This window comes from Pelophylax lessonae (assembly GCF_965119305.1).
Source record: "Pelophylax lessonae genome assembly, chromosome: 2".
NCBI lineage: Eukaryota > Metazoa > Chordata > Amphibia > Anura > Ranidae > Pelophylax > Pelophylax lessonae.
Window position 1 is genome coordinate 226,940,651 of NC_138769.1, and position 144,179 is coordinate 227,084,829.

The window sequence follows — 144,179 nt, forward strand, 5'->3', positions numbered from 1 at the left end:
CTGAGAACCACCCTTATCCTAGCTTATAAGAGAGAGCCCTCCCATTCCCTCTTGCTCTCCTTTTTTTGGTCTCCAGGTCATCTGAAACAAGCCATAAAAGAACAGAAGGAATGGTATCCTCCCCCCTTCAGCCTCTCCTGGGATTGGTAGGTCCAGAATGATAGAGGTAAATCCTCTTAACACCCTGGATGCCTTGAGTGCAGTGGCCGAGGGCATGGATGGATTAAATAGCCGAAAAAGTATGGTGGAAAGGTTGTAGTGTGCTAGGCTCATTTCCTCTCACCTGCTTGCAGCTATTAGGGACGCACCGGTCGCTCTTCTCGGCTGTTATGTCGGCCGGCGCTGATGTCACAAGGGGGCAGAGCATGCGGGCGGGCTCTAGGCATAGCCTAACAATCACCCTGCATTAGACTGGAGGCTGCAATGGCGGCCCACTGTGCAGGTCGGTGCAGTCAGGCAGCTAAGGTTCTGAGTGGTTGTGTGTTTTTTTTTTTTGGTTCTCTATGGCTCATTATTCTCTCCCTCTCCCTCTCTCTCACTCCTATCCCCATCTGGCTTGTAGTAGGCTATCCAGCGGATCCCAGACTTATCAGCTTCTTCCACTCAAGCGTGTCCCTCTCTCTGCTGCCATCTGCTGGTGCTCCCATTTGAGTACAGGTAAGCAGCAGCATAATTTTTAATGTTAAAAAAAAATAATAATAATTTTTTGTTTTTGTTTGATAGGTGTATATGTATAGAAGTTAGGGAAAGTTGCAGTGAGGGAAAATGGAGGAAATATGCTTATCTTACTTTCCTCTTTTATAGTATGAGCTCGCCACAGCCACAGAAGGCAGGAAGATCCTCGGAAAGGTAGGAGGGGGCTACGAGGGGATAGACAGAGAAAAGAGTGTGTACACCATATTTAACCACTTTACCGCTGCTCACTAGAGCTCTACTGCGGCAAAGTAGTTCGATAACGTCTGGCAACGTAGACCTACGTCACCAGACATTCCCCTCTCGGAGGCTCGCTTCCACTGTATTCAGTCACAGCGGGAGTCAGGCCAGGGGAGGAGCAGCGGCGATCACCGCTGCTCTTCCCCAATCGTCGGGGAATCGAGTGTGGAGATCCGCCCGCTTGTGTAAACAAAGCGAGCGGATCTAAGTGACAGGCAGTGTCAGATTGCAGGGTTCAGCATAGCTGAACCTGCGATCTGTCACTGTGTCACTCAGTCACCTCCCCCCACACATGTCAGTAAGCACCAGGCATACATTAACCCCTCCCTCTCCAATAAAATTAACCCCTTCCCTGCCAGTGTAATTTTTACAGTAACAGTGCATATTTATCGTGGATCGATCCCCGCTGAGCAGCACGGATCCGCCTACGGAGGCGGACCGTGTGAAAGAGCCCTTATAGTTTCCCTCCCAACCTTTTCCAGTTTTTCATAGGGTCCTTTCCACTTAGCTAAGAACTTACTTTCCACCGTAGGGACTAAAATAAGTAAGTGATCTCTCAGATGGAAATTTGAACCTTCGCCGACCTATTGTACACTCGACTCTGGGGCTTGCTGCATGTGTTCTCAAACAAGGGGCATTACCGAGGTAATTCTATCCTACATGGCTGAGATATGCTCTATGACACTCCAGGAGGGAGTATTTTTAGTTTCCCAGGTTTCTTTAGCAATATCCAGCAACCCTCAGGGATGCCTCCCATACAGAAGTTCAAAGGGTGAGAGACCCATGGAAGACTGTGGGACCTCTCTAATGGTAAACAACAGATATGGCAGTAGAAAATGCCAGTCTCGCCCATTCTTAGCCACCACCTTCTCAAGCATACTCTTGAGGGTTTTGGTAAACTGTTCTACTAAACCATCTGTCTGAGAGTGGTAAACCGAAGTATGCAAATGCTAATTATTGAACAATTTGCACAGCTCTTTCATTACCTTTTACATAAAGGGAGTCCCTGGGTCAGTTAGAATCTCTTTTGAGATCCAAGTACAGGCAAACACATGGAACAACTCTTTGGCAATCATCTTGGAGGAAGTGTTTAAGGGAACCGCTTTAGGATACCGGGTGGCATAGTCCATGACCACTAGGACATACTAATAGCCTCTAGCAGGCTTAACTACTGGCCCTATCAGATCTGTGGCAATTCAGGCAAAAGGAACCTCAATGATGGGCAATGGTACCAGTGGGTTACAATAATGGGGCATAGGGGCTGCCTTTTGACACTCAGGGCATAACTAACAATAGTTTCTCACATCAGCATGTATCCCAGGCCAAAATAAATACTGTAAGCCAGGTGACCCCCCAAGGATGAGTATTGGCCAGGTTCAGCACTGTCCTCCTTTAAGGTCCAGGCACAAGAAGTTGCTACACAATCTCACCCTGAATTGTGTCAACCCGATACAACATGGTGAACCGCCATATGAGGAAACACATTCTCCAGCCCTGGGGCTACCGGGGTCCCATTGTTTACCTTCACATTTCTCCAGGCTTGTACAAGAATAGAATCCTGTAACTTGGCGGTCCCAAAGTTGTCCCGAGAGACCTCTAGTTCCAGCACACTGGTCAACTCTAGGGTCTTAGGGGGTCATCTCTGGTTCACTCCCGCAAATTGCTAAGGGAAAAGACACAATTTCATCAGTGCCCACTCCTACAGCATTTTCATCAACCTTTGGTTCAAAGGGGTTGGGGTTTCCCCCTGCAGTCCCACTAGAAAGTCCAGGCTCAGGACTCTTTTCCTTCCCACTGCAGAGTTCCTTGAACAGTGGATAGTCTCTCCTCAGTATTGAGTGCAAAAGGATAGGGGGCACATCCACTTCATGACAAACAGGTCCTGAGGAAGTTTCAAATGTCAACAGCGCTGCGTGGTACTTTTTACAGTCACCATGCACACCTACCACTCCTACCTGACGCCGGGTCAGCTGTTTGGGGTCCACAAGCCGGGTATGGACCAGGATGACCATCATTTCAGAGTACAGGAGGGCACACACACTTTTTCCCCTTATCTTTATAACAGAGCTTGGCATGTCTGGATCAGTGACTAGGCCCGGGCGAGCAAACAGGGACATGCCCAAGGGGTCCTCTGGGGCTTCCCAGACAAGTTCTTTCAACAGAGCCTGACCCTTCGACAACTCTCAACGGCCTCTCAGAACTTCCCCTTTTCGGGCAACTCCACTATTTGGGGTCCTGTGAGTTTCTCAGGTTGCAGCCACCATTTGACCAGGTTGACTAGGTCATACATTTGGGAGCGGGGGGGGGGGGGATCCACCTGCCTTGAAACTCCAGACCCCCAGACGCTGCAAGATCTCAGCTTTTCGTTTGTCATAATCTTGGGCGTCCTCCGCAGACAAGTGAAATTAGGCTTTTTGGGAGTTCCCTGCCAACAACGGTGCCACAAGAGCAGCCCAGCGGTCTTTATGCAAGGCCTGCCCTCAGCAGTTCTGACAAAAGTACATAGGAAGGCCTCCACATCATCCTGGGATATCATCTTTTGAAGAAGGTGATTTTTGGTGCCTGCCCGGGTGTCACCAGGGGACCCTGGGGAGACATTTGCAGTCTGGGCTGGAATCCGCTGTAGTACTTCCGTTATGGCCTGTTGGTCTTTCTCGGCTGCCTGAGCCAAGGCAGCCAATTGAGCCCCAGTTGTCTGTGCCAAAGCAGTCGCTTGGGGCTCTTTTGCCTGAGTCAGGGCAGCCACAGCTTGCTGTCTGGTTGCTTGGGCTTGCTCCTGCTGAGCAGCCAACATTCTGTTAGTTTCTTGTTGTTGTGCAGCAGCTTGCTGCTGCGGAGCCAGGACTTTCTGAAAAGTCTGTTGCTGTGCTGAGGTAATCCAGCTGTGTTCAAGGTTAAGGGCTTCTTGCCCGTGTTTATTTGGTCAGCAAATACAGCAAACAGAAAAGGATTCCCACGCAGGGGTAGAAAATATAGTCCCAAAGCAAAAGTCTATCAAAAATGGTCCACTGGGTTTTATCAAATCCAAAGTCAGCGCAGCCCTCATCCAGGAAATTCTAGCGCACTTCATGCTTTCCTCTGCTGACCAGCTTTATGGAGATGCTGATTTCATTTTCCAGCAGGACTTGGTACCTGCCCACACTGCCAAAAATACCAATACCTGGTTAATTGATCATGGTATCGCTGTGCTTGACTGGCAAGCAAACTTGCCTGACCTAAACCCAATTGCGCGGTCGTGCGACGCCGTACCCAAACGAAATTTACGTCCTTTTTTTCCCACAAACAGAGCTTTCTTTTGGTGGTATTTGATCACCTGTGCGATTTTTACTTTTTGCGCTATAAACAAAAAAAGAGCGTTTATTTTGAAAAAATAACAATATTTTTAACATTTTTTTATATGAAATTCCCCCCCAAAAAAATGTAAAAACCAATTTTTTTAAACATTTTTGGCCAATTTGTTTTCTGCTACCTATGTTTGGTAAAAAAAATCACAATAACCATATTTTGATTGGTTTGCGCAAAAGTTATTGTGTTTACTAACAAAGGGAAAGATTTCTGTCATTTTTGGTGTTTTTTTTTTTTAACGCGTAATGGCGGCAATCTGCGATTTTTTTTGCGGGACTGCGACATTGCGGCGGACAGATCGGACCCTTGACTGACATTTTTGACACTTTTGGGGGTACCAGTGACATTACTGCAGTAATCAGTGCTATATATATGCACTGTTACTGTAAAAATGACACTGGCAGGGAAGGGGTTAATTTTATTGGAGAGGGAGGGGTTAATGTATGCCTGGTGCTTACTGACGTGTGGGGGGGAGGGGACTGAGTGAGTCATGGACAGATCGGATGTCCAGCTATACTGAACAGTCCGATCTGTCACTCCCTGTCACTATGGAGATCCGCCCGCTTGTGTTTACACAGGCGGGCGGATCTCCACACTAGATCCCCGACGATCGGGGGAAGAGCGGCGGCGATCGCCGCTGCTCCTCCCCTGGCACGACTCCCGCTGTGACTGAATACAGCGGGAGCAAGCGCCGCCCAGAAGGGGGAGTGTCTGACGACGTAGTACTACGTCGTCAGACGATAACGAGCCACTCTGCCGCAGTAATATTACTGTGGGCGGTGGTAAAGTGGTTAAAAAGGGAAAAAAAATGCTAGGATCAAAGATCCCAGCAGGGAGCTAGGTCCTTACTCCTGACTAGGCAGAAAAAAAACTGAAGTCCTATAGCAGGAAGTGGGCATATACCCCCTGGGACTGCCCTATAGGCGTAGTCAATTGTTTTCCACCAAGTGTCCTACTCCTGTAGGGGGGGCAGCATAACCAAACGGTAAAGAAGCTATGGAGCTGTGTCCGTCAATGAACAAAAAAGAAATACTGATTTTAACTTGTTAGCAACCAGGTTTCAGAAAAAAGGCTTAGTCCTTAAAGCAGCCTTCCCCTCCAAAAACTAAAAGTCAGCAGCTACACATACTGTAGCTGCTGACTTTTAATATAAGGACACTTACCTGTCCTGGAGTCCAGCTATCTTGGCACCCCAGCCATTGCTGGTAAGGAAACCCGGCAACTGTGCGTGCGCAAAGCGCGCTGCGCATTCGGATTGGCTCGACAGCGGGGGAAGGAGGAGGGGGCCAAACTTTCGAGGGACAGTGCCACAGTGCCGTCTCCCGGAAGTGTGAAAGGGTACCTGTCAAAAACAGGTGCCCCCCCCCGAAAGGTGCCACCGGAGGGAGGCGAGGAAGCAAGTGAGCGGAAGTTCCACTTTTGGTTGGAACTCTGCTTTAAGTGGGTAATTAATTTCAATTTAACCACTTGCCGACCGCTCACTCGAGCTCTACTGCGGCAAAGTGGTTAGTTCCTGTCCAGCAGCGTAGACCTACGTCGCTGGACTCCTCCCCTTGTGGGCGGCGTACGTGCGCCGCCGGAGGCTCGCTCCCGCTGTATTCAGTCACAGCGGGAGTCGGGCCAGGGGAGGAGCGGCGCCCGATCGTCGGGGAATCGAGTTTGGAGATCCGCCCGCTTGTGTAAACAAAGCGGGCGGATCTCCGAAGTGACAGACAGTGACAGATTGCAGGGTTCAGCATAGCTGAACATGCGATCTGTCCCTGTGTCACTCAGTCACCTCCCCCCACACACGTTAGTAAGCACCAGGCATACATTAACCCCTCCCTCTCCAATAAAATTAACCCCTTCCCTGCCAGTGTCATTTTTACAGTAACAGTGCATATGTATAGCACTGATTACTGTAGTAATGTCACTGGTACCCCCAAAAGTGTAAAAAATGTCAGTCAAGGGTCCGATCTGTCCGCCGCAATTTCGCAGTCCCGCAAAAAAAAATCGCAGATCGCCACCGTTACTCGTTAACCACTTAAGCCCCCGGAAGATTTTACCCCCTTCCTGACCAGGGGTTATTTTGCGATTCGGCACTGCGTGACTTTAACGGACAATTGCGCGGTCTAAACGAATTTGGTGTCCTTTTTTCCCCCACAAACAGAGCTTTCTTTTGGTGGTATTTGATCACCTGTGTGATTTTTTGATCACGCGCTATAAACAAAAAAAGAGCGTAAATTTTGCAAAAATAGCAATATTTTTCACATTTTTTTATATGAAATCCCCCCCCCCCAAAAAAAATGTAAAAATCAAAACTTTTTAACATTTTCGGCCAATTTGTTTTATGCTACCTATGTTTGGTAAAAAAATCGCAAAAAGCGTATTTTGATTGGTTTGCGCAAAAGTTATTGCGTTTACTAACAAAGGGAAAGATTTTTGTCATTTTTTTTTTAACGCGTAATGGCGGCGATCTGCGATTTTTTTTGCGGTACTGCGACATTGCGACGGACAGATCGGACCCTTGACTGACATTTTTGACACTTTTGGGGTTACCAGTGACATTTCTACAGTAATCAGTGCTATACATATGCACTGTTACTGTAAAAATACACTGGCAGTGAAGGGGTTAACTTTTTTTTGAAAGGGATGGGCTATGTGTGTCCCTAGGGGCGTGCTTTCTACTGTGATTGGCTGTGGCTTCAGATGTATGAAGAGTGATCAACGGTTCTACATAGTAGAACCGTATGATCATCCTTCATACACAGGGGAGAATGACAGGCAGCTTGTTTACACTAGTCGCCTGCCTTTCTCCCTCTCCCCCGTCGATCGCAGAGTGACCGGCGGACATCGGGTCCGCAGGTCACACGCGCGGGGGGGTCCGTGACCACGCGGGAGCGCGCCTCCGGGGGCGCGAGCTCGCTCCCTAGACCCTCACAAGCTAGTGACGTAGCCCTACGTCACTTTGCCTGTGAGGGGCTGACTGCCGACGTAGATCGGCGTTAGGCAGTCGGCAAGTGGTTAAAAAAAAAAAAACACCAAAAATAACTTTTGTGCAAACCAATCAAAATACGCTTATTGTGATTTTTTTTACCAAATATAGGTAGCAGAAAACAAATTGGCCAAAAATTTAAAAATATTTTGATTTTTACATTTTTTGGGGGGGGGGGGGGGAATTTCATATAAAAAAATTTGAAAAATATTGTTATTTTTTCAAAATTTACGCTATTTTTTTGTTTATAGTGCAAAAAGTAAAGAATCGCACAGGTGATCAAATACCACCAAAAGAAAGCTCTGTTTGTGGGGAAAAAAAGGACGTAAATTTTGTTTGGGTACGGCGTCGCACGACCACGCAATTGTCAGTTAAAGTCGCACAGTGCCAAATCGCAAAAAGTGGCCTGGACGTAAGACAGCAAAATCCTCCGGTGGTAAAGTGGTTAAATTGAGTCTAAATTAATCGTTTTGACCGAGTTAGTTACTCATCAAACGGACAATAAAACTGAAGTGTCTGTGGCCACAATAATAGTCTGCAAGAGCCCGAGAATTATAACTGTGATCTGCAGGCTCCAAAGCAAAACAAATTAATTTTTATTTCTGCAATATGAACGCATTTACTATTTTTCTTCTCTCACAGCGTCAACTAAGCTCGGGTCTCGTCTCACTCATCACTCCTCACTTTAGTTTTGGCTGCTTTCAGCAGTGGCGCTTTAAACAAAATCACCACCAATCAGCCCTGACAACTGATGTTAAGCCCACCTTTCCTAGCGACCAATAGGATTCCGCTCCCATGCCTCGCTATCAAATAGCAGCTCTCCATCCAGATATCGTGAACCTCGCTGGTGACTGCGCATGTGCGGCTTTCGTTTTGCCAGGTTGCAAGATGGCGGGCACCAGCTTGGTTGCCGGCGATGTGGTGGTGGACGCTTTACCGTACTTTGACCAGGGTTATGATGCTCAAGGGGTCCGGGAGGCGGTGAGTGCGGTGTTGGCCCTGGTCGTGCCTTGATTTTAAGAGGGAAGCAGAGAGCCCCGTGCCCCACATGGGAGTGTAGAGCTGCTCTGGTCCCTTCTATAGGTCAGTCGGTGTGCAATGTGTGGGACTGGGGCAGCTACTGGCTGCTCTGTCGTTTTACCATTGACTTGTTATGGGATGAACTTTGTGTACACAGGTAGCCATGCTGTGGGATGTTAGGACAATGCACTGCTTGTTTCCATAGAGGAAACCTTACAATGGTCCTCTGCAGAGGGGCTGTGCCTGTGTTCTATCAGAATCCCGCTACCTATTAAATTGTGCAACTGCAAGTGACGTTTGGACGACAACAACTAACTGTGCATGCACCATGCGTTCCAAAATTGGTGCTATGCGTTCCAATAGGTTTCCTAATGTGACAGAACACGAAGCAGCTGCGGACATCTTCTTACACCCACGCAAGTCTTAAATCTTACATTTATTTTAGCAGTAAACTCCCCTTCTATACTGAAATAGGCTATTTCACTGCGATCGAGTGAAAAAGTCTGTTTCACTATATAATCAGTTTGTTGCTGAGCAGTGTTGGGTGTACCAAGATGGCCGTCACCACCTTCTATCTGCAGGTTTTACGCTATATTTTCTATATAACAACAATAATAATAATACAAATGTAATACTGTCTTTCAGTATATAAGATCAGTTTACTGCTAAAATAAATGTAAAATTCAAGACTTGCGTGGGTGTAAGAAGATGTCCGCCGCTGCTTCGTGTTCTGTCACATCAGGAAACCTATTGTAATGCATAGTGGCCATGTTGGAACGCATGGCGCATGCGCAGTAAGTTCTAGTCTGTACGTCACTTCCGGTTGCAGAATCTGATGGGTAGTGTTCTATCAGAATACCGCTACCTATCAGATTCTGTAACCGCAAGTGACTTACGGACTAGAACAATTAACTGTGCATGCGCTATGCGTTCCATAGGTTTCCTAATGTAACAGAACATGAAGCAGCTGCAGACATCTTCTTACACCCACGCAAGTCTTAACTGCTTGCCGACCGCCGCACGACTATTTACTGCAGCGGTCAGCCCCTCACAGGCAAAGCGACGTAGTACTACGGCGCTAGCCTGTGAGGCTCTAGGGAGTGCGCGCCGCTGCGCGGTCACGCACCCCTCCCCCCCTGCGCGTGTGTGCCCGGCGGCCCCGATGTCCGCCGGGCACTTGCGATTGTCCGTTACACTGGAAGAAGTGCAGGCGGCTGATGTAAACAAAGCCGCCTGTCATTCTTCCCTGTGTAAGAATGGAGATCAGACGGTTCCACTATGTAGGACCGTTGATCTCTGTTCTTACACTAGTAGCCACAGCCAATCACAGTTAGAAACACGCCCCTAGGACATACTTAACCCCTCCCTCTCCAATACAGTTAACTCCTTCACTGCCAGTGTCAACTCCTGCCCCTGCTCGTTCACTGCCATCCCAGCGCGAGTGACCGGCGGTTCTGATGTCCGCCGATCACTTTCCGCTGGAGAGGGAGAAAGGCAGGCGGCTAATGTAAACAAAGCCGCCTGTCATTCTCCCTGGTGTAACTGCAGAGATCATATGATCCTGCTATGTAGGATCGTATGTCTCTGTGGTTACATCAAAAGCCACGCCCCTTTACAGTTAGAAGCACGCCCCTAGGGACACACTTAACCCCTGGATGTCTAATAAAGTTAACCCCTTCCCTACCAGTGTCATTTTTACAGTAACAGAGCATATGTATAGCACTGATTACTGTAGTAATGTCACTGGTACCCCCAAAAGTGTCAAAAATGTCATTCAAGGGTCCGATCTGTCCGCCGCAATTTCGCAGTCCCGCAAAAAAAAATCGCAGATCGCCGCCATTACTCATTAAAAAAAAAAAAAAAATGACAAAAATCTTTCCCTTTGTTAGTAAACGCGATAACTTTTGCGCAAAACAATCAAAATACGCTTTTTGCGAGGTTTTTTTTTTTTTTTTTTTTTTTTACCAAACATATGTAGCATAAAACAAATTGGCCGAAAATGTTAAATTTTGATTTTTACATTTTCTTTTTTTTGGGGAATTTCATATAAAAAAATGTGAAAAATATTGTTATTTTTGCAAAATTGACGCTCTTTTTTTTGTTTATAGCGCATGATCAAAAAATCGCACAGGTGATCAAATACCACCAAAAGAAAGCTCTGTTTGTGGGAAAAAAGGGACGTCAAATTCGTTTAGGTACAGCGTCGCACGACCGCGCAATTGTCCGTTAAATTCACGCAGTGCCGAATCGCAAAATAGGCCCTGGTCAGGAAGGGGGTAAAATCTTACAGGGCTTAAGTGGTTAAATCTTACATTTATTTTAGCAGGAAACTCACCTTGTATACTGAAATAGGCTATTTCACTTTATAATCAGTTTGTCGCTGAGCAGGGCGGGGTGTACTAAGATGGCCGTCGTCGCCTTCTGCCTGCAGGTTTCACGCTATACTTACTAGAATACAATAATAATAACAAATGTAATACTGTGATTCAGTATAAGGTGAGTTTACTGCTAAAAAAAATGTAAAATTCAAGACTTGCGTGGGTGTAAGAAGATGTCCGCAGCTGCATTGTGTTCCTTCACATTACAAAACCTATTAAAACGCAAATTTAAATTAATATACATTTATTGTCAGCCGGTATTGGCACCTTTTAGAGCAGTGCTAAAAATCCTGCTTGCTACTACATTTTTGGGGCATATGTGGCAAACCGCACCATAAAATGCACCTCCCCACTGCAATGCATTAAAAACACAGCAAGAACGTGCAAAAAAAGCACCTGTGTTGTGTTTTTGATGCATTTTTGAGTCTAATGATCTATGAAAAACACACCAGAAGCAAGGTAAAATCGCAGGCATTTTCAGCAGCCATTATCGGCACTTTTTCAGCTGATAATTTTCGGCAACCAAAATTTCAGTGCATCACTGGTATTTTTTAACCCAGCATAACAGGTAAATAGAGATGAGGGTTGGGGAGTAGGGGCATGTTAGAGATACACTGATACCAGTTTTTTAAGATCGTGTACGAGTACTGATACTTTTTCCTTAAGTACTTGCCGATACCTATTTTTTAATTTTATTTATTATTTAGATTTTTTTTTTTTTTTTTTTTTTTAACACTGTACCTTTTTAACTTTTTTTTTTTTTGGTCAATTTTATTGCTATTACAAAGGATAAACAGCCTCCCTTGTAATAGAATAGCATGAGCCTTTATGAAGGGATCTGGGATCTTTTAGACCCCAAATCTCTCCTCTGGCCTTCAGTGCAGCCGATCAGACACAGATTGGTCTTATTGGTTGCTTCACTGGCCACTAACGGCCAGGTAAACAAAGACCCAAAACAGGAAGTGTCTAAGTCCCTGTCGCTTTTTGTTTCTGACATCACACAGTGCGAGGAACAGCATCCGTTCCTCTCTGTCTGTTGCTGGTCACGTCCTTACCTTTAAGATCACATGGCAGAGTCTGGTAGAGGAGGCGGTGGCAGGAGTAAAATTAATCCAGTGACTTATTAGCTTCCTGGATTACTTTTATCTAGTGCAAAATCGCTGGGGCTAAAGAATGATATCACCATTCCTGCATGCAGAAGACGGGAAGTGGTTCAATGCAGGACACCTTGTTGGGTCCAAGAATTGTCTCTCTTAAAGAGGAAGTAAACCCTCCTCTGACACTTGTACCTATAGGTAAGCCTATGATAAGGCTTACCTATAGGTACTGTAAATATCTCCTAAACATGTACCGTTTAGGAGATATTTACCTTTCATGCAGCCAGTGACGTCACTGGCGCATGCGCTCTGAAGGAACGGCCGCTGGTGCCGTTCCTTCACAACTCCGTGCTGTGACCATTGGCTCGCGTGCACGAAAGTGACGTCACCGCGGCTCCGGCCAATCAGATGGCCGGATGTCGCGATCCCGCAAGACGGGCGACTGGACATGTCGCCCGTCATACAGCTAAGCGGGCGGCACGGCAGGGGCTCGTTCTAAGGTATTTCATAATGAGCTAGTATGCGATGCATACTAGCTCATTATGCGTTTGTCTTTCAGGGTGAAAAAGAAAAAAAAAAGGGGGGGTTTACAACCTCTTTAAGATGTGAGTGACACTGAACAGAGGATAACAGAATGTAAAGTGAAGGCAATGTCTGATCCCTGATGCCTTCATTTTACCTTCTGTTATCCTCTGTTCAGTATCACTCACATTGTAAGAGAGAGAAACAGTGAATAAAGTATCCTCCTAGAGAAGAGGAGAGGGAGCACTAGTTCACAAGGGACCACCAATCATTGCCACATCCCTAAAACATATTAGAAAATAAAAATTGGGTTGAGGGACTGGTTCCGCATCTACTCAAGCCAAAGGCGAGAGAAATGTCCGGACTCTGCCTCACCAGAAGCATGGGACTTTAAGGCAATGATTATATGGTGGTAATAATAGTTGACATAAAGAACCACAATGTATAAAATTATTTAAATTTTATTACAAAAATGAAGTTAAAGACATCACATAAGATGTAAAAGCAAAAATATCAAAGGGTAAGCGCTGGACCGGACTAAAGACCAACAGCCCACGATACGGTATCCAGGGAAAAGAAAAAGGATATATATACAAGTCTCTAGTCAGATAATGTCCCTGCTAAACAAGTCCATAGTTGTGTTAAGAGTATGCCACCTGGTTCACGCTGTGTAAAGGGAGCCGTGTCCTCCTATCTGCGTTCTCTCTGCAAAATGTAACGAACGTGTGGTGAAATCAGGACCCCCTTTCTCTGACGTTTGTGGAGTCTGTGCTTGCAATGACCTTTCTTGGCCGTGCAGTAAATTAACCGGGTGTCCAGCCAGCTGCGGAGAGGCCAGGTGAGCGGTGCGAGCTCAAGGAGCAGCCCAGCAGTTGCCTTACGGGTGTCACCCGGGTGCGGCCTGCACCCCCCCTAGCGATACCACTATGTCACTTCTTGTATTGGTTTCGAAGGCATTTGCATGAGTACCGATACTCCTGCAAATGCCTAGTGTCGGTAACGGTGGAAATAAACCCATTGATTTAACAGTTTTAGACAGTTAGATTCCTGATATACTGGGAAAGTAACTCACATTGGTTGTGCTCTCAACCAAACTGCCAAGCCATCAAATGGCTGGTGTTGTAACTGATCACATGTGCAGCACCATAGGAGTTGAAGATCAAACAGAGGCCAAGATGGCAGCTGAAAACAATTCACACTGCCCCTCCATTAAATAGTAAAGCAGTTGTAGCGATTCACCACTCCAGCCACTCTGCGCTGTCAGCTGGCTAGGGGGCAGTGTGGTGCACGATTCAGCGCACTGTACCGCCCCCCCCCCCCTTTTTGTTTTTATTTTGAACTACTTTATGTCAAGTGTACAAAATGTACACTTTATACACTGCAATGTCGGCCGGCGCGATGCTCTGCCTGTTATTTCAGTATGATTTGGGCTGTTGCGCTGTGATAAAATGCAGCATGTCTTAATTTTATTGCAACACGCTACAGCTCAGCGCTATGCTGCATTGCAGTGTTAATGGGACACATAAACAATTGTTCCCTGTGTGTCCCCGACAGTGGCAGATGTTTTACACTGTGGTCACGACACCACCTAAGAGGGTTTAGTTCCTCTCCATTCACATTTGGCACTTCGGGATCTCGGGCAAAATCGCTGCAATTATCAAAGCAAACCGCAATGTGTGAAGCTTGCCGCCCAAAAGAAGCTCCTGCGCCTTTTTGGGCGATAAGCCAGTGAAAATGAATGCTACCCAAATATGCATTTTGCAATTGCAGTGTGGTTTGAGATTGCGAGTAGAATCACAGCGATTCTACCGGAGATCCCAGGATGCCAACTGGGAATGGATCCTATTATTTTCATCCAAGGCAATCTTTAGAATTCGATTGGGTCTGCACACATCAGTTGGGGTGAGGGATTTGTGTAGCAGTTACATGAATTTGGGGCAATCACTGTGTGCAGAGGTGAAATGAGGCCAGAGTGTCCATATAGACCAGGGATCCTCAAACTACGGCCCTCCAGCTGTTGCAGAACTACACATCCCATGAGACGTTGTAAAACTCTGACATTCACAGACATGACTAGGCATGATGGGAATTGTAGTTCCCGAACAACTGGAGGGCCATCTTTTGAAGACCCCTGATATAGACACTATGTCCTCAGTGCAGCTGGACTCCATCCCAGCCTCTACAGCTGTCACATAGATAAGATAGAAGCTGGGTGGGTGGGACTTGATGGGGGATTTGAAAACACCAGTTCCCCATCAAAGAGCCTCCATTTGGCTATAGTCAGCCCACTCCCTGCTGTTAATCACAAGGGGAACGATAAAAGTAAACCCCCTTGCTCCCCTCTCCAATCGCTGGGTAACGGCTATCAAACGCCTGGTCTTTTTCCTCTTTTTACTTCTTGGATGGGTCCTTTTTCTGAGTATCCATCTCATTGCGTAAGTGACCTGGGTGTTTCCCCTTGGCTTGTCAGCTGAGGGATTTTCTCAGGACCCAAAGGACCATCAGATCAACTGAAGTTAAGAGGAACATCTGACAAGGGTTAAGGTGCAGCACTGAACTAGCATATCTTGCAGTTGAAATCAGCATGAGAGAGGAACCTTAACTGGGGAACCCAGGTGAGTATAACTTCTCAAAGTAACTAATGATAGTAAAAACAAAACGAAAAATCCTCCCCCTGATCTTGCAAGATCCCCAAAATCTAGTGAGATCTATGATTTACAATTGAGATCTCCCTGCAAGGCACTGGTGATGTAACCCAGGGACATCTGTGAGCCTGGGCCTGTCACCAGTGCCTCAAGAAACCCAGAAGTGGGAATAAAGAAGTGTATATAAATATGTATTTTACATGTGAACTTAAAGCAGAGATGCATGCACCAGGACTTTTTGAATTGAGGGGAAAAGGTCCACTTTAAATGTTGGAGACAGATGAAGGCTGTAGAACTGGAATAAAAGGGGGCATAGAATGCATGAAAAGTCAAACTACCACTCAAAGACATTTCAGAATTCAACACTTTGGGGGGGTCACATTCCTGGTCCGATCCTGTGGTTAGCCCTTACCTTCTGTAGTTATGTAGGGGATGATAAATCAAACCACTGAGTATAGTGATGGACCAGGAATCCAACACTCCTAGAAGTGTCATAGTCTGAAGGTTCCTTGGGCAGCAGTTTCTCTATAGTACAGTAAAGCAAGGTGCATTTCTATTTTGTCCAGGCCATTCAGCTGCTTTGATAGGGGGGGGGGGGTAGTTAAAGCATTTCATCCAGTTCACCTTTTATGTTTGCCTTTATATAATTGTAATGCATTCTGTGTGTTTTTATGTATCTAGGCAGCAGCTCTGGTGGAAGAGGAGACCAGAAGATATCGCCCAACAAAAAACTACCTGAGTTATTTACCCACTCCGGACTACACAGCATTTGAGGTATTTTGCTTTATTTGTGATTTAATATGCAACCCCTCACCTTGTAAAACAACCCATTCAGTTTTAAATGAAAGGCAAATTATGGGTGTGTATGTGTATGTATGTATGTATAATACACACACCCACACACACACACACACCTCTCAACAAAAAAAATTAAAGGAACACTTTGAAAACACAACGGATCTCAATGGGGAAAAATCTCATGCTGGATATCTATACTGATATGGACTGGGCAATGTGTTAAGCCCCATACACATGTAGCGATTGTCGGCTGTAAATATTCGGCCAACGACCGATCAGCCAATTGTAGGCTTGTTAGTATGATGCTGCCGACAGCGCATTTTCGGCTGAACAGAATCGGGTGCGCAGGCATTAAAATTTTTGTTGGCCAACACCAGAACGGCCGATTGTTCGCCAGTCAGTACAGAATTCGGCCGACAAACAGTCGATTAGCAAGACTGGGCATGCTCAGAGAAGAAAAAACACACGGAAAGTTAACCATCACATGACATCACTTCTGCAGTCGGCTGTTGGCCGACAAAATTCATGTGCAGTCTTTTGCAGTTTTCAGCCGACAGGACAGCACCGGACAAAAGACGGCCGATCGTTCAGCCGACATTCGGTACGTTTGTACGGGGCTTTAGGAACAAAGGGATGCCACGTCGTTTGATGGAAATTAAAATTGTCAACCTACAAAGGGCTGAAATCAAAGACACCCTGAAAATACGATGCAGCCGGCTAGTCTATTTTGCTCAGGGTGCCATTGTCTGCCAGTGGCGGACCTGCCAATTCTTGTGTTCAATGGCAAATACCAGTTGAGCTCCACGGTGACAGGGAATGAGCACAGGGCCCACTAGAGGACGTCGGGTCCTCAGGCTACCTTCATGAAGTCTGTCTCTGAACAAACAATCAGAAACATTCACACCAGTGGCCTGCTGGAGGTCATTTTGTAGGGCTCTGGCAGTGCTCATCCTGTTCCTCCTTGCACAAAGGAATAAAGAGTAATCTTAAAAATAATAGTGTGCTTTTCCTAAACAATTATGATAAATTATGACATATTAAAAATAATTAGCTGAATCAAAAAGGGCAAATAATTTGACTTATGCAGGTGAGTGCATATATAAAACTAAAATAAATGTGAACCACAAGGTGCATAAATCAAATATATACACATATACTACAATAATATAAACTTATGCATATATAAAGGTCTCGGTGCATAGTATGAAAAAAAATCATATATGAAGTCCAACATTTCGTGGCGGTGCATATCTCAAGTGAAAAAAGTGCATGAATATTGAGTATTCCGCTCCGTGTTCACCAGTGCTCTGAAATGTGAAAAAGGTGCTCCTTCAACCGGATAAATTGGCCTCTTACCGAATACAATGGATCCCTATTACAGAGATCAAAGCCACTTAGGAGGGAGTGACCACAGATGCAGATAATTCAAAAGCCAAATCTCCAAAATGTTGCAGGGATAGGCATTTCCATCCTCCAAACAGTCAAGACATTTATGTTTCTAGCAGGCAACCCATCACATCAGTGCAAAGCAGTTTTCAGTAAACAAGCTATCTTGCTGATGCAGAATACAGATAAATGTATTTGTGTAATAGAAGACCAGGCTCTCTGCAAACCCAAACTTTAATATTTTTCAGCTTCCTTCTTTACGAAGTAGAGGAGTGTCGCAGCTTGTAGCATTTGATGTGTAATTCACGTGAAAGTTAGATAGCTGAAGGGTCATTTGCACAAAGCAGCAGATACTGGTCTTGCTTATGAGTTAAGAACCTTCTACGGCCCTGTCCAGCTCTCTTAGAGTAACAGTCTGTCTTCTGGAATCTTCTCCATGCTCTTGACACTGTGCTGGGAGACACGGCAAACCTTCTGGCAATGGCACGCACGTATTGATGTGCCATCCTGGAGGAGTTGGACTGCCTGTGCAACTTCTATAACATCCAGGTATCACCTCATGTTACCAGTAGTGACACTGACCCTAGCCAAATGCAAAACAAGTGAAAAACAGTCAGAAAAGATGAGCAGTAAAAAAAAGTCAGTGCCTCCACCTGTAAAACTATTCCTGTTTTTGAGGTTGTCTCATTGTTGCCCATCTAGTGCACCTGTTAATTTCATTTCAAGCAGCTGAAACTGATCAACAACCCCTTCTGACTAGATCACTATCCCAGGAGTTTACTTGACTTGATGCTATACTCTGGTTAAAAAGTGTTCCTTTAAGCCCCGTACACACGCGTCGAAAATTGGCAGGGAATTTTCGTCCAATGTCCGATCTGCCGATTTTCTGCTTGTTAGTATGATGCTTCCGACAACTAACTCCGACTTTTCGGCCGAAAAAAATCTGGTGTGCAGACTATAAAATTTTTGTTGGCCGTCACCATAACGGCCGATTTTCGTGCAGTCAGTACAGATTTTGACAGGGAAAAATCTGATGAGCAAGTCTGGGCATTCTCAGTGAAAAGAACACAAAGAAAGCAAACCAACACATGACATCACTTCTGAAGTAGAATTTTGTTGGCCGAGAAAATTCGTGTGCAGTCTAGGCACATTCCAACCAACAAAACACAACTCTGGACAAAAGACGGACGATCAGTCGGCCGATAATTGTTGCGTGTGTACGGGGCTTTAGTTTTTTTGAGCTGTGTGTGTGTGTGTGTGTGTATAAATAATATATATATAATTTCTCACAAAAGTAAGTACACCCTCACAGTTTTTGTAAATATTTTATTATCTTTTTATGTGGCAACACTGAAGACATTACACTTTATATTGTAGCAAAGTAGTGAGTGTCTAGGTAGTGTAATGTCTAAACCGCTGGCAACAAAAGTGAGTACACCCCCTACGTCAAAATGTCCAAATTGGGCCCAAATGTCAATATTTTGAGTGGCCATCATTATTTTCCAGCACTGTCTTAACCCTCTTGGGCATGGAGTTTACCAGAGCTTCACAGGTTGTGAAGCCCCCTACAGGCTGACCCCCCCCCTCCCCCCACCCCTTCAACCTCTGCAGCAATGCTGGCAGCACTCATACGTTTATTTCCCAAAGACAATCTCTGGATATGATGCTGCACACGTGCACTCTTCTTTTGGCCGTCCATGGTACATGAAAAGATATAATAAAACATTTACAAAAATGTGAGGGGTGTACTCACTTTTGTGAGATATTGTATGCGTGTGTGTGTGTGTGTGTGTGTGTATGTGTATGTGTCGCATACAGAAAAGTGCAGCGCTAAATATTAAGTGAATACATATAACTGTGATAAAAACATCAAAATCTTACAATGTCATGAAAAGTGAGTCCATAATTCGTATAACATGGTGAACAAACGTGGAAAACCACAAAGCGAAGCTGAAATATTAAAATATAAGTATCCAAACTCGTCAGTGAAGACAGACCCAGCACCAAAGTGAAAAGGCAAATACGCTCACCAGATGGTATGGACCCAGATATCTTACAGTAGATGAGTCATACAAGCTAAAGACTCCTCCCCAAGGAGAAAAAAAAAATCAATCATAGATGGTGGTTGATCGAATTAATCCGTAGGGTTCTGTATTAGGTTGTCTTGATCTTCGGATGGCACACCGATATAGAAAATAAGCCAGAGTACACAAACATAGGGTAAAAACTGCTTAAATGAGATTTATTCTAATGGTGAAAACACTTACAAACATCTGTGGATAGCCAGCATGTATAAATCCAAATGATAGGTGACAAGAAATGACGGCACTGTCGCGTTTCATCACAAATTACTTTTCACTGGCAATCTCTTTAGAAGGCAGCTTTCGCAGATAAATACACACTCTGATCACGTCCAAGGGGTGCAAAGCCACCCCTTTTAGGGTGTGAAGGTCAAGGAAGGAAGAACAATGTCCTCGTTCAAGTGGAACTCCGACACCACTTTTTAAAAAACGAAAGACGATGGAGGAAGAACAACTTATCCCTATGCAAAACCAGATAGGCTTACAGGACAAAGCTGCCAATTCTGACACCCATCAAGAAGTGATGATGGTGTCTATTATATCCCAAATGCTCTTGAAGGCAGGTTTCTGGAGAATTGATAGAACCAAATTCAAGTCCCATTGCATTAACAAAGCATGCAGGGGGGTGCAACATGACGAACCCCCTTGAATAAAGGTGCAAATCAAGGAGTGCGTGGCCAATGAATGCTGAAAGAAGACCGCAAGGGCAAAGACCTGAACCTTGATAGTACTCAAGACAAGCTTTTGGTCAATGTCTCATTGAAGAAAGGCCAAAGCCACCTAGAAGGAACAAGGATGGACTCCCGAGGCCTTACACCAAATGATATAGGCCTTCCAGGTGTGGGAATATATCTTCCAGGAAGTAGATTTTCAAGCCTTTAACATTGTGGGAATCACCGAGCTGGACAACCCCCCCCTATACCTCAGAACCTGGCTTTCAACAACCATGTCAGTCAGCCAGCGACGGTAAAGCAGGGTGGAAGACTGAACCCTAGGACAGGAGGTCCTCCAGAAAAGGTAGGGAGGTCTGCGACCAGTCATGCTACATCAGCGTACCACACCTGAGGTCAGTCTGGAGCCACTTGAATGAGTGTAATCCCTTTGGCCTTTATGCTGTGCAGCAAACAGGGAGGCAACTTGAGGAGAGGGAGGGTGTAAACGAGATGATACTGATCCTACGGCACCACCAGTGCATCCATTGTGTCCACCAGAGGATCCCTCATTCTCACCACAAACCTCAGAACCTTCTGGTTGAAGTGTGATGCCAGAAGGTCCACGTCCGGTGTCCCCCATCGAAGACAGAGCTGTTGGAACACTTCCGGGTGCAGGGGCCACCTCCTTTTTCTACCTATGACTGGAGGGATCTGCCTGCCAGTTTTCATACCTGATCAGGGCCCGCGAACACTGAGCCCAACTCTGGATCAAAAATGTCCGATAGCAGTGGGCACTTCTTGCTTGCCTCCTTGTGACCGAACACAACCTCCACCTGGAGAGTCAGCTGGGCATGATCAGTGTTCAAGCTGTACCTGTGGCCCTGGAACTGGAGCATGGGGGTGTTCCATGCTGCTTGTAGGAGTTTCTCTTTTGACCGGAAAGGTCTCTCTGTCCTTTTTTCCAGGTGGTCAACAGGGACCAGCTCCTGGAAAATTGCTGTTAGTGCCTTGAAAATCCTTGATCGTCTCTGGGAAGGCCCTGTATAAATATATTGCTTCTGCAGGTCTTCAGGTTGGTTACCGAGGCCAGCTCTTTTTGGCCTGTTTCCAGCTCCTGCTCACGTCCTTTAAGGACCATTGTAGCAGCTTCCATCCTACACTCCAATGACGTAATGGCCGATTTCACAGCTGTTGCGCCAGAGCTCCGAGTTGATAGCTGCCTGATGCCATCTTGGCAGGTGCAGGGTAAATGCATGAAGTGGATGTTGCAGTGGGTTTTCTCAAGGGTTTAGAATGCCGGTTCATGCCCGACAGGCTGCCAGCTGGAGCGAGGGGTTACCTGGTCTAGTCTGCGTGGCTGGAGTGCTGTGAAGTGGAGGACATGGTATATGCTCAGAACAAACAGAGCAACCTCACATGTCCATATATGTGCACGCATGCTCCCCAACCCTGTCAGTTTTTTATTGTGGTCTGTGCCCCCATTGGGGAGATTCACCCTCTTTGTCCTGTTTACAGTTCTTAAAAGTAAAAAAATCACACATTTTAGGTTGACAGGGGAACAGTATTTGAGGGGAAATCTTCCAATGGGGACGTTGGTTCTGGTGACCCTGGGATACCCTTATTTTGGGTGGATTTTTTATTATGTCCTGTTGTGGTTATCACAGGAAGTGGAGGAGAGTCTTCACTTTTGGACACAGATGACAAAGAAGCAAAACGAAAAAAAAAACATGGGTTAACAACCCTCCCTTATGCTACACAAAATGGGGTGGGGATTTTTGCCTTTAGTTACACTTTAAAGCATATCTATCTCGCCTAATAAAGGTCCATGTAAAATAAACTTTATACTTACACATGCATTGGTTTGCTTAACCTTCCTAGCGGTATTCCCGAGTGTGACTCGGGGTAAGATTTTAGTGCCAAAAGCGGTAACCCCGAGTCACACTCGGGGTAGCGCTAGGAAGATCGCTGGATGCTGGAGGAGGTTTTACTTACCTTTTCTCCGGGATCCAGCGAAGACTGCCAGCGGTGTGCGGCGGCGGAGCTCTCTCCCGATCGTCTGCGAGCCCCGGCTTCCGTCTCCGGCGACGTGACGTCCGCCGGGGGGGTGGAACCGGCGGCAAATTCGAATGTAAAATGCACCAAACACACTGATATCGTTCAAAATAAAATAAAATCACATTACATTACCCCCCAGTGCCCTTTCCTGCAGTTTTACTGTACTTTTTATGTAAATATATGTGTATATATATATATATATATATATATATATATATACAGTATATATATACACATATACATTATATATATATACACACACATATTATATATATATATATATATATATATATATATATATATATATATATATATATATATATATATATATATATATATATATATATATATATATATATATATATACACATATATATGTATATATATATATATATATATATATATATATATATATATATATATATGTATATACACGTAATTCTTGTGAATGAGCAGCCCAAACCAACTGTATACATTTTATATATATATATATATATATATATATATATATATATATATATATATATATATATATACGTATATATAATATATATATATAATATATGTATACATACATATATATATATATATATATATATATATATATATAATATGTATAATAAATGTATACAGTTGGTTTGGGCTGCTCATTCACAAGAATTACATGCTTTCAGCACCTAAAATAATGGTACCGCTTTCAGCACCTAAAATCCAAAAGAATCATACCGCCAGGGAGGTTAAAGTGGAGTTCCACCCTAATTTTATACTTGCCTCCATCTTCTCGCTCCGGGTCACCTGAAAAACAAATGGATAATCGCAATTTTTTTTTTTTACTTACCTTGTAGAGAAAATATACTTACCTTACTTCCTTCTTCCTGCCCTCGGCGGCCGCAGCGATTCGTTACTTCCTGGCTTTTGCAATGATTCCTGGGAGCTGAACGTCATCGCTCCCAGGAATCATTGCGCCTGCACCGGCCCCGACGTCAGTTCCGGCGCGCGCGTCATTCCCTTCTAAACAGCTTCTGGGCATGCCCAGAAGCTGTGGAGGGATGACGCGCGCGCCCGGAAGTGACGTCGGGGCCGGTGCAGTGCATCGTGGGACCGAAGAAGAAGGAAGAGGACGCCGAAGAGGATTGCGCTGGCTTCAAGCTGCCCACACCTGAGATGGCAGCGCTGGAGAATACTTTTTCAAGGTAAGTATTTCTCCTAAAAGGTAAGTGCAACCCGGGACAGATCAGAGGCTAGCCATTGTGGAATGTACTAGCCCTGACTGTCCCGGGGGTATTTTTTTTAAAAAAAATGTGCACTGGGTGGAACTCCGCTTTAAGATTTACAGCCACTGCAGACACAGCTGACACATTTCCAGATGGGTTTTATGTTTTGTCGTTTGCTTTGGTTTCTCCTGCTGGCTGCTATGTCATTGATGTGTCTCGTAGTGACGGGGGGGGGGGTGACTGATCAAACCACTGCACAATGGGGTACGCAGGCCTCTGACACTCTTGGAAGTGTCTGATAGGAAGATCCTTTCCAAGGCCATTGATTTTTAGCAATGTGCCAATCTGAGCCAGCAGTGCTAGAAAGGTAAGTATGAACAGTCTTTAAAGAAAAAAAATGTATACTTTTTATATCTGCAATTCCAGGCAGCAGAGCCTTTTTAAAGCAAATGTTTTTTCCTCTCAGGCAGGGTAACAGGTCCACTTTTTAGCAAGCAGAGTTAAGCATCTTGTACTTCCGTTTCTGTGCTCCTCCACCACACCAGTCCACCATCAGAGGCCTGAAAAGTCTAGTGTTGGAACTTAATACACATCTCCACACCTCTCAACATTATAGCAATGCTGTCATATGGGGAAGGGGGTGCTCCATATCCTAAATTGCCCCCACTATCATACACACTGCTACTTATTTTTTTGGGGAACTTATTTATTCAAGTCAGGTAACTCATCACTTCTTGTATTATGTGACCTTTTTTTATTTGCAGACTGAAATAATGAGGAACGAGTTTGAAAGACTATCTGCTCGCCAACCGCTTGAACTTCTCAGCATGAAAAGGTGGCTTTATTTTTTATGTTTTTTTATATTGATGAGTTATTCTCACATTCCCAGCGTGTAATCATGCATATCTACTCTCATCTGTTCTTTGATTTAAGGCTCAAAAGTAAATATATTCAGATACATAATTTGCTTTTAAAAGGTGCGGACATTGCTTTGATTTATCCATTTGCCTATGCATATATTCTGTGATTTTGTAATACTGGCTTCTAATTCTGTACTGTGCTTTGTAAATCTGTATTTGTATTTATATCTTTAGTTGTTCATATAGGGTGCAGTGTAAGGGCTCCTGTTTTCTGCCTGTAATAGCATGTGCTTGTAAACTCCTGGAAAAAGCCATAGTGTGCATGGACACATTGACTAACATGGCGGTGAGTTTCCAGGCAGTATAAAATGAGCGTTTAAAAAAGCTCAAAAGTCTGTAGGAGCTGCTTCTTTGAGAGCCCTAAAGCTGCAGTAAATTCTATGCTTTTTTTTCAGCCTTTTATGCCTTTTGTCATATTTCTCTTTTGTTCATTGACGGACACAGCAAAATATCTTCATTAGTCGAATGGGTTATGCTGTGCTTCCTAGGAGTAGGACACTAGGCAGAAAAGGGTTAACAAAGTTAATAGAACTTTAACTACACCCATGGGGCAGTCCCAAGTGGTATACTCCCACTTCCTGCTCTAGGATTCAGTTCCTGTGAGAACTACAATCAACTGCCGGACTGGATATTCTAGATCCTTAAGGTCTCCCCAGTCTGGCCAGTGAGCGGGCACAGGCCTCAGCTCTGCGCTAGGTTGGCCGCGACATAGTCCCACTGGACCGGGGACTGGCCTGCGAGTGAAACATCTCGCTAAGACGCACACGATGGTCGCAGCCTGAGTGGCAGCGTACCTCGAGCCCGCAACACCCCCCATTCCAAGATGGGGAGGGGGTTTGCCTGGAGTGGTGCCCACCCAGTTCCATGGTGTGGTAAGTAGTGTCCCCCCCCCCCCCCTTCTCCCTTTGTGGTTCCTCAGGGTGGACGTGGGCCCCTCCTTGGGATGGTTGGGTTCCCATACATTCCCCCCAGCCCCTCTAACAGTCACGGTTGTCCTTTGGCCCCAACCTATCCCCACTTCCCCCTTCCCTGGGTGAGGTAGGAGCTGGCCTTGCCACTTGCTCCAGTAAGGGGGGGTGGATGTGGTTGTTGCTGACCGGGCTTTTCGGATTGCACGCAGAGGCCTTTGAGCAAGTTCCCAGCCCCATGGGGGTTATGACTGGGGCAGGGATTTCCTTTGGGCTCCCTGCGGTAGTTATAGGCTGGGGGGAAGCGGATGACTCATCTGCAGGTTTGCGCCTCACGTGGCTGGATCGGGCCAAAAATTTAGTCCGCGGCTTTGTGGCCTACTCGCGGCTGTCTGGGTACCTGACCGAGCTGAGCGGACAGTACTGCCGACAGATGTGTGCCTCACGCGGCCGGATCAGGCCGAAAAATTAAGGCCGCGGCTTTGGGACCTACTTGCGGTTGACGGAGCTGGATGTCTGAGTGACTGACCAAGCTGGCAACCCTTAGGTCTAATAGGTGGTCCTTTTGTTGACTTTTTAGCCGGCGTCCCCTTGCAGGACTGTGGTCGGTGACCTCCCGTGCTTATTTTCTCAGGGTGCGCTTAGCACATAGCGACTCTACTGGGGATGGGTCCATGCACTTCGAGTGCTTTGCGGTGAGGATGAGTCCTCTCTTTACTGCACATGTCTATGCAAGGGTGCTGGTGGATGCACTGATTGTATCGGTGCAGGAAACTTTAAACATGGGGGATGCAGCTGCTGCTGCGTCAGAGGTGCCGGTCCCCTCGGGGCCTGCAGATCCCCTAAAGTGGCAAAGGTATTCCCTTTTCCCGCCTACTGTGACAAAATTGTCACGAGTCAGTGGAGTTGTTCTAAACGCGATATGTCGATGTCTGAGCGTTTTGATAGACGTTATCCCTTGAAGAGCCTCTGTTGAGTAGGTGGGCAGTCCCACCTGTGGTGGACTCCCAGGTTCCCAAGCTGTATAATTCTGTCCTATTTCCGGTGGTGGACTCTTCGGTTTAAAAGATTCTTTTGATGGGAGAGCGGACACTTTGGTCCGTCACATGTCTTCTGTGTCCGCTTCGATCCTTGGGCCGGTGTTCACCAGTGCATGGTGTCCCTTACTTTCCCGCATGGGCAAGCTTTTGCGCCAGGATCTGGAGGGGGGAACAGATTCCTTCTGATTTTGTGGAGCTGGTGGACTAGTTGGTCCAGGCGTTGTAGTTAGTCTGTGATGCCTCTCTAGATGCAGCTCCCTTAATCTCTGGGCTGTCTTTGACAGCAATGATCCTTCGATGCACGATATGGCTAAAATGCTGGTCTGTGGACCAGACTTTCCAGATGGCTTTATGTGATCTTCCCTTGGTGGGGAATCGTCTGCTCGAAGCCTCCCTGGATGATATCATTAAAGGTCTTTCATAGGGAAAAGTACTCTTCTTCCACAGGCTGCCAGGGGCAAAGAGTCTCGTCGCAGTCGTGGACCTTTTTTTCCTCTTGGCTCATAAGCGGCCTTTTCATTCCTCAAGACCTTAAGTCAATGAATCTAAGTCTGTCAGGACCTCCTGAGGGCCTGGTCTGGTATGCCGAGAGCGGGTCCTTCCAGACCTCTGACAAACACCCCTTCTGCTAGAAGGGGTGCTCTCACACGTATCTGGGTGGGGGAGGATGTCTTCGCCTTTTTCCAGACCCGTGGATCTCCCTGATTCAAGACAAGTGGGTCCACGAGCTTAGTCGGTTCGGCTAAAAGATTGAGTTTTCGGTTTTCTCCTCCAGAGAGTTTCTTTCCTTGCAACCTGCCTTTTTTCCAGACCACGTGCGAGGTCTTTTCCTGGCGGTGCAAGCCTTGCTAATACGAAGGGTGATTGTTCCAGTGTCAGAAGCGGAAACTTTTGTTTCATGTTTGCAGGTGCCAGGAGCCTAGGGCCACACCACCCTGAATGCGCCTGATCTCAGAAGCTAGGCAGGGTCAGCCCTGGTTAGTACTTGGTTGGGAGACCGCCTGGAAATACCAGATGCTGTAGACTTAAAAAAGCAAGGTACGTCCAAATTTGGACCTCAAGCTTTGAACCGCCTTGTGCGGGTACAGATGTTTCAAATGGAGTCTATTCGTGCCAAAGTGGCATCCCTACATCAAGGGGAACTTCTGGCCTCTATCGCTTTTAAGGACCCTTACCTTCATATTCCGAGATATGTCAGTCTTCCGTGTTTCCTCCACTTCTCTTGGGTGAGGAACATTATCAAGAGGTCTCACCTCAACCCTTCGGGTTTTTCGGTAGTGCTGGCCCTGGGTGTTGGCATTGTTGTGCCAGCGAGGGATTGCGATACTGGAGTAACTGGATGATCTTCTGCGAGCAGAGTCTCTGACTCCTCTGAAGGACAACTGGTGATTATTTTGGGGACTCTGCAGGTATTAGCTCTGGTTCTGTCCACCTAGTTGGATTATCAGGGACTGTTCTGGACTCGGCTTCAGCCAGGGTGTTCCTCCCATGGGACGAGTTCCAAACTCTGTCCACGCGAGACGTCTGCAAGGGAAAATCTTGTCATGTGGGGCAAGAATCCACAGTGTCTAAACACTCCGATCCTGTTGAGCCGGGGTGGGAGAGGGTCCCTGACGTGGTGGCTTTGCTCTGCGGCGATTCGACAGGTAAATCATCCCTCCCCTGTATGGGATGGTGGTCACCACGGATGCCAGCCTGTCCGAGTGGGGTGGCATTTTTTGGCACCGTTTGTGCTTAGGGGGTCTGGACTCTGGAAGAATCCAGACTACCGATCGATATACTGGTCACTTCTTCCGGAGGTGTTTTCATCAGTTGTTTCCGGTGGGGTACTCCTGAAGTGGTCTTGTTGGCCTCTCGTTTCAACAGGAAGGTGCTTGGGTTTGTGGCATGATCTTGGGATCCTCAGGCCGATGTCAGACACACTGGTGGCTCTTTTGGGACCAGTTTCGCCTGATATACGTCTTTTCTCTTCTGCTGCCAAGACTTCTGCGTAGACTCGAGGCAGAAGGGATTACGGCCATTCTGGTGGTTCCAGACTGGCCTAGCCGGTTTTGGTACGCAAATCTGATATGGTTGGTCGCTGATGCTCCTTGGAGTCTCCCTTTTTAGAAGAGATCTGCTGGCTCAAGGGCCAATCTTCCATCTTGCCTTCCGGTCGCTGGCTTTTATGGCTTGGCTGTCGGAAGCCAGGTGTGGAAGGCTAGAGAGTGGTCTGAAACTCTGAATCGGTAATTCCCACGCTGCTGTAAGCTAGTAAATCTACTTCTAGGTAGTTTTACCATCGCGTTTGAGAGCGTACTTTGCGGATGTGAATCTCTCTTGGAGTTCACCCCTGCTCCTTTTCGGTGACTTGGATTTTGGCCTTCCCCCAACAAGATGTGGAGCAGCGTCTTGCCTCGGGTTTCTTTCATCATCCTTTGGCTATGTTTTTGTGTAGTTTGTGCCTTTGTTCGAGGGGTTCGCCACTTGGCTTCCCCAGTGCGTCTCCATTGCCCTCATGTGATCCCATCTTGGTGCTGTCGTGTTCTTCAGTAACCGCTGTTGGAAAATATTCACAAGATTCCTCTGCTTACATGTCCCAAAAGCTGGACTTGGTGGCTTTTTCCTTCTGCACGTAGGGTGTCGGAGCTGGCAGTTTGTCTTGTCATTCACCTTACTTGGTGGTTCACGGAGATAAAGTGGTGCCTTGGCCCTGCAGTCGTTCTTTCCAAAAGTTGTCTTTACTTTTCATTTAAATAAGGCATGTGTTGCCTTCCTTGAGTCCTAGCTTAAGCACCCTAAAGAGCTTGACTTACACTCTTTAGATGTAAGATGTAAGACTGTGTCGTTCCAAAAATCATATTCCCTATTCGTCCTTGCGAATGGATTCTGTTAAAGGCTGGCCGCATCTTCTGCGACTATTTCCACATGGATAGGCAGACAGTGGTGCTGGCCTATTCCATTAAGGGTCAGGATCCTCCTTCCCTATTATAGGCGCTTAGTGCCTCTTGGGACTTTCGTCATCAGGCGTCAGTGGTGCAGGTTTGCAAGGCAGCCACCTGGTCGTTCTCACACATTTTCACAAATTGTTTATAAGGTGGATGTGTTGGCATCTGCGGATGCCTCCTTTTGGCTGCAAGGGTTTGCAGGCCGCTGTTGGAGAGGATTAGTCCTCCCCGAGGGTGTATGTTTTTGTCAAGTGAGCTCCAGTTGTTCCTGGTTGAGCTCCTGGGCTACCTGGTTGGCTATGTTTAGCCCTGTTGGGAATTTGTTTCTTGCTGTGTTTGTTTCCCACCCCTCGTGCTGATACTGCTTTGGGATGGCCCATTCGACTAATAATGATATGTCGCTGTGTCCGTCAATGGACGAAAGAGAACTGAATTTTTGTCTTCCCGTAAAATCCTTTTCGCTGATGTTGATTGACGGACACAGCACCCACCCCTCTGTGGAGTTGGGTTATGTATTCTTCTGACACTGCTTGTTAACTAAACTGAATCCTAGAGCAGGAAGTGGGAGTATACCACCTGGGACTGCCCTATGGGTATAGTTAAAGTTCTGTTAACCCCTTTCTGCCTAGTGTCCTACTCCTTGGAAATGCAGCATAACCCATTCGACTAATGAAAATATGTCGCGGTGTCCGTCGGTGAACATCAGAGAAAAGGGTTTTACAGTAAGACAAAAATACATTTTTTTTGTGTCCTCTGTTGTGGATGACACATAAAAAATATTTTTTTTTCCCCTAAAATATAATTTCTTTTCGTACATCACGGGACACAGAGCCATAAATCATAACGTATGGGTTACATAGCCACCTTTTAGGTGAAGGACACTGGCAACCAATCAGAATTGATGCTGTCCTATATAACCCCTCCCACACAGGAAGTACCTCAGTTTTTTCGCAAGTGTCTAAAGGGGATGGTCACTGTAGAGTCTCCACAATTTTCCTTTTTTTTTTTTTTTCTTCAAATGAATACAGAAGATATGCTGTTTACCCCGATCAAAGATCATGGAATCTAAGGGGTTAGCTATCAGATCCATCCTAAACAGTCAATGGACTAAAAAGATGGTACCTGAGCCTCGGGAAGCAGATACAAGGTTTTGCCTGTAATGCTGACCTTTTTAGGCGCTGGACCCTGGGATCCGGACCCTTGGAATACCAAACCCCAAAGGAGCACCGTGCAGGGTACTCTACAGATACAAGGCCATGGCCCCTCTTATATAGGGGACCTAGTCCTTGAAGGTTGCCAAGGCAAAGCTTACGTGATGGGTGATGATTGGATTCCTGTTTCAAAACGGAATCCTGCGGCAGGACTGAGTCCATTTTAAAATATTTAGGGAAAAATTTGTATGGAAGGGGAAGTGGGGGCCTGTTTAAACAGAAATTATATTGGCACCTTCCCCCATGTATAATGTCGAAACAGTAATAGGGCACAGATTAACCAGAGGAGTCGGTCAAGCTATGTCCTAGAAAGGGGGGGGGGGGGTTTAAATGTGCCTCTACAAATCATCAGATATGCATATGTTTATAGGAATAGTCAGCAACACACATATATTAAAAAAAATATATATATCTTTATTTAAACATGTAATAAAAACATTAAGTACGTAGTTTGAGCATATGTAAGTTCAACACGTCAATGTCTTATACACAATTTACAAATCTATAAGGATATTGCTGGAGCTACGCGTTTCGCATTATGCGCTTCTTCAGGGTCCAGCAAAAAAGGTGTATTTAGACAGAATCAATCTTAGAAATCTAGAAATACATAAGAAACTTATTAGGTGTATAAATACAACCGAATAAATAGAACATTTTTGTTACCAACTCATTATATGTAGGCTTTATTTTACATTGCTATTTCTATTCATACATAAAAACAAGACCATTCTGTTGTATAAACATAGATATTTCTACCTATTGTCCCTATAAGAGGAACCAAAAGTGTGTTTAAATCGTAGACATGTTTCATATAAATTATACATGATAAATTATTTTATTTCCTATATATATCATTTGGAGAAGTTAGAAAACAACTCAATAGACTTCCAGGAGAGAGATAGCGCATCAAAAATCAAGAGAAAAAAGTCTTCTGAAAGGGGAAGGAATAGGGAAAAGGAAGGGGGGGGGAAGGGGAAAGCAAGGAGTAGAAAAAATATTGGGAAGTAATGTAAGATGTGAATTACCAAATGACCCAAAGGGGGGGCAAAGAGAGGGTAGACTGGTACCCCAGAATTGAATCAATCCCCCGGTTTTGATTCAATTCCGGGGTACCAGTCTACCCTCTCTTTGCCCCCCCTTTGGGTCATTTGGTTTTTGATGCGCTATCTCTCTCCTGGAAGTCTATTGAGTTGTTTTCTAACTTCTCCAAATGATATATATAGGAAATAAAATAATTTATCATGTATAATTTATATGAAACATGTCTACGATTTAAACACACTTTTGGTTCCTCTTATAGGGAAAATAGGTAGAAATATCTATGTTTATACAACAGAATGGTCTTGTTTTTATGTATGAATAGAAATAGCAATGTAAAATAAAGCCTACATATAATGAGTTGGTAACAAAAATGTTCTATTTATTCGGTTGTATTTATACACCTAATAAGTTTCTTATGTATTTCTAGATTTCTAAGATTGATTCTGTCTAAATACACCTTTTTTGCTGGACCCTGAAGAAGCGCATAATGCGAAACGCGTAGCTCCAGCAATATCCTTATAGATTTGTAAATTGTGTATAAGACATTGACGTGTTGAACTTACATATGCTCAAACTACGTACTTAATGTTTTTATTACATGTTTAAATAAAGATATATATATTTTTTTTAATATATGTGTGTTGCTGACTATTCCTATAAACATATGCATATCTGATGATTTGTAGAGGCACATTTAAACCCCCCCCCCTTTCTAGGACATAGCTTGACCGACTCCTCTGGTTAATCTGTGCCCTATTATTGTTTCGATTTTAAAATATTTACTTATTCAGCAAACCTTAAGGCTACATTCACACCTGAGCGTAGCGTTTTTCGCGCGTTTTTTACCGCGATTTTTGCAGCGTTTTTTACCGCGATTTTTACCGCGATTTTTGTGCAGGCGTTTTTAGATTGAATAGAGATCAATGGAAAACGCCTGTAATCTGCCCAAAAAGAAGCTTGTGTACTTTTTTGAGCATTGGGCGTTTTGTATACAGCGTCAAAACGCTCAGATGTGAACAGGGGCCATTGAAATGAATAGGATTTGTCTTGTTGGGCGTTTTGAGAGCTGATCCTAGAGCAGAAAAACGCCCCAAAAACGCCCCAAAACGCCTAGATGTGAACGGAGCCTAAAGGTAAAAAATTGCTGGCATAATTGTAAATTGTAAATATTTTATGCACTGTTCCTTTTAAAAGATAAGAGACCATGTGCCATATGATCCCTCCATGAAGTGGATGTTATGCTTACAAGTTACATCTTGTTGAGGCTGTTATGGGATTGTTGCAAAGCTTGATTTAAATCATTGTTTCTTTGCCTAATTGTTTCAGATTGTGTTTACCCTGAGCTGATCACCTCAAATAGTATCAGCTGTGACCAACAAGATTCAGCCTAAGCTGCACTCGCCCCATATGTTTGTTGTGTTCGCCCTGGCGCATAAATGTCCGCATGTTCGTCTCTGCCTTGATCGCATGTCTATGGTGTAGGCATATTCGCGCGTGGGAATGTTCGCCTTTAATTACAGGCATACGTATCGTGGTGGGCGTGTTCTAATTAGGGATGCACCGATCCAACTTTTTTGGACCCGATATCAATATCTGGCATTGTGAAATCACCGATACCGGAACCGATCCGGAGCTACACACAAAGCAAGCTGCTGCAGTACAGAGCAAAGGCGCTGCTTCATGTGTACGGCTCCTCCGTTCACAGGCGGAGTGCATCTGATATCACTCCGCCTGTGAGCCGGGACTATGCAGGAAGTAGCGGCTCCCATCCCATACTACTGCACCAAGTAAGGGATGGCTGAGCCGTTACTAAGCAAAAACCGGATCGGCCAGTGGATCGGTCAATATTCCCGATCCAGCTATAATGAGGGTATGATTGTTGGTATCATTGCAGCATCTCAAGGGAAGAAATGTGATGGATCTCCCTCACCTGAGTCAGTTTAGGATTGGGCAGAGGATGTGGAAGAAGTAGCTGTTGATGACCCTATAGGAGGTCAAGCTGCAGTTTCCACTTCTGGGGAGTCAGGGTCAGAGGAGTCTCTACCTCTCAGACCCAGAGATTGTTTATTCAGTCTCTTACTGAAATGGTCCGGTCTTGATACAATTTTACTCCTCTAGAGACAGCTGAAGTCACTTTTTCCTCTCTAGGCTCATTGCGCCCTACTCATAGTCCTCAGATGTTTCCCAAACATCCGCTCTTGGAGCAAGAAATTTATAAAGATTGGGACCATCATGATAGGATTTTTGTTCTGCCCAAGGTTTTCTTTATTGTATCCTATGGAGGAAAAGTTTACTAAGAAAATGGAATATACCCTCTGTGGGTGCTTCTATTTCTGCGGTTAACAAGAGTTTAAGCTGTCCTGTGGATAATGCCCAGGTTTTTAAAGGTCCAGCAGATAAGAAGTTGGAATATTTATCGAAAGCCTCCTTTGCGGTTGCAGGGTCTGCGATACAACCAGCAGTAGCAGCCATAGGACTTTGTCAGTCTTTGAAAGACCGTATGAAGCGAGTGGCCAAGACAGTTCCTTCTCAAGGAGAGTCTGTGGAAGATCTGTCAGATCTACCTAGAACTTTGTTTTTGCAGTGGATGCTCTTACGGACTCCATAAGGCAAATGTCACGATTTGCTCTGATATCAGTGCATGTGCGCAGAATCCTTTGGTTAAAAAATTGGTCTGTGGAATTACCATGTAAAAATTACTGCCTGGCTTCCCTTTTCAGGGAGAATGCCTTTTTGGTGATCTGGATAAGTATATTCAAAAGATCTTGGGGGGGGGGGGGGGTCCTTCTTTCAAAATCCCCAGCACTCATAATACCAGTGCTTCTACTTCAAGGCCTCAACCATCTGGATCCAGAACCGAGCCTTCAGGGCAGGACTACAAAAAGCCCTGGGCCCAGAAATCAGCCAAGTCTTCTACTAGGCCCTTTCGGTAAAGAGGCACCCCCACTCACATGGGTGGGGGGAAGACTGCTGCAATTCTCAAAGGTTTGGGTGGAATTGATCCAAGACAACTGGGTTATCTCCACCATTTCACAGGGGTACAAACTGGAATTTCGGGTGTTCCCTATGGTTTATAAGGTCAAGTTTACCGTCAGATCCCCTATAAAGAAGGTCTCTCTTTCTGGCATATGACCAGCTGATTAAGGCTCAAATAGTGATAATAGAGGTTCTGGAGGACGAAAAGTTCAAGGGTTTTTACTCAAACCTGTTCATTGTCCCCAAACCAAACTGGGATGTGAGACCTATTCTGGATCTCAAAACTTTAAACCAGTTTCTGAACGTTCGTAGTTTCCAGATGGAGTCAATTCGTTCAGTTGTAGCCTTCCTGCAGGGAGAGGAATTTGTAGCATCCATAGACATCAAGGATGCATATCTTCACGTGCCTATTTTCCAGGCTCATCAAAGGTTCCTACGCTTTGCAATAGTGAACCGTCATTTTCAGTTTGTGGCCCTGCCCTTTGGGTTAGCCACACAGATTCTAGCTCAAGTATTGGCTGTTCTAAGGTCCCGAGGGATCTCTATAATAGGATATCTGGATAATCCTATTACTAACAGATTGATTGGCTGAGATAACCTTCTATACGCCGTTGCATGATGTTACTAGGGAAGATGTTGTCTGCATTCGAGGCAATTCCCTATGCTCAATTCCATACCAGACCCTTACAGAACAACATTCTGTCTGCCTGGACCAGAAAGGTTCAGTCTCTAGACCGATCCATGCCTTTAGTACCAAGAGTACGTCTGAGTCTAAAATGGTGGTTGTTGACCAGAAATCTAGAGAAGGGGAAATCCTTTGACTTGGAAATTTAGTCACTAAAGATGCTAGCCTCTCAGGCTGGGGAGCGGTTCTGGAGGAAGCCACTGTCCAGGGGAAATGGTCTTTGGTAGAGAAAGGTCTCCCAATCAACATTTTGTAAATCCGAGCAGTCAGTCGGGCTTTGAAATTCTGGACATCCAGGTTTCAGGGTCACCCTGTCGGGGTGCAATCCTACAATGCCACGGCTGTGGCTTATATCAACCATCAAGGAGTCGGTCAGCTCAGAAAGAGGCGGACAGGCATGCAGACTTTTTGAATCGTCAACAGATTTTTCCAGGGGAATGGCCCTTGCACCCCAAGATTTTTCAATCAATCTGCCTACGCTGGGGGGGGTACCAGATCTGTTGGCATCCATTGAAGAAATTTGTGTCCACGGCCAGGGATCCACTCGCAGTAGGAGTGGATGCTTTGGTGACTCCTTAGGAGGAGTATTCCCTGATTTATGCCTTTCTTCCGGTGCAGCTGACTCTGCGTCTATTGCGCAGAATCCAGCTAGAGGGGAAACCAGTGATTCTGGTAGCTCTGGCATGGCCGAGGAGGGTTTGGTTTGCACAAATCCAGAGATTGGCTGTGGCGAGGCCCTGGGTCCTTCCACTGCGTCCGGGCTTTCTCTCTCAAGGTCTGATATTCCACCCTGCTATACAGTCTCTAAATTTAACGGCTTGGCTATTGAAGCCTTAATCTTGAAGGAGTGGGGTGTTTCTGGCCCTGCATTTCATACACTGATAAATACTGATACTGTCTCCAGAAACATTTATTAGAGTCTGGAAATCCTACATTGCCTGGTGTGAGGACAGGAAATGGCATCCTGGCAATTATATAATCTGGAAAATTCGAGCTTTCCTTCAAGCAGGAGTGCATATGAAGTTCGCCTTAAGCACTATCAAAGGACAGATTTCAGCCTTAAGCCCCGTACACACGTACTGATCGTCTGCCGAACGATCGGCCATCTTTTGTCCAGGGCTGTCGTGTCCGTTGAAAACTGCAAAAGACTGCACACTAATTTTGACGGCCAACAACAGCCGACTGCAGAAGTGATGTCATGTGATAGTTAACTTTCCTTGTGTTTTTTTCTTTTCTGAGCATGCCCAGTCTTGCTAATCTGCTGTCTGTCGGCCGAAATCTGTACTGACTGGTGAACAATCGGCTGTTCTGGTGTTGGCCAACAAAAATTTTAATACCTGCACACCCAATTCTGTTTGGCCGAAAATGCGCTGTCGGAAGCATCATACTAACAAGCCTACAATTTGCCGATCGGTCGGCGGCCGAATATTTACGGCCGACAATCGGTACGTGTGTACGGGGCTTTCTTGGTTTTCTTCCAGGAACCGATCGCTTCCCATTCGTTGGTTCCAGACCTTCGTCCGGGGAATGTTATGTTTGCTTCCGCCTGTGAAGCCACCATTATGTCCTTGGGACTTAAATTTGGTGTTGGCAGTTTTGCAAGTTCCCCTAGTTCTTTTGACCAGAAAACTGGTCTTTTTGATTGCGATAAGCTCAGCTAGAAGGGTATCGGAACTAGCAGCTCTTTCTTGTAAAGAGCAATTCTTGATATTTCCTCAAGATAGGGTGGTTTTATGTCCACACCCAGGTTTTTTGCCCAAGGTGGTGTCCGACTTTCATTTGAATCAGGACATTATACTACCTTCCTTTTTTCCAGATCCTCACCCAGAGGAGGTAAAGTTTTTGTATTCTCTTGATGTAATGCATGCAGCTGGTTACTTACAGGAAACCGCTCAGATTCGTAAGACCAAGAGCTTGTTTGTGCTGCCAGAAGGCCCCAGAAAGGGGTTGGCAGCATCTAAATCTATGATTTATTTTTGGATTCACCTGGTTATTACCCAGGCGTATGATCTAGTAGGGAAAGTTCCATCTTTTCCTGTGAAGGCACATTCTACCAGAGGAGTAGGTGCCTCTTGAGCACATTGCCATCAAGCCTCTGTGGCTCAGATTTGCAAGGCCACGACCTGGTCGTTGGTGCATACGTTCACTTGTTTTTATCGAGTGTATTTTGTGACCCAGGAGGAATCTGCATTTGGCTGCAGTGTTCTGCAGGCTGCGGTGTAATCCTTTTTTTGGGGTCAGATGGCCGTATTTTCTGGTGGTCCCCCTCCCCTCACATGCATAGCTTTGGGACATCCCAAAGATTATGATTTATGGCTCTGTGTCCCGTGATGTACGAAAAGAAAAATTGATTTTTTAATACATACTTACCTGTAAAATTTCTTGAAGTACATCACGGGACACAGAGGTCCCTCCCCTCTTTTATGGGGTCTTTATTGCTTGCTACAAAACTGAGGTACTTCCTGTGTGGGAGAGGTTATATAGGGGGGCATTAATTCTGATTGGTTGCCAGTGTCCTTCACCTAAAGGTGGCTATATAACCCATACGTTATGATTTATGGCTCCCGTGATGTACTTCAAGAAATGGATTTAACAGGTAAGTCTGTATTAAAAAATCCATTTATTCCTCTTTGTAAAAATGTAAAATGGTTTAAAAGGCATGTCCTGAAAATGAGATAATCCATCATAACGCAGTTTTTTTGTTGCATGTTTTCTACTTTTCAGATATGAATTACCTGCCCCTTCTTCGGGTCAGAGGAACGACATCACAGCATGGCAGGAGTGTGTCAATAACTCAATGGCACAGCTGGAGCACCAGGCAATTCGAATTGAGAACCTAGAAATTATGTCCCAGCATGGCTGCAATGCGTGGAAAGTCTATAATGAGTGAGTTCAACTTGGGAAGAAAAAAAGTGAAACGTGTTTTTAATTTTTTTTTTTTTTTTTTAATTTGATTGGCTTTGCAAAGCTGTGACAAACAGTAACTGAATAAACTAAATATTGAATTTGGTAGCATAATCTGTCACTCTCCTTTTCCTGCAGCTGTGTATGGCCCCAACCAGAGATGTAGAATTTCTGGAAATTTTAAAACCATGGGGAACATTTCTTTTCAGAAAAAAAAAAAAAAAAAAATTTACATTTTTGGGAAAATTGAAAAAAAATTCAATGTGAAGTAGTTTTACAAATTTGAAATGCTTTTTGTTACACTGGGAAGATGAAATGCAGTATACAGTGCTTCCGGAAAGTAATCACAGCGCTTCACTTTTTCCACATTTTGTTATGTTAGTATTATTCCATAATAGATTAAATTCATTATTTTCCTCAAATTCTACAAACAATACCCTATAATGACAACGTGAAGGAAGTTTGTTTAAAATTTTTGCAAATTTATAAAAAAAAGGAAAAACACACGTACAGAAGTATTCACAGCCTTTATCATGACACTCAAAATTGAGCTCAGCCGTATCCTATTTCCACTGAGCATGTCAGAGGTTGAACCAAGGAATTTTCTGTAGACCTCTGAGACAGAAATGTATTGAGGCACAGATCTGGGGAAGGGTACAGAAAAATGTCTGCAGCATTGAACGTCCCAGTGAGCACAGTGGCCTCTATCTATAAATCGAAGAAGTTTAGAACCACCAGGACTCTTCCTAGAGTGGGCCACCCAGGGCAAATGGTGATCAGGGGAGAAGGGCCTTAGTCAGGGAGGTAACCAAGAATCCGAAGGTCACTCTGACAGAGCTCCAGCGTTTCTCTGTGGAGAGAGGAGAACCTTCCAGAAGAACAACTGTCTCCATCACTCTACCAATCAGGCCTGTATGGTAGAGGTGCCAGACAGAAGCACTCCTCAGTAAAAGGCATTTGACAGCCCACCTGGATTTTGCCAAAAGGCACCTGAAGGACTCTCGGACCATGAGAAACAAAATTCTCTGGTCTGATGAAACAAAGATTGAACTCTTTGGCCTGAATGGCAAGTGTCGTGTCTGGAGGAAAACAGGCATCCCACATCACCTGGCCAATAACCTGGTGGTGGCAGCAGCATGCTGTGGGAGACTAGTCGGGATTGAGGAAAAGATGAATGCAGCAATGTAGAGACATCCTTGATGAAAACTTGCTCCGGAGCACTCTGGACCTCAGACTGGGGCGAAGGTTCATCTTCCAACAGGACAACGACCCTAAGCACACAGCCAAGATAACAAAGGAATGTCTACGGAACAACTCTGTGAATGTCCTTGAGTAGCCCAGCCAGAGCCTAGACTTGAACCCGAATAAACATCTCTGGAGAGATCTGAAAATGGCTGTACACCAACGCCCCCCATTCAACCTGATGGAGCTTGAGCGGTCCTGAAAAAGAAAAATGTGAGAAACTGCCCAAAAATAGGTGTCCCAAGCTTGTAGCATCATACTCCAAAAAGACCTGAGACTGTAATTGGTGCCAAAGGTGCTTCAACAAAGTGGTGTTTTTTTTTTTTTTCAAAGATTTTAAGTTTCTTTCATGTTGTCATTATGAGGTATTGTTTGTAGAAATTTGAAGAAAATAATGAATTTCATCTATTTTTGAATAAGGCTGTATAACATTAACCACTTACCCACTGGGCACTTAAACCCCCTTCCTAACCAGACCAATTTTCAGCTTTCAGTGCTCTTGCATTTTGAATGACAATTAATCAGTCATGCAACACTGTCCCCATATGAAATTTTCGTCCTTTTTTTTCCACACAAACAGAGCTTTCTTTTGGTGGTATTTAATCATAATTGGGGTTTTTTTTTTTTTTTTTGCGCTATAAATTAAAAAAGAGCGAAAATTTTGTAAAAAAAAATGCATTTTTCTTAGTTTCGGTTTTACATTTTGCAAATTTAGTCACTTTTCTTTATAAATTTTGACAAATTTATACTGCTACATATCTTTAGTAAAAATAACCCAAATAAGTATACATTTTTTGGTCTTTGTGAAGGTTATAGAGTCTACAAGCTATGGTACCAATCATTGAAAATTGATCACACCTGATGTACTGACGGCCTATCTCATTTCTTGAGACCCTAACAAGTCAGGACAGTACAAATACCCCCCAAATGACCTCTTTTTGGAAAGGAGTCATTCCAATATATTTAGTTAGAGGCATGGTGAGTTTTTTGAAGTTGTAATTTTTTCCCACAATTCTTTGCAAAATTAAGATTTTTTTTTTTTTATTTCTTTTTCACAAAATGGTCATATTACAGTTATTTCTCACACACTGTACAGGCATACTTGCAACTACACCCCAAAATACATTCTGCTACTCCTCCTGAGTATGGTGATACCACATGTGTGAGACTTTTCCACAACCTGACCACATACAGAGGCCCAACATCCAAGGAGCACCATCAGGCGTTCTAGAAGCAAAAATTACACATATAATTTTCTAACAACCTATCACACTTTTGAAGGCCCTGGAGCACCAGGACAATGGAAACGCCCACAAAATTACCCCATTTTGGAAAGAAAACACCCCAACACATAATCTAGGAGGCATAATGAGTCTTTTGAACATGTCATTTTTTTCACAAGTTTTTGGAAAATGTGGAAAGAAAACAAAATGCATTTTTTTTTTTTTTTTACACAAAGTTGTCCATTTATAAGACATTTCTAACACATAGCATGTACATGGCAAAAAATGACACCCCAAAATACATTCTGCTACTCCTGAGTATAGTGATACCACATATGTGACACTTTTCCACAGCCTGACCAAATACAGAGGCCCAACATGCAGGGAGCATCGTCATTTTCTGTCTTCCCATTACAATTTTGTGAGGCACTGATGAGCATTGATGTGGCACGGATGTGGCATGGATGAGCACTGACGTGGCATGGATGTGGCACGGATGAGCACTGACCTGGCATGGGTGTGGCATGGATGACCACTGATGTGGCACGGATGACCACTGACATGGCACGGATGAGCACTGAAGTGGCATGGGTGTGGCACGGATGAGCACTGACGTGGCACGGATGAGCACAGATGTGGGATGGATGTGGCATTAATGACACAGGTGGCATGGGTGGGCACAGATGTGGCAAGGATGAGCACGGATGTGGCATGGATGAGCACTGAGGTTGCATTGATGGGGCACGGATGATGTATGGATGGGGCATGGATGGGGCACGGATAATGCATGGATGGGGCACGGATGAGACATGGATGGGGCATGGTTGAGGCAGAGGTGGTGTGCAGCTGCAGTTTCTCTCCTCTCCTCGCACGCTGTACCGATTGCGGTGTACAGCGTGCGAGGAGAGAAATGAACCGGACATGCGCCGGTTTGTTGTCAAGTGATCGCTCCGTCATTGGACGGAGTGATCACGTGGTAAAGGGCCGCTCTCATTGGCCCTTTACCACGTTCCGTGATGCGTCGGGTCCCCGGGACCCGGCGAGCACAGACACTCCCGTGTGCGCGCCCCAGGGGGCGCACGGGAGCGCGAGTCTGGGAGGACATCGACGTCCATGTATGCCCTCCTAGAACTAGCCGACCGCGCTGTAGCCGTCTTTCGGCATTGGCCGGTCGGCAACTGGCTAAATGCGGAAAAAGTCAAGCAAATTTGATTGACCCTCTTACCTGTCAGTTAAGGCCTGAGAGGACAGAAAATATCATCTACTGTATCCCAACAATCACCCAACTGTAGAAGGTACAGGATGGAGCCAACATACAAACTAAACTGGAGCCTGTCCCCTGCAGTCCCCACTAGTGGCAGATGCATATTTCTCTTGTTTGAGAATTAGTGTTACTTGAATTTTATTCCAGGATTTTCTTGTCTTCAGCTGTGAGAAATTGCAACAATTTAAGACTTTTAAGTCTCAGAAATCTTTCATTAACCTCCTTAGAGCCGGCGCCTGCCGGCCTTTTAAGGGTTTAAGATCGCTGGGAGGTGGGGCTTATGGTCATGTGACCGCCGTGATTGGCTGTCATGGCGGTTACATGACCAGAAAGCTCCCGATCGCAAGTAGCGAACAGAAGCTTTTCAGTTAGCCAGTGGTAACTGACGTGAGCACGCAGGGCGCGTGCTATTGGTGCTATTATATGCATCCACTTTGTGCTAAGGCCCGGCCGCATATTTGTGTGCGCTCAGCGCATAGGGGTTGAGGTTATATAGTTTGAATACAGTGTCATATCCTAGATAAAACATGAATCATTGTAAAAGTAAAGTAAAAAATTTTTTCAGGCGGGGGGGTTTGGAGAAAAATGAGTAAATACAAAGAAACAACATCTACAAATGTCTTCTTTTGCAGAGTTTCCAACCTTCCAGAGCTTACATTTGTCCAAACAAACCATCATAAGATTATATATTAAATAATGCTCAATGCATATGCCACCAGTACAGATGTTTTACCAATCTTACCAGGTTTATAGCTGTCTATACAATATTCTATCAAATGGTACCAATCCCAGTATTCAGCCAGCCCCCCTTTTGTTCCATTTTTCAGTATTTTAACATGAGTTTGCAGAACTGGAATAATGCTCTAGAAACTATGCCCCCCAACCCTTTAATGTATCTCATTCTTTACCTGCATCTACGAGGCGGAGAGGGTTCGTGATTTGTAATGTGATGCAAATCAAAACTGAGAAATCGTTCTTTGACCTCTTACCAAGATTAGGCCTTGTTTATGAATTTTAATGAAAGTATTTGTACTGAAATACTAGGGTCACCTATTCTCTTTAATGTCATGTCCTCAAATCTGTGTTACTAGATACTTTCACTGCTGGATTAATTTTTCCATTTTACACACATGCTTAAATGCTCATTATTGCATGGAAAAAAATAGTAACAGCAGGATTCGGAGATTCCAGCTGTGGCTCTCAGCGGCTATGTGCTGCCTTCCCTGTTCACTTTGACAGGTGACTGGCGGCTGCAGCTATTCGCGGCTCATCGGCCTTAATCGCTGGTGTGAATGTAGCCTAAGGACCGGTAAAAGCGTTTCTTTCAGTATTTATTTTTTTCAATTGAAGGGAAATTTTAAATAACGTGGCATTTATTATAAACGTTTGTCTGATGATGTAAACCGTTAGGTATTCTACAACAGAAGTGAACTTTATAATAGATGTGTTCCCTTGATGGGGGGGGGAAAAATCATGTTATGTAAGATAGTCTTTCAACCTCCTTGAAACGGGAAAAATTACCATCCAGGAGGAACACCAGTTTGATGTGGTCCTCTGTGCGAAAGTAAAATGATTCATAATTTGGGTAAAGGACACTTGGGTCTTTTGCACATGGTACTGATGTTTGAGCATCTGCTTTTTGGACGTAATTCCAGGTGTTTGTTTTGCACACTCACGCGCATAATACATTCTTCGGGAAAATTCAATAATTTTTCTGCTCCAATGCGCATACCGGCGCAAAATACTGACTGGAAATGCCAAATACGTCAAGCATTTGCCACACTTGTTTACGTGCCTGTGTGTACAACCACATTGTAAACAATGGGCCGCATTTTGGATCAGTAAAAAAAAAAGCACTGTACTGAGCTTTTTTAAGCTGCAGTATGCAAGAGGCCTTAGACTTACAAATATTGGAGCAAAATGTCCCTACATCGCCCTCATTCAAAGATCTCTGGAGATCTAGGGCGATTATCACATGACTGGAATGATGGGGTGGCAAAATGTATGTTCTGATGTAGCACATGGGGTGGAGAGGAGAAAAAAAAGTTTGATTTGGGAGGTGGGTGGAGTAATTGGAGCAGGCCAGGCTGGGGAGTTTTGCTCAAGGGAATAAAATATTAAATTATGTTCTTAACTTTAAATCCGTAGTGAGTGCTCACCCTTCACTTTCAGGGCATCTGCCTGTCCATGATCATACTTGAAGGTATAATATAATCGGTTGCATTCAGTGTCTGATATTCCGATTTGTTGTCTTTTTAGAAACCTTGTGCGTATGATTGAAACTGCACAAAAAGATCTTCAAAAATTAAGGTAAGAAGTTGTTGTTACAAATATGTGTGTGTGTATATACAGGCGGTTCCTGGGGTTACAAACAAGATAGGGTCTGTAGGTTTGTTCTTAAGTCAAATTTGTTTGCAAGTCAGAACAGGTAAATTTTTTAAGTTTAGCTCCAGCCAAAAGAATAATTTTAAAGTTTTTTTGGATAGCATAGGGGAGGGTTAACCCCCCCTGTACCATGTATAAGGATAAAATGATCCTTACTGATACCTACATCATAATATACGATGATAATATATAGTGGTAATAATAAATACATATTAATACATTTAGATATGTAATATACCTACATAGAAGTATTATGAGTGACTGAGTGCAGTGAAAGGCATAAATATATATTTATAAAGTATTTCTATATTCATAAATGCAAAACTAAAATGGTGTTTAGAAGATTGTTAAAAACATGTTTTTAACACGTCTATCAAAACATGTTTTCGATTAAGATGTTATCATAAGTGGCCAGGTATTAGGATGACAAAGCATAAATGTAAATGTGTTGTATGTGATAACAATCCCTATAAAAGGGAAGTCTGAGCTGTAGCAGATCAGAGCATATAGGGCGGAGTTACATATGCTCTCACGCAGTTGCGTTTGATAAAAAATTATCTTTCATTTGAAACTTTCTCAGTCTGTGTTCATTCCTTCTATTCCTATTCAACCTTTTTTTTTTTTTTTTTTTTTTTTTTGCTGTCTGTACCCCTGTTCAGAAGATATCACCTCACTTTCTGTCCCTATGACAACCTAGATTTTGAAAATTTTGGGTTGTTGAGGAAACCAGAATTAGTGATAAAGCTTCAGTGGAGACACTTTCCCATGTAAATTTCCCTTCCTAGGGGTAGATTTCCTCTCGCTTCCTGTTGTCTCCCTCCGTGAAGATGGAGAAAAAAAGGATGGAGGATGAAACCTGTTTTCGCCTCTGTAATGGTCTATCAGGCTGTGGTAGACTGGGCCAAGGTGCTCACACACCCTTGTGGCTGATTCCGCCCCTCCTGCTACTTTGGAGATGGTGGACCAGATTATTCAGGCTGTTCTATACCTGTGTGACGCGGCCTTGGATGAGGCCCCTTTAGTCTCACGACTATCTGCTGTCGCAGTGATAATCCGTCGTATGGTATGGCTAAAGAGCTGGTCGGCTGACCAGACTTCCAGGAAGACGGTGTCTGACATCCCTTATGCTGGGAATCGCCTTTTTGGGGACTCCCTGGACGAATTGGTTAAGGGGTCACCGGGAGCAAAAGCACTCTGCTGCCCCAAGCTCCCAAGGGTAAGTTTTTCCGCAGTAAGCGGGGCCCTTCCTTTAAACCAAATCAGGGGGTCCTTTCCTGCCAGAAGAAGCCTTGGGCGGGCAAGCCCAAACTCGCCCATGCTGGCACGGCGGCCCAGTCCGCCTCGACCTGAAGGGGCGCCCTCACCCGTTCCAGGGGTGGGGGGACGTCTGCGTGGTTTTCCCGAACCTTGGCTGTTCCGGATTCAGGACGGGTGGGTTCAGGAAATCTTTCGATCAGGATACAAGATCGAATTCCTATCGCGTCCAGCGGACAGGTTCTTTCCCTCAAATCTTCATTTGACCCCAGATCGTTTACAAGATCTTCAACGGGCGGTTCAGGATCTCCTCGCCCAGGGGGTGATCATCCCGGTGCCGCATCGGGACAGATTTCGGAGGTTTTACTCAAATCTGTTCACAGTGCCCAGAAAGGAGGGCAAGGTACGTCCGATTCTGGACTTGAAGGCTCTGAACCGCTTCGTGCGGGTTCAAAAGTTCCGTATGGAATCCCTCCGTTCAGTGGTAGCCTCCCTGAGCCCGGGAGATTTCCTGGCTTCAATCGACCTAAAGGATGCGTATTTGCACATCCCCATATTCGAGGGTCATCAGAGGTTTCGCAATCGCGGAGGAACACTATCAGTTTGTGGCGTTGCCTTTTGGTCTCGCTTCGGCTCCAAGGGTGTTTACCAAAGTGTTGGCTCCTGTTCTGGCCCTGTTGCGGGCGCAGGGAATTGCGATCTTGGCATACTTGGACGATCTCCTGTTAAGATTGAATTCCAGCCCGAGTCTGTTGCGCGATCTGTCAACCACGGTTCAGACACTCCTGGAGCATCTGGTGGACCATCAACTTTCAGAAGTCGACTTTGTCCCCTTCTGTTCGCTTCCCTTACTTGGTGATGGTCCTGGATTCCGCCCAAGCAAAAGTCTTTCTGCCGGAGGACAAACTCCGGACTCTACAGAACGAGATCAGGCCCCCCAGGGACAACAAATCCTCATCGCTCAGGACCTGCATGCGGTCCCTGGGGTTGATGGTGTCAGCCTTCGAGGCAATACCATTTGGACAGTTCCACACACAATCTCTTCAAGCGGAGATCCTGGCCAGATGGGACAGGCATCCTCCTTCATTGGAAAGGAGGATATCTTTGAGTCACCAAGTCAGAGAGGATCTTCTGTGGTGGCTCCAGTCTCCTGCTCTGATGGGAGGGGAAATCCTTCCGGCCGTTGTTGTGGACCGTGATCACCATGGATGCCAGGCTGGGGTGGCGTTCTGGGCACTCTGTCTGCCCAGGGCACTTGGTCGGAGGAGGAATCCTCCCTGCCAATAAACATCTTGGAACTGCGAGCGATCAGACTATGCTTGCTCCGTTGGTCGGATCATCTTCGGGGCCGCCCTGTGGGTGCAGACGGACAACGCAACTGCGCTGGCTAACATCAATCACCAAGGGGGCACCAGGAGTGCCCAGGCGGCCCAGAAAGTGACCAAAATTCTGTCTTGGGCCGAGACGCAGGTCCTGGCGATTTCGGCAGTTCACATTCCAGGTGTGGAGAACTGGCAGGCCGATTATCTGAGCCGCCAGACCCTGGACAAGGGGGAATGGTCCTTACACCCGGAGGTGTTTCAGATGCTGTGTGCGCGTTGGGGATCCCCGGATGTGGATCAGTAGCCAAAAAGGCTACTGGAAGATATTCTTTATAAAGAGGGGAGAATGATATATTTTTTTGAGCCTTTTTACCTGAATTTTTATAAACCTTGTTCGGAAATACTTTCACTATTCTATTCTCTGCTATCTTTAACTTTTAAACATATGCCTCCCCATACCCTGAATTACCAGGATATTTATACAGTGCCTTTAATGATCTAAATGTGGTAAAGGAAGGTATTGGCATTAAAGGTTGCATAGAACTATGTAGGGGGTGGTTTGAGGGTTTTTCCTTTGCAGTTAGTAAAATTTTAATTGCACTTGGGAATTAGTTTAGTGATATTAATCTTCTTCTTTTTTTTTTTTTTTTTTTTTACTCCTAGAAAGCGTATTCAGGATTTGAACTGGCAGAGAAAGAACTCTCAACTCACATCCGGTGCCAAATTGAGAGAAATGGAGTCAACGTAAGTCAAAAGATATTTTTGCAAACATAAACAGTAATTGTCACTGTCCAGTATCTTAAATCAGATGAAGGCAAAACAAAATTCTTTGGCAACTGTGGCCAATTTTGTTTCTCACTGTAAACAGTCTCCTGACCCTACAACAGGTGAATTGGCTCACCTGACCAAAATATGGATACCTATATTGTATTTAAAGGATCTGTCCACTCAAAATTACATATCCATTTTATGGATGTTTCAGAGTTAAACCATCAGACAATGTTTTGTATTATTGTGGGGTATAGGTGTGCGATTCCCAAAGAAGTTTTCAGTTCTGTTTAGCCATCATCCCGAAAGAAGTTTTGAATATGGGGTTTGGTGCCTCAGGTCAAAAAATGGGACTTTACGGGCTATATATATGTTCATAGGAGAAGATTGTTTTGAATAAAACAGATTTATTATATGTATTGAAACATATAGTATAAATTTACAAATATATACAGTAGATTCAAGAAAGTATTGAAGTAATCATATGTTTGGTTATAGACCCATTAGTGATTGTGAGCGAAAGAGAAAGTAGGAAAAGGTGACACGGTGATATGGTGACAATCACTGTCTCTCTATTGTTCCACGCTTATGGGTATAGCGTCGGATCCATAGGGAGGATATTCAAATGTCCTACGCGTTTCGGCCAAAGGGCCTTTATCAAGGAGAGTATGTCAACCACATCTGTAAGTATAGTAAATAAATGATTTAGGTATATATTATTTGAGCCAATCGGAATGTTAGTTTTCCTTTGGTCATATAATAGAGAACATACTTGTTAGGTGGAGATTTTGCTTCTGGTCCTTGCCTCTGCTCCTTATCTATCACATAAGAATCGTATTGCCACTGCTGCTAGGGTATAATTGTGAAATATATTGTTTTTTAGTGTTTGGTAATCTTTCTGTTTATTTTATGTGTTTCACATTGGTTTGGTACTTACTGGTCAGGCCATATGTTTCTTTGGGCCAAGGAGAGCGGGGAAGTACTGTCCCAGGTCTGGTCCAATCTGTGTTTTAAAATGTGAATATGCTTATACATTTAATTATCATCAGTGCATTTTTTTATATATTTAAATCCTTTTGTTTTTGGTTGCACTTACTTGTGTGCATATAAGGTGTGTTCTCCTGGATGACCACTAGGTGGTGCTGTTGTATAGCAGGTCCCCTTCTATTCTATCTGGATAGATAGAAAGGGGAAGCATAAATATATGAAGAAAGTACTGAAGTACCATCAATGCTTCGGATTGGCATTGTGGTTACTTTTGGTTTCCAGCAAGTGTCCAAGGTTTTCCTGGCAGCAGGGTCCGGGCGTCTTCACTCTCCCTCGGTCAGAGGGAAGTGGCACCCTGTTTCGATTCCCGGCCTATTTATGTACCGCGGTGCGCATGCGCAGATGAGCGCAATGACGTTGCTTCCGGGTTGGTTAGATGACGTGGCGCGGGTGCGCGCGCATCTTGTCATTTACATATTTTGTATTATTGTGGTATTCTGTTAATGTGATTTGCACTTGAGCTCATTGGAATCCCCCTAAGTCATCGTTTTATTTATATATATATATATATATATATATATATATATATATATATATATATATATATATATATATATATATATATATATATATACAGTACAGACCAAAAGTTTGGACACACCTTCTCATTCAAAGAGTTTTCTTTATTTTCAGGACTATGAAAATTGTAGAGTCACACTTTAAGAGGTAGCCACCTGAAATGGTTTTCACTTCACAGGTGTGCCCTGTCAGGTTTAATAAGTGTGATTTCTTGCCTTATAAATGAGGTTGGGACCATCAGTTGTGTTGTGCAGAAGTCAGGTGGATACACAGCTGATAGTCCTACTGAATAGACTGTTTGTATTATGGCAAGAATAAAGCAGCTAAGTACAGGAAAACGAGTGTCCATCATTACTTTAAGAAATGAAGGTCAGTCAGTCCGAAAAATTGGGAAAACCTTGAAAGTGTCCCCAAGTGCAGTCACAAAAACCATCAAGCGCTACAAAGAAACTGGCTCACATGCGAACCGCCCCAGGAAAGGAAGACCAAGAGTCACCTCTGCTGCGGAGGATAAGTTCATCCGAGTCACCAGCCTGAGAAATCGCAGGTTAACAGCAGCTCAGATTAGAGACCAAGTCAATGGCACACGGAGTTCTAGCAGCAGACACCTCTCTAGAACAACTGTTAAGAGGAGACTGTGTGAATCAGGCCTTCATGGTAGAATAGCTGCTAGGAAACCACTGCTAAAGAAAGGCGACAAGCAGAAGAGACTTGTTTGAGCTAAAAAACACAAGGAATGGACATTAGACCAGTGGAAATCTGTGCTTTGGTCTGATGAGTCCAAATTTGAGATCTTTGGTTCCAACCACTGTGTCTTTGTGCGACGCAGAAAAGGTGAACGGATGGACTCTACATGCCTGGTTCCCACCGTGAAGCATGGAGGAGGAGGGGTGATGGTGTGGGGGTGCTTTGCTGGTGACACTGTTGGGGATTTATTCAAAATTAAAGGCATACTGAACCAGCATGGCTACCACAGCATCTTGCAGCGGCATGCTATTCCATCCGGTTTGCGTTTTAGTTGGACCATCATATTTTTTTCAACAGGACAATAACCCCAAATGCACCTCCAGGCTGTGTAAGGGCTATTTGACCAAGAAGGGTAGTGATGGGGGGCTGCGGTAGATGACCTGGCCTCCACAGTCACCGGACCTGAACCCAATCGAGATGGTTTGGGGTGAGCTGGACCGCAGAGTGAAGGCAAAAGGGCCAACAAGTGCTAAGCATCTCTGGGAACTCCTTCAAGACTGTTGGAAGACCATTTCAGGTGACTACCTCTTAAAGTATGACTCTACAATTTTCATAGTCATGAAAATAAAGAAAACTCTTTGAATGAGAAGGTGTGTCCAAACTTTTGGTCTGTACTGTGTATGTATGTATATATATATATATATGTGTAGTGTAATTTTTGGGGGCTCCCCGATTCATCCAACAATGGTAAAGAAATGGGGATCTTTATGAAAACAACTTTTGGGATAGTGACAATCCTCTCTTTTCTTTTATTAACATTAAGCAACATGCATCAAAAGCTGACATTCCGAAACTCTGCCTTGAGAAAGGGATGCTGTGAGGTCTGGAAATGTCAGCTTGCGATACATGTTGCTTTATGGAAATCTACCATTTTACTATAGCATCCTGCACGAACTTTGAGCAAGCGGATAAGGTGTGCAATGGATAAAATAGAGCTTCACAACCCAAAGATGTTTGTATCCAGTTAAAAATATGGTGAAACTGAGTACTCAAGGAGGCAATGCAGTGGTGTACATGACTGATTTACATTGTTACATAGGTTGAAAAAAGACACCTGGCTCAGCCAATAAAAAAAAAAAAAAAAAAAACAACCGTACAATCCTATACCCGCAGTTGATCCAGAGGAAGGTGAAAAAAAAACCCCAGCAAAGCATGATCCAATTTGCTACAGCAGAGGAAAGCAAATTCCTTCCTGATCCCCCGAGAGGCAATCAGATATTCTCTGGATCAACTTTACCTATAAATATGGTACCCATTTATATTTATTATATGTACACCTAGGAAAGAATCCGGGCCTTTTTTGAAGCAATCTAGTGAGCTAGCCAGAACCACCTCTGGAGAGAGTCTATTCCACATTTTCACAGCTCTTACGGTGAAGTAACCTTTCCGTATTTGGAGACTAAAATCTATTTTCCTCTAGACGCAAAGAGTGCCCGCTTGTCCTCTGTGTTGACCTTAAAGTGAACAACTTAACACCAAGTTCACTATATGGACCCCTTATGTATTTATACATGTTCATCATATCCCCCCTTAATCTCCTTTTCTCAAGAGAGAATAAATTCAGTTCCTCTAATCTTGTCTCATAGCTGAGCTCCTCCATGCCTCTTATCAGTTTGGTTGCCCTTCTCTGCACTTTCTCCAGTTTCCCGATATAATTTTTAAGAACTGGTGCCCAAAACTGAACTGCATATTCCAGATGAGGTCTTACTAATAATTTGTACAGGAGCAAAATGATATCTCTCTCTGGAGTTCATGCCTCTGTTAATACAATAAAGCACTTTGCTTGCTTTGGAAACCGCAGCTTGGCATTGCAAGCTATTATTAAGCTTAGGCTCAATTAGAACACCCAGATCCTTCTCCGCTATGGATTCCCCCAGTTCTGCTCCGCCTAGTATGTATGATGCATGCATATTCTTAGCCCCAGTGCATAACTTTACATTTATCATCATTAAACCTCATTTGTCACATAGTTGTCCAATGAAACAGTGCATTGAGGTCAGCTTGTAAGTTGGAGACATCCTGTAAGGAAGTTATTCCACTGCAAAGCTTGGTGTCATCTGCAAAGACTGAAATGGTACTTTTAATCCCAGACCCTATATCATCTATAAGGATATTAAAAAGTAAGGGTCCTAACACTGAACATTGGGGTACACCACTGGTAACCTTAGACCATTCAGAGTAAGAATCATTAACCACTACTCTCTGAATTCTATCTTTTAGCCAATTTTCTATCCATTTACAAATGGATCTTGCCAAGCCTACAAATGGATCTTGCCAAGCCTACAAATGGATCTTGCCAAGCCTGTAGACTTTACCTTACACATTAGCCGTGTGTGGGGAACTGTGTCAAACGCTTTTGTGAAATCCAAGTATACTACGTCCACAGCCACCCCTCTATCCAAAGTTTTACTTACCTCTTCATAAAAAGAAATCACGTTTGTTTGACAACTTCTGTCTGTTGCTTAAAATATTTTTTTTCTAGCAAGAACTCATCTATGTGGTCTTTTATTAAACTCTCCAGTATCTTCCCGACTATAGAAGTTAAACTAACAGATCTATAGTTACTTGGCAAAGACTTTGATCCCTTTTAAATATAGGCACCACATTGGCCCTACGCCAATCCAGTGGTACTATTCCAGTCCTTAACGAGTCCCTAAAAATTAGAAACAATGGCTTTGAAATTACAGTGCTCAATTCTTTTAGGATGCGTGGGTGGATGCCATCTGGTCCAGGTGCTTTATCCACCCTTATTCTGTCTAAATTTTTTTGGCCCATATCACTTTTTAACCAAGGTGGATCATTTGGGGCTGTGTCAATACCATCCATATTATGGTCATGAGCTCCCCCATGCTCCTTTGTATACACAGAGCTGAATAAAGTATTTAATAAATTTGCCTTCTCTTTGTCCCTAGTCACCCACTCCTGATTATTTTGTAAAGGGCCTACATGCTGAGACCTAACTTTTTTACTAATAATATATTTGAAGAATTTTTTGGGGGTTTGTCCTACTATCTTTTTGCAATCGGTCGTTCATTTTGGATTTTTGAGTCCTTGATTTCCTTTTTACACATTCTATTATATTCTTTGTAACAATTAAACAATGATAGTGTTTCTTCATTTTTATATTTTTAAAAAGCTCTTTTCTCATTTCTTATAGCTTTTTAACTTTGGCCGTGAGCCACATAGGTTTTATTTTTTAGCCTTTTAAACTTCTTGCCCATGGGAATATACTTTGCAGGGAGTTTGCATACAGTCTTTTTGAAGAATTCTGATTTCTGTTCTGTGCTCATCGATGCCAATATTCCCTCCTAGGCTAAATCCTGGAGAGTAGCCCTCATCCTTGGAAAATTTGCTCTCTTAAAGTTGTTTTTATATTTCCTGTATGCATTTTTTGCTTACAGCTAACATTAAATGAAATGATATTATGGTCACTGCTACCCAGATGTTTTTATATAAACATTATTAATAAGCTCTACATGGTTTGAGATTACTAGGTCCAACAGAGCATCATTTCTAGTGGGGGCCTCAATAAACTGTACTATAAAATTGTCTTGTAATAGGTTTTTAAATGTTTGCCCTTTAACTGTTCCAGCAGTGCCATTACTCCAGTCAATGTCTGGGTAGTTAAAATCCCCCATTATTATTACTGTCCCAGCCCTTGCAGCCCTTTTCTATCTGTGCCAGGAGCTGAGTCCCCACCTCCTCATTAATACTGGGAGGTTTATAACAAACTCCAATGATAATCATTGTATTACGCACACCCATACTGCTTCAGACTCATCACACACTCCATCAACTAGGTCCTCTTTTACACTCACTTTGAGATCACTTCTCACATAGAGGGGTGGTGGTGCCTGTCTCTGTTTTTACTCTGTCTTTCCGAAAGTGAGCATAGCCAGGAATATTAATAGCTCAGTCATGTGAAGAATGAAGCCAAGATTCAGCAATACCAATTAAATCATAGTCCTCCTCGTGCACCAGAGCTTTCAACTCACCTATTTTGCTTGGCAGACTTCTGGCATTGGTGAACAAACCCTTTAATTGTCACATTTTTCACACTTATTTTGCATATTTTTTATTTTGGTACAAATAGTACAATTTCCAATGGTTATTTGTAACATGAGAATCTCTGCCATAACTCTCCTCCCATCTTTCCCCATTCCACCCACCAATAGGGGCTGACCCCTGTCTGACCTGTTTGCCCCATTATAATCTAATTCACCCTCCCCCCTCAATCCTAGTTTAAAAAACTTCTCCAGCCTTCCCATAAACCTCTCCACAAGCACAAAAGACCCCTTCCATTTAGGTGCAAACCATCGTTGGCATATAGGTTGCACCCCAATGAAAAGTGAGCCCAGTGCTCTAAAAACCCAAATCCCTCCTTCTTACACCAGGTCTTTAGCCATGCATTCAGCTCCCTAATATCCCCCTGTCTTTCCTTTGTTGGACCTTGGAGGTCCTTCCCTTCAACTTGCAGCCTAGTTTATTAAATTGGTTCTTAAGGAGCCTCCACCTTCCATATATTCTGTCATTGGTTCCAATGTGGACCAAGACAGCTGGGTTATGCCCAGCCCCTCCCAGTAATTTTAACAACCCGGTCCACCACATGCCGAACCCTGGCACTAGGGAGAGAGCAAACCATTTGGTTAAGGTGATCCTGGCGACAAATTATTCTATCAGTCCTTCTGATTATAGAATTCCCAATTACCACCAATTGTCTAGGCCTACCTACAGTCCCCTCACCACCTCTACTAGACGGACTGCTCTCCGAGCTGTTAGGAATGGCAGTGACATCTAGGGCTGCCATCTCTGAGCTTGCCACCTCCACATCTTCACCCAACATGGCAAATCTGTTAGGGTGTTTAAACCCAGGTCTGGCCTTCCTTTTCTGTGAGCCCCTACCACTCCCTCTGACTGTATTAACCCATCTTCCTACCTGATAATCCTGACTTACCCCTCCACCCTCCCCATTAACCCCACTAGCCACCTGCTCAGCGAGCAGAGGACCCCTTTCAAGGTTGTCAGTTCTGCCCAGTACTGCAATTTGCTCCTCCGGATCTCTAGTTCCAGACAGGCAGCCCGCTCACATCTGTCACAGCGGTATCCATCCTGGAGTATTTGCTCCATTATTATATACATGCGGCACACTGTGCACTGCACAAAACCTTCAATCTTGCTAGCACACATTTTCCTGGTTGCAACATTTTCCTGGTTGCATCAATAATACAACTAATAGAAAATTTCAGATGTTACTTACTGGTCAGAAGACCAGTAAGTTTTAAACTCTGGTTTTAACTCACCACTTAGTCAAGGTCCACTTGTCAGAGATCCAGCAGGCAAAAAGGAGGCAAGTTCAAGAAAGAGCAAGCTCAGAAAGGAGTCCTGCAAAAATTTATATAGGACTTGAAGCGCCTGTGACCATTTAACCACTCCCCTTAAATAGTAGTCTGAAGGAAGGAAAGAAAGGGGAAAAAAAATGCTGTTTAAAAAGTGACAGAAAAAAAGGGAAAAAAGCACCTAAAAACCTGCAAGGAAAGAGCCCCTAAAAATGCAGTCACCAGCAGTCAAAAGCAAAACTGTTTATTTCTGTCTTTAATAATCAAATAGGCAAATTTATTGGTGTGTGCCAGTTCAGGGCCAGCCTCAGCCACCGTGATCTGCGCTATCATCAGATGGCGCAGCTCTCTGAAGCAATGTACAGAACTGGTTGAGAGGCTCTATGTTGTGAATGCTTTGATGACAAATCACAGTGATCACAAATGTAAAAACAATGCTGTGGGGTTTTTGTTTTTTGGGGGGTTTTTGTAGAAAAAATACAATGTGTTCAACAGAGTCTTCTCCTTCCTCTTACAACTGTGAAGTAGAAGATGTGAGGATTTATCAATGAAGGGGAATGCATGAAGGGCTAAACAGCTGGTGTAGATTCATGGTGGGAGGTTTTAACTGACTGTGCGACAGTTTTTTTTATTTTTTCCTAATATTTAATGATGCGTTATATCTAGTGCACCTTTACCAAGGTCCGAGTTTAACTACTTCAATACCAGCATGTTTCTTATTTTACAAAAGATTGTGGCAAAAATAAGGTCACCTTGGAGTGTCAGGTTTTGTACCATCCAGACGCTTTGCTTTTCTTTTTTATTTTTTTTTTAATACATTTTATAACAAAGTAAGGGAATTGTGTGTGTGTGTGTGTGTGTGTGTGTGTGTGTTTTTGTTTTTTAATTTTGGTCTTTTTTTTTTAACATGGTAAAATATAAAAAAAGTGATTAATAAATATTACCAAATGCAAGCTCTTATCGGTCTCAAAAGTATATAAAATTAATTTGGGTTCAGTGTTGCATTGACCAGCTAATTGTCAGCCTACTATAACTGCACAGTAAACTGAAAATTGACCTAGTGACTAACTGTTATTACAGGCTAGTACTGAAGTAGTTAAAAAGACGACATTTCAGACCCACATGATTTTGCTATAAAGCGCCACTATTATTGTCTTTTTGTGAGCTTAAGGAACGACTTCTCTGTCTCAGCATGTTATCTTGTGGTGTTGGACATTTTTTGTGTATTTGATTAAAAGCTGGAAGGGGGCTGTGGAGTTTGATTAGAGAAAAATGATTACTCTGTATATTCATTCATCACCCTTTTTCAACACTAAAATGGTGGAAGTTGATTTGTACATAAAATGTTCACTAATTCTCAGTGCTTGTATCCTTAAATTTATATATTTTTTTCTTATTCTTTTAGGTGGGTATCCCTTGTAAGTAAGAACTATGAGATTGAGCGTGCTATTGTGCAACTAGAAAATGAGATCCAGCAGCTCAAGCAGATGGATGGGGAGAACAAAGAAAATATAAAGGACTATTAATTGCAGTGTTTTTTTTGTTTTTTGTTCCCCCCCCCCCCCCCACACCTTTCTTTTGTTGGATTCGGTCAAACTTTTTTTTTTTTTTTTTTGCTGCAGATCCAGTTTTTCTAATCTGAGCTAACTTGCACATAACATGATACATATCTCTTTAATTAATGGTTACAGTTCACGACTGGTATTTGATCTAGTGTTTTTGTTATAGATTTTTCTCCAATAGTAAACACCTCAGCAATTTAACATTTTTCTTAAAAGTAAAACTTGTTCCCAAGACCATACAGCACATTATGCCGGCTATTAACTTTGCTACCAAGAAAATCTCTCTTCTTTTTGTGGTTTTTAGTTTTACTTTCCTAGTAGGGCCTGACTTAAAGCAACTTTACACTTAACAAGTTGTTAAAAAAAAAAATCATGTTCTCTAGCAAAAAAACATACATTGCACATTAATAATTATGCTACCAAAATAGTGTGTGCTGAAACATGCCTCACGCATTGTTCCAGTTTCTTCTTGCTGAGGCTGCAATTTTTCCCAAGCCCAGAGTCTGAGCAGCAGTAAATCTTTAGGCTGTCGGCATGTTTGCCTCCACATATTTGGCACAGTGCCAGAAAAGAGAGCAACTGAGCATGTGCAGAGCAGGGTGAGACAGTGTATTGCTGGATTTTAAATATTATAGGCACTTATATTGTTTTACATTGCTATACCTGCAAAAGGGGCTTGCCTGAAGTGATCAAGCAGGACTTCATTTTCTGGCTAAAGTTCCACTTGAAAGCCTAGCTCCAGGTTTACTTTTACTTTAGTTTGCCTAAACCAAGCTGGCCCAAATTAAACAATTTCTTACATTAGAAAGCCTGCTGTCAATGCTGTATAAACTGTATGTAGCATTAGCTACATACAGTATACAATGCTGTGTTTCGGCAGCACTACAGGTAGGGGTTGTGGCGTCATCCCCTTGCCTCTCCACCCCAGCCAATCAGAGGAAGCCTTGTATTCACTGATAAAAATACAAGGCTTCCTGTTAATGGCTGAGCATTTGCTTAGCATGACTTAATTTCGTTACTGTAGCAAACAGTCCCTGTACTGCTGCTGATGCCACATAGAATTTATATGGCGCTGACAAAGTGAAAGTAAACCTGACATTAAACTTCAGGGAAAAAAAGCCTTGCCACTGCCATTATCCTAACCTCCCTGAATCCTCCCTGACTGAGGCATCCATTTGGAAAGGGGAAGGACAATTGGTGGAGCCTAGTCCTGAGGTTGGGGAATCGGGCTCTGGTAACAATGAAACTAGCTTTAACCACTTGCTGACCGCCTGCCAGCAATGTACTGCGGGCAAGCGGGTGGTGTAGGCAAAGCGCCGTACACGTACGTCGCCTACTTCCGGGTTTAGGGCGTGCCCCCCTCCTGGCAACCTGCTGTGATTGTTTAGAGCGGGAGCCTGTCGGCAGGTCCCGGCCAATGATTCATTTGCAGAACCTGCTGATTGGCTGTACATTCACAGCCCAGAGCTCTTTGTGATAAACATTACAGAGCTCTGTACAGAGAGAGCGATCTATCAGTTGCAGGGATGAGAAAATTAGAGATCTAGTAATAAAAGCAGCACATTACACACACTATACACTGTTAGGCACACGGTTAAACCTTTGATTGCCCTAGATAACCGCTTCCCAGCTAGTGTCATTAGTACAGTGTGGTATTAGCACTGATCATTGTATTATTGTCACGGGTGATGTCAGTGGCTGTCAACCTTATGAAGAAATTTTTTTGTTATTGGCTGTTTTATAACAAAGTAGAAAAAAATGTAGCTTGTGTGTTTTTTTTTTTTTTTCTTTTTGTTTTTTTTTTTTTTCTTTTTCTGGTCTTTTTTGTTTTATATTGCAAAAAAAAAAAAACACAGTTGTGATTAAATACTACCAAAAAGCTCTATTTGTGCGAAAAAATTATATAAATTTAATTTGGGTACAGCATTGCATGATTGCGCCATTAGCAGTTAAAGAAGTGCAGGGCTGAATAGCAAAAAATGGCCTGGTCACAAAGGGGGTAAAACCTTCTGGAGCTCAAGTGGTTAAAAAGAAAAGAGGAAAAGATTTCATGGTTAACGATAAATCTAGCAGCCATCATCTGTTTGCCTGCTCTTAGGCAGGACTATTAACTTTTAAATGATTTTAAACTTTTACATAAGGCTGAAAACCAGCAGAGGGTTTACATTGAGGTCTATGGACTTCAAGTCACTCGAAAGTTGGACCAAAGTAGTGCAGGAACTACTTTAAAGTCACACAGATATGAACAATTATCATAGGGAAACATGGGGTGCGACTTTGCAGTCCAAAGTCGCATGACAAGTCGCACAAGTGTGAATGGGGCCTAACTTCCACACGTGTGCTGGCATTTGAACAAAAAATATCAGTAATAGCAGTTTGCACTACTTTTGTGAAGTATAAATTCCCTATGTAATTATAATAGCTCAGCAATGTTTTTAAGGTTCTATAGGATTTATATAGTCAGATTTTGGTGTTGACTGACTTAAAGGAATTCCACCTTTTGTGCTATCCATCTATATTCTATTCATTTTTATAGAAAAAATCCTGCCCCAAAAGGTCCCTGCTGTTGCCTCGGCCTCTACTCCCCTGGCACTAGATACGCAACAGACATCTGCTACTTCTGAGAATGTAGCAAATGTTAAACTTTACGAATAATGCTGTGCTGAGTTGCAAAGCCCAAGTTTGTCATGTTGGGTGCATGGGTGCTTTCTTCAAAGTCTCTTATGACAATAGTGTAGAAAGTGTGTGTCGCTCTTTTGGTTTGGGGGAGAACAGTCAGGAACTGATATCTTATGCTATGCATTAGGTTTTTCGGTTTTTGTTTTCCCCCCACAATGGGGTCATTTGAATTATTTGTAATTAATCATCCTAAATGTACTCAATTTTTTTTTTTAAAGAAGTATTTTCTGAATTGAATAAAAACAATTCTACTACTACTTTCTACATTTATTTATAATGTAACTTAAATTGTCTTTGTATTAAACTGGTGTGTGTTTTCTTCATGTAATTTGTAGATTGGGTGCACTACTGTATTCTTTAAAATGAATGGATTTTGAGTACATAAAACTTTTTCAGCTCATACTGTTAATCCTGTGGGATCGTTCTGATTTGTGGAATAAATATGCACAATGATAACAACTTTAGTACATTAGAGCAGTGTTTCGCAACCTTTTTTCAGTTAAGGTGCCTTTTAAAATTATGAAAAATCTCAAGGCATCCTATTCAAAAATGGAAAATAAAATCATTTTAGGTAATGCAGCAACATCCGCACAGGTACAACACCCAATGTTAGAGGGGGGTTTATTCTTCCAAAGCAAATACGCTTTTGCACACTGATGCTAACTAGCATTCCAGTGTTTCTCTTCTCCCTCATTCAGCTAATGTGAGTTAAAACCACAGTTCACTTTGATTATAGTTACTAAGGTTGTGTATCCACTGTTCACCCCTGTCTTATAGTTTCAGTCTTATTTCCTTCAACATCCAATTTAGGGGTTAATAATCGAATACTGCAGCCATACATCCAATGCCCAAGATCTTTAGTCAGAAACAGTCTGTCATGACTTCATTATGGCATCCTTATGGCCCAAAACAAAAGTTCACCAGCAAAGTGTCCCTAGGTGTAGGTGCTTGCATATCAATCACACATGGAAGGAGACCGTAAGAACAAGAAAAGGAAAAAAAGGGGGGCTTTCACCCTCTCACTGCTCCTTGCACTTTAATTTCGTTTTGTCCCTTGTTGCTGGACTGGGTCCCAACCTTGCCCTTGATCCACCACCTACGCTCCTCTCCGTTACTCGCCCACACCAGACCGAGTGCCCCGGTCGCTTCAGCTGCCCGGTCGGTTTCGAGGTCCAAAGCCGCTGCTCACACTGCACTCTGTGCTCTGCGTCTAGCCAAGTCACTGCCCCCTCCACACCGGGCTCGACTCGGCTCGGCACCGCTTCACTGGACGTTCTCCCGCGGCGGCTTCTCCCGGATCGGGCGCTGGTGCAGGGCTCCGCGGATCTATCCTGGAAGCAGGGGGGCTAGAGAGTGAGTCCCGGGGGGGTAAATTAACCGATCATAGGGGCTGGAAGAGTGAGATCGCTCAGCATCCTCTCTTCGGACGGCTGTCCACAAGCTTCACGCTGAGCTGGCGCCATTTACAGGCTCCTCCCCAGTTGTGGCACATTCTACTGGCCTTCGGATAGCTTTCTGGTAAAAGGAGTGCGTATAGCGTGGATAGCATATGATGTTGTGGTGTGCATCTAGAACAAATAGCCTTAAACGGGGCTTGTGGGCCAGACCTATCAGGGGAAATTCTCAGATGATTAAAGTGTTGCACTCGAATGTAGGTCCAAAAAGGAAAATATGAGGTGCGCATCTTTGCTTTTAAGGCTTCGTAAGGAAGAAAGCTACCTCCTATGAATAAAACGTCCTGCGCAGATCTGTTGAGATGTGCAAATCATCATTCTGACTTCATAAAACTTTATTTTACCTTTATACCAGTCTATATATCACTGCATCCTTTACTCTGTAATCCAATAACATGTATAATTGTATTTCTGTTCTGTAACACAGATGTTCCTGTTTCAAAGAAAACATTTAAATATATATATATATATATATATATATATATGAGAAAATAAAAGTAGGAATAGTGGGAAAAGTCCTCCCAATAGCATCAGTAGGTTTGAAATGCCAGAAATTCAGTTACAGATATCGAATACATTTTTAGGGCTTATTCACACTATCGACAGGGACCTGTTTTTTTTTCTTTCTACAATGATAAACACAGTCACATAAGTGCCTCGTTTTAAACCACAATGCTGGCGTGGTACTTTATAGAAAAATGCAGCCTGTCACTATGTGACACTTTAACCACTTAAGCCCCGGAGGATTTTCCTGCTAAAAGACCAGGGGGTATTTTGCGATTCGGCACTGCGTGACTTTAACGGACAATTGTGCGGTCGTGCGACGCTGTACCTAAATGAATTTGACGTCCTTTTTTTCCCACAAACAGAGCTTTCTTTTGGTGGTATTTGATCACCTGTGCGATTTTTTTTTGATCACGCGCTATAAACAAAAAAACAGCGACAATTTTGCAAAAATAGCAATATTTTTCACATTTTTTTATATGAAATTCCCCCCCAAAAAAATGTAAAAATCAAAATTTTTTAACATTTTTGGCCAATTTGTTTTATCCTACCTATGTTTGGTAAAAAAAATCGCAAAAAGCGTATTTTGATTGGTTTGCGCAAAAGTTATCGCGTTTACTAACAAAGGGAAAGATTTTTGTCATTTTTGTTGTTTTTTTTTTAACGCGTAATGGCGGCGATCTGCGATTTTTTTTTTTTTTGCGGTACTGCGACATTGCGGCGGACAGATCGGTCCCTTGACTGACATTTTTGACACTTTTGGGGTTACCAGTGACATTTCTACAGTAATCAGTGCTATACATATGCACTGTTACTGTAAAAATACACTGGCAGTGAAGGGGTTAACTTTATTTGGGAGGGAGGGGCTGTGTGTGTCCCTAGGGGCGTGATTCTTACTGTGATTGGCTGTGGCTCTAGCTGTAAGGACACTGATCTACATACTAGATCCGTGTAATCAGTGTCTTTACAGCGAGGAGAATGACAGGCAGCTTGTTTACACAAGCTGCCTGACATTCTCCCTCTTCCCCCGATGATCGCCGAGTGGCCGGCGGACATCGGGTCCGCTGGTCACACGCGCGGGGGGGGGTGTGACCGCGCGGGAGCGCGCTCGCTCCCCAGACCCTCCCAGGCTAGTGACGTTAATTAACGTCACTCTGCCTGGCAGGGACTGACCGCCGCAGTAAATCTACTTGCGGCGGTCGGCAAGCAGTTAAATAGAAATGAAATAAAACATATGCAGGAACACGCACTGCACTGCTCCCTGTCTGTCCAGCACTGGACTAGGCTACACAGTAAAATACTGCAGGCTAGTGTGAATTTATATAACTTGGGTATAACTTTTAATTTTTTTTGCACACTGACACCTTTCGGGAGGCACGCTCCCTTCCTCAGAGCTCTGAGGAAGGGAGTGTGCCTCCTGAAATGCGTCAACTTTCCAAATACAGGGACATGTTGGTTTACACATGTGGTGAACTCATTCCATGTGATTTATGCTCCTACATGTCTGTGAGTGTGTTTTTGGCATTTTATTAAACTTTTTAAAGGTGTCAAAGGGTAATGCCCTAGGAGTTTGCGCCTCCTTTTCTCTTTCATCTTACAAATGTGTAAAGGCAGGTGTCCCAGTACTTTTGGTAATATAATGTATATTTATTTACTGGAGTTTAACTATACATTATAACGCCATTTATTTCCCTACCGGTAATTAGGAAATACTGATATGTTAAAAATTGCAATTCTATTTGATATTGTTTCATACTTGTATTGAAGGCAAAATGAGTAGCGCAAGTCCACACACCCCAATATGTGCTCTCTTTGGTGCAACACACAGAATAAAAAAATGCCGGAGGTAGTACTATTGGAATAAATTGAAACTTATAGAATTTTTGGGAGAATTACAATTTTTACCAGGTTAATCCTGCCCATTCAGCATAGTACGGTATGCTGATATTTTCCTGATCTCTTTTTTAATCTCATTAAGGAGTGGGATATAAATTGCTTGATATGTATTCCTCACGGAAGCTGTTAGTTTTACTTCAAGGTATTTGAATTCTTCCACCCCCCCCCCCCATGTAAATGGAAACTCATTTTGTAAGACCCCCTCCTCTTTTTTTATTTAGACTTATGTTCAAAATTTTTTAGATTTGAGTTGTTCCCCATATTTTTTCAGTTCTGTTATTAAATTTGGGAGTGTTGTTCTAGGGTTGGAGATGTAAAACAGGATGTCGTCCGTATATGCTGCCACCTTATCTTCCTCTTCTCCCCTTTTCACCCCTCCTATGTCCACACTGTTTCGTATAGTCGCCAACAAAGGTTCCAGTGAGAGTACACACAGGAGAAGTGAAAGCGAGCATCATTGTCTTGTTCCATTGAACATCTTGAAGGATGAGGACATTAACCTTTACCAATGCAGTGGGATGATTGTATAGATTTTTATTCCATCAGACCATTTTTGGGCCTTCTAAATTTTCTATTGTATCCATCATAAATCCCCAGTCCACCCTATCAAATGCTTTTTCGGCATCTATTGATAGGAGTAGGGCTGGGGATTTCCTACTTTTCTTTTTTTGTAGAATTAATAAAGTTCTTATCCCGTTATCTTTACTTTCCCTCCCTGATATAAACCCTGTTTTTAATCTTGTTTCTAATACTTTTGCATATAGTTTTGTGTCTGCATTTAGTAGTGCTATTGGACTATAGCTGGAACATAGTGTTAAATCTTTCCCCTCTTTGGGTATGATTGTTACATATGCCAGTAATGACTCCCTCCTTGTTAACTCCCCTTCTCCTAATTTATTCAGGTACTCGCAGATTTTTGGTATTAGTTGTTCTTTACATTTTTTATAATATGTTGTTGTAAATTCATGGGGACATGGATTCTTTCCAGATGGTGTGTTGTTTATTGCTATTTGGATCTCTTCCTGTGTTATTGGGTATGCTTTTCATGTTTTAAACAAGTGAGGCTCCTTTGAACCTACTTCTCCTGCTGATCACAGATGCATACTTAGTTCTATACTCCTGTGACCCAGATTTAGCCAACAACAGGCTAAAATCTGCTGTGACCTCATTCAGCTGGCCCAGGCTCTGGAGGGATCCTGACTATATCCACCCAGATGACTGAGCATGCCACTGAGAGCTTAAGCCAGCCACTTCAGCCCCCTCCACTGCCTGGTGCTTCAGCAAACGCTGGAGGGGTAGACCACATAGCCAGTGACTGATGGTCTCCGGCTCTCTGCTTACTGAAGATGCAGCATCGGAGTGATTCTGCATCCACCTAGGTGAGTTTGAGTTTTTGTTATTTTGAAATCCCATGTTTCTCTTTTAATAATGCATATCCAAACAGTAATAGTTACTGCAAAATGTGTCTTACAGTGTATGCTTGTTTTAAAGTGGTCACATATACCTAGTGAAGTGACTGGCCTCAGGCAATAAACAGAGCTAAAACAAATCCTCCTGTACCTGTTTATCTGCAGTCTTCTCTACATCTGTTCAAAGTGTTGAATTTTTAAAGCTTGTCTGAAAGTTTAGAAAAAGGGGGTGGAGAGGTGAAGTTACACTCTGCAGAGCTCAGTGAGGAGAGCTGATTGGAGGGAAGAGACATACCCTCCTTCATACAGCACACAAGAAAAGAGCTGAGGTTGTCAATCAGCTGGAGGTCCCTCCCATCACAATTTTTCTCTTGGTGTCAGAATTAATTCATACTGATAGCAGAAGAATGAAGAAGCAGACAGAAATTATTCTTACTGCTCTTAAGACAAATACACACTGTAGAGAGATATGCTTTGTTCATATTTCATGTCTTAGGTTTACAACCACTTTAAATATTACATGACAAAATTAGGAAAAAGAAGGGAAAGGGCAGTTCCCAGATTACAGACATGGTCAGATGGGAGCTGAGTCAAAATTCTGAATTTTGTGGAAGAGTACCTTGTATTTGGGCAGGAGAGTGTTTTCCTTTTGACTTTTTTCTCTGAGAAGATACAGCAGTGGATAAGAGAAATACCAAAACCTATATAGCTTCATAGCTTTGCACTTATTAATCCCAGGCAATTCAGCTCCTTTATGTAATCTTTATCACAGATTGTTTTGGATATTATTTATGATACACTGTAATAACGTTATCACACGGGGGGGGGGGGGGGGGGCGCATGCGTGGGGCCGCCGAAGCGATTATGCTAGGTGAAGCTCCACTCACAGAGGGCAGATAACTGGTAAATAAGGAGGTTTATCGGACAACATTCGCCTCACAAATTACCACACCGGTATCTGAGAGTCCCTTGCTCATGGGGATATGGTGCTGGTCGGACACCGACACAAAACAAAAATCCTTTAAAGAAGCCCTGGCCCGTGTTCTTGCCAAAATGGCAGCGGCTGCAGCTTCCACCTCAGCCTCAGCATGTCTCTCCACACACTCCGCTAAGCCCGCTCAGGGCTCCATTCGCTCTCTGCTTACAGGGACTCTCTCTGCTCAGCAGGATTTCAGTGATAATTTGCAGGGAAATACAGATAAAGAAATGGCTTCCCCTGCTTTGCTAAATCAATTGGAACATACAGTGCATTGCGAAACTATTCGGCCCCCTTGAACTTTTCGACCTTTTGCCACATTTCAGGCTTCAAATATATAGATATAAAACTAATTTTTTGTGAAGAATCAACAAGTGGGACACAATCATGAAGTGGAACGAAATTTATTGGATATTTCAAACTTTTTTAACAAATAAAAAACTGAATGCAATTTGAACTGGACATGCAAAATTATTCAGCCCCCTTAAGTTAATACTTTATAGCGCCACCTTTTGCTGCGATTACAGCTGTAAGTCGCTTGGGGGTATGTCTCTATCAGTTTTGCACATCGAGAGACTGAAATTTTTGCCCAATCCTCCAAAACAGCTCGAGCTCAGTGAGGTTGGATGGAGAGCGTTTGTGAAAAGCAGTTTTCAGTTCTTTCCACAGATTCTCGATCGGATTCAGGTCTGGACTTTGACTTGGCCATTCTAACACCTGGATATGTTTATTTGTGAACCATTCCATTGTAGATTTTGCTTTATGTTTTGGATCATTGTCTTGTTGGAAGACAAATCTCCGTCCCAGTCTCAGGTCTTTTGCAGACTCCATCGGGTTTTCTTCCAGAATGGTCCTGTATTTGGCTCCATCCATCTTCCCATCAATTTTAACCATCTTCCCTGTCCCTGCTGAAGAAAAGCAGGCCCAAACCATGATGCTGCCACCACCATGTTTGACAGTGGGGATGGTGTGTTCAGGGTGATGAGCTGTGTTGCTTTTACGCCAAACATAACGTTTTGCATTGTTGCCAAAAAGTTTGATTTTGGTTTCATCTGACCAGAGCACCTTCTTCCACATGTTTGGTGTGTCTCCCAGGTGGCTTGTAGCAAACTTTAAACGACACTTTTTATGGATATCTTTAAGAAATGGCTTTCTTCTTGCCACTCTTCCATAAAGGCCAGATTTGTACAGTATACGACTGATTGTTGTCCTATAGACAGAGTCTCCCACCTCAGCTGTAGATCTCTGCATTTCATCCAGAGTGATCATGGGCCTCTTGGCTGCATCTCTGATCAGTATTCTCCTTGTATGAGCTGAAAGTTTAGAGGGACGGCCAGGTCTTCGTAGATTTGCAGTGGTCTGATACTCCTTCCATTTCAATATTATCGCTTGCACAGTGCTCCTTGGGATGTTTAACCAGCTTAGCGGTATCCCCGAGCGTGGCTCGGGGGTGGATTTTTCCTGCTATTATCGGTATCCCCGAGTCCCGCTCGGGGTGGATGTGCAGAGCGAGCAGCGGTATCACTTACCTTCTCCTGTCGATCCAGCGATGATCTCCCATTGCTGTGATCGTCAGCCACGATCCCCGCCGCTCGTCTGTCGGTATGAGGACTTCCTGGTTCCGTTCCCTGCCGCAGCAATGCTGCATGGGAGCGGAACTAGGGAGGGAAATTCAAATGTTGCACCAACACAAACATATAAAAAGGAAGTGATACAGTGTAATCTGAGAGGTTTACACTGTATCACTTTGGTAAAAGACACAGTGCCCTTTCAGTGCCCCTTGCCATTGTCATTTGTGAGAAATAAAATCATTTGAAAATGGCATCAAAAAAGCGCTGTACTACATATGCGCTTTTGGATCAGATGAGTGACTGCGACAGCGGCAGCGACACGGAGCTGCTCGCAGAACAGAGTGACAGTGAGTCGTGGGGAGATTTGTCATCTGACTCTGACACCGACAATGATCCAGAAAGTGACGCTGATGATCCCGCACCTGACCTAAGTGATGTGCGCACTTGGTGCCCTCTAAACAGCGATGCGGACCAGGCAGCGCCCCCGAGATTCCGATTCACTGGATCTCCTGGGATGAAGGTTGAGGTGGAGAGTGACAACCCTCTGATGTACCTGAAGTTATTTCTAACTGAGGAGGTAATTCTAAAAATAGTCACTGAAACTAACCGCTACCATGAGCAGCAGTCCGCTACGCTGCGTGCCAAATTTTCCCGATCCAGAAAATGGAAACCGGTCAGTAAAGAGAGGACATCTGGCAGTTTCTGGGACTCATCATCCTTCAGGGGATGGTGGGGAAACCGCTCCAGAAATGGTATTGGACCACCAATAAGATGCTGGCCACTCCATTTTTTGGCACAGTGATGTCCAAATATCGTTTTTCACTGATCATGAAAAATTTACATTTCGCCAACAACGAAGAGTTTTATGAGGCCACGTATCCTGTGCCCAAACTCAAAAAAATCTGGGAGGTGTGTCAAATGATTGTCACCAACTTCCAGCAGACCTATGTGCCAGACAGGGATGTCAGTGTGGACGAAAGTCTGATGGCCTACAAGGGACGCCTGAGCTGGATACAATTTATTGCATCCAAAAGAGCGCGGTTCTGGATCAAATTTTATATGCTCTGTGAGCCGTCCACAGGATATATATGGAATGCTATAATTTACACCAGGAAAGGTACCAAGTTCAATCCCAGGTACAGCTGCTATGGGATGGCCACATCCTCTGTCCTTTCACTGCTGGACCCACTGCTGAACCAGGGATATTGCGTGACAACGGATAACTTTTACACCTCTCCGGAACTTTATGAGGTTTTGCTCCTAAACAAAACAGATGGGTATGGTACTGTTAGGCCAAACCGGCGTGACATGCCATCAATGTTTACCAGGAAAAAGCTAAAAAAAGGAGAGATGGTTGCCTTTCAAAAGGGTAAAATGATGGCAATGCGGTGGCGAGACAAAAAGAATTTGTGTCTCATGAGCACCGTGCACAGCACCTCCACTGCCATGGTCCGCACAAAACACGGAACAGATGTGCTGAAGCCGCAAGTCGTGATCGACTATAATCGCACAATGGGAGGTGTCGACCGAGCCGATCAGGCAATGACCTTTTACCCGGCGATGTGGAAGCAACAAACATGTACTACAAAAAGATTTTCAGGCATCTCCTTGAACAGTGCCTTTGGAACACCTATATCCTTTACAAAGCAAACACTACCATACCTCTTGTTCATTCGGACTTTATCTGGAAGGTGGCTGAGCAGATTTTCGTCAACCACCCAACGCCATCAGTATCTGCTAACAGACCCGGGCGACGCGCTGTTGACGTTGGCAATCCAGAACGCCTGACAGGCCGTCATTTTGTAGACTTTGTACCACCCACCCCAAGAAAGTTAGCGCCTACTAGGATGTGCGTCGTTTGCTGTTCTAAGAAGGATGGCAATGGAAGAAAAGTCAGAAAGGAAACAAGGTACTATTGTGCTGATTGCAACGTCGGACTTTGTCTAGTTCTATGCTTCAAACTGTTTCACACTCATGATGTGTATTGAATTTCTTTGTTTGACAAATTTCATTATTTTTCATTGCATTATTGAATAAAATTATATTATTGATTAGATTATAATTCATGTGTTTGGGTTTCAAATTTATCACATCTGGGATGTCTACTAGTGTCTTGTTTTGGTAAGTTTTAAGTAAGTATTTACTAAGAATTGTAGGCCTTTAATACATAACACCAAATTTCCATGCAAAAAATTGTACCGCTTTTGGTACATAATTCCTGACATAATCATGCCGCCAGGGAGGTTAAAGCTTGGGAAATCTTTTTGTATCCAAATCCAGCTTTAAACTTCTCCACAACAGTATCTCGGACCTGCCTGGTGTGTTCCTTGTTCTTCATGATGCTCTCTGCGCTTTAAACGGATGAGACTATCACAGTGCAGGAGCATTTATACGGAGACTTGATTACACACAGGTGGATTCCATTTATCATCATTAGTCATTTAGGTCAACATTGGATCATTCAGAGATCCTCACTGAACTTCTGGAGAGAGTTTGCTGCACTGAAAGTAAAGGGGCTGAATAATTTTGCACGCCCAATTTTTCAGTTTTTTATTTGTTAACCAAGTTTGAAATATCCAATAAATTTCGTTCCACTTCATGATTGTGTCTAACTTGTTGTTGATTCTTCACAAAAAATTACAGTTTTATATCTTTATGTTTGAAGCCTGAAATGTGGCAAAAGGTCACAAAGTTCCAGAAATTACTTACCCAAACCTCTGGCCACATTACTAACAGTCTCACAAAAGAGATTAGTGAACTGGGTTACAGACTATCTGACCTTGAAACACGAGTGGATGACATTGAGAATAATACACAAACTTACACTGCAGAAATAGAGAATCTTAAAGAAGAAAACCTTCTGTTACAGTCTCGCCTGGAATATTTTGAAAATAGGGCACGGCGCTCTAACTTGCGCATTCGGGGCATACCTGAAACTGTGATTGATTTACATGCCACCACGCTTGCACTTTTTTAAGAGCTGTCCCCTGCTATCCCAGTTGAGCGATTAGAAGTGGACAGGGTCTATCGTGCACTATCGGTTAGAAAACCTGCCGGTCCACCTCGCGATATTATCGCTAAATTTTATTTCTATCGCACGAAAGAGAAACTCCTATCTGCAGCTAGAGAGAAAGATATTTTGAACTTTCAGGGTCATACCTATCAAATCTTTGCCGATCTTTCTCCTCTTACCGTCAACAAACGTAGAGCTTTGAAACCTCTGCTCCAAGTTTTATTGCAACACCAAATCTCCTACCAATGGGGTTTTCCCTTCTCCATCTGCTTTACCTTCCAAGGCACCAAGTACGTCTGTCGCTCAGCGGAGGACCTACAGTCCACCCTTCAGGACCTACATTTGACGGACCCTTCACAAGTTATTGAAACTACTCATCGGAAATCTACCTCAGGCTTTCCACAGAAACATCCACAAATCAACGGAAGGAAAGAGAAAGCTTGCATAAACGTGGTCACTTCATCTCTCCAGCTCCTGACCCGGCGGACTCTATGGACTGATACCACCAGCGGTATATATCGTAGTCCCACTTTGCTAGTGTTTCTCCCTTCTCTTTGGGTTTACTACTCTATTGTCTCTTTTTGACCTCACCAACTACGTGGACCCACCTTATATTCAAATCACTATGCTGTTTTGCCATTATGACAGACTTCCGCTTTCTGTCAAAATGCTTTGGGAACCTGAGTTTTTCTTTCTTGCATACTAGTCAACCTAATTTTTTTTCCTCTCATGACTATTTCCTATAGTTACTTAATTTATGCCTTCAGACCCACGCTGTTGGGTCCCCCTTGGGGTTCTCGCCAGGTGTATCGCTGGTCTGCGGGCATAGTCTGGGCTCTGCTGCCCTCCTGGCTTATTATATGATATTACTATATAGTTCTGTTGTCTGCTCCCTCATGGGTTGCTCCGTGCACTCCCACCGGTTGCCGTCAAGAGTTCAATTTATATGGGTCTCTTGAAGCTGACCTTTCTTCCCTTGATGGGGAACCCTTGTTTACCCACCAACAGAAAACATTTATGTATGATTTTACATATGTCTTTGCCTTTATAGCTTATTTTTATTTTGTGCCTTACCTCTTCTCCTGCTTTCCCTTTCTCTTTCTTCTTTGCCTTTCTCTCTTTTTTAGATCTCGGGAATGAGGCTTGCCTCCACATGGTTTTACCCTCTATTTTATAGCATGTCTCCAGACACCTTATCATGGCCCCGTTGACGTTGCTTTCATTAAATTTCCAGGGTCTTAATATTCCCTATAAACGCACTCAGGTTTTCCGTACATTCACTTCCTTGAAGGCCCAAGTTCTATGTCTACAAGAAACCCACTTTTTCATTAACTCCACCCCAAAATTTTTCAGCCCCAAATTTCCACAGGTTTATACGGCCTCAGCCGATACCAAACAACGTGGGGTACTAATAGCCTTACACCGCAACACTTCCTTTTCGCTCCTGAAGGAGATAAAAGATTCTGATGGACGATACCTAATCCTCACTGGACATCTCATGGACACGGCGGTCACCATTGTATCTTATTATGCCCCCAATAAAAATCCTGCACCCTTTCTATCTCATCTTTTACAGGTGGTTGACTCCCATAAAATTGGTACATTAATATTAGCTGGTGATTCAAACCAAGTTATCTCACCTTTTTTAGACAAATCCCCAGCAGCTCCTTGGTTGAACTCCAAAAGACTCTCTTTAGCTCAATTACTCATACAATACATATGTGACTGGAGTCACTTTGGCCGAGGGGTGACCAGGAAACTGGGGGGCACTGGGGATATGGTTTGGATTGCTCCAAATTGTACAGTGATATTCAGGAATGATGTCTCTCTTGAAATATGAAGATTTTATTCCCTGTACATTGTGAGGTCTCTGACCAGGAAGTACAACTCCTAATATGGGCATTCCAGGAAGTTTAATGTGGAGACCGACTGTCTAACGATGTTGCTTTTGTCTGAATATTCCATTCACCTATTGTTAAGTGTGCTAATGAACTCACCTGTATTGACACTCAGAGTAATGTGTATTGGGGGCTCATTATGTAACCATTGTGTGATGTTGGGGGGGCTGGATTTGGGTCATTGTTCATGTAGTGACTGTATTACTTCTAACGTGTATATAAAGCGTGTGTTCCTTTTCAATAAACAGTCTGATTCCTGCTTGACCCTTAATACAGAGCCTCGTCTCGTACTTAAGGGGGATTATTCGTATGGGTTTCTTGTTCGGCTGAGTGGAGTGTCCGGTAGCTGCCTTTGTGTTCTGGAATGAAATGTCCTAAACGACTGTAACCCCGTTCATAGACAGGGGTGTTGTTACAACAACCTTGTTGACTTGTGGAGGGAACTTAATCCAACCAAAAGGAGATATACTCATTTTTCACATCCACATAATTACTTTTCTCGTATAGATCATATCCTCCTTTCTACCGGCATGGCTCCTGAAATCCTTTCTTCTATGATTATTCCTGTCACTTGGTCAGATCATAGTGCAGTTTGTACCACTCTTAACTTCAACCGTTCCTAAAGCCCGTGATCACAATTGGTATATGAGCAATACTTTACTTAAAATTCCAACTCATTGCTCTGAATTAGCCCTCTCTGATTTTTTAACTCTTAACGCCACACCTGAAATTTCACCGGTAACCCTTTCGGAAGTGCACAAAGCGGTTCTCAGAGGAATATGTGTGCGCCAAATGGCCTGTTTTAAAAGGGAACATTACTAGAACCCTTAGTAATAAGCTAGAATCAACTTTTAATGACTGTTATACAGCATTCCAACACGATCCCTTAACTGCCCGGAAACTTGAATTAGAAAAAGATAGACTGGAATTTGACTTATTTCTTACCGAGTCGGCAGACAAAACTCTTCGCAGATCCCGACATAACTTTTATCTCAAATCTAATAAACCAGACACCCCTATGGCTTGGATGCTTAAGGCGTTACATGGCCCTGCTAAGCATATCCAACTTAAAATCGTGAAAGACACCTATTCTAGTAACCCTGTCAAAAATCTCGCAAAATTTAGATCTCATCTTGCAACATTGTATATGTCTGAAGGTGAATTAGACCCTAACGTAGCCACCTCTTTTTTTTCTAATCTAAACCTTCCCTTTCTTTCTGCTACTCAAATGGAATTGATGGAGGCTCCCATTACGTAGGGTGAAATTCTGGAGTTCATTAAAACTTTAAAACGTAATAAGAGACCAGGCCCTGATGAGTTCTCTGCACTTTACTACCAACATTTTTCATCCATTTTAGCCCCTCTTCTATCCAATGCTTTTAACTCTCTTCTTCATGGTACTTCTCTAGGTAGGGACTCCTCACAGCTACTATCTGTATGATTCCTAAACCTCATGTAGACGATTCCATCTCGACCTATTTCCTTATTAAATTTAGATATTCATTGCTCAGTGAGTAAATAACTGTTTTGGTGACATCATTCATCGTGATCAAATGGGCTTTATACCCAGGCGCCAAACAGGTGACAATATTCGGCGTGCTATATTATTGTCTCACATTGTTAAAAAACGGCGTATCCCTACATGTTTTCTATTGTTGGATTTCAAAAAAGCATTTGATACTATCTCTTGGTCCTATATGAATTTCACTCTTCGTAAGTGGGGCTTTGAACCCAATTTCTTGACCTGGGTGGCTGCCTTATACAATAAACCTAGAGCCTACATTAAATATGCAGGCTTTAAATCAGATACTTTTCTTGTACAACAGGGAACACGTCAAGGTTGTCCTTTATCACCTCTACTTTTCGCCCTACTCATTGAACCGTTGACCCAACATATTAGATTAGATTAAATACCTCAATCAAAGGTATTGAGCTGGGGGGTCACCACCACAAATTATGTCTATTTGCTGACTATGTGCTTGTATTTCTCTCCTCCCCACACATTTCTGCACCCCAATCTTATTAACACTCTTAAAGAGTTTGCCCACATTTCAGGCCTACATGTAAATTTTCACAAATCTACAGCTTTAAACATCTCATTATCTGACAGTGAACTCAATCTTGCTCAATCAGCTTTACCCTTTTCATGGTCCCCACACCACCTTTCGTATCTTGGCATTAAACTCACAGCTAATACTTCTACCTTATTTTCAGCCAATTACACCCCTTTGTTGAAGAAAATAACTGACCTTTTGAAGTTCTGGGCCTCTCTCCAACTTTCTTGGATTGGAAAGATTAGCGCTATCAAAATGTCAATTCTTCCCAAACTCCTTTATTTGTTTAGATTTCTCCCGATCTCTGTACTGGCCCACTTTTTCTGCATCTTGCAGCGTAGAGCTTTCTCATTTACATGGGATTACACCCGGCCACGAATTCCCAGGTCTACTTTGTTTCTTCCCAAAGTCTGCGGCGGACTAGGTTTTCCTAACTTTGTTTCGTATTACAGGGCTTCCCAGATTGCCCCCGTTACCAAATATCATGCCACTAAAGAAATTCCACTTTGGGTAGCTATTGAATCTACCGAACTTGATCCCTATTCAGTATCCAACCTCCTTTGGTTGAATCCTAAATCTCGTCCACCTGCTCTGAACCCAATTACTAAACACACCCTTTCGATCTGGGATAATGTGAAAACCACATATGGACTTCAGTCTGCACACAACCCCCTTCTTTCCTTCTTACAAAATCCAGCATTCTTTCCTGCCTGGGTTAACCCAAGATCTTTCCGCAAATGCCGGTCTAACTTGCTTGTATAACATGGCCTCTCCCTCCTATTACCATTCCTGGATCTATGTGAAACTTTTCTCTTGCCAAACTCTGAAATATTCTGTTATTTGCAAATCAAAAATTTTTATTCTACGTCTAGAGATGTCCCTTTGAATCGGCTATCGCCCTTCGAACATATATGCACTGTTACTGTACTAATGACACTGGCAGGGAATGGGGTTAACACCAGGGGGGGATCAAAGGGTTAAATGTGTCCCTAGGAGGTGGTTTCTAACTGTGGGGGTATGGGCTTGCTGCATGAACACAGAGGCCTGTGTTCCTAAAAAAGAAGAACACAAGATCCCTGTGTTCATAACTGACAGAACAGCGGTCTGCTGTGTTTACAAACAGACCGCTGTTCTGTCTCCACAGGGAGCGATCATGGGTGCCCAGCGGCAATCGCGGCCATCGGACCTGCTGATCAGCTTCCCCTATGGCGAATGGGCATGCGCGCGGGCCTCCACTAGTGGTCCCGCAAAGGGACGTACAGGTATCTAGTTTCGTGGGACAGAGCCGGCGGCTGGTCAGCAAGTGGTTAACAGACCAAGCTTTCCATCAAAAGTGGCAGTTGGAGGGTTGAGACAAACCATTTAACATGGATAGGTATGCTTACAACATTTAGCTTTTATTCATTTCATTTTTATCCCAAAAAGGGGGGAAAAAAAACGGTTGCTATAACTGCTTAAAAAATGTTAGTTGGAGTTAGGCTTTAATTTGTTGGTCATTTGTGTAAAGTTCATCTACTAGTCAAGGTCGAATTCTACCCTCTCCAGATGCTGCAGTCCAAGGGTGTTTCTGTTGCTCCTATCCTGTCGAATAATGCCTCCCGTTGAAAAATGCATCCCACGAACGGCGCATGCTCAGTAAATTTCGTCATTCCAGCTGATCTCAGCTGAGATCAGCTGGCGGTGACGACATTGCCAATGCACAGTTTGTCGGATGCATTATCCAACGATAGACCGAGAGCAGAGGGGACAGAATTTAATGTCAGATTCTGCCTCGCTTGCTGTACTATCTGCGCATGCGCGGGAAGGAACGGCTTATTTTTATGTGAAATTCATATGGACAAATGGCGGGAATATTATGTGATTACAGAACACAGTCACACAGCTCTTATCGAGACACATTAAAGGGGCACTCTCACAGCACGGGGACACTGATGTAAAGGAGAACTCTTATGGGGACACTGATGTAATAAATATATAATAAAGGGGAACTCTGACCTCAATAAAAAGGGGGAACTCTGACTGGACACATAAAGGGGCACTCTGACGGGGACACTGGATGTAAAATAGGACTCTGATAGGGACACACTGGATGTAAAGGAGAACTCTGATGGGGACACTGGATGTAAAGGGGCCCTCTGACGAGGACACACTGGATATAAAGGAGCACTCTGATGGGGACATGGATGTAAAGGAGGGACTCTGACAGGGACACACTGGATGTAAAGGAGGACTCTGATGGGGACACTGAATGACGGCGGGGTACACGGGCTGAATGACGGCGGGGACAGGGGCTGAATGATGGCAGGCACACAGGCTGCACTGATGTTGCACAGATGAGGCACAAATGAGCACTGAGGAGGCATGCATGGGCATCAGTGATGCACAGGTGGGCATGAATGGGGCAGAGATGTTTAGGAATGAGGCAGAGATGGGTATGAATGAGGCACAGATGGGCATGGATGAGGTAGGGGTGCTGCCGATCAGTGTGTACAGCGTGCGAGGAGAGAGCTGAACCTGACATGCAGCGGTCTGTTGACAAATGATCGCTCCGTCATTGGATAGAGCGATCACGTGGTAAAGGGTCGCTGTCGGTTGCCCTTTACCACAATCCGCGGGAAGCGTGATTCTGGGAGGACGTCTCTATACGCCCTCCCAGAATAACCTGACCGCGCTGTAGCCATCATTGGGCTATGTAGTTATTGCCCATAGTCTTAGCTAACCGATAGTACCCGTGAAGCGGGGCTTTGCATTACCTATCTTTCGCAATATTTGGCCAAACTCGATCACCATACCAGTCCCTGTGAAAATTATTTATTGCCCCCAAAACAATTATGTGGCTATTGGAGGTCCTCTAGTATACGTTTGCCAAGTATGGTGCCCTGAACCCCCATAGTTTGGGCCCTACATTTATAGTAGCTTGGCCTGCTATGTTAATCTATATAACAAGATTTGTTTGTGCTATGTTAATCTTTAGCAGGGTCTTAGTCTGGAAATTTGAGGGGCTACAGCTTGGACCCCAAATGAGTCCGGGGGGGGGGCCATATTTGGCACAGAGGTAGGGGGGTCCTTCCTTTACCACCCCAAACATCTTGGGGTTTCTTAGCCCAAAGTTTCCTGGTCAACTTTTTCTAGGGCCCCTTGAGAGTATGTGGCACCCGGGCCATACGGCACAGCAGGGAGTGCTGGATACCCCAGGAATCCCTTGACTATTCTGCAGTCGTCAGCTAAAGTGTACCCCAATGCAGGTCCCTGTGAAAATTAAGGATCGCATGTCTCTGTGATGATCTCACAAGCCATGCCCCTCTACAGTTAGAATCACGCCCCTAGGGTCACACTTAACCCCTTGATCACCAGTAAAGTTAACCCCTTCCCTGCCAGTGTCATTTTTACAGTAACAGTGCATATTTATAGCACTGATTGCTGTAGTAATGTCACTGGAACCCCCATAAGTGTCAAAAATGTCAGTTAGGGGTCCGATCTGTCTGCCGCAATGACGCAGTCCCCCCACAAAAAAAAATTGCAGATCGCCGCCATTACTAGTTAAAAAAAAAAACAATAAAAATTACATAAACCTTTCCCATATTTAGTAAACGCAATAAATTTTGCACAAACCAATCAAAATACGCTTATTGCGATTTTTTTTTACCAAAAATATGTAGCAGAAAACAAATTGGCCTAAAATGTTAAAAAATTTCGATTTTTACATTTTTTTTGAGAATTTCATATAAAAAATGTGAAAAAATATTATTTTTTCACAATTGTTGCTCTTTTTTTGTTTATAGCGCAAAAAATAAAAATCGCACAGAATACCACCAAACTAAAGCTCTGTTTGGGGGAAAAAAAGGACTTAAATTTCGTTTGGGTACAGTGTTGCATGACCGCACAATTGTCCGTTAAAGTCACGCAGTGCTGAATCGCAAAATAGGGCCTGGTCTTTGAGCAGCCAAATCCTCCGGGCTGAAAGTGGTTAATATATGGCACAGTAGGGAATTTTGAGGGGCCACACCTTGGGCCCCAAACATGTCTAGGGGCTTAACCTGTGGAAGCCTGGACTCTTTCGTGTCCCGAGCTGAGGCCCCTCAAATTCCCACCCGCGACCGAGCCATGGATTTACATAGCGGGCCAATCTACCATAAATTTAGGGCCCTGTGGTACCTGCATAATGGGGTTTATGGGCACCAAACTTGGTACAGGTATACTAGCTGACCCCCAGGGGCCACACAATTTTTTTTGTGGCCAATACCTAATTTTCAGGAGCATTGGCAAGGGGGTCAAATTTGCACAAATACTGTGCAACATAGGTACCAGTGAGCCCTGCTCTGCAGGTAACATTGGATAGCTAAGAATATGGAGTTTAATATGGTACCTACCAGTCCCTGCTCCATGCCCGAGGGCCACACACTCCCAAGAGGTCCCTGAAAAAGTTGACCAGAAAATTTCAGTCTAGCTACTCCAACATTTTAAGAGTGGTAAAAGGAAGATCCTCCCCTACCACTGTGCCAAATATGGTCCCCTGGACCTGTTTGGTGCCCGAGCTGGAGCCCCGCAACTGTGCCCACTCGAAGATTGCTATACAGCACCAAGCTGACTTAAACTATGGGCCTCGTGGTACCTGAACCCTGGTGGCTAGGGGCCTCAAACTTGGCTCAGAGATATAGGATACCCAGGGGCCACATGCATTTTTCGGGGCCAATGCTTAATTGTTACAGGGACCTGCATAGGGGTCGATTTGGGACTATGGAAAACAGGAACTGCAGAGTCCCACTCTACAGATACTGTTGAATAGCTAAGAGTCCAGGGATTCCTGCGATACCCAGCAATCCCCGCTCCATGGTACGGCGGAGGGCCACAAACTCTCAAATGGCTCTGGAAATAGTTGACCAGGAAATTTTGGGCTAGCGACTCTAAAATGTTTGGTAAAGGGAGACCTCCCCTACCTCTGTGCCAAATATGGCCCCCAGACTCATTCGGGGCTAGAGCTGCAGTCCCTCAAATGTCCAGACTACGACCGTGCCAAAGTTTAACATAGTGGGTCAAGCTACTATAAATTTAGGGCGCTTAACCACGAGGGTTAAGGGCACCATACTTGGCAAACTAATGTAGCACCCTACAGGTAGGTGCTAGGAAAATGTATATTGGGCCTTGTCTGCCTAACAGCAGAGCTGTGATTTGTTTAGTTAGGGTGTCACGGTTTCCAGATGTGCTTGCTGAGAGAGAAGTATCCCCATTGGCTCCTGTGAGAAGGCTCCTCATAGGGCAGTGGAGGAAGCCCAATCAGGGGACACATCCAAGCTTGTAACTACCCCAGAAGGCAGATTATGCTGCTGCAAAGGATTCTGGGAGTGGACATAAGTTTGTTGGAAGTGCGTGACACGGTGTCTTTGGCAGGAGCAGAGTCCCAGGAGGGAGAGTATGGCTGTCTCTCCTCCTGTCTGAGGAAGCAGATATCTTGGGGTGTCCCTGGGAATCCAGAGAGTGTTGAGTTCAGCCTGCGGAGAGCAAGAGGGTTCCATTCCCAGGAAAGCCTACACAGGTCGTGAGTACTGAGGATTGGCCCTGGGGGTCTGCCTGAAGTCAGAGGGGACCACTCCGGAAGAGGTTCTGGGATCCAGTGTCAGCTAGCTGTCAAGGGGGTACCTAGGTTGAGGACCCTGAAGTTACAGAGGGGGTACATAGTCAATGGACCCTGAAGAGTTCAAGATTAAAGGGGGCACCTGCAGTTGGGCCCTGAATTGTACAGTGTGCCAGTTGAAAGTTACAGCTATACAGAATTCTACAACATACTACATCAAGCCAGTGCAAGGTGGGAGGGAAGTATTCAGTGACTTTTGCAATACAATACTGTCAGAAGTTCCACCGTTCTCAGTCCTGGATCTTCTGGACTTTAAGTCAAGGATTCAGCACTTCTATCAAGTTGCAGTGTGTTCTCAGTGTTAGTGAGTTTTGGTTGGCATCAAGGAAGCGCCAACGGGCATTTTTCAGGAACAAAGTCCCAAGTGTATTTAGTTGAAGCCTAAAGGAGTATCCCACTCATTCCCTTCTCCCATCCCCTTAAAATACAATAAAAACCACAAACAAAGATGCCGGAGTTATCAATGCTTCAGTTCTCACACCCAGGGTCACAGCTCACATGGGTTGGAGAGGTTACCGGTAACAATGGCAGACCCACATCTGGCACAATGCCTGTAAAACCTGCTACACTAATACTAGAGGACATCTAGGAGCCACACAAATTTTTTGTGGCCAATGCTTCATTTTTACATGGGCTGCCATGGGGATCAACTTTGGCCAAATACTGCAGAACATAGGTAATGCAAAGCCCACTTCACGGATAACTAAGTCTATGGGGATTAATATGGTACCCAGCACTCCCTGTTTTGTTGTATTGACTGGCAGCCATATGCCATATGCCATGGGCTAATGACTCTAACATTTTTGGGATGGTAATGGTAAACCTCCCCTACCTCCCTGCCAAATTTGGAACCCCTGTTCAGGGCCTGAGCTTTGGCCTTGCAAATGTTCCAATGCCAAGCTTGCCATACTGCACCAAGCTGACCTAACCCAGGGGGCTAGGGGCACCAAATTTGGCACAGGGATACTAGGGGCCCCCAGAGATAGACCTCACCTATCCCTGTGCCAAATGTGTGGCCCTGTCTGATTATCAGGGGGGCCTGATCAGTTAGTTAAGCTGGATACACATTTAATATTCCAGTCAGAGTTCCCCTTTATTATTTCAGTCAGAGTTCCCCTTTATTATTCCAGTCAGAGTTCCCCTTTATTTTTTCCGGTCAGAGTTCCCCTTTATTATTCCAGTCAGAGTTCCCCTTTATTATTCCAGTCAGAGTTCCCCTTTATTTTTTCCGGTCAGAGTTCCCCTTTATTATTCCAGTCAGAGTTCCCCTTTAATATTCCAGTCAGAGTTCCCCTTTATTATTTATTTATTACATCAGTGTCCCCATGAGAGTTCTCCTTTACATCAGTGTCCCTGTGCCATGAGAGTGCCCCTTTAATGTGTCCCGATAAGAGCTGTGTGACTGTGTTCTGTAATCACATAATATTCCATTTGTCAATATGAATCTCACATAAGAATAAGCCGTTCTGTCCCACGCATGCGCAGATAGTACAGCGAGCGAGGCAGAATCTGACATTATTTTCTACCCGCTCTGTCTCTCCCGTCGAAAAATGCATTTGACGGACTGCGCATGCGTACCGATTACGTCAACCCCAGCTGATCGGAGAAGTCAGCTGAAGTGACATGAACTACTGCGCATGCGCAGTACGTGGGATGCATTTTTCGACAGGAGGTATTATTCGACACGGCAGCTCTTCCATAGATAGATGAGCCACCCTAAGACGAGAAGTATGGTATTGACTAGATCACCTGGCTTAAATAAAGAAAAAGCCTAAATTCAGAAAACGTAAGCAGCCACCACATCTAAGGATTGTAAGGGCTCATTTCTGTGGTTATGGTAAGGCTTTAGATTATTAGGAGGGTTTTGAAATAAACACACACACGCACACTCATATTCAATTGGATTGACTGTGTCTTTATTCAACATTCCTAACTATGTAGCTACTGTATGTAACTTTGCATTGGGGATGCTTTATTGTTAGAGCAGTTTGCATTGTAGTGACATTAACCACTTGCCGACCGCCGCACGACTATCTACGGCGGCGGTCAGCCCCTCACAGGCAAAGTGACGTAGGTCTACGTCGCTCGCCTGTGAGGGTTTAGGGAGCGAGCGCGCGCCGCCGGAGGCGCGCTCCCGCTCCCGCGTGGTCACGGACCCCCCCGCGCGTGTGACCGGCGGACCCGATCGCCGCCGGCCACTCTGCGATCGGCGGGGGAGAGGGAGAAAGTCAGGCAGCTTGTGTAAACAAGCTGCCTGTCATTCTCCTCTCTGTATGAGAGATGATAACATGGATCTACTATGTAGATCCATTGATCACTCTGCATACAGTTGAAGCCACAGCCAATCACAGTTAGAATCACGCCCCTAGGGACACACACAGCCCCTCCCTCTCAAATAAAGTTAACCCCTTCACTACCAGTGTATTTTTACAGTAACAGTGCATATATATAGCACTGATTACTGTAGAAATGTCACTGGTAACCCCAAAAGTGTCAAAAATGTCAGTCAAGGGTCCGATCTGTCCGCCGCAATGTCGCAGTACCGCAAAAAAAATCGCAGATCGCCGCCATTACGCGTTAAAAAAAAAAACAACAAAAATGACAAAAATCTTTCCCTTTGTTAGTAAACGCAATAACTTTTGCGCAAACCAATCAAAATACGCTTTTTGCGATTTTTTTTACCAAACAGGTAGCATAAAACAAATTGGCCGAAAATATTAAAAAATTTTGATTTTTACATTTTTTTTTGGGGGAATTTCATATAAAAAAAAGGGAAAAATATTGCTATTTTTGCAAAATTTACGCTCTTTTTTTGTTTATAGCGCGTGATCAAAAAATCGCACAGGTGATCAAATACCGCCAAAAGAAAGCTCTGTTTGTGGGAAAAAAAGGACGCCAAATTCGTTTAGGTACAGCGTCGCACGACCGCGCAATTGTCCGTTAAAGTCACGCAGTGCCGAATCGCAAAATACCCTCTGGTCGTTTAGCAGCCAAATCCTCCGGGGCTTAAGTGGTTAAAGGAGAAGTAAAACCAAAGCTTGTTTGTCTGTACTTGTATGGTTCACAGGAGTGCAGTTCATTCTGCACTCCTGAAGCTCACTGTCAGTTGACGTCACAGAGCAGGTCCACATTTGGGAAAGAGCTTCATCAAAAAACTGCTGGATTCCTGGACAGATAAGTGTCCTAATATGAAAAGTCAGCAGTTACAGTATTTGTAGCTGCTGACGTTTGAATGTTCGCTAGAATAGCACAAATTGTATTTATCATTACAAGATCATGACTTCAGAAAATGCATCTCTGGGATTACGTGCAGAACTTGTTTAAGACAGAAGTGGGTCCAAGGCAAGGATTAAACCTTATAAAACAGGAAATGATCTTTACACTTAAACGGAAACGCCAGCCAAAATTTTTCTTGGCGGTTCTTAATAAAGAAAGTTTAGTCTGCTATTTTGGGTTCATTTTGTGTCCTGCTGAAAGAACAGGAAGCTAGAAATCTTCTCAAAGGATTAAATTTTTAAGCCTTGCATGATAGAAAAATAAAGCTGAACTGGCAACCAAGCCAAATGTTTGAATAGCCAGCTTAGTTCATAGCCTAGGACATTACAACCACAAGGGCGGCACACAACCACTCACACATCATGCAAAGGAGAGAATTCGTCCCTGTAATTTATACATAAAATAAAAGCAAGAGTGTGGGATTTTAAATGAGGTTGACTAGACAAGGACGTTTATTGCAAAAATACAAAAACATATGAAGATATTATTGCATAGACACACACAGAGATATAGTAAATAGCATGGTACAATATTAGTACAGACAAATGCAGATACAATATAATACAATATTTCTCGGATCACATGCGGATCTCTCTGAAGTACAATAAGGCACCCCCCTTTCTGCCAGGGTATGTCTCTTCTCACAATTGGATCACTTATCACCTGATTACTTTGTCACTTTGGTTTTCTTTTGGTACACCTCCTTTTCACTCTCTTTCACTCTCTTTTTCTCACAGGTACCCTCCCTTCCTATTAGAGGTGTCTCTCTCTCCCCCTCTTGGTCTTCTCCCCTTTCACTTTCCCTTACAACTTGGTTTCGTTATGGGCTTCACCATTAAGCCCTGATTATTTCCAATTTTTATCTCCTTGGTGGCTTTCTTATTGGCACTATTTTTGGGTCTATTCACTTGAGTATATCTATCCAATATTGTTGACAATTTTGTTCCTGAGATGGCTTTCTCAGTATATCCTATTTTTATAGTATATATATATTTATTGAATGTTTTTATACATACCTACAGACCCCGTCTCTTGGCTTACAATGTGCCTTTACCATCATATTCTCAAGCAATACACCTGGAGTCCTTTGAGTTGTTTTGGCTATGGTCCTCTCCTTCCCCCCTGTTGGCCCCCTGCTGGACATATTCCGCGCCTCAGCCCCGGGTCAGGCTTTCTCCGGATCCCCTGTGGTCCCTCATTCCCAGACTGGATAGCTCATGAATTCTGATACTGCTTAAGGTAGTGTCTTTTTCTTATATACCTTCCAAATTATTTCATTACTTAAATCAATATATTAATACAATCCATATTCTCACTTTAGAGACATATATCTAAGCTCCTGATAAATGGACGGAGGTCCATGAAACGCGTCGAGCCTACGATCACTCAGATATTTTAGCGTATTATGACATATTTTAGATTGTGAGCACACAGAGATTACGAGGTCTTATTGTACTTATTTACTTCAGAGAGATCCGCATGTGATCCGAGAAATATTGTATTATATTGTATCTGCATTTGTCTGTACTAATATTGTACCATGCTATTTACTATATCTCTATGTGTGTCTATGCAATAATATCTTCATATGTTTTTGTATTTTTGCAATAAACTTCCTTGTCTAGTCAACCTCATTTAAAGTCCCACACTCTTGCTTTTATTTTATGTATACACTCACACATCATGTGTCATTATTACACTGCCATATAATATAAAAGCTTCCATCCTGCCTGCCAATGCCAAGTTACCAAACTGCTAGTAGCGTAGAGAATCAATTTTTCTTACTTTTAGGACCCTTTCACACTGAAAGCAGTTGGATGCATTTTGAACTGCACTCCAACTGCATAGACAGGCCAAAATCCAGGCTATCCTATGGGCATAGTTCACATGATTACCATGCAGTCAGGGCCGGAACTCCCGCTAGGTGAACTAGGCAGCAGCCTAAAACGCACTGCTGCCTAGCCTAGCCGGGAGGGTGCAGGCCAGCCCGGATGAATCATCATGTAGATGTAGTTCGCCGGGCCCGACAGCAGCCGCGGCCGGTGCGGCTCCACCTGAATAGTGCTGTGCTGACTGTGAGTGTCGCTCACTGTGCAGTGCTGTGCAGTGGGCAATCCTCACACATGGTCCAGGTAGCACTATCTGTGCACCAATTGTATTGGTTGACACCGCCGCCCGCTAGACCTCGCCAATCCCTATCATAAATATGATTGTAGCCTGGCTGACAGCAGTGTGTCAGGACAGATGCTGTGCCAACTAAGAAGGTGCTGAGCGTGGGCGCGGTGCTCCGCCCACCTCAACGTGACGTCATTCCCTTCTTCAGTCCCACTCATAATGGGGAAGAGAAGCCTGCGTAGTTGCTGGCTGTCCCACATGGTGTGGACTGTGGAGGCTGGAGCTGAGTAGGTACAGTGTATGACCTGTAATAATTTCTGCCTGGGTGTAGACAGACAGTATACATGCAGTCATATTCGGAATTCCCTGTAGTCAGTATTATGGCATGTAGATATTTATAGTATGGACAAATATATATTGGATACTGGATTGTGGGGAAACATTGGCATTGGCAAACCCAAGGCATACTGCAAACGGTACCAGCAGCTATATAGATAACATCCACCCTCCAGCCCTCTACAATAGTCCCACTGTTAGAAGCTAAAACAAGAACATTGGGCAGTGGCAGACATACATAGTAACCAAAGTCCCCTTGTTTGGCAAAATGAATAATCCACCCTTTGTGGGTACTTAACCCACCTAAGCGCAGAGAGTAGAAAAAATTATGATCTTAGGCAGGGCTTTTTTTTCTCAGAAAATAGGTGCAGGAACTGATCCACGATGCCCTGATTTCACTAAGAGTGAGAGGGTCTTCAAGGGGCACTAAATGCCAGGAATGCATTTTGTACACAGTGCAGGAATATTCTTTTTTTTTTTTTGGGGGGGGGGGGGGTGGTGTTACACACAGGGGGCAGAATTCAGGAGCGTGCTGCATACCGAGTGCAGAGTTCAGGGGTGCACTACACACAGATTTCAGCCTTCTTTAACAGCTGTTTTCCTTTGCACTCCCCATCCACATCTAATTTTAACCCCTCCTCAGGTCTGACTTCTGCAATCAACCCTCAATTCATGGGCTCTAGTAACTCCCTGCACACTGTAGATGGCTCTGCCTCTCTCTCACTTGCAGGGAGATTATCCAGTTGGGTGTCAGCATCCACGTTCCACCCCGGGCACCAGCATCTCCCTTGTCCCCATCCTGCACTCAGTTGAAGCCGCTCAAGAGATCAGAGATGGGAGCCGTTGGGAGACAAGCTGTCACTTGTAAATACAGAAGCTGGACTTCTGTGTTTTTACAAGTGCTACTGGTGAGCATGGGGCCTGAGCCAGAGGTGGTGGAACTGAGTTCCACCAAGTTCCAGCTGAAAAAAAGCCCTGATAGGTAAGACGAGAGAAGAGATGGGGACGGACCAGTGTGTGATATCAGCAGTAAATTATATAAGCAGCAGTCTTGTGTGCCATTTACCCAATACTATATCAGCAGGAAAATATATTACATACAAAAACATCAGTCTTGTGTGATCTCCAATATTATATTATATATAATATAATTGCTATTATTAAATTAAAAGATCTCTGATTTTGTATATATTATATAAAAAGACTGCTGCTTTTGTATATATCCGCTTCCGGACTGCCCCATGCACATATACTGTGGCAAGGGGGCCTTCAGCCAGAAATCATGTACTGTCTTTTTTTTCGAGGGGGGGAGGGTCGCAAGTAGCTGGTCTTGCAAAATAGTCTAGCACTGGCCCTGAGTGCAGTTATGTACAGTTTCTGGTGTAAATTGGCCCTAGAATTGCAAACTCTACTGTACTGAAGAAGATTAGGCAAAATGTCTTTATATTCCTTGGTGAGTTTTGTGTGGCTGTGGCATGCCATACAGCCAGCGGACTGAAAAAAAAAAAGAAAAAAATCAGATTCCTCAGTCTATACAAACAAAGTGCATGGATGAATCTCCCCACCGGGACAGGTATACTGACAGTGGCAGCCACAGATGTTACAATACACTGATTATTAGCTGCAGCTACTTGACTTTGCAATGTTACATAACTATTGCTGGTTTGATGGCAGTTATTATCTGCAATTAATGGGTATGGCGATGGGAGCTAAATTTGCCCCAAGTCTAGCCAACTTGTTCATGTCCTGGGAGTAACAAGCCATTTATCACCAGACACCTCAGAATCTTTTATGGTATAGGAGATATATCGATGATATTCTCTTAATCTGGAGAGGCGACTTGAGTTCTTTATTTTATGTTCAATTTGAATAATAATACTTTTAACATCTGATTGTCCTTTCTACACAGTAAACAGGAAGTTAATTTCTTAGATCTTAAGACTTGTCATTATCTAATGTGGCTGAACAATGTCCCTAAAGGACAATTCCTTTGCATGAAACGCAATTGCCAAAATTTAGATGACTATTACAATCAGTGTACCATTCTTAAAAAGAGATTTGTAGAGAAAGGTTATTGTGATATCAAATTGGATTTAATTATAGAAGAGGTTTTTCAGGTAAACAGAGATTCTTTGTTAGGTGACAATCCACGATTGTGGATTGTGTAATAAACCTTTTTGTCCATTTATCACTAATTTCTCCACACAATATTATCAAATCAAAATAAATTTTCAACAGAGGTGTAATATTTTATTAGCAGATCCCATCCTTAAGACACATCTACCAGACAAACCGGAAGTTATTTTCAGAAGGGCTCCAAATTTAAGGGATAAGTTAGCTCCAAATATCATTAATCCTCCTCCCAAAACATCCTTTTTCAAAGAAATTAAAGGTTTCTTTCCCTGTAACAAATGCGTCAATTGTACCACTACCCCTGGTAGGAAAAGACGGATCAATAACTTTACTTCTGTTGTTACCAACAAAGAATATAGTATAGATCAATTCATATCCTGCGAATCTACATATGTAGTTTATGTCTTACAATGTTCTTGCAACAAACGATATGTTGGTAGAACCATACGTAGATTAAGAGACCGACTATGTGAACATGTCGACAATATTAAAAAGGATTCAAAAAGCATAGCTTGTCAGCCCATTATAGATACTGCCACAATAGGGATCCAAGTTGTTTAAAATTTGTAGGCATAGCTAAATTGACACCACACTGTAGAGGCTGTCCTCGCACCAGGGAAGTCTCTAAATTAGAGGTGAAATGGGCAAATGAACTAAAAAGTTTTTCCCCTCAAGAACATAGACCGGGATGTCAATTGTTTCATTGATTCACGTTAAAGACTCTATATATAGCACTGTCACCTGTTTAATCCCCAGTCATTTACTGATCATTATTTAGTACCTCTCTTGTATCGGATTGGTCAAAAATAGAGGGCTGAGATAATTTTTGTTGTTATTACATTGCTCATTTTTCATACCCTCATTCTTATTGTTGTCATTTACCCTCATTTTCCATTGTGGCTCCCTTCTCCTAGATGTTGCTTTTCTGCACTTAGTGGGTGCTGGATACTTCCTCATTGTGTCAACTTTGGGGAGGTGCTTACAGCCGCTAGACTCCTTTTTTCTTAGAGAATTTGTTTCCCCCATTTATATATGCATTTTGCAATGCCATACATGTTTGGATGCTGGTATTATAAAATGTCCCCTCTTTTTTATATACTATATTCCTTAGAGAATCAGTTCCCTCATTATTCTTATCATATGTACTTTACAATGCCATACATGTTTGGATACTGGAATTGTAAAACGTCCCCCTTTTTTTATACACATTCATTTCCCCTTGTTTTCTATTAGGTTCCCTCATGTACTATGGCGCTTGATGCTTGATGTGCACTTCCTTTGCTGTGGATGCTGACTTGAGGGAGACATTGCAGAGCGCCAGACGGAAGTGATGTGCCACATTGTTAGTGCCTGGTACGCATGACCGGGAATGACGTCTCAATTCCTGACCTCTCCTCATTTCAGCGCGTCGAGCGGTGGTGACGTTCCGCTCTCACCTTATTGGATACGAGAGACCGGAAGTGATGTTCCGTCTCTCGTATCTGTACGAGAAGGGACACTATAAGAAGAATATAGTAAATATAATTGAGTCTCTCACCATATTTTTTACATGTGAGTTAACTTATCCCTATGCTTTTTAAAACGACTCAGCATCTTATGCCAATCAGAAATTACTATGTGCACACATTATATTATTAGACTCCAACAAAATGGCGGCGGTAACCGGAAATAATGCTTCTGGTAACCTCTGCAATTCTTTTGACATTTGATTGGACTATTGGTATGTTTGTATAGATATCACAGTTTGAGGTAATGTTTGCAAAGCTCCTGATGACGCGTTTGACGCGAAACGGCCGTAGAGCTTTTACCTCAAGGTCCAGCCATCACTCCATTTTTGAAGTGGTGGCTCTTGATGTGAGTTTTTTCTATCATTATTGTTTTTTATCTTATGTACACTGTACTGGCTTGTCAGTGTTGCAGTATTGTTTTATTAAATTTTATTTCATACTACACCATGAGCCTCTTCTTTTATTTATACTCTCTCATGTGGTGTGCTGAGCTGTCTGCTCTGCTGGAGGGTGTTCTCGTGGCTGGATATCATCGGTTCGCCCGGCTTTCCAAGATCATGAGGTTTATGGATAAATATCTGTTTGCTCTCCTATAACATAGACAGCATTTGGCTCTGGTGAATTTGAATTACACTTATACAGTGGAGGATACAGCTGCACGTGTGATCAATACGGCTTTTCATTGCACTGGGACACTTTAAATGAATACTTGAAGGAACTTTTTTCAATTGTTTAATTGTATTCCATATCCCATCATTGGGACACTTTACATATTTCATGCACTTTAACATGTTTGCACCTTATTGTATTTGAGCGCTGCAATTTTTTATATATTAGTAGCTGCAGCTGATTGAGAAGAATTTTTAAACGATCAACTTCTGTTGAGTGGGGACAGCCACATACTGATCCCTGATGGACTGACTGAATTTTGATCAGGGTATTACCAACTTAAATTGATTGTAAAGTCTCATTTAAAAAAAATAAATAAATAAGATACATGTTATAATTACCTCCTCTGTGCAGTTGGTTGTGCACAGAGCAGCCCGGATCCTCCTCTTCTCAGGTCCAGGTCCCTCATTGCTGCTCCTGGCCTTTCCCTCCTATCGAGGGCCTCAACAGCAAGCAGTTTGCTATGGGGGCACCCGAGCTGAGCTGCAGCTCCCTGTCCCCCTCTCTCTTCTGATTGGCTCACTTACTTTGATTGACAGCAGCGGGAGCCAATGGTGCCGTTGCTTTACCATAGCCAATCAAGAGAAAGAGTCCCGGACAGCCAAGGGACTCATGGACGTTGCTGGACAGAAAGGGGGAACAGGTAAGTATTAGGGGGTGCTGAGGAGGCTGCTGCACACAGAAGGCTTTTTATCTCAATGCAAAGATTGCATTAAGATAAAAAAAACCTTCTGCCTTTACAACTCCTTTAAAGCCTAAGTCCAGCTTTGCTATCACTTTAAATACTTTGTTTGGGCCAATCAGGCCCAAAAGAAACATATTTCTTTACTAATACATGCAGCCGCTGTATAAACTGTTTGTAGCATCAGTTACATACAGAATACAGTGCTGTGATCTGACAGCGGTATGGTGACTTCCCATCCCATTCCAAGGATCAAGTTGAGTCAGGCTGAGTGCTGCTCACCCATACACAGGCATCCTAGTATTTTATCAATAAATACTATGTTTCCTCTTAATGGCTGAAGTTGAGAGGCAGGTGGATGACGTCATGATCTCTACCTCAGCCATTTAGAGGATGCCTTATATTCATTGATAAATTAAAAGGCCTCCTTGGATTTAAAGGGTAACTCCACTTTTGTGGGGAAAAAATAGCAAATAAAGAAAAATAATATAGCGTAGACCATTGCGAAACAAATCATATTGTAATTAAATGTTATTATAAATTACCTTTCCTTTTCAATCTGCAGCCGCTGTCATTTTCTGTAAAATGCAATATGGCTACCTGGAGCTGTTCTGTACACAGAATGTGTACTAACTACACCCCTGAAGCATAATTTTCTGCTTGTGTGATTGGCTCACCAATTTTCCCAGAAGTGTGCACTACGATACAAGTCAGATTTCAGACATCCACTGCAACAGAAATGTCATTTTTGGTGAGATACTCCCAATAGGAACACATCTAAAGGGATGCAGACCCAGCAGATTTCCTCATTAGAGCTCTGCAGCTGCACAGCTGATTGATAATAATGAAACCACTCCCATCAGACCCGCTTAGCACAGAGGCACAGAGAAACAAAGAGTGATTTCTTCAGAACAACAAAAGGTAGGAATCTGCAAAAAAGGTTGTTATAATCCTTGCAATGTACAGAGATTACCCAGAGGGGAATGTTTTTTTCTCAACAAAAGTCGAGTTCCGATTTAAGGCTAGACTGACTGTTATAGGAAGGGGTAGCAAAAAAACTGTTGGGATAGGGGGGCATAGAGTATAAACACTACATAGAAACACTACATAGCAGTTTGGGAAAACATGCTGCTCTTTCTGAGAGATGTCACTGGAGTCCTTAATAGGTAGAAGAAGCCAGTAAGTCGTTCAGCTCATCAGTGTCCACTACAAATTGAAATGTCAGTTTTTGATAAATTGTCTCTTTTTAAGCCAAAATTGGTGTGTCTCAGTATAAACTATACATAAATACATCTATTTCTCTTCTGAAATGGGAACATGATTTAAGAAATATATCTATGTAGCAATATTTCCAGGCCTGGGGCCTGAGGTGGGTCTGCCATCAGTACCGGTAACACTTCCAACTCATTTAAGTTGTGAACCCAGGTGTGAGAACTGAGACAATGACCATTCTGGCATCTTTGGTTTGTTTTGTTTTATTGTATTTTAGGAGATGGGAGAAGGGAATGAGTGGGATACTCCTCTGGCTCTTCTAGGCTTAACTGGAACTTTGTACAAAAAAATGCTCACTAACGCTGTCTTGGCGCCAGCTGAATGCCAACCAGCGCTTCCTGACGCTTCAAATGCTGCTTGACAGAATTAGTGCTGAAACCTCGACTTTAACTTGTTTGTTAGCTCAGAAACTCCAGGACTGTAGAACTCATGACTCCTGATACTCGATTTAGCTCAAAAGTCACTGAACAGCTCCCTCCAACCCTTCACTGGGGGAGACTCCCCTCTCATCAGACACACTTGGGAGACATGACAGCCAGCTGAAATCATGGCCCTGCTGTTAGGCAGCCAAGGCCCACTAAACTTTTACCTAGCACCTACCTGTAGGGTGCTACATCTACATACAGCATAGACAACTGAAAGTCACAAATAAAAATAAAAAGGAGATGAATATATGTACAGTACTTCCACTGTCTAGCAGTCTTCATCAGGAAAGAAGGCAAACAGCCAGAGATCAGGTGCAATGATGAAAAAGTACTACTATACTAGTACATACTGCACCCTTTAAAGATATCATAAAGGCAGAATTTTTTTTATCCTAATGTATTATATGCATTGAGATAAAAAGCCTTCTGCATGCAGCAGCCGCACCAGCACCCCCTAAGGCTTACCTGAGCCCCATCTCTGTCCAGCGATGTCCATGACTCTTCCTTCTGATTGGCTGAGACACAGCAGTGGCACCATTGGCTCCCACAGCTGTCAATCAAAGTCAGTTAGCCAATCAGGAGAGAGAGAGAGGGGGTGGGGCCGAACGGCACATCCGAATCTGAATGGACACACGAAGCTGCAGCTCAGCTCGGGTGCCCCCATAGCAAGCTGCTTGCTGTGGGGGTATTCAACAGGAGGGAGGAGCTAGAAGCAGCAAAGAGGGACCCGAGAAGAGGAGGATCCAGGCTGCCCTGTGCAAAACCATTACACAGAGCTGGTAAGTATAACTTGTTTCTTATTATTATTATATCTAAATAATATCTCTTACCAGTGATCACTGGTAAGAGATATTACAGCAACCCTTTCCTGTACTAATGTTCACAGCAACTAACAAATATTAACTATTCAGGTTAGTATAAATAAGTCCCCAGTGCTTTATTTTTTTTAAATTCTTTTTATTTCAATATGTGCATAAAAACAAACATTCCAAACGTCCGTTCAGCAAAGGACAAAACAATATTAAATAATAAAAAATTATACAATATCCAAATAATTATCTGTTTACTAGTATTCATAATCTCTTTATGCTAATATATATCCTTTTAACTTAATTGATCGCTGTTGTCCTGGTGTGCCCCAACCCCTTGCTCCATTGCAACCATAGATAAGTTATCTCATCATACTATGTGCATCCCTCTATATCCTCTTGGTTATCTCCTTATATTCAACCATTGGTTAATGTTGATTGACACCAATTATCCCAAATTTTATAATATATAGTTGAGCACCCTCTATGCATATACAGTACTTTTTCAAATGGTAAAATCTGATTTACCGCTCTTATCCAGTTCTTAACAGCAGGGGGCTTCACTTGAATCCACTTAACTGTGATTGTTTTCCTTGCCATAAACAGCGTTTCTCTAAGCATTATCTTGTGATATCTAGACCATGTTATTTCATCTAGTATACCCAGAAAAACAGGTTTCTGGGGTCAAAGGTACAGGCATATTCAGGACAGAGGATAATATTTGAATTATTTTCTGCTAGAATCTTGATATCACTGGACAAAACCACATAATATGTATAAAGTCTGCCCGCTTAGCACTGCATCTCAAGCATTTAGGAGATGCAATGCTTTGCATTTCATAAAGTCTACTTGGAGAGAGATATGATTGATGTAGCATATATAATTGTATTAACCTATTGTTTGTTGCTGGCGATATATATAAATGGGAAGAGCAAGCTTCTTCCCAATCTTCGTCAGTTAAATTGGGAATTATTTCCTGCCATTTTGTTCTTATTGCCAAGGGATTCATTCCTGAATTGACCCTGGTTAAATGTGAATATATTTTAGAGATTAATCCTTTAGGGCCCTGGGACCTAAGGATACCAATCATTGGATATCTAGAGATCCCAGGTCCTAAGACTCCAAATTGCGCTTGTAATGCATGTCGCAACTGTAAGTATCTATATAATGAGGTATGTGGTATATCATATTTCATGGTCCGTGTTCGGCGGGTTCGGCCGAACTTGAAAAAAAAGTCCGGGTCCGTGTCAATGGGGACCCGAACTTTCAGGCACTAAAATGGCTCTAAAACACCAATGGAAAGGGCTAGAGTGCTGCAAATGGCAGCAAAACGTAGTTAAGAGCATGGCAAGTGCTCTGCAAACAAATGTGGATAGGGAAATAACTTAAAACAACAAAAAAAACTGAAAAATAAAACAATGTTCTTCATCTGTGAAGGACGAGGCCCATATGGAGTAGGAGGGAGGTTGAGGTGGTGGTGGATGTGGCGGTGTCATAGGCGTGCGCACAGGGTGTGCCGGGTGTGCCTGGGCACACCCTAATCACCTAGGGCACATTAGCATTATCGCTCTGTTTGCCAGTGAGGAGATGGGAAAGATCTCCCTCGGACCTGCTCTGCCATAAGAGAAGTGCCACACACTTCTATTTCACTTTGCCAGCAGGGAGAGTAATGTACCGTGGCCATATACATGTAGGCAAACACATGCATGTATATTTAAACTTTGGGGTGCACACCCTAATGCAATAGGCTGCACACACCTATGGGCGGTGTAGGTGGAAGCGGCGGTGGAGGAGGATGAGGTAGCCAACACTGCTTTTTTTCATTTTAAATGAGGGTACACCCCAAAAGAGTGAGAAAGATCAAAAATAGAACAATGGCTGGGTAAGGTCGGTATCCATCTCTATTCTGCACAAGGTACGGAAAAGTCCTGTGGGATCCATGCCTGGTTCATTTTAATGAACGTGAGCTTGTCCACATTGTCTCTGGACAGGCGGCTGCGCTTGTCTGTGATAACGCCCCCAGCCGTGCTAAATACACGTTCAGATAATACACTGGCTGCAGGGCACCTCCAAGGGGTAAAGGGCAAGCTCAGGCCATGTGCCTAATTTGGAGACCCAGAAGTTGAAGGGGACAGACCCGTCATTCACTACATGTAGGCGTGTGCACACATACTGCTCCACCGTGTTGCTGAAATGCTGCCCCCTGCTAAGACGTTCCATATGAGCTGCTGGTGCTGCTGTTTGTTGTGGCATGCTGACAAAGCTTTTCCACATTTCGGCCATGCTAACCCTGCCTTCTGAGGTGCTGGCGGTGCCCTGGTTGCGTTGGCGACCTCTTCCTCCTCTGCCTTGGCCTTGTGCTTCCACTGTGGCCCCGCTGTCAGGTGGGAATGCCAGCAGCATTGCGTCTACCAGCGTGTGCTTGTACTCGCGCATCTTGCGATCGCGCTCCAGTGAGTGAATTAAGGACGGTACGTTGTCCTTGTAACGGGGATCCAGCAGCGTGGCCACCCAGTAATCAGCACAAGTTAGAATGTGGGCAACTCAGCGGTCGTTGTGGAGACACTGCAGCATGTAATCACTCATGTGTGCCAGGCTGCCCAGAGGCAACAAAAGGCTGTCCTCTGTGGGAGGTGTATCGTCTGTGTCCTCTGTATCCCCCCAGCCACGCACCAGTGATGGCCATGAGCTGGCCTGGGTGCCACCCTGCTGTGAACATGGTTCCATCTCCTCCTCCATCTCCTCCTCCTCATCCTCCTCATCCTCCAGAACTGTGCCCCTGCTGGACAATTGTGTCCCTGGCATTTGTGGGTGCAGGAACCCACCCTCGGAGCTACTTGTGAATGACTGCCCTGAAAGCCTTGGAAATGTTACCTCTTCACCCTCCTCCTCATCCTGTGCCACATCCTCTTCCATCATCGCCCGAATCGTTTTTTGAAGGAGGCATAGAAGTGGGATAGTTAGGGCTGACAACGGCGTCATCGGCACTGGCCATGTTGGTGGAGTACTCAAAACAGCGCAACAAGGCACACAGGTCTCGCATGGAGGCCCAGTTATTGGTGGTGAAGTGGTGCTGTTCCGCAGAGCAACTCACACGTGCGTGCTGCAGCTGAAACTCCACTATGGCCTGCTGCTGCTCGCACAGTCTTTCCAGCATGTGCAAGGTGGAGTTCCACCTTGTGGGCACGTCACATATGAGGCGGTGAGCGGGAAGGCCGAAGTTACGCTGCAGCGCTGACAGGCGAGCAGCAGCAGGGTGAGAACGCTGAAAGTGCGCACTTTCTGCAGCAGCTCTGACATATCGGGGTAATTTTTAAGGAACCTCTGCACCACCAAATTCAGCACATGCGTCAGGCAAGGGATGCGCGTCAAACCGGCTAGGCCCAGAGCTGCTATGAGATTTTGCCCGTTATCGCACACCACCAGGCCGGGCTTGAGGCTCGCTGGCAGCAACCACTCATTTGTCTGCTGTTCCATGCTCCTCCACAACTCCTGCACGGTGTGTGGTTTTTCCCCCAAACAGGCAAGTTTTAAAACTGCCTGCTGTCGTTTACCCCTGGCTGTGCTGAAGTTGGTGGTGAAGGTGTTACGCTGACTGGATAAGGAGGTGGTAGAGGATGAGGAAGCGGAGTAGGAGGAGTTAGGAACAGGAGGCAAACTGAAGTGCCCTACAATCCTCGGTGGTGGAAGGACATGCGCCAAATTGCTATCCGCCTCAGGCCCATCCACCACTGCATTTACCCAGTGTGCCGTTAGGGAGATATAACGCCCCTGACCGTGCTTACTGGTCCACGTATCGGTAGTTAGGTGGACCTTGCCACAGATGGCGTTGCGCAGTGCACACCTGATTTTTTCCCCCACTTGGTTGTGCAGGGAAGGGATGGCTTGCCTGTAAAAGTAGTGGCGGCTGGGCACGACGTACTGTGGGACAGCCACCGACATAAGGCTTTTAAAACTGTGCGTCTCCACCAGATGGAATGACAGCATTTCAAAGGCCAAGAATTTTGAAATGCTGGCATTCCGGGCCAGGGATCGCGGGTGGGTAGGGGGGTACTTCCTCTTCCTCTGAAGTGTTTGGGAGATGGAAAGCTGAACGCTTCCACGGGACATTGTCGAGATGGTTGGTGACCCAGGTGGTGGTGTTGCTGACAGATCGTCTGTTTGCGGGGTGGAAGGTGCTGGTATCACTACAGAGGTGGATGGAGAGGCCGAGACTGCAACAGAAGAGGAAGCAGGAGGAGCCAGAGACCTTTCTTGGTTTTGAAGGTGTCTACTCCACTGCAGCTCGTGCTTTGCACTTAGATGCCTGATCATGCAGGTTGTGCTCAGGTTGAGAAGGTTTATGCCTTGCTTCAGGCTCTGATTGCACAGGGTGCAAACCACTCGTGTCCTGTCATCAGCACATTTTCTGAAGAACTTCCACGCTAGAGAACTCCTTTGAGCTGGCTTTGGTGCGCTCGGTCCCTTGCTGCGTTGGGCAGTAGCAGGCGTAGTGTCTAGGGCACGGCCGCTCCGCTTCTGCACCCTGCTCCCTCTTCTGCTGTGCTGGTGGCTCCGTGCGACCACCGCCTCTTCCTCCAAACTACTCAGGTCACCTGCATGACCTTCATTCCATGTGGGGTCGAGGACCTCATCGTCATCCACATCATCTTCCACCCAGTCTTCACCCCTGCCCTCCTTGTCGGTCTCCACAATTCTGAGTGCCGCAGCAGTTGGCACCTGCGTTTCGTCATCATCGGAGACGTGCTGCGATGGTCCTTCCATGTACTCATCTTGAGAAATAAGTGGTTGGGCATCGCTGCACTCAATCTCTTCCACTTCTGGGACAGGGCTAGGTGGATGGCCCTGGGAAACCCTGCTGACAGAGTCATCAAAAAGAAGAAGAGACTGCTGCATGACTTGGGGCTCAGGCTGCTTGCCTGATTTGCAAGGGGGTGAGGTGAAAGACGGTTGGACATTTGCTGCAGGTGCCAACTCTGACCGTTCAGCAGTAGACTGGGTGGGAGACAATGTGAAGGAACTGGAGGCACTGTCAGCAACTCAATCTGCTATCGCCTGTACTTCTTCTGGCCTCATCACTTCTAGAGGCGCATTATGCCCTACCAAATACTGCTGCAGGTTCTGTCGCCTACTCACACTTGAGGAAGGTGTTTCACTTGTGCGTGTAGCCGGCACAGATCGACCACATCCTCTCCTTGCAACAGGAGCTCTACCAGCAGCACCACGACCCAGGCCACGGCCCCTATTTGAGGGTCTCCTCATATCTCTGTAATTTATGATCTTGTCCTAGAAAGGTGTTTATTGAATAGCGGAACAAAACAACAACAGTATCGCACGGGTGTATCTGACAGTCAAATATGCAAACTATGCCGCAATTTAATTTTTTTTACCCCAAAAGGGTGTTTATTAAATAGCGGAATAGAAAAACAGTATACAAATACAACGGGTGTATCTCACAGTCAAATATGCAAAGTATGACGCAAATTTAATTTTTTTCACCCCAAAAGGGTGTATATTGAATAGCGGAATAAAAAAAAGGATATAAAACGGTGTATCTCACACGTACAAACACAGACTAGGCCCCGATTACAATTTTTTGTACCCTAAAGGGAGGATGAGGATGAGGAAGAGGAGTAGGAGGAATTCGGAACAGGAGGCAAACTGAAGGGCCCTGCAATCCTCGGCGGTGGAAGGAGATGCTCCAAACAAATTTGAAAAGGTGTATCTCACATGTACCGATACAGACTATGCTGTAATTTAATTTTTTACACTCCAAAAGGGTATATATTGAATAGCGGAATAGGAAAAATTTTATAAAACGGTGTATCTCACACGTACAAACACAGACTAGGCCCCAATTACAATTTTTTGTACCCTAAAGGCAGGATGAGGAAGAGGAGTAGGAGGAGTTCGGAACAGGAGGCAAACTAAAGCGCCCTGCAATCCTCGGCGGTGGAAGGAGATGCGCCAAACAAATTTAAAAAGGTGTATCTCACATGTACCGATACAGACTATGCCGTAATTTAATTTTTTATACTCAAACAGGGTGTATATTGAATAGCGGAATAGAAAAAATTTTACAAAACGGTGTATCTCACACGTCCAAACACAGACTAGGCCCCGATTACAATTTTTTGTACCCTAAAGGCAGGATGAGGATGAGGAGTAGGAGGAGGTCCGAACAGGAGGCAAACTGAAGCACCCTGCACCACTCAGCGGTGGAAGATGCGCCCCAAAAATTTGGAAGGTGTATCTCACACATACCGATATAGACTATCCCGCAATTTAATTGTTTTTACCCCAAGGGTGTAGATTGAATAGCGGAATAGAAAATATGATATCAAAAGGTGTATGTATCTCACACGTACAGACCCAGACTAGGCCCTGATTACTATTTGTTGTACCCCAAAGGCAGGATGAGGAGTAGGAGGAGTTCGGAAAAGGCAGGAGGCAAACTGAAGCACCCTGCAATCCTCGGCGGTATGAGATGCGCCCCAAAAATTGTAAAGGTGTATCTCACACGTACCGATACAGACTATCCCGCAATTTAATTGTTTTTACCCCAAGGGTGTAGATTGAATAGCGGAATAGAAAATATGATACCAAAAGGTGTATGTATCTCACACGTACAGACCCAGACTAGACCCTGATTACTATTTTTTGTGCCCTAAAGGCAGGATGAGGAGTAGGAGGAGTTCGGAAGAGGCAGGAGGCAAACTGAAGCACCCTGCAATCCTCGGCGGTATAAGATGCGCCCCAAAAATTGGAAAGGTGTATCTGACACGTACAGATACAGACTATCCTGCAATTTAATTGTTTTTACCCCAAGGGTGTAGATTGAATAGCGGTATAGAAAATATGATATTAAAAGGTGTATCTATCTAACACGTACAGACCCAGACTAGGCCCTGATTACTATTTTTTGTACCCCAAAGGCAGGGTGAAGAGTAGGAGGAGTTTGGAACAGGCAGGAGGCAAACTGAAGCACCCTGCAATCCTCGGCGGTATGAGATGCGCCCCAAAAATTGTAAAGGTGTATCTCACACATACCGATACAGACTATCCCGCAATTTAATTGTTTTTACCCCAAGGGTGTAGATTGAATAGCGGAATAGAAAATACGATATCAAAAGGTGTATCTATCTCACACGTACAAACCCAGACTAGGCCCGATTACTATTTTTTGGTACCCTAAAGGAAGGATGAGGAGTAGGAGGAGTTTGGAACAGGCAGGAGGCAAACTGAAGCACCCTGCAATCCTCGGCGATATAAGATGCGCCCCAAAAATTGGAAAGGTGTATCTCACACGTACCGATACAGACTATCCCTCAATTTAATTCTTTTTACCCCAAGGGTGTAGATTGATTAGCGGAATAGAAAATATGATATCAAAAGGTGTATCTATCTCACACGTACAGACCCAGACTAGGCCCTGATTACTATTTTTTGTACCCAAAAGGCAGGATGAAGAGTAGGAGGAGTTCGGAACAGGCAGGAGGCAAACTGAAGCACCCTGCAATCCTCAGCGGTATGAGATGCGCCCCAAAAATTGTAAAGGTGTATCTCACACCTACCGATACAGACTATCCCGCAATTTAATTGTTTTTACCCCAAGGGTGTAGATTGAATAGCGGAATAGAAAATACGATATCAAAAGGTGTATCTACCTCACACGTACAAACCCAGACTAGGCCCCGATTACTATTTTTTTTACCCTAAAGGCAGGATGAGGAGTAGGAGGAGTTCGGAACAGGCAGGAGGCAAACTGAAGCACCCTGCAATCCTCAGGGGTATAAGATGCTCCCCAAAAATTGGAAAGGTGTATCTCACACGTACCGATACAGACTATCCCGCAATTTAATTCTTTTTACCCCAAGGGTGTAGATTGAATAGCGGAATAGAAAATATGATATCAAAAGGTGTATCTATCTCACACGTACAGACCCAGACTAGGCCCTGATTACTATTTTTTGTACCCTAAAGGCAGGATGAGGAGTAGGAGGAGTTCGGAACAGGCAGGAGGCAAACTGAAGCACCCTGCAATCCTCTGTGGTATAAGATGTGCCCCAAAAATTGGAATGGTGTATCTCACACGTACCGATACAGACTATCCCGCAATTTAATTCTTTTTACCCCGAAAGTGTAGATTGAATAGTGGAATAGAAAATATGATATCAAAAGGTGTATCTATCTCACACGTACAGACCCAGACTAGGCCCTGATTACTATTTTTTGTGCCCCAAAGGCAGGATGAGGAATTGTAGGAGTTCGGAACAGGCAGGAGGCAAACTGAAGCACCCTGCAATCCTCGGCGGTATGAGATGCGCCCCAAAAATTGTAAAGGTGTATCTCACACGTACCGATACAGACTATCCCGCAATTTAATTGTTTTTACCCCAAGGGTGTAGATTGAATAGCGGAATAGAAAATATGGTATCAAAAGGTGTATGTATCTCACACGTACAGACCCAGACTAGGCCCCGATTACTATTTTTTGTACCCCAAAGGCAGGATGAGGAGTAGGAGGAGTTCGGAACAGGCAGGAGGCAAACTGAAGCACCCTGCAATCCTCGGCGGTATGAGATGCGCCCCAAAAATTGTAAAGGTGTATCTCACACGTACCGATACAGACTATCCCGCAATTTAATTCTTTGTACCCCAAAGGGTGTAGATTGAATAGCGGAATAGAAAATATGATATAAAATTGGTGATTTTTCAATAGCACATGTGAACACAGCAGTGTCTTACATCAGTCAGCTCTGCTGCAGGCTATGAAGGGAAAAAAAAAAGAAAATTCCCCTTTAGGTTTGTAATTTTTAAATAGATTAGTACAGACTATGCCACAATTTAATTTTTTTAACCCAAAAGGGTGTATATTGAATAGTGGAATAGAAAAAAGTGTATACATTTTAAAATCACTCAATAATAGCACATGTGAACACAGCAGTGTATTATCACAGTCAGCAGCACTGAAGGAAAAACGCTGCACACAACTGACTGATAAAAAAGATTTTTTTCTCCCTCCTCCTCAGCGGGCAAAAAAATTGTGTTCACTGCACCACCCCACACACAGCAAAATCGATGTAGAACACTGACCCTGCCTATTCTCCAGCCTCGCCCTAAAATGATCGATAAGATTGGTCACTGGCACTGCAAACCCCCCACACAGCAAAATCGATGTAGAACACTGACCCTGCCTATTCTCCAGCCTCGCCCTAAAATGCCCTAATATCTCGCCCTGCCTGCACTCCGACCTGACTCTGAATTCTTTTCGGACACAATATAATTTTTCACTGTCTGTCCCTAATCAGCAGCCAGCACGTATGATGTGTGCTCTGTCCCTAATCTACAGCAGAATGATGCGGCGTGCTGGGGCTCTCGAACTTATAAAAACATGGTCACGTGCTTCAGATGGCCAATCACAGCTACTAATACATTAGTAGGCATGGCTGGGATGGCTTAAGACACACCAGTTAAACGCTTGTTGATTGGCTGTTGAAAGCCCGCCATTAAAAGCGTGCCATTACATACAAACCCGGAAATAAAATGACCGAAAAAGGATTTTTAAACCCGAACATACAGTAAAGTTTTTGGGTCCGTGTTCGGGTAACAAAAATCCAATTATTCGGTACGAACACGAATAATACAGTCCGTGTTCGCTCAACACTAGTGGTTAACTTTATTCTATTTCTACCCTTTCCCCAAATAAATGTGGTAAATAGGGCATCTATTTTTTTAAAAATAGTTTTAGTCACTATAACCGACATATGTGAAAAAATTTATTAACATTTCGGTAATAGGACCATCTTGATTAAATTTATTCTCCCTGCAACTGAAAGTGGTAATTTAGCCCAAGTAGCTAATTTAGTTTTAATTGTTGTCATGAATGGTTTAAGGTTAGCCTGTAAAGCTGCTTGTGGTAATCTTGTAATATTTATTCCCAGGTATTTAAAATAGGACACTACCTTTAATAAACTTGAATCCTCCCCAGTGCTTTATTAATGAACAAAAACTGCTCCAGTCTGTCCCTGGAGACCCCGTTATTCTTGCCCTTAAGCACCACCATATTGTCTCTCGTACAGCAAAAGAGAAACCAAACTGTCATTTACAGCCCACATGTCAAATACATCTCTGTTCATCCTGTGACAGCATGTGTCAATGCTCTATGCACAATTCAGGGGCCAGGAGGAATAGTTGATGAAAATAATGGGTTTGATTTACTAAAACTGGAGAGTGTGAAATCTGGTGCAGCTGTGCATGGTAGCCAATCAGCTTCTAACTTCAGTTTGCTCAATTAAGCTTTGAAGAAATAAAAAACCTGGAAGCTGATTGGTTTCTATGCAGAGCTGCACCAGATTTTGCACTCTCCAGTTTTAGTAAATCAATCTCATTGTCTTAGTTGCTGGATTTGACAAAATGTCAGAGTTTGTATTTCAGTAACATGAATTTCAGAGGAAAAGTTAATTTTATAAATACAGATGGAGTGGATTGTGCAGCAAAGTTCATATGCTTGGGATGGAAATGTTCCATTTAACCACTTCTGGTCCAGAAGGTTTTACCCCCTTAATGACCAGGCCTATTTATGCGATACGGCACTGCGTTACTTAAACCTACAATTGCGCGGCCGTGCGACGCTGTACCCAAATAAAATTGATGTCCTTTTTTCCCACAAATAGAGCTTTCTTTTGGTGGTATTTGATCACCTCTTTTTATTTTTTGCGCTATAAACAAAAAAAAAAAAGAGCGACAATTCTGAAAAAAAAAAACGAAAAAAAAACCAAAACAATATTTTTACATTCTGCTATAAAACATTCCCAATAAAAAAAATTTAAAAATCAAATATTTTCATCGTTTTAAGCCAATATGTATTTTGCTGGATATTTTTGGTAAATAAAATCCCAATAAGTGTATGATTTTTTTTGATTGGTTTGCGCAAAAGCTTATCGTGTCTATAAACTAGGGAAAAGGTTTATGTCATTTTTATTTATTTATTACTAGTAATGGTGGCGATCAGCAATTTTTAGTGGGACTGCGACATTGCGGAGGACAGATCGAACCCCTAACTGACATTTTTTACACTTTTGGGGGGACCAGTGACAGTACTACAGTAATCAGTGCTAAAAATATGCACTGTTACTATATTAATGCCCCTGGCAGAGAAGGGGTTAACACCAGGGGCGATCAAAGGGTTAAATGTGTGCCTAGGGCAGGGGTGGCAAACTCAATTTAATCGAGGGCCGATTCAGCAATACGATTGCCCTCAAAAGGGCCGGTTGTATCTGTAAGACTAGGTGTTCAGAACATCCCATTCCCTTACATAAATCAGGAGCCTCCCCACCATCAGAGGTTGAGTCCCTCACTCTCCCTTACATTACAGTGCACCCCCCTTACCTTGTGCTGCTTCTGGGAAGAAGCTAGAGGCATTGCTAGAAAGCAGAAAGCACAGGGTCTGGAGGAGGGCTGGAGCTCTCCTGCAGCTGCAGGATAGGTGCAAGGGCCACATGAAATGGCCTGGAGGGCCAGATTTGGCCCGTGGGCCTTGTGTTTGACACATGTGGCCTAGGGGATGCTTTCTAACTGTGTGGGGGGTTGTTTTTACTGAATGAACACAGAGACCTGTGTTCCTAAATAAGAGGAACACAGGATCCCTGTGTTCATTACTGACAGAACAGCGGTCTGCCGTGTTTACATCGGCAGACCGCCGTTCTGTCTCCACGGGGAGCTATCGCTGGTGCCCCGCGGCAATCGCAGCCGCCGGACCCGCTGATTGGCTCCCCCTGTGGCCAATCGATGCGTGCCCCCAGCGCCACACGCGTGCCCTGCTGGCGGTCCTGCTAAGCGACGTACAGTTCCATTGTTTCGCGGGACAGAGCCGACCTGCCACAGTATATGTGCTGCTGGCGGTCAGCAAGTGGTTAAATAGCTATATTGACACATCACAATGCATAAATAGCACATGTACACAGCCATAATGACCCTATTAGACACTATAAGGATCACAGATTGTCGCTCTTACCACATGAAGAGAGACCTCCTAATCTCCAGACATGGGTTGTTAGATTAACGATGATCATATTTTTGGACTTATTTATCTGGAGAACCTACCACCTTCTTATTTATCCATTGTATTTTCAATAGCTTAAATATTAAAAAGACTTTCATATGACTGGAGAGTTCAGAAAATGGTTACCTTCATACTCAGGTTTCTTGTCAGTATGAATAGAGGGACATGGAGATACAGGCAAGTTTCAAAAGAAAGATGTTACGTGGGCTGATATGTTGAGGACTATTATGTGTGCAAGTAACTTTTCCATAATAGGAAAATTGGAGACAGACCTGAGAGTGATTAACTTGGTGTAGGTGCCGGTAATAGGGAATGATGGGCCTTGCTATAGGCAAACTCTGCAAAAAGGTTTAAAGTAACCCATTATACCACAAAGCATCTAATGTACAGTTCTAGGGTTTGCTTGATTCTCTTGGTCTGGGCTTTGGAAGGACGAAGAGAGTGACAGAAGAATACTTATGCATTAAAAAGAGGCTTGCCAAAATATTACTCTTATGGACCAGTTCTCTGAAGATGAGACCCTGCAGAAGTTCAGGTTATCCAAGCAACTGATAATGGAACTCTAAATCCAACTGATTGGGTACCTTGTGCCTTCTACACAGACAGGTCATGCCATACCAGCCATAACCAAGTAGCTGTCAGCCTTACATTTTTTTGGAAAGGCGTCATACCAGATGGTTGCAGGTGAGAATGTGGGAATTTCTCAGTCTTTTTCCCTGATTCTCGCCAGGATGTGGCATTCATTCTTTAACTTACCACACAATGTCATGCGGTATTTTCGACTAGCTAAAGCATGTGAGTTCATAAGGAGAGTTTCTTTGTGAATTGCACCGCCTTTGTTTTTTTTTCAGCGTTGTACTCAAACGCGGTAACATATCCCTTAGTAAATTGTGTCCTGTATCGCATAACTGAGAACTATGTTTTGGTTATCCTTTCAAGCATGAAAATGTGCTTGATGAAAAACTTGGCTAGCTTTAGGGCTATTGGGAGCTAAATTGCTAAAATTGAACTAATTCAAGATCAGTGTAGGAGACATATAATAGGCAGCCAGGATGTGCTCTTTACTCCTATGTGACCAAGGAGGTGCTCCAAAGTTTCTGAAAAATAGTTTGCAAAACCTAATATTCTATGCAGAAATTTTAGGCTGTTAGGTTGTGCCTCTTTGAGCATGACCCAGACAGGATCCATGCACACTATAGGTTTTGAGAGTGTATACCCAGTAGGGATCATCCGATTATCGTCAAAGTCGATATATCGAGGGCCGATATGCACTTTCCCCGATATATCGGAATCGGCCACCAAGGTGACCGATATTGCCAATATTTCGGGAAAGTGCTTGTACCGGAGTGATGCCTGGAGCTAGAGACATCACCCCGCTACCAGCATTTTTACTTTCTTCTATAAAATGTATCCAATAGAAAAATGTAAAAAATCAAATTTCTTTTTAAATTTAGGCCAACATGTATTCTGCTACATATTTTTGGTAAACAAAAAAATCCCAATAAGTGTATATTGATTGATTTGGGCAAAAGTTATAGTGTCTACAAACTATGGGATATTTTTATTTATTTATTTTTATTTTTTTACTAGTAATGGCGGCGATCAGTGACTTATAGCAGGACTGCAATATTGCGGTGGATAAATCAGACACCTAACAAACACTTTTTGGGGACCAGTGACACTAATACTGTATTCAGTGCTAAAAAATATGCAATGTCACAGTACTAATGACACTTACTGGGAAGGGGTTAACATCAGGGGTGATCAAAGGGTTCAATGTGTGACTAGCCAGTGCTTTCTCACTGTGGGGGAGGTGCTTTGACTAGAGGAAGGCATTGATCCATGTTCATGTTTTACAGGAACACAGGATTAATACCTTCCCTTCTGGCAGAATGGCAATCTGCCTTGTTCACAGTCTAATTGGCAGGTAACAGCGAACATCAAGTCCGCGGTACCCGCCGCTGGCCTCCTGCTGGGTGTGCTCACAGCAGGAGCGGGTTACTGGCATCACACATGTGTGCCCCAGAGCCGGAAGTGTCAGCTCACATACTAGGTACATGATCTGGCACAGAGCGGCCGCCCTGTCACAGTATATGTACGGTGGGTGGTCCGCAAGTGGGTAAAGATGTGTTGGTAAACTCCTATTCTTATGAAGACTTTTTTAGCACCTATATGGAGCCTATAACGGCGTGCCTAGTTACTCATACTCATAATGCTGAGATGCAGGTCCCTTTAACTCGATTTACCAAAACTCCCTGGGTTTCTGGACATGCCCATGGAAAATAAATTCCTCAGGTTCTCTCCCTCAGCAGCTTAGAGAGGCCACACCTCATGAGGAAAAGGTAGCTGGGCAAGTGATCTATAGCCAAATGAGATGCCCTCTACTGTCCGAACTGGTGTGCAGGAAGACAAGCAGGAGCCTAATAGCAGATAGATTTCCTGAATGACCCATCTACTGTGGGGAGCACCTCCCTCATGGCTCTTAAAATACTTCAGTTCCAGTGGGATAGCCCTTTGTTCTTGGTTCCCTCCAGCTGTTCACCTGTGTTACCGGAGCCCTGGACTTCAATGTGAGGGATGCTGTTTATGAAGATAATCGCAAGTAGCTTCGTTCTGTAATGATTTAAAGATTCTCAGATTGACTCTCTGTTGTTATTGAGTCTTATAGAGACTATGTTACGTGGCCAAATGTTACCCTGATTAAGCCACAGAGACATTGTTTTGAAGAATCCATGTTTGTTCAGCTTACAATATTCTGCAGTGTATGCATGCTCTTTGTCATCTTGAACCTGATTTAACTTTTTTTAACCTTTTTAGTAAAGTAAGTTACAGTTGGCCAATTACCTTTTCTGTGAAAAATACTTCATATGAAATTTTTGTCCCATCAGGATTTAATAATGGAATAGTTTTCTTTTCTGACTTAATGATATATAGTTAAAATATATTTGTTTTCTTTTATGCTGGATTTTTTTTTCACTTTCTACAAATATGCAAATACTCCATATATACTTCATATGGAATCCTTGATCCCTATGGGTTTGAATAATGAGATAAAGTTGTTTATTCCATCTGGTTGAACTAGATGTACTTGTGTCTTCAGCCAGACTAAAGACTTGTACAAACTATAAGAAAATCGGGTCACAATTTTTCGTCCAAAGAACTTTCGTACGATTTTTGTATAGTGTGTACACAACTTTCTACAGCCGATTCTGATCCTCTGAACGAAAATTTCTGAGGGGACAAGCTCCAAAATGTTTCTCGTACGGGAACAGAACGATTTTTGCATTTTCGTACGATTTTTGTATGAGAAAAGTCAGATACGAAAGACTGCGCATGATCAGAAACAAAAAAAAAAAAAGCCTTTGTCATACGAGAATTTTCGTACAAATTTTCTTTCATCGGTTCCGATTTGCCATGAAACAACGAGGAAAATCAGACAATCATTTGCCCGATTTTGTTATAGTGTGTACCCCACTTTACTATGTAACTGTGTAACTATGTAGCACTGATATATATAGTAGCAGATATGTATTGCCTTACTTTTATGTAGAATATTTACCTAAATAGAATGTATTACATTGAGAGTATATAAATATTAACACTTATTGAATTAAAACGTCTTCTCAGTCAAAACTTTTTTTTTATTCTGATTTGGATACAGTAGGTAACTGCTGGAACCCCTTTATTGTGGGTTTTTTTTTTTTTTTTTCACCCTCTATATTTGTTATGGTAACCATAGTCCCTGGGACAGGAAGAAGTGATGGGATATACAACCTTTTACACCTATCACCAGGAGTTGAGGGAAACATTTCCATAGGAGTAATTGTTCTGGTGATAAGTGTTTGAATGGAATTTATATCACTGGGGATAGATTTCCATGTTCTTCCTGTTGTGTCTCTGGGATAGGAATTCAAAGTAAATCTCCCCAATGGAATACAATGAGTAAAATAAAACAGAGGTTCTAATACTTCCCACTCTATTCATAAATAAACAACATTTGGGCTATATATATATATATATATATATATATACACTTTAATGGGGTTCTTCTATGTAGATAACTGAACACATTTTTATGAGACTGTTATAATAAATTAAAATATATATAATAGTCTGTGTTGGAGGGGTTGTAACATGCGAGGCACGATGTACCATATCTGGTGGGACTGTCCAAAGATTCATGACTATTGGCAAAAAGTACAACAGTATATCAGAGAAAAAACTGGAGTGTACATAATGAACAATACATGGACATGTCTGTGTCACAGAACAGTAAATTCAAACAAGTAGTATAAAAATACAATCGTTCCAAACCTGATAAATGCTGGCCCAATTCCGAGGAAATGGTTAGAGGTAGAAAGTCCCACCTTGAGAGATTGGTTTAATAGAACTGAATACATATATAGTATGGAATACTCAGGTTGCAGAGATGGAGGACCAGGCCGAGAGTTTCGCAAACAAATGGAGAATATGGGCGGACTTCAAAAAGACTAACAAATATATAGAAGCATGGATAGATTAGGAGGTAGATTGAGTAAAAGAGCGGAAAGAGAAGTGGTACACATTGGGGGAAAAAAAGGGAATGAATGGTGGGAGGAGGGTGGGTTGAATGGTAATGGGGTATGGGAGGGGATTATATGTACTGTGAATTTTGAAGTATCTGGAATTTTCAAATTTGTTTTGTACACATTGTATTGAAAACTAATAAATGAATAAATAAAAAAAAATAAAATGTATATAATAGTGAGACTGTCTAAGTTATTAAAATAGATTTAAACCCCAACATTTACTTTTTTAAATCACTGTAAATCATAAGCAATTTAATTTTGTTTAACACAATATTTGTTTTCACCTTTTTTCATCTTTTGTTGAATCTCAGTGTTGCTGATCTCATGCATTCTCTTTGCAGCCGCTTCCTGTCTATATGCATGCACTAAAGCAGGGGTCTCAAACTGGTGGCCCTCCAGCTGTTGCAGAACTACAATTCCCATGAGGCATTGCAAGGCTGACGGTTACAAGCATTAGTCCTATAGGCAGAGACATGATGGGACTTGTAGTTCCGCAACAGCTGGAGGGCCGCCAGTTTGAGATCCCTGCACAAGCAATGGCTGCATGGCATTTTCTGAATGATTTTTGGTGAATGGCACAAAACTGATAAACGTGTTAAAATTATTATTATTATACAGGATTTATATAGCGCCAAAGGTTTGCACAGCGCTTTACAATACGAGGGAAGACAATACAGTTACAATACAATTCAATACAGGAGGAACTAGAGGGCCCTGCTCGTTAGAGCTTACAATCTAGAAGGGAAAATGGTCACTTGTAGAGTTCATTGGAGGCCTGTGTGCCAGGGTGACAATGCAGGAGCACGGCTTGGAAACAGGAACAAAGCATTGTTACCCATTGTTGTGCCTTCATAATGACCTTTTTGGCAGGGTCACCAGGTATTATTTTAATAAAGGCTGAAAACTCTAAAAAAAAATATTGAAAGTGACTTTTGAAATGACATTAACTTGCTAAAGCATTTTTAGGATTTTAGTGATTGGGTTTTCATATTCTTAATTTTTTTTTATATAGGCTGGTCTAAAATTTACATAGTTTCTAAATGAATCGAACGGTACATTTATTGAAATCAGTGCTATCCTTCTCTAGGTAGATCATAGTCAGGGGGAGTCTCCTTATATATCTACCAATACAGTAAAATGTTTTTTTTTTTTTTTTAATTAATTTATTAGAACCTTTTTGAGGATCCTTTGATTCCCCAAAAAAAAAGCATTGGAAAAGTCTGTGTAGAAATCTTCACATTGACCAGCTGTAGTGAGCAAGTGGGGGGCAAGGTCATATAGCACTAGATTTATATATTTAATCTTAGAGCGTTCTCTTGGGAAATCAAAGCATCTATGATCTGGGCAAAGGGGAATAGTCTGGCAGCCTTCCATAGCTATGAACTGTTTTACAGCTGTGAAAATGAAGGTGAAGGGACTTGACTGGACTAGCTCCAACAGAAGCAGAGATCAGAACAAGTACACAAGGGACTCTAGGAATGAAAAATGAAAAGAAATCAGCAGGGACCACGCAGGGTTGACAGGTGACAGACAAAATGAAAGACGAGGAAAGGTTTTATTAAACATGGAAATCTTCTGAGAATGCTTTCACATATAAAAGTCTACGTAATTGACAGGCCGAAAAACATTATTCAGCTCTGGTAGCAGAAGGTCTGCCTGAGATTTCATGGGTCCAATGTTTTGCATGCTCAACCATTTGGTTAAATAAAAACAACTATCAACCCAGCATTTATTTTTTATTTTGAAGCAGTTTTTGAATAGAACTATTAAAGCACAAAACAATTCAAAAATAATAAAAGCTGATTATTTAGAAAATACTCTAAATTGTAATAATTGTACTTTGTCAAGCTTAACCAGTATAAGAGCGCAAAGAGCAATTATGTAATCTCAAAGTCAAATCACAGGAAGATGAATTCTGATTGGCTGACATGAGTTGCTGCATTTAGTTGAATGCCTTTTCTTTAAAATACACATATGTTCTAGGAAGCAATACAATTTACTGCTGTGACAAATCATGTGCAGGTTCTATTCATTTTTTTATAATAGGATAGAACAATTATTTTATCAGCTCTAACAGTACAACACCACAAAAAGAGATCAAAAGTGAATGTTCTAGTCAATTATAAAACTGTAATCAAATTATTACATTAATTAAGCGCTAGGGAAAGCCTAAGCATTAATCAATACTATAACAACACTCTCAAAACTCCTTTACCTGCCACTTAGTTTATTATAGTTCTATGCAAAAAGGTTTTGTGCCGAGTTCTTCCAGTTCATATAGTCCTATGTATTATACAGTATTAACCACTTGCCGACTGCCCCACGACTATTTACTGCGGCAGTCAGACCCGTACAGGCAAACCGACGTAGGGCTACGTCGCTTGCCTGAGAGCCTCCAGGGGGCGAGCGAGCGCCGCCGGAGGCGCGCTCCCGCCCCCACTCGTTCCCTAACATGTCTGCGCGTGTGACCGGCGGACCCGATGTCCGCCGACACTCGCGATCTCCCGGTGCAGATCTCCTATGTAAACAAAGCCGCCTGTCATTCTTCCTGATCTAACTGCAGAGATTATACGATCCTGCTATGTAGGATCGTATGTCTCTGTGGTTACATCACTAGCCACACCTCTTTGCAGTTAGAAGCACACCCCTAGGGACACACTTAACCCCTGTAACCAATAAAGTTAACCCCTTCCCTGCCAGTGTCATTTTTACAGTAACAGTGCATATGTATAGCACTGATTACTGTAGTACCTGGTACCCCCAAAAGTGTCAAAAATTTCAGTCAAGGGTCCGATCTGTCCGCCGCAATGTCGCAGTCCTGCAAAAAAAATCGCAGATCGCCGCCATTACGCGTTAAAAAAAAAAAACAAAAATGACAAAAATCTTTCCCTTAGTTAGTAAACGCAATAACTTTTGCGCAAACCAATCAAAATACGCTTATTGCGATTTTTTTTACAATAAACATATATCGCAGAAAACAAATTGGCCTAAAATGTTTTTTAAATTTACATTTTTTTAAAATTGTCGCTGTTTTTTTGTTTCTAGCGCAAAAAGTAAAAATCGCACAGGTGGTCAAATACCACCAAAAGAAAGCTCTGTTTGTGGGAAAAAAAGGACGTCAATTTAATTTGGGTACAGCATCGCATGACCGCGCAATTGTCCGTTAAAGTCACGCAGTGCCGAATCGCAAAATATGGCCTGGTCTTTGGGCAGCCAAATCCTCCGGGGCTTAAGTGGTTAAATCCCAAAAATAAAAGCTATATAATTGCTGCTGTAAATGATGTACAGTATGTACTGTACCTTTATATTCAATAAATTCTGTGCTGCTGCAGTATATCCTATGGTACTACTAAATTACTTTCAAGTTCATAACATTTCAAAAGGAAAAGCTGTGGTGAAAAAAATGAATAAAAAATGAATAAAAAAATAAAAAACAGAATATGTAAATAAATAAATAAAACTTAACATACTTATGCCATATTCAGGCAACTTCCCTCTTTAGATTTTGGAGAATGGTAAGTAGGAGCTCTTCTGTTAGAAGGGTTCTCCATGTGTTATACAGGTGCATCTCAGTAAATTAGAATATCATCAAAAAGTTAATTTCAGTAATTTAATTCAACAAGTGAAACTCATATTTTACATAGATGCGTTGCACACAGAGTGATATATTTCAAGCTTTTCTTTCTTTTAATTTTGATGATTATGGCATACAGCTAGTGAAAACCCAAAATTCAGTATCTCAGAAAATTAGAATATTACATAGGACCAATAAAAAAAAAAAGAATTTTTAATACAGAAATGTTGGCTTACTGAAAAGTATGTCCATATACAGTATAGTATGGTTGAGGCTCCTTTTGCATGAATTACTGCATCAATGCGGTGTGGAATGGAAGTGATCAGCCTGTGGCACTGCTGAGGTGTTATGGAAGCCCAGGTTTCTTTGATAGTGGCTTTCAGCTCATCTGCATTGTTGGGTCTTGTGTCTCTCATCTTCCTCTTGACAATACCCCACAGATTCTCTATGGGGTTTAGGTCAGGCGAGTTTGCTGGCCAATCCGGCACAGTGATACCATGATCATTAAACCAGATATTGGTACTTTTGGCAGTGTGGGCAGGTGCCAAGTCCTGCTGCAAACTGAAATCAGCGTCTCCATAAAGCTGGTCAGCAGATGGAAGAATGAAGTGCTCTAGAATTTCCTGGTGGTGAGGGCGCTGACTTTGGACTTGATAAAACACAGTGGACCAACACCAGCAGATGACGTGGCTCCCCAAATCATCACTGACCGTGGAAAATGTTACATTTAATTTGGAAATCAAGGTCTCAGAGTCTGGAGAAAGCACAAAATCCAAGTTGCATGAGGTCCAGTGTGAAGTTTACCCAGTCAGTAATGATTTGGGGAGCCATATCATCTACTGGTATTGGTCAGGGAATGATATTTCAGATTGAAGGATGTCAGATGGGAGGGTGCTATCAGGGTGACCCATGGCTTGAATTTCAGCTGGTTCATCAGGTTCTGGCTGGAAATACTTGTGTCTGGCCAGCTTTAAGAAAACAGACAAGACTTACCCCCACCTCTTTCCAAATATCCTAATCTGCAACCCTTTTTTATGTACTGCAATAGTATTTCAGGGCTGTCATGTTATCCCTCCAAAGTATAGCGGCAAAGCAATGTGTAATGTCAGATAAGATTAAAATCAGGGCAGATAGGATACTTCTGCCAAAGTTGGATGCATGTGTTGATCAATATCTGGCACAGAAGTGGTTAGCAGTCAGGCTTTTTGGCACATAGGAGTTGTTCCTTTTTCTTGTTTCACATGACATAATGAGTGAAAATCAGGATGTTAACTTTCTGTCCAGTTCCTAAACATTTACTTCCTTCCTGCCAGAAAAGCACTTGTGATGTGTCTGCTTTGTCGACAAAAAAGAAAAAACAGGATGCACTTAGTAGCGTGCCCACACTAACACAAAAATAAAACTTTTTGTTTCTCTAGGATGACTATGCCAAGAGACTGAATGCTTCATGTGTGGTCAGGTGTGAAGCAGGAAAGAGAGTATCCTGCACTCTGGTCTAGATTGGAACAGTACTTAAAGTGGTTCTAAACCTTAAATATTTTTTTACCTTAATGCATTCCTTGGATAAGGTAAAAAATATTTAGGCATCACCCCCCCGCCCCCCTTTTTTTTACCCGAGCCCTCTCTTGATCCAGCACTGGGCACATCTGCAGCTCTTTGTTCCCCCACTTTCTGGTCTCACAGGCCTTGCTGAGGCAGCAAGGAGAAGACATTGGCTTCTGCTGCTATCAAGTCCCGCTGTCTGTGTTTACAGTCACAGACAGTGAGGCTCAAGAATGAGCCTGCAAGAGTGCCCCCATAAAAAGCAACTTTCTATGGGGGCACTCGCTGGAGGGGAGGAGTTGGGAGTGCCTACAGGGACCCAATTTTCAATTCAATAGAACAAAGCAGGTAAGTGTAAACCTGTTTTGTTGTTGTTATTATTATTATTTTTTTATAATTAAAGCTTTAAAACCACTTTAAATGATCTATTTGTATAAGGCTGACTGGTGTTTTCATGCATAATTTGCAACCACCATGAAGGACTTGAAAAGGAGTATAGGAGGGCAAAATATGTTTCTAAAGTCAGAAAACTATATAGTACATGATATTTTTTTAACATGTAGCGCTACCACCAAAGGAGCTGCTGGAAATTGCCCAGGTTCTTTTCCCAGTAGATTGCCCCACAGCCATACACACGTTCATAGTCAATCTTTGCCAAAATAACCAGACTAGGGGTGTTCTTTTTGTTGTGTTTATTTTTGGAAAAACTGGTATAGAGTTGAGGGAATTCAGTGGGGTACTCCAAAAGAGAACTATGTACAGGTTGAGGACAATGAACTCCTTTCTGTAGAGCTGAAACAGAAGCCTGTGCACAAGCAAACTATGGACTTGGTATAGTAAAACAAATAAACAAACACACAGCTGACTCTCCCCTAGCACCAGAGGGGTGGCAGCAGGAACACTGAGCAGCACAGTAGTAATATTACCAAATCTCACTCCTGACAGTAGCACTCTGAGGCAGCAGCACCTTACATTTCACACTGCAGATTCTTAGCTAAGAGTCTGTATGTCACGCTTACCCCTAACGCAGGTGGTCAGACACTATAGCTAACGTTGGTGCTCTTCACAAATAGCAGCCCCCTTTTCCATAAGGCAAGCAGGCCTACCAGTACCCGGTTGCCCCCAGGTCTTATACACAATGCTGTAGTGTCTGGCCACCACGCCGGGGCAGGCGTGCACTTAGCAAAGCAAACAGGTACTTACAGTTGGCAGGCAGGCAGACTGGTTCAATGACAGTCCAGTACCAAGGAAGGCAAGGTTCAGAGAAGTCAGGGTCAAATTCGTAGTCAATAGGCAGGCAGAGTTCAAAAAATAGTCCGATATCTGATCTGAGGTCATAAATAGGGGAATCCAAACAACAGAGCAGGACAGACAGACAGAGAGCTTGAGCACATATTACACATGCGAGGACGCTGGAATGAGACCAACAGCTGTCAAAGAACAGGAGCCGTTACACGCTTCTGACACTGTAGGCACAGGAGTGCCTAGGCGCCCTCACATACTTTGTTAGGCATCTACTATATTTCTGGAGAAATTAACCACTTGCCTTCTGTGCACTTAAATACCCTTCCCATCCAGGCCAATTTTCAGCTTTCAGCGCTGTCACACTTTGAATGACAATTGCGCGGTCATGCTACACTGTACCCATTTGAAATTTTTATCATTTTTTTCACACAAATAGAGCTTTCTTTTGGTGGTATTTAATCATCTCTGGGTTTTTTATTTTTTACAAAAAAAAAGAATAAAGACAAAAAATTTTGAAAAAAAAAAAAAGTTTTTCTTATTTTCTGCGAGTAAATTTTGAAAATAAATTTTTCTCCTTCATTGATGTGCGCTGATGAGGCGGCACTGATCGGCACTGATAGGCTGCACTGATGAGGTGGCACTTATGGGCACTGATGAGGTGGCACTTATGGGCACTGATGAGGAGGTACTAATATGCCGCACTGATGAGCACTGATAGGCGGCACTGAGAGGCGGCACTGATAGGCGGCACTGATGAGCACTGATAGGCGGCACTGCTGGGCACTGATAGGCGGCACTGCTGGGCACTGACAGGTGGCACTGCTGGGCACTGACAGGTGGCACTGCTGGGCACTGAGAGGCGGCACTGAGAGGCGGCACTGATGGGCACTGATAGGCGGCACTGATGGGCACTGGCGGATGGCACTGGACACCGACGGGTGGCACTGATGAGCGGCACTGATGGGCAGCACCATCAGTGCCCACACTCAGTGCCCATAGTGCTGCCAGTCAGTGCTCATCAGTGCCTAGATGAGCAGGCACTGATGGGCACTGACTAGAAGCACTATGGGCACTGATTGTGGGCATTGATGGGGGGCACTGATGGCGGGCACTGTGGGCACTGATGGGGGGGCACTGTGTGTGTGTTTTTTACCTTGTGTAATCAGGGCACTGGTGATCGGTGCCCTGATTACATGTCTCTGTGTCCCCGGCGGCTAACGGCTCCCCCTCCTTCCTCACACTGCAGGCTCCGTGTGAGGAAGGAGCGCCGGCGATGAGAGATGATCTCATATGTTTACATATGAGATCATCGCTCATTGGACGGCCAGATCACGTGGTGAATGGCCGCTGTGATTGGCCATTCACCACGATCTGTGATCGGCCGTGTCCAAGGGACACGGCCGACACAGATTTTCCCCGCAGCGCGCTCGCGGGAGCGCGCTGGGGGCGTGTCACTGGGAGGCCGTTTAAAAACGGCCTCCCGAAAATTCGAGTCCGCGCTGCAGCCGTATATAGGCTGTAGCGCGGACGGGGGGAGGTTAAGCACTTGTCAACCGCTCTACATATATGTACTGTGGGGCAGCGGCTCCTACAGGCGAAATCCTGTACCTGTACGTCTTCAGCACTTCCGGGTTTGTGCCGATCGCTCCGGACAGAGGCAGAATGGTGATCTGCCCCTGTAAACAAGGCAGATCACCGTTCTGTGACAAGTAAGGACAGAAATCTTGTGTTTCTGCTAAGCAGGAACATGGTTCTCTGTCTTCTTACAGTACCGCCCACACACAGTTAGAAAGCACTCCCTAGGGACACATTTATCCCTTTGATTGCCCCTTATGTTAGCCCCTTCCCTGTCAGTGTCAAAAGTATAGTGACAGTGTATATTTTTTAGCACTGATCACTGTATTAGTGTTACTGGTCCCCAAAAAGTGTAAATTAGTGTCTGATTTGTCTGCCACAATGTTGCAGTCCCGCTATAAGTCGCTGATCGCCGCCATTACTAGTAAAAAAATTAAAAATTCCATAAAAATATCTCATAGTTTGTAGACACTATAACTTTTGCGCAAAACAATCAATATACGCTTATCAATATACGCTTACAAAAACATGTATCAAAAAATTCTGAACTTTTGGTACTTAACTCCAATTAAACTAACTAAATATTATCCCTCACGATCAGATCTCTGTTGGAGGAACTGTGGCGAACAGGGCACATTGTTACACACAATGTAGTCCTGTAAGTCCATCAGGTCATATTGGAATAGGATATTTTCTATGATCTCAGAGATTGTGGGATACGGTATGATCCCGAACCCAGAATTGGCTGTTCTGCATTTGAATATTCATGAGATCCCGCCTTAGGTATCGAGTAGTGACACTACATTTATGTAGTGGGGGTAGTGGCGCGCTTTAGAGACAAGTTATTCGGTGTATAAATGTGATAAAAAACAAAAACGCAGTTTTGATGTTAGTGTTAAGTATGTGTGTGAAGTCTCTATATAACTGTATCTTTACAAGTTGAATAAATAATAAGGGAAGGTGCTGAGTGCTTCAGTGTTAAATATTGATCAATAAATGAAAAAAAACAATTATACTGAAAATTCAGAAGTGCTGCAACAAGTGCTTAGTGCTTCTTAAAATACATCTATCACATAAATATTCAATAAAATATATATTTAAAAGTGCTCTGGTGTGTATAAAACCTTCAAAATAAATAAATCCATATCAAAGTGCCATATTATTGTGACATATAAAAAACGTGCTTATTAAAAGTCCTGCATGTATCCTCAAATCACCATATAAAAACCAGACTGAAAAGGTACTAGGGGATAAGATTTCAGGAGACCTAACCGAGGCTGGAAATCGCGCTGGAAACCCTGATTGAAAGAGGCAGCGGTTTAAAGTGAGCAGTGTCAATCACAGATCCCTGAGATCCAGGAAATATATCACGGGCATATTTCTATTGTTACTAAGGTGAGAGTTTTGGACACCTAGAGGTGACTCACATGGTGAAGGAATAAAAGTCACTATACCCACATTGAGCATATCCCCAATAAGTGAGAGGATTACAACTCAAATTACGAAATCTTGGACTCATTTTGATACTACTTCTATAGTATATGGACATCTATCTATAATTATTGGGATCTCTATGTGCGTTTTTATATGGTGATTTGAGGATACATGCAGCACTTTTAATAAGCACGTTTTTTATATGTCACAATAATATGGCACTTTGATATGGATTTATTTATTTTGAAGGTTTTATACACACCAGAGCACTTTTAAATATATATTTTATTGAATATTTATGTGATAGATGTATTTTAAGAAGCACTAAGCACTTGTTGCAGCACTTCTGAATTTTCAGTATAATTGTTTTTTCATCTATTGATCAATATTTAACACTGAAGCACTCAGCACCTTCCCTTATTATTTATTCAACTTGTAAAGATACAGTTATATAGAGACTTCACACACATACTTAACACTAACATCAAAACTGCGTTTTTGTTTTTTATCACATTTATACACCTAATAACTTGTCTCTAAAGCGCGCCACTACCCCCACTACATAATTGATTGAACTGTTTAGTATCAGTACCAGTGGTGCAGCATTAGAGACTCTCCACCACTCCTGACAGCACAGGAACCACAAACACTTGTTTACTATATAGTGACACTACATTTTTTGTTGGCGGCAAAGCTCTCAATCACAAGACGATGGAAATCCCAAGAGGTTCCATCTCCCTCTGACACCGTTGTGTTACTTAATCGGCAGTGTGAGATGGAAAAGATATTGGCTACTATAGGGTCGATGAAGAAGGTGTTCGAGGGTAGATGGAACGTGTGGTTGACACATTCCAGATGCACAGTGGAGATCGATTAAGTAGAAAGGAACTGTATTAGGAATAGTATAACCAGAGGTTGCTTTGGTTCTTGTTATGGTTGGATTGGGGCTGAAGGGAGGAAGGAGACCGGGGGTGGGGGGGCATGTTTTTTTTTTTCTTCCTTTTCTTTTTTTCTCTTCATTGTTATTGGTTGTGACTATAAAAATGGTTTACGGGTATAGAGGAGAAGCCCTTAGGATATCAATGTCCTACTTGAATAATTAGGATTTTTTTGGGATTATGGCCCTTTAAATGTATATAATTTCTTATTTACGACGTTGGTATGTTGTGTTGTATTGTTATTCTGAAAAATTATAATAAAGAAAGATTGATACATAAAAACATGTAGCAGAATACATATTGGCCAAAACTGATGAAATTCCATTTTTTTATTGGGTGTGTTTTATAGCAGAAAGTAAAAAACATTGTTTTCATTTCAAAATTATCAGTCTTTTTTTGTTTATAGTGCAAAAAAGTAAAAACCACAGAGGTGATCAAATACCACCCAAAGAAAGCTCTATTTGTTGGAAAAAAGGACATCAATTTTATCAGTTAAAGTAACGCAGTGCCATATCCCAAAAATTGGCCTGGTCCTGAAGGAGGGTAAAACTTCTGGAGCTGAAGTGGTTAAAGACAAAAAGTTAATTTTTAAGGCACACTTAACCTTTCTAAATGTTTCCTATAACAGCAAATCTTTATTTTTTGAGTTTATATTCACATCAACTTGCCATATGTTTTGGAAACACCATTATACAAGTATAAATGGTTTACATATGTGTGAGGTTTCTTGTTCATGCACTTTAGGACTACTACTGTCAAATTCCTGTCATATTCATTTGTTAAAAAAATATGCCTCTTCCCTACTTAAATATAATTGTGAACAATAGAGATCGCACCATCTACGATACTAAGGTTTATTAGCTGAGTACATAAGCATTGTTCTACGGTATGAGATCATTCCAAAAGTCACGGAGAGACAGGTGTATGACGCTGTCAGGTTTAATGAATTGCATTTCTACTAATGAGAGCCCAAGCTGACACAAAGATACGTAATGAAGCGTTGTGTGGCACTTAATGCATGTCACTGTTCATGGACAGTTCATTACAGCAGCCAAGATTTGCTGTGAACATAGTGGAATGACATGTTTTAAATGAGGATATGCTGCAGTGCTATGAAGCGCCATCTGCTTTTACCGCAGTGTTGCAGCAAGCAGAGAATGCCGCACATATCAACTTTTTATTCATTCATAAAATTGAGGGTGAAGTTTATTATAAATCTTTGGGTGTAATGGTACATATCCTTTCACCTGCTGGTATCTACTACTTCTTCAAATTTTCCCCTCTGCTCCTTAAAGCCACCAGATCCTTAGTGGCATTCTTCAGACACTATGAGAGTTAAAGTGGAGTTCCACCCAAAAGTGGAACTTCCGCTTATATGCTCCCCCCCCCACTCTGGTGCCACATTTGGCACCTTTCAAATCTCAAAATTTCTTTTTTTTGGTGCTGTGATGAGACTTTCTGTTAGAGGGTGGCTAAATTTATTCTCCATGGTCTCACTGTATGTAGTGTAGCGTTACCCCTGCAGGAGCCACTTGAATAATTGTGCCCGGATCTCCCACTGATTAATCCAGTCTAGGGGATGTGTTTTTTTATTTTTTATTTGGGGAACTTGTATAGGAGAAAAGATTTATTAGCATAGTCCAAATTAACTATTCACAAGAGAGGACAACGTCTGCAATAGAACTGTGTAGCAGACTTTTAGTAGCACTATGCAGCAGACTGTACAGAAAAAAGCAAGACCCTTTGTAGTAGAAGGGATTTAGTGGACCTTGCTTCTTCAAGACACTAGCCAGTGTCCCCTTTAGCTTACACCCAGTATGCTGACTTCTAGCACAAAGAGGGGGATTTTAGCAACAACAGTCTCTGGGATTCCTTTAGGGATTCGGTACTCACAAGGCCCTGGCCTCAGGTCACCTTCTTCCGTGATACCAGACAGGATCCGTGGACATCCTCCCTCAGTCAGCTTGTAAGAGAACCATTGATTTCAGCTTCAGTGTTTCAGTTCCTCAGGTCTCCTACATGAGGCCGCATGGCAGCCTGTGCTGGGGAGAGGCAGCAGCCCTCTTCCCATCTGGACCTCTACTTGTAGAGGTGGGCTAGACTGACTCCTGAGCCTATGTGCTCTTCAGATATAAATACAGGTACCCAGCATTCCTTGAGGCACATCCCCTTCTACATAATTGGCCAGGGCTGTATAAACATCTCATCTTCCAGGCTTCCACCCACTATCCAGTATACTCCAATGCTACTGGATCAGTGTGAAACATCAAGACAGCATGAGCACCCCCAGAGCACACTGAGCAGCCTCTGCTAAACAATCACAGCTCTCTGTTAAGCAGACAGCATATCAATTTGCCTAGTTGTCTCCTTGTTAGGCAGAGAAACCAAAAATTATATGCACTCACTCTAGCACCTCCCTAGGAGGGTGCTATAGTAGGAACACAGCCATCCTTTCTTGCTCACATTCCAGATGAACTAGGGAATATGAGCTATAGACCAGTGTTTCTCAACTCCGGTCCTCAGGACACACTAACAGGCCAGGTTTGCAAAAAAAAAATTAAATACATCACAGGTGAAATAATTTGCTGCTCAGTGATTGCAGTATTCTAGTCTGCATCTCCCCAAGGTAATACTTAAAATCTGGCCGGTTAGTGCGTCCTGAAGACCGGAGTTGAGAAACACTGCTATAGACTATTTGATTTGTAGTGTGCATAGAGAAGTACAAATAATCGCAACTAACAAGCACTGCTTGATCCAAACAAATGGAAGTTAGGGGGAATGAGAGATTAGGGAACTCATGGAGGACATTAAAAGGAGGCAGAAAAACACAGTAAGAAACAATTTAATGGAAATCGAATTACAGGGCTATTAAATAGTGAATGTGTATAGATGATGATACTTGGAAAATACTAGTATTGTTTAGTGTCTGTTTAACATTTACAGCACTGGAAGACAGCCCTGAGGATTATATCTGGTGACTGAGAGGAATCATTAAGAGAAAGATTTTGCTTTAGATGGAATAGAGAAGGGTTAAAACCTATATTTGTTCCAATAGAATGTCTTCCAATGGAAATACAATGGTTGCAGGTGACAACTGCTTAAAAGGGGTGCAATATATATTTTCTGCTGTGTGTCTGGGGCAAGAAACCAAGAAAAAATCATCCTTTATAAAAATAGTTTTAACCATTCCCTACTCTATCTAAAGTGGAAAAAAGTTTTAGCTATAAATACACTTTATATAAGGTGAAGATAAGGAGCATATGGGTATAGATTGCTATTGCAGGTCCCTGTATTTTAATAATACTTGTCTGACCTAACCAAAGCAGGCATAAGAAGAAGGTGTTCTGTTCAGAGGTCAGAACTAAGAATGGTTAGATGGTCAGGACAAAAATTTAGGGATTCAAAAGTAAAATGTAAATCATAGCAATTTATTTGTGAATAATAATATGTAAGTACAACACCATACAGATATTCGATTATTCGTATGGTATGTGACCAGTATGAACACAAAAAACAAGACAATCAACATATAACATAAACAATTAACAGGGTACCGGCCGGTGCATAATAAATGACATCACTGGGCTACTACTAATCAATATAATTTCTGGTGGTGTACACCGTTTCTGTATCCTTCCTGTGATGTGTGTCTGTGGACTTGTAGGGGAAATTGATAGTCAGTCGTATTTTGCTTAATTAAGCAGGGTAGGTGGGAGTATTCCGTGGTGGGTGGCTAGGGTAATTTCTCCTCCAATTGGCTCGTTTTGGTGCTTAATATGTCCTTTGTGAATTGGTTATTTAAGAAGTTGCAGAGCATATAAGTGTCTCCTTTTTATTTATGTGTTTGCGGCACTATTGGTGGGGTGTCAGGTGGTTTTAAGTCTATCACCATCTCTCTGGGACCATGCAGAGTGTGTATCTGGGTTTCTTCAATGGGAAATGCCTCAGTGGTTTACCCCGTCTCATCAGAGACACTCTGTCAGCTGAACGGCTGATTCTTCACCCCTCTTCCCGGATGGTGTGGTGTTGTCACTTACCTGACCTCCGATCCATTGCCGCACAGCTCTGGTTCCCGTCCTCCGCTGAAGTGCCGCTGAAGTGCCTGGTGCGTGTGCTGATCCCGGTCCTCCGGCTCTCGCTGGCTTCCCCCGCCGTCCGCGTCTGTGACACTGCTCGTTGCACCGGCGGTGAAGATGACGTCAACGCGTTTCGCTTCCGAGTGGCGTAGCTTCGTCTGGACGTGACTTAACCCGCCTCCTGTGCCCTATATGTACATGCCTTCACAGGTGATCGGGTTAAAGTTTGATTGGATACTCAGGGAGTTCTTGTGGTTTTGATTTACACATCGGGTGATTTCCTTGACATGGGGCATAAAGCTTTCATTTATTTTAGACATGGCATAATCTATCGGTTATTTTTCATAAGCTTGGTCAGTCCTGGATAGTTCAGTTTTACTAGACATGTCTCTATAATTGCCGTTTGTTTTCAGAGAAGTGTCAAAGTTTTTTCCTTCCCATTTTAGGACGATATTGCAATATATCTGTCCGTGTATGGCAATTTTTTCTGCTATTTACTTTTTTATCGTTTTCCACGTTTTTTTCTGGAAAAACAGGGGAGGATTAGGACATGACTGGGTATCGAGACATACAGTGACAACAAAGACATTGATTTATATACTGGTTTTGATAGGACATGTATATATGTGTTTTAGTTCTGATGCAGGGATAGATTGTAATCGATTATTTAATTCTGTCCTCCCTTTAACGTGAAGGACTTAATCTTTGGGATATATTCGTTTGACAAGTATGTTCACAACGTCTCTCTCTGGTGGGGGAAGTTTATTCCCTCTTTCTTTTGGTTTTGTTGGTGTATGGCAGCCCTTGTTATCTCTCTAGGAAGACCTGAAAGTTCATTTCTGTATTTAACCCTATGGGGGTGAGGCTATTTAACCGGTTGCCGACTGCTCACAGTATATTTACTGCGGCAGTCAGCCCCGGCCAGGCAGAGTGACGTAGGTCTACGTCGCTCGCCTGTCACTCCTTTTAGAGCCAATAGCGGGCGAGCGGCTCGTTCACAGAGGAGTGCGGGCGTGTGACCGGCGGACCCGATGTCCGCCGGTCACACTACGATCGCCGGTACAGCGGGAGAAAGACAGAGCGGCTTATGTAAACAAGCCGCCTGTCATTCTCCCCTGTGTAAAAATGAAGATCAGACGGTTCTACTATGTAGAACCGTTGATCTTTGTTTTTACACTAGGAGACCTGTCCCCCTACAGTTAGAATCACGCCCCTAGGACACACTTAACCCCTCCCTGTCCAATACAGTTAACCCCTTCCCTGCCAGTGTCATTTTTGCAGTAACAGTGCATATATATAGCACTGATTACTGCAGTAATGTCACTGGTACCCCCAAAAGTGTCAAAAATGTCAGTCAAGGGTCCTATCTGTCCGCTGCAATGTCGCAGTACAGAAAAAAAATCGCAGATCGCCGCCATTACTCGTTAAAAAACGCGATAACTTTTGCGCAAACCAATCAAAATACGCTTCTTGCGATTTTTTTTACCAAACATATGTAGCGTAAAACAAACAATTTGGCCGAAAATGTTAAAAAATTTTGATTTTTACATTTTTTTTTGGGGAATTTCATATAAAAAAAAGTGAAAAATATTTTCGCTTTTTTTTGTTTATAGCGCATGATCAAAAAATCGCACAGGTGATCAAATACCACCAAAAGAAAGCTCTGTTTGTGGGAAAAAAAGGACGTGAAATTCGTTTAGGTACAGCGTCGCATGACCGCGCAATTGTCCGTCAAAGTCACGCAGTAAAAAATCGCAAAAAACCCCCTGGTCAGGAAGGGGGTAAAATCTTCCGGGGCTTAAGTGGTTAAATTAAATATCCACCATTTTTCTTTTTGTAATAAGATCCGGTCAAAGTCGCCTCTTCTGGGTGAGATTTTCAGTTCATAGATTCCTTTAATTTTGTATCTTTTAAGTCTCCGTTGTGGTACTGGGTGTAATGTCTGGCTAGTGGTTTATCCAGATTTTTTTCTCGTATCTCTCTCATATGTTCGCCAATGCGTGTCTTGAGTTGTCTCTTTGTTTCTCCAATGTAATTTTTCTTGCATGGGCATGTTATCATATAGATTACTTTTGTTGTTGCACAGTTTATTAAGTTGCGGATTTTGTATTCCTTTTCTCCTGTAGCGTCGTGAAAGGTGTCTGTCCTGTCAATGAATGGGCAGATTTGACATCTACCGCATGCGAACATGCCCTTACTTCTTGGGGTTTTCATTAGCCAGGTATCTTCTACTTCCTTTGAGAATTCAGATCTTGTTAAGATGTCTTTCAGATTTCTTGCTCGTTTCGCAACCATATTTGGGTTGGGGCCTATTATCTCTTTTATAGTCGGTGTGTTACTTAGGATGCCCCAGTGTTTTTTTTTAGGATCTCGCGTACCGCTTCCCATTGCGTTCCATATTGTGTAATAATTCTTGTTGCCCCAATAGCATCTTTTTTGTGTGGGCTTTTTCTTGTCAGGAGTTCTTTTCTTTCTCTTTTGCTTGCTTTTTCTTTAGCTTTCCTCAGCTGTTTGTGCGAGTATCCTCTCTCCCGGAATCTCCTATAAAGATCTTTGCTTTCCTTATAGTAATCGTCCTGTTTTGAACAATTCCGTTTAATTCTTAAAAACTGGCCTGTAGGTATTCCATTTTTTAGCCATTGGGGATGGTGGCTATCAGCTTTCAGTAGGGTGTTTGCTGCCGTCGCTTTGCGGAAAGTGTTTGTCATTAGTCTGTTATCTTGATTGCTGATCCATAGGTCTAGGAATTATATCCTGGTTTTGTCATAGGTATAAGTTAGACGTATGTTCCGATCGTTCGTATTTAAGGTTTGGATAAATGTGTGCAATGTCTCAATGTCCCCTCTCCAGACCATTAGCACATCGTCTATATACCTTAACCAGGTATGTGCGTGTTTTTTGTAAATTTCATTTGGGTATACCAGTTCCTCTTCCCATAAACCTAGGTGTAGGCATGCGTATGCCGGTGCCCAAGATGCTCCCATGGACGTACCTTGGATCTGTTTATAGTACCGGGAGAGAAACTGGAAGTTATTATTATTTAGAGCAAATCTGATAAGGTCAGTTAGGAATTCATTTTGATGGCTAAATTCTGTATAGTGCTTTTCCAGGAAGCTTTCCACCGCTTTTATTCCCCATTCGTGGGGTATCGAAGTATACAGGGATTCGACGTCTATACCTACTAGCCAGGTTTGGCCTTCTATTGTTATTTTGTCAATTTTTTCCAGTACATCTCTTGTGTCTTGAACGTAGGACTCGAGGTTTGTGACCATTTCCTTCAGGAGTGCATCTAGATATTTTCCTACCTTCTCTAGCGGTCCGTTAATTGCTGATATGATGGGTCTTCCGGGGGGATCTACTAGGGATTTGTGCACTTTCGGAATTATGTAGAAGACTGGGATGTTATGATCCTTCACGCTTATGTATTCGGCCTCTTGTTTTGTAAGTAGGCCTTAGCCCATTTGATTTTTTCATTGAGTTCCTTCATCACTTCAGGGAATGGGTTGTTCTCCAATCTCATATATGTGTCTGTTGCGTTTAGAAGTCGGAGGGCTTCTTTTTCGTACTTGGTTGCGTCCATTAGGACGGCGTTACCTCCCTTATCGCTTCGTTTTATTACGATGTTTTTTGACTCATTTAACTCCCTGATGGCTTGTCGCTCTTCTTTTGATATGTTGTCTCCTCCTATGTATGACCAGTCTATCTTATGTAGGTCAGTTTGAATTTGGTTAAGGAATACGCTTATCCATTTATTCTTATGTAACTGGGGCATGTTGAGGGATTTTATACGTATGTTGGATTTCCTGAATCTCTCATGGTAGTCTTCTTGTGAGGCGTCCTCATTCTCTTGTAGCAGCGAATTGAGGATTTCTAGAATCTTTTTATCGTTTTCATCTTGGGGTTCATCATCTTCTCTTGGTGTCGTTTGGTTTCTATATAATGATCGTAGATATACTTTACGTAGGAAGAGTCCTTGAATACAGTAAATTCATCCATTGTTGCCTTGGGTGAAAATGACAGGCCTCTTTGCAGCAATGTTATGTGACGTTTTTCTAATTGGAATTCCGACAGATTTATAATCTTCATGTCATCTATCGGCGTTTCTTGTGTGTTACTTTTATTTAGTTCCTTTGGCTCCTTGTTCTTGGTCCTCCTCTTTGTTTTGTCTGGTTTATTTCTCTGGAGTTGTTCTGGGAGGAGCCCGGGTGTTCCAAATGGGTTTCTGTTTCCCTGCCTGGCTCCTCCCCGGGTACCAAAAAAGTCACCGATTTTCTGCGTCTATCTTCATCCGTTTCGCTTGAATTGGGGTCACCTCTTGATCTTGACCTTGAGCCTCTTTGTCTTGATCTGTACCGTCTGCGTCTTCTTGATAGGTCAAATATTTGGCCCTTTTCCCAGTCTTCAATGCCTCTTTTGTATTTTGACTGCTTCGTTTTTTTCAGATTCTGTTGTGCTTTTTCTACCTCTTTTTTGAGGTTGTCATTTAATGTATTAAACTCATTGCAGTTTTTAAAGGGTTCTAGCCCTTTGATGCTTTCCGTTATTTGGTCCGTTAATTCTGCGAGTTGAATTCTTTCTTCTTCCACGATTAATTCCATTACTTCTATTCCGTGATCGATACATAAGTTTTGCCATTTTGGTAAGAATCTATCATTTTGTAGGTGCTCTGCTGGGATCACTCTTCATGGAAAACAAACGGCAATTATGGAGACATATCTAGTAAAACGGAACTATCCAGGACTGACCAAGTTTATGAAAAATAACCGATAGATTATGCCATGATTATGCCATATCTAAAATACATGAAAGCTTTATGCCCCATGTCAAGGAAATCACCCGATGTGTAAATCAAAACCACAAGAACTCCCTGAGTATCCAATCAAACTTTAACCCGATCACCTGTGAAGGCATGTACATATAGGGCACAGGAGGCGGGTTAAGTCACGTCCAGACGAAGCTACGCCACTCGGAAGCGAAACGCGTTAACGCCATCTTCACCGCCGGTGCAACGAGCAGTGTCACAGACGCGGACGGCGGGGGAAGCCAGCGAGAGCCGGAGGACCGGGATCAGCACACGCACCAGGCACTTCAGCGGCACTTCAGCGGAGGACGGGAACCAGAGCTGTGTGGCAATGGATCGGAGGTCAGGTAATTGACAACACCACACCATCCGGGAAGAGGGGTGAAGAATCAGCCGTTCGGCTGACAGAGTGTCTCTGATGAGACGGGGTAAACCACTGAGGCATTTCCCATTGAAGAAACCCAGATACACACTCTTCATAGTCCCCGAGAGATGGTGATAGACTTAAAACCACCTGACACCCTACCAATAGTGCCGCAAACACATAAATGAAAAGGAGACACTTATATGCTCTGCAACTTCTTAAACAACCAATTCACAAAGGACATATTAAGCACCAAAACGAGCCAATTGGAGGAGAAATTACCCTAGCCACCCACCACGGAATACTCCCACCTACCCTGCTTAATTAAGCAAAATACGACTGACTATCAATTTCCCCTACAAGTTCACAGACACACATCACAGGAAGGATACAGAAACGGTGTACACCACCAGAAATTATATTGATTAGTAGTAGCCCAGTGATGTCATTTATTATGCACCGGCCGGTACCCTGTTAATTGTTTATGTTATATGTTGATTGTCTTGTTTTTTGTGTTCATACTGGTCACATACCATACGAATAATCGAATATCTGTACGGTGTTGTACTTACATATTATTCACAAATAAATTGCTATAATTTACATTTTACTTTTGAATCTCTACATTTTTGTCCTGACCATCTAACCATTCTTAGTTCTGACCTCTGAACAGAACACCTTCTTCTTATAAATACACTTTAACCTCCATTCTTGGAGACTTGCTTGGTCAGTGGATCTTTACACAATAATTTGCAGCGGTTTACAGTCAAATTCCTGCTTTATTCTAGTTCCAAAGATGAATAAAGATAAGTCCCTTCATTGATAAGGCATCATCATGGTCTTGATGCACAATAGAGTCATCTTTGGATGCAGCCATTTGTTGATTGAGCTGCTCCAAAAAAGCTTAAACGGCCTTATTCAGACTGCCTTTTAGTAGCTTCCCAGGCTTGTCCTACTCTATTTCTCAATACCAAAGAAAGGTTTCTGAATTGTGCAATCAGAGGTGCTTCATTGAGAATGTACTCTTTTAAGTGGGCATCAGATGCATTTTGTTCCGATATGCAGGAATAGTTCAAATGGCTGCAATTTTGTTATGATAAGCCTTTACACCCTCTTAAGTTTCTATATGTATTTCTGCTCTTACGCTAAGTTATGTATGTTATCCTTGTTGAACTTGAATGTTCATTTTTGTGGTTCCTTAATAATTTTGTACAAAATATCAAGTCGAGACGGATATGATCATATCATAATATATGGATGCCTTCAGTAACTCTGAACATACATTAGTTAGTGCAGCTTCTGAATATAGAATATCTCCCCTGCCCCAAAATGATATATTCCATGCACTTTTCAAAGAGGAACGATAAAGGTATTGAATGATTTGAACATAAGTGGATGCTTATAGTAGATTAATTATAAGTACATATGGCTACCATGCACAGCTGCACCAGGTTCTGAGAGTTCCAGTTTTAGTAAATCTCCCCCAAAGTGTTATTGGCAGGATCACCGGAAACAAATGGGAAATCTTCCATTAGGCACAATAGTTGTCATTACTTTGGTGACAACCATGTTTCCTTCACTTTTGAGGGATTTCCTCTTCCTTCCTGTTTTGGCTATGGGATAGGAAATTAATGGAAATCTAACCAGTGATGGCAAACAACTGTCAGTGGTTACTGTAACTTCAATACCAGGCGCTTTTACCCCCTTCCTGCCCAGGCCAATTTTTAGCTTTCAGCTCTGTCACACTTTGACTGACAATTACGTGGTCATGCAACACTTTACCCAAACTACATTTTTATCATTTTGTTCACACAAATAGAGCTTTCTTTTAGTGGTATTTAATCACCACTGGGTGGTTATTTATTTTTTGCTAAATAAACAAAAAAAGACTGAAAATTTTGTGAAAAAATTAATTTTTCTTCATTTCTGATCTAAAATTTTGCAAATAAATAATCTTTCTTCATAAATTTAGCCCAAAATGTATTTTGCTACATTTCTTCTGTGAAATTAACCCAAATCAGTGTATATTATATAGTATATAGGAAAGTTATAAAGTCCAAAAAACTATGGTCTATAGATCTGAAAATTGATTATTCCTGATCTACTGACAGACTATCATTTCTTGAGACCCTAAAATGCTAGGATAGTAGAAATACCCCCAAATTACCCCTTTTTGGATAGTAGACAGTCCAAGGTATTTAGTAAGAGGCATGGTGGGTTATTTGAAGTTGACATTTTTTGTTATAATTTTTTTTAAAAGGAAGAAATTATAAAAAACAATGTTTCACAGTTTATTTGGGTTTTTTTCATACTGTCACTAGTACAGTACATATTTATGATCTATCTTTAGTCAAGGAATTCAACCTCAGTTTTGTCTGTAAGTGCTCACAACTAAATTGGCTTGTGAACAGAACTGAGCCAATGTAGCTATTGTTACATTGGGCCCTACCAAGAATAATATTAATGGGAAATGTGTACTTGAGATGCCTACCAGCACATCTGCCTAATAGCGATGGGCTTGGGCGTGTTCGAGTTCCCACGTGCCCAATCCTGCCAGAAAGCTGACACTGCACTCAGCTGATCACAGGCAGCTGCACAGATCGGGAAATATCCCGCTGCCTGTGACTAGCGGTGTGCAGTGTCGGCTTCCTTGCAGGATCAGGCAGGTGGGAACTCGAACACGCCCGAGCCCATCTCTACTGCCCTAATAAGTAGTAGCTGGAACATGGTTAATTTGTTAAAAGAGCAGAGGCTGTTCACTTAATAAAAAGAATGTTCACATATCTTAGTAAATAAGGTTATGCTTACTTTGAATACTCCATCATGTGGATGGAAAATAATAAAAAAAACATGTTTTGCTTGCACATGATTGGAACATTGATGTGAACACAGCTTCAACTAATGCTCTAATTTAAGTAAAAGGTAAATGAACATTTAGGACTCCTTCACACCAGGTGCATAGAGCTGTTTTGATCAACATTGATCAAGGCAGGTTCAACTCAAAAATCGTGTCCTATGTGTCCTGTTCACATCATCATACGTGTGCAATGATGGGCTCTGCATGAAAATGCAACATTTTACAAACATTGTAACAATGTATTGCACTGCCCCTACACATCGCACACTAGTAGGTATGTGTTATGCACAGCACAATGCACTGCTGCTGGTGTGAATGAACTTCAACTTTACAAAGTTAACATGCTCTATTGCTTTAGTAAATTAACCTTTAAGAAACAAATTTATCAGCCGCAGGTCTAGGGAACAAGGCACCACTCCCTAGAAATTAGGAAATACAGAAGTAATATACTACATAATTTTTTTTAATATATATCACATTTTATTGAAATACATTAAAATACTTAATTTTTAAAAGAAAATATATTCATTACAATTTAAATGTGGTCCAGACTAAGCCAAATCTGCTCACTGTACGCATGCTGTATGTGGTGGGCCAAATCGGGTGTGTCTGTATGATGGAGACTCCTATCGTGCCTTGGTTTACCCCCGCCTAGTCGCCCACACCCATGCTGAGGATGGTGTGGGGATGGGTGGAGAGCTTGGGTGCCTTTGGTGTTTGATAAACACTTGACCTGTACATGTGTAATGTGCATCTTGCATTTGGTGGAGTTATTTCAATTATGTACATCAGATGGTGAATTTATGTTTCTACTTATTGGTGATTTTTGTTGCATATATTGCACTTTGTATTTCTTGAAAACCTAATAAACTTTCATTATAAAAAACAAATGTGGTCCAGACATGTAGTACAGTGATTTTTGCTTGACATGTTTCGCCAACAAAATGTCTTCCTCAGGAGACTTTTTGAAAATTATTGTACACAAAAATCACTGTAAACATATGGTCCTCCTATGACACACTGATATTCCTTTGACGTTAGCCGTATGGCCTCTATGGTAGCACATATTTACTTAGCCGCATTTCCAGAGTAAGAGCGGTCTTTCAAATGACTCATTATGATTTGAATGTATATGAAATAATTATGTCTGAATAAAGCTAATAGGGCTCTTTTGCCCCATATAATATTATGTCTAAATGTGTAGCTTTCTGTTTACAGTGAATACCGTATTTTGTACAGTAATTTTCAAACAGTCTTCTGAGGAAGCCATTTTGTTGGCGAAATATGTCAAGCAAAAATTGCTGTACTACATGTCTGGACCACATTTAATTGTATTGAATACAGTTTCTTTTAAAAATTAAGTATTTGAATGTATTTCAATAAAATTTGATATTCATTTAAAAAAAAATATATAGTATATTACTTCTGTGTTGGCACCTTAAAAGTCCCTAATCCAAGAATTCTGTGTATTTTCAACCCTTAAAAAATTGGGTTTGAGCATTGTGCAACCAAATTTAAATTCCTTACATTTTTGGGCTACTTCATATGATGTTGTAAGCTTTTAAAGAATGACCTGATTGTGATATGGGACAGTGCCTATTTTTTGTACAATCTGTAATAATAATAATAACAATAATTTTAAAATCTAACTTTTTATATTCTTACTATAAAAAAAACTTTGTTTAATTACCTAAGGCATAGAGGTATATTTATATAGCAATAAATGTAACATTTACCAAATATTCACTGCAGGTAAATTAATTACTTTTTAGTTTTAAACACATTCACCCGGAAAATTTACATGCAGTGAATGTTTAATCAATGTAACATTCACTGCTTTATAAATATACCCCATGCTGTTTACACTATGTAGTAGATTTTTTAGGAAATGCAATTTGTACAGTAATTATAACGATTATTGGAAGGGTGGATAAAACAAAAAAATATATAAATAATTTAAATGAAGCAAAATGTTTACCCTAAACTATGCATAATCTGAAATACTGTTTCAGTATAATACATTATTTTTTTGAATATAACATAAAACATCAGATGACATTTGTTTGTGAAAATATATATGTGAACAAAAATCAAGCTAAAATAAATAAAAACAAATGCATAATATACTGTATTCATAAATTTTTGAAAAGGGTGGGGCGATTTGGGGTACAAATGTGGTGATATGAATTATAAGGATATTAGAATTCAATGTATAAAATCTGTCGGAGAAAAGGGGGAGAGCTAACCCAGGCATGCCATAATCCGAAGGGAAAGTACAAGAAAAAGGGGGGTCTAGCAAATGCTGACCTACAATGTGGACTTTAGGGGGAACATCATTGGATAGTCAGTAAATTGACTAAAAATGTAATTTTATTAATTCATTCTAAAAACAACAGTATAAACAAACACTGAAAGGTAAAAAGATCGAGGGGATAATGCCCTCAATGAAGATTCATAGTATACACAACATGGGGTAGAGTCATTGTCAATATACAATACATGAATTCATAAAATGACATTTTTATTCAATTTACTGACTATCCAATGATGTGCCCCTAAAGTCCGCATTGTAGGTCAGCATTTGCTAGACCCCCCCCCTTTTTTTTTTTTTAAATGGTATTGCTTAAAAGGATGGGATTTATTAAAACAATATACATTTAGAGGTATAGTATATTATAGTAAGTTTGTCTTTGCCACAGAAATAAACACATGAATATTAAATTCCAGCAGCTGCTGTGATTAAAGTATAAAAATACTATTTATATATATATATATTAATATATATAAATATATATTAATATTAATTAAAGATAAATATATGACAATGCTACTTATAAATATTGTTGTACTTTTCTCAAACCAAAAAAGTTAGCTACGTCCTAAAATAAATCAATAAATGTGCAAATAAATAATTCAATTCATATGTGACATGTACAAATTTTAATTTAAATTTGTACATGTGACATATGAACTGAATTTTTTTATTTGAACTTTTTTTTAATTTATTTTATGAATTAGCACAATTTTTTGGTTTGAGAAACCAAAATAATAACTAGCGCTGTCATATATTTACCTTTAACAGTATAATACTGTATATGTTACAAGATGAAAATGATCAATGTGTGTGGGGCAATGTGGGGATTATGGATGTAGTAAGTTGATACATAAGGGAATTAGAAAATCTTTAGAAAGTCCAACCCTTTTGCACTCCCTTTCCACTGAAAGTATATATTTCCAATGAATCCCATCCTTTTTAATGATAAAGTCAGGTACAGAAATCACACAAAGTCACATGGAGGGTGTATTACAAAGCCGCCCTACAATTATTTAGCTGTGCAGCGTGTTAATTAACTGAGAGTAATAGCAGGTGTGTGGCTGGTGGCAGGTGCAATCTTGCTTCATTACTTTACTTGTTATTAATCTTTTGTATTCTGTGACCCACATGGAAAATGCTTTGGTTCAAGCCCTTTTTTCTCTTATCTGTTCTTGCCCAATGCCATCAGGTGTCTAAACAACAGTTAAAATATAGACTTAAATATTGCGCTGTTGTTAAAGTAATATAAATATATTTTTATCAATAATATTTTTTAAACACATACGTATCTTGCCAAGTAGGAATATGTGCAACTCTGTTTTTGCTTGACAGTATGAATTATGGGATAAGACAGCTGTAAGTACGACAAGTGAAAGATACATGTGCTTGTTTCAAAAGAACATACAGGGTGTAGAAAAAAAAATATAAATAAATAAATAAATAAATAAAGTGGTCGTAAAGGGAGAAGGTTTTTACCTTCATGGTTTTTACCTATTCCATGCATGAAAATAAAAAAAACCTTAGTGAAGCTTCAACCCCTCTCCCCCAGCCCCCTCTCCCCCAGCCCCCACTGACCACCCCCTGATTCTTACCTGAGCCCAATCTCAGTCTAGCAATGTACATGAGATTCGAACCTCTCTTGGCTTCCTCACTCCTCATTGGCTTAGAGACAGAAGCAGGAGCCATTGGCTCCTGCTGCTGTCAATCACAGTCAGTGAGGAGGGAGCAGGGCTAAGCCATACTCTGTGTGTATTTTAGGGACAAATAGAGCTGGCCCAGGAGCGTAGCATACTGGAGTGCCCCCTCTAACTGATCATTGTTTGCTATATGCCCTTGTGTTGAGCCTCCATTTTTCTTTGCAGATCAACAAAGCTCAATGGAGATAGCGTGAATGAACCCTAATGCTGAGAAACACAATTATGCCTCTTACAAAATACCTTAGACTGTCTTCTACAAAAAGGGGTAATTTGGGGGTTATTTGTACTGTTCTGGCATTTTAAGGGCTGAAGGAAATGAGATAGGCCATCAGTACATCAGGGCTGATCACTTTTTAAATATATATACCATAGTTTGTAGATGCTATAACTTTCACACAAACCAATTAATATACACTTATTGGGATTTTATTTTACCAAAGACTTGTAGCAGAATACATTTTGGCCTAAATTTATGAAGAAATTAGATTTTATTGAACATTCTAGCTTTAGTTCAGTTTCTGTAACAAAGTGGAGAAAATAACTATTTGATCCTCTGCAGATTTTGTAAGTTTACCCATTTGCAAAGAATCAAAGGGTCTATAATTTTTATCATAGGTGTATTTTAAATGATAAAGACAGAATATTAACCAAAAATCCAGAAAAAACACATGATGTTCTAAATTTAGTTGCAGTTCAGTGAGAAAAATAAGTATTTGATTCCCAAGCAAGACGTTTCTTGTAGTTAGTAACCGGGTTTGCACACATCTCAGGAATAATTTTGGTCCACTATTTTTTACAGATCTTATATCCTTTTACAGATCTTAAATCCTTAAGGTTTCTTGGCTGTTGCTTGGCAACTCAAAGTTTTAGCTCTCTCCATAAATTTTCTATAGGATTAAGGTCTGGAGACTTACTCGGCCACTCCATAACCCTAATGTGCTATAGCCACTCCTTTGTTGCCTTGGCGGTATGTTTGGGGCCATTGTCATGCTGAAAGACCCATTCATGACCCATCTTCAGTATTCAGGCTGAGGGAAGAAGGTTCATATCCAAGATTTTACAATACATGGCTCCATCCATTGACCGCTCACTGCAGCAAAGTCAGCCTGTACCTTTGAAAAGTGTATAAAGGGTGTGCTGATATGGTGAGTTTTGCTGCAACCAAAGATCCAAATATTGGCTTGGAAATAATTGAAATGTGAAATAGTTAGTCTGGTGCGCTAAATAATATTAGTGTCACTCTAAAATGGTCAAAACACACAGAGTGACAAAGAAACTATAGGTGCACTCCAACAAATGTAACCATATAGTTACCGAAACAATAAAATCATATGTGCTAAATCGTGATATATAAAACCACTAATAAATAATTAACAATTATTAAATAAATGTGCAATAATCCCAAAGGGATGTGCAAAAGTCCCATATATGGTGTCTCAAATAAAAGTCCGAAACTCTAAATACTGAGAAAACAATTGTGAACAACTCCAGGTGATGAGATGAAAATACGATATAATAGGTGCTCCAAACAAAAACACGTGTCAGGTGCTTATATCTTGTGTCCCACCACCTTAAGGATTTACTTCTTACCAGCAGGCAGAAAAACAGCCACCTCAAGAGAGGTTGACTCCTTGTGCTGTGAGAGGTAATACACTATTCCCACACCTTGTGGAAGAGATATAAGAAGCCTCTTACCAGATGGATTAAATCCGAGGTGTGTATCTGTCCCCTTAAAGGGGCTGTTTCCCCCCATCACAGTGGGTCAATTCTTGGTTTTAGTGCAGAGGATCCCTTGTAGCCTTTATACTCCTTCCTGGTCCCCAAATTTTAGATGGCTGACACGGTGGCAGGAATCTATTTTTTTTACAATCCAGTTACAGATGGCTGATATTCTGTGGCAGCTGTTGGTCACTACCGAAGTTACAGATGGTCGGTCACTTCTCCGTTCTCATTACCTGTTTTTCTCTTCTTGGCTCTACAGACAGTGAAGTGTTCACTTTTAGGCTGGTGCAGACCTAGAAGTGTTCCCTCAGTGTTCTGGCTGAGGGAAGAAGGTTCATATCCAAGATTTTACAATACATGGCCCCATCCATTGACCGCTCATTGCAGCAAAGTCAGCCTGTACCTTTAGCAGAGAAACAGCCTCAAAACATAATGTTTCCACCTCTGTGCGTGACTGTAGGGATGGTGTCATAGTCAGCATTTTTCTTCCTATGCATTATGCTTTGGGGCTGTTTCTCTGCTAAATGTACAGGCTGACTTTGCTGCATTAAGGGCCAATGGATGGGGCCATGTATTATAAAATCTTAGATGGGCACCTTCTTCCCTCAGCCAGAACACTGAAGATGGGTCTTCCAGCATGACAATGACCCAAAACATACCGCCAAGGCAATAAAGGAGTGGCTCAAGAAGAAGCACATTAGGGTCATGAAGTAGGCCTAGTCAGTCTGCAGACCTTAATTCTATAGAAAATATATGGAGGGAGCTGAAACTTCAAGTTGCCAAGCGATAGCCAAGAAACATTAAGGATTTAGAGAAGATCTTTAAAGAAGAGTGGACCAAAATCCCTTCTAAAATGTGTGCAAACCTGGTTACCAACTACAAGAAACGTCTTACTTCTGTGCTTGCCAACAAGGATTTCTCCACCAAGTACTAAGTCATATTTTGCTTGGGGATCAAATAATTATTTTACTCCCTGAACTGCAACTTAATTTATAGCATTTCTTTTATGTGTTTTATCTCTGGATTTTTGGTTGATATTCTGTCTCTATCATTTAACCACTTAAGCCCCGGAGGATTTCGCTGCTTAAAGACCAGGGCCTATTTTGCAATTCGGCACTGTGTGACTTTAACTGACAATTGCACGGTCGTGCAACGCTGTACCCAAATGAAATTGATTTCCTTTTTTTCCCACAAACAGAGATTTCCTTTGGTGTTATTTGATCACCTGTGCGATTTTTACTTGCGTTATAAACAAAAAAAGAGCGACAATTTTGAAAAAAAAACAATATTTTTCACATTTTTTTATATGAAATTCCCCCCAAAAAAATGTAAAAATCAAAATTTTTTTAACATTTTAGGCCAATTTGTTTTCTGCTACATATTTTTGGTGAAAAAAATTGCAATAAGCGTATTTTGATTAGTTTGCACAAAAGTTATTGTGTTTACTAAGTAAGGGAAAGATTTATGTAATTTTTATTGTTTTTTTTTTGTAACTAGTAATGGCAGTGATCTGCGATTTTTTTTGCGGGACTGCGACTTTGCGGCGGACAGATCGGACCCTTGACTGACATTTTTGACACTTTTGGGGGTACCAGTGACATTACTACAGTAATCAGTGCTATACATATGCACTGTTACTGTAAAAATGACACTGGTAGGGAAGGGGTTAACTTTATTAGACATCCAGGGGTTAAGTGTGTCCCTAGGGGCGTGCTTATAACTGTAAAGGGGCGTGGCTTTTGATGTAACCACAGAGACATACGATCCTACATAGCAGGATCATATGATCTCTGCAGTTATACCAGGGAGAATGACAGGCGGCTTTGTTTACATTAGCCGCCTGCCTTTCTCCCTCTCCAGCGGGAGATCGTGAGTGATCGGCGGACATCGGAACCGCCGGTCACTCGCGCTGGGATGGCAGTGAACGAGCAGGGGCAGGAGCGCACCTCCGGTGGCACGCGCTCGCCCCTTATTGGCTCGCGGGGGCGAGTGACGTACCCATACGTCACTTTGCCCAGGGGGGGCTGACCACCGCAGTATATGTACTTGCGGCGGTCGGCAAGTGGTTAAAATACACCTATGATAAAAATTATAGACCCTTAATTTTTTGGTGAGTGAGCAAACTTACAAAATCTGCGGGGGGATCAAAAAGTTATTTTCCCCACTATAGCTTGTTCTGCACTTTCACATTTCACTTAGAATTACTTTTTAAAAATGTAATAGGAGATGATAAATGTGTGATTGAAAAAAAAATTGTTTTTATAAACCACACTCCTAAAAAAAGTAAGGATGAGAAATTTTGTTTTTTATTTAGTTTGACAAAATAATATAAAAGCTCTAATGAGCTGGGCCCTCTGATTCCTACTGTATTAAAATGTTTTGTAGTTGTATTGTCTACCCTCAAGTTGTAAAGCACTACATAAACTGTCGGCGCTATATAAATCCTATATAATAATAATAATAAAGTGAATAAATGCTGTGACTGTTCTTGGATTTGCTCAAAATACTGAAAATATGATGGCACTGAAAAACTGAATTGAAACAGGTGCAGTACTGTTACCCTTAGCTATTAATTAAAAACTGTGTTTTTTTTTTTTTTTTTTGTGGCTCTGACATTAAATTAAAGATTCTGATGTGTTCTATGACCAGCAAAGGCACTGAATGTGGCAAAACATTGTTACCAAAAAGCCACGTTATTCATTAATGCTCAGAAAAGCCACATATTACCCATTGATGTTTTGGTAAGAAAAGCTAATCGCTGTATTTCCTGTAGTGGCCATTATTAGCACATATTTTTTTTTGGGTGCCCGCAGTATTAAGGGTAATCATGGATTACAGATTACAGACCGTTTTTAAGAATGGAGTTTTCTGCTCTAATTCTAAATCCTGCCATCTAATATCATTAAGTTAAGAACGTATGCTTAGAACTAAGCTGATGGTTTTCTTTTGTAATCCATGATTATGTCCCGATATTGTGGGAATAATATAAAAGGCTATTTATTAAGCGATGCCATCTGTAAAATGTGCTTAAACAAATGTTAATTCCAAGGCTATCTGATTTCATTTTTTATCTGTAAATATAAACTTAATGGAATATTAGGTTGCCAAAATCTAGATGGATTTATTTTTTAATGTGTTAATGGTGTGCTGTTGTACATAAAACCTGCCATGTAGTATGGGACAATGCATTTTAAAACACATTTGTTTTTTTTTAACCTCAAGACTCTCTAGGTCATTGACATGGAACAAATTTTGAGATAAAGCACTTGGCATTTTCTCCAGCTTTCATTTTCTGTAAGCTTGTTTCAAGCAAACAATGGGAGAACATACATTTTTTTCAAATAACTAAAGGTGCCTGGGCTGTAATGTTGTGTATATGTGTGGAGGGGAATGCAAATGGAGCATTCCAAAGAATTTTATCAGTGTTATGGATTAAATCACTGCCAGAGTCAATACTGTGAATGCAGCAAGTCATGGGCCCATCCCCTCAGGGCTTACCACAGCACCCTTAATTCACAATGTATCAATGCAGAGAACGGATTATAAATGCATTTAGAAAGACTGCCCACAACCAAAAGACTGAAGAGAATTTGTGGGGGAATCCAATAAAGCTGCTGCACCACTTTTCTGGAAGTAACCACTTGACCCCCCTTCATGAATAGGCCATTTTTTGCGATATGGCACTGCGTTACTTTAACTGACAATTTTGTGGTCCTTTATTTAACCACTTGCCGACCGCTCACTGAGCTGGTACTGCGGCAAAGTGGCTCATTATCGTTCAGCGACGTAGACCTACGTCGCTGGACTCCTCCCCTTGTGGGCAGAGCGCGCACGCCGCCGGAGGCTCGCTCCCGCTGTATTCAGACACAGTGGGAGTCGGGCCAGGGGAGGAAAGGCGGTGATCACCGCCGCTCTTCCCCGATCGTCGGGGATCGAGTGAGGAGATCCGCCCGCTTGTGTAAACAAAGCGGGCGGATCTCCTATGTGACAAACAGTCACAGATTACAGGATTCAGCATAGTTGAACCTGCGATCTGTGCCTGTGTCACACAGTCCCCTCCCCCCACACACGTCAGTAAGCACCAGGCATACAATTAACCCCTAGATCACCAATAAAGTTAACCCCTTCCCTGCCAGTGTTATTCTTACAGTAGCAGTGCATATGTATAGCACTGATTACTGTAGTAATGTCACTGGTACCCCCAAAAGTGTCAAAAATGTCAGATAGGGGTCTGATCTGTCCGCCGCAATGTCGCATTCCCGCAAACAAAATCGCAGATCGCCGCCATTACTAGTTAAAAAAAACAATAAAAATTATATAAATTTCCCGTAGTTAGTAAACGCAATAACTTTTGCGCAAATCAATCAAAATACGCTTATTGCGATTTTTTTTTAGCAAAAATATGTAGCAGAAAACAAATTGGACGTAAAGCAGGAAAATCCTCCGGTGGGGAAGTGGTTAATTTTTATCTCAAAAATAGAGCTTTATTTTAGTGGGATTTGTTAACCACTGTGTTTTATTTATTTTTTTGCGCTATAAACAAATACAATTTTGAAAAAAAAAAAAAACAACAATACTGTGACGAGAGTCACTTTCTTTGGGGGGGCCCGTGGATTACAGCTTACCCTAGAGAGGTTGGGAAATCCCTGTCTCAGCCCCCTAGGTCCCTCTTATGTGTAAATCACCCTGTGTCTATTAGAGGCACAGGGTGACCAAGAAAATGATGGACAGCTACTTAATAGACACTGAGAATTTGGTTTGGATTACTTCAAATGGGACAGTTTATCCACAAAATCCATCAAGAAATCTATGATAAATTAATTCCACTGTTTTAGAATGATGGAACATCGTGTAAGCTTTGCCTCATAGACTCATAGCCTCATAGACTATTGTAGGTCTTGTCTGTTTCATAAGGTGTTCTGTGTTTATACGTATGTGGGATAATGTTTAATGTCCTTTGTTTTAGCCTTGTTGCTGGCCAGTCTAGTCACCCAGGTGGGTTTAAGTGCTCTAAGAGTTAATAAGCATGTTAATTATAACATTGTCTAGCTCTGGATTCTCATTCCCCTATTGTTTCTGTCCAGATGGCTAGTTAATTAGCTCAGGCTAATTATGTTTCTGTATACAATTTCATCTGCATATGATAATGTAATCAGGCTCACCTGACCTGGTCGGGCATATATTCTGTGTGAGTTTGTTCAATAAACAGTTCCAGATCTTACACAAGCTATTCTCGGCTAGTCTTTTATGTAGGGTAGCTATAATATCTGATATCTATGTTCAAGACTGAAGGAAGCGGTATACTGACGGAATAATGCAAGAACATTGTGGGTCCGTTCCGTCACAAATACTTTTTACTTTCTGCTTAAAAACACATGTAGTAAAAAAAATAATGTAGTAAAAAAAAAAAATATTTCTTCATAAATTTAGGCCAATATGTATTCTGCTGAATCCCAATAGGTGTGAATTGATTGTTATAGTGTTTACAAACTATGGTATATATTTATGGAATTTTTATAATTTTTTTCTTTCTAAATCTTAGTAATGACGGTGTTCAGCGACTTATAGCGGGACTGCGATATTGTGGTGGACAATTGGACACTAACTGACACTTTGCTGGAACCATTGACACTAATACTGTATATATATATACATATATATATATATATATATATATATATATATATATATATATATATATATATATGTGTAAATATGCACTGTCACCGTACTAGTGACACTGGCTGGGAAGGGGTTAACATCTAGGGTGATCAAAGGGTTAATGTGTGCATAGCCAATGTTTTTGTGTACTGTGCTTGGTGCTGTTTGATTTTTTTTAATCAGGAACACAAAATCCATTTCTTCTCCCCTGTCAGAACTGAGATCTGCCTTGTGTACATAGGCTGATCCCTGTTCTGTGTATTGTACCAACGATCTGTGGGTGCCAGGGGACATCCAGTGCCTGGCACCCGCAGATTGGCTTCTGTTGTGAATATTCACAGCAGATTGCACGCACTCTCTGCAGGGGGAAGTGCAGAACCACGTATATTTACGTGATTCTGCACAGGAGAGCTGCCCTGTAGCAATAAAACTGTTATGGGGAGGTCTTTAAGTGGTTAATTGCTCTTGGTAATGTGTTGTGCCTATTAAAAAAAAAAATAATAAGTCAGCTTTGGCTTTGACAGCGAATTTAGGTAATTCTAATTTGCTACACTTCTACATTGTGGTGCAACACCTGCGCCAAATTTTAAATAAAATACCAACAGTTTATATCTTATAAAAGTAAAGCTAGTTAAGACCACCTTTCTTTTGGTATACAGAGATGGATTTTGCAAAAGTGTCTCGCATGGGTTCTAAAAAGCAGCAAAGCTTGCGCCAATTTCAATTTCTAGACAAATACATGAATTTGGCGCACACTACGTCACTTTTAGAATGTATGTGAGACACTTTTCCTTTTCTTTTTTTGAGTGGAGAGATTTGACTTTGGAGGAGTTCAAAATGTTTTTGGGCCTCACGATAAACATGGGTGTTACAAAATAAAAAAAAAAATGAAGGACATGCCTATTGGTCCACCCACCCCATGCACTATATGCCCATATATTATTCCCTAATATCCAGGTCCAGGTATGAAATGATTATGCGCTTCCTTCATTTCAGTGACAACAGCCAGTGCCCCCCCCAAAATCATCCAAATTTTGACAAGTTATATAAAATT

At 42.6% G+C, this 144,179-nt stretch overlaps 1 protein-coding gene across 1 annotated transcript; it reads left to right on the plus strand.

The window, feature by feature from the left end:
• Window positions 1-8,110: 8,110 nt before the first annotated feature.
• BCAS2 (BCAS2 pre-mRNA processing factor) lies at window positions 8,111-56,366 on the plus strand. Its single transcript, XM_082246210.1, has 7 exons — window positions 8,111-8,233; window positions 15,596-15,688; window positions 23,866-23,936; window positions 37,534-37,695; window positions 43,702-43,752; window positions 47,067-47,147; window positions 56,226-56,366. The coding sequence occupies exons 1-7, from the start codon at window positions 8,141-8,143 to the stop codon at window positions 56,344-56,346; spliced, it is 672 nt and encodes a 223-aa protein (XP_082102336.1). The 5' UTR covers window positions 8,111-8,140; the 3' UTR covers window positions 56,347-56,366.
• The last annotated feature ends 87,813 nt before the right edge of the window (window positions 56,367-144,179 follow it).

What these genes read in the sequence shown, in the direction of transcription:
- BCAS2 (XM_082246210.1), top strand. Translation starts at nt 8,141, where the DNA reads ATGGCGGGCACCAGCTTGGTTGCCGGCGATGTGGTGGTGGACGCTTTA. An exon ending in GCGTGGAAAGTCTATAATGA is followed by an intron (nt 37,696 to 43,701) that starts GTGAGTTCAACT and finishes TTGTCTTTTTAG; the next exon opens with AAACCTTGTGCGTATGATTG. An exon ending in TTGAGAGAAATGGAGTCAAC is followed by an intron (nt 47,148 to 56,225) that starts GTAAGTCAAAAG and finishes TTATTCTTTTAG; the next exon opens with GTGGGTATCCCTTGTAAGTA.